At 35.9% G+C, this 144,179-nt stretch overlaps 1 protein-coding gene across 1 annotated transcript; it reads left to right on the top strand.

Annotated features, from left to right (window-relative positions):
- The first annotated feature begins 25,966 nt into the window (after positions 1 to 25,966).
- On the top strand, positions 25,967 to 85,121 carry GNAT3 (G protein subunit alpha transducin 3). Its single transcript, XM_042927571.1, has 8 exons — positions 25,967 to 26,084; positions 49,655 to 49,697; positions 55,726 to 55,867; positions 64,023 to 64,180; positions 69,306 to 69,434; positions 81,387 to 81,516; positions 81,730 to 81,883; positions 84,931 to 85,121. The coding sequence occupies exons 1-8, from the start codon at positions 25,967 to 25,969 to the stop codon at positions 85,119 to 85,121; spliced, it is 1,065 nt and encodes a 354-aa protein (XP_042783505.1).
- The last annotated feature ends 59,058 nt before the right edge of the window (positions 85,122 to 144,179 follow it).

Raw genomic sequence — 144,179 nt, 5'->3', positions numbered from 1 at the left:
TCTTTGGGCGTACTGTTTCTGAAATACAAAGGAAAGCAAAGAAAACAAGAGAAAGAAAATAATGTTAGTATCAAATATTTATAAGGGCATACTAGTCTTCAATGTTTACTCTTAAAATTGAGGCGTTCAAAATAACTAGTAGTAGGTTATAAACCATAATGATATTAAGAATTATTATATTTCAAAATATAATGAATAATAAGCTAATTACATTGACTTGTCTTAAAAGAACTTGAAAGAATAAGGGGAGAGGGAAAATAGGAGATTATCTATAATAAAAACTATGATTACTCATTTATTTACTCTCTTATTTATGTGGACACCTAGCAGTAAAGCAGTCAGAAAAATCAATAAGTACATTTTAAAGGTTTTCTATACCTCAGGGACTCTAAGGGAGACAAAATAAAAAAAGATACATAATCATGCTTCCTGCTTAGAAGGATCTTCCAGTTCCCAACTTCCACAGTTGATTCTCCAGGAAATTGAGGATGAAGCAGTAAAGAAGCTACTGGGGTCTGATGGGAAAGGTAGGTGGAGGTGAGGGAGAAGGTGTTTCAAATAAAGATTAGAGCCTCAGGATGACATACAAGTTTTCAAAAGTTTCAAACCCCAAACCCCAAATTTTCTACTCCATAAGTTTTGATAGATGGGACTTTTAACTAAAAGAAATGAAGAATAGCTTTGTGATCAGGAGTGAAGAAAAAGCTGAATGCGCCTTTTCACTGTGTGTGCCTTTAAATTCCTTTTGGCTGGTTGTCAAGAGGAGTCAATAGGAAGAAAGCCTTAAGGAAATCAGGTTATAGGCAAATAGCAGATGTAGTCAAGGAAAACAAAAATAGAGATTCTTATTGGTCCAGTGGTGTCCCAGTATCCTCCTCTGTACTTACAATGCCTCTAAGAGAGTAAAACCCAAGAAAGTTTATTTCAAGGTATACATTAAAGGATATAAATGAACTATGTAGGATTTCTTTGCCAAACTTTTAAAACTACTTATATTATTATAGAATAGCACAGCATACAAATGATAGCAAAACCAAAAACGTTTTAATTCTCATCTGTCTATGACAATTTGGAGAGTAATGAGAGCATGAGTGATTAAAAATAAATTAGCATAAGGTATTACATTCCTTTGATTTCCTAAATTCTAATTTCATATTCTCTTTCATGTGATTCCTTTGCATTTCTCTCAGATGGGTCTGATAGTAATCCACACAGTAAGAATTTTTTAGTCTTCTTTTGAATTTGCACAGAAATGGTTATTCTTTTGAAGAAAGTATATCCAACAATTTATTTATTCATTCATTCCTCTAAACAAGATTTATTGAAGGCCTTGATGTTCCAGGTACTATGGAAATTAAAAGAAAAAAAATGGAAGTATTCTACCCAGGAAGTTCTCAGTCCACTTCAGGAGACATAATCCCACCTATGCAAGATTAGGTGGAAATAATTATAGTGGAACTGAGTCCCTTCCACTGTCATTTACCTTTTGGATTAGAGAAATACTGTATTGGAAGATATTGAAATAAGTGAATAAATATATATAAGATCAAGAAATGCATGCATACACGTACACACACACACACACACATACACACACACACATATATTCTCCTCTCCTTCATAGATGAAAAGATGTATTCCAAAGGCATGCAACAAGGATAGCTTTCCTTGACCCTTTCTAATCTTCCCTTGATCAGTATTTTTATAGAACAAGAAAGAGAGTGGTTGACTTGATCTGTGCTTTTTGGCCTATAACTAAAGCTTCTCTCTTCCTTTCCTTTTTATGTATAGTTCTAACATAACTCAACAATTTACCATTGCTCTTTAATATTCTGGGAAATAAAATGTGACAACAGAGCAACAACACAGAGAAAACAGATAAAAACATTTGTGTGAGTTCACATTATATATGTGCCAAAATAACTGTTCTTTAAAAGCCTGGCCTGTGGGAACATGAGACATTGGAACTGGTTGGTGGAGAAATTCAGAACTACTCAAATGATATGGTATGTTTATCTATTTACTTATTCTACTCATGAGCAGAGCGGATCCTTTCTTGTGAATATTGGCGACAGAAAGAAGCAATAAGCTACTAGAAATTGAGCAAGAATAGGAGGGAACGCATACTTTCATTTAACAGAAGTGTTATAATCTGCCTTCTCAGTAGTAATAGACATAAAAAATAAAATTCCTGAAGTATGACATTCTCTCCACTTCTGGGAAACAAGTCAGAGAATGTTAGCACACCAATTAGAAAACCAACAATCATGGGGCGCCTGGATGGCTCAGTTGGTTAGGTGTCCGACTTTGGCCTAGGTCATGATCTTGTTCCCAAATTCAAGCCCTGTGTCAGGCTCTATGCTAACAGCTCAGAGCCTAGAGCCTGTTTCAGATTCTGTGTCTCTCTCTCTTTCTGCCCCTCCCCCACTCATGGTCTCTCTCTCTCTCTCTCTCTCTCTCTTTTCTCTCAAAAATAAAATATTTTAAAATTTAAAAAAACCAACAATCCTTTCAATAACTGGAATAATTGCTACAACCAAATACTTTAAACAAAAAACTATAAAAATAATAAGATCTTAGAATTTGATTAGTACTAATCTAAAACATAAAACCTGGAAAAATATGCATATAATTCACAAACTATCACTAAAGTCTTCTGTGAGAAAGTTTCATTCTTGCTAATTCATGTGAAAAGAAAACACCCTTCAGGTATGTTCATTCTGGAATATTATTAGGAAAAAAACTAGATAATCACTCTTTTAGAGTGATTTAGAGAAAATAGTCATATAACTCAAAATACAAATGTCTCACTCTAGAAAAATGTAATTAATGACTGGCTATTAAATATCTATTCTTAAACATTCCATTATAAGCTTTATTTATATGTATGAGTTTATTCATAAACCCATATAGGTGAATATAAATGTATTTCTGTGCAGTAGAAAATAATAGAAATAGTTATCTTCATGTAATTATACTAGAATAGAGAAAAAGTTTCATCTTTATTTTACTTGCTAAACATTCCCCAGTACCCTGTACTTAGAATTCTAGTCTTTTCATTCCATGAATGTTGTCTCCATGTAATGACTATGAAATTATTGTTGTTTCAAGTACGTGAAACTTTGTAATTTTTTGTTAATGCATTATTTCTTGTTCTATTTTGATTGATGCAGAGTCCTAAAATTATATCAATAACTTTAAGAGAAAAAAAACTTTCTAAATGATTTGATTATATCAAGTTAGCAACCCCCCACCAAAGTACTCATTTCAACATAGAAATCACTTATTTTTTCCAAGTTTTTATTTAAATTCCTGTTAGTTAACATACAGTGTAATATTAGTTTCAGGTGTAGAATTTAGTGATTCATCACATGCAATACCCAGTGCGCATGATAACAAGTACCCTCCTTAATACCCATCACTCATTTAACCCATCCCCCTGCCCACCGCCCCTCCAGCAACCCTCAGTTTGTTCTCTATAGTTAAGAGTCTCTTTTCTGGTTTGCCTCTCTTTATTTTCCTCCTCTGTTCATCTGTTTTGTTTCTTAAATAACATAGATGAGTGAAATCATATGGTATTTCTCTTTCTGTGACTCACTCATTTCACTTAGTATAATACTGTCTAGCTCCATCCATGTCATTTTAAATGGAAAAATCACTTTAAATTTTTTTAATGTTTATTTATTTTTGAGAGAGAGAAAGAGAGAGAGAGAGACTGAGTATGAGCGGGGGAGGGGCAGAGAGAGAGGGAGACACAATCTGAAGTGGGCTCCAGGCTATGCCAAGCTGTCAGCACAGAGCTGAATGTGGGGCTCGAACCCATGAATGGTGAGATCATGACCTGAGCTGACACTTAACTGACTGAGCTACCCAGGTGCCCTGAGAAATCCCTTATTAAAAAAAAAAAAAAATGAATGTATATCATGTCAGGCATTACGTCAAGATTAGAGACTAAAATAGTAAATAATACTTAGAATCTTCCCTAGTTATTTTGGAACCTAATTGAATGAATTAAAAACTATGCAATTTCATGTATTGGTGAATAATATTAGCAAGATAAGGCAAGACACAGGGGGCAGTTTGTGCAAAACATCTGGAGTTCAGAGAAAGAATATCATGCCTTTAAGGCTAAGCTGCTAAGTATGACTATAGTGGGGGTGCCGTGTAATAAGAAATGTGACTGGGGAATTAACGAAGAGCTGGATCATGAAGATCTGCTTTTTACTGAACTGCTGCTTATTGAACTGAGTAATAATCAGGCAAGCTCTCTAAAAGGGAGGGAGAATTTCTGAGCTTGAGGACATCTTGGTAGAAGTCTCCAAAAACTGAAAAATAATAAGAAAAAAGAATGATAAAAACCAGAACATAATTCAAGAACTGTGCGACAAGTACAAAAGGTATAATATATGTGTGATGGGGAATGCCTGAAGGAGAAGAAAGAAAGGATCAAAATAAATATTTGAAATAATAATGACTGAAAATTTCCCCCAAATTAATATTTGACACCAAACCACAAATCCAGAAAGCTCAGAGAACACCAGGAAGGATAAATGACAAAACAAACAAAGAAGCAAACAAAAACTACACCTGGACCTGTTCTAGTCAAACTACAGAAAATCAAAGGTAAGGGATAAATCCTGATAAAAGTCAGTGGAGGGGGCAGAAAACACCTGACCTATAAAGGAGCAAAAATAAGAATTATGTACAACTTCTCAGAAACCATGTAAACAAGAAGGGAGTGGGGTGAAATATTTAAAGTGTAATTTCTGTACTCTGAGATATCATTATTAAAAATTGAAGGAGAAATAATAATAAAGAGGGTCATTACATAGTGGTAAAGGGGTCAATTCTCTAAGAAGACAAAATAATCCTTAAGGTATGTGCCTAGCAATAAAACAAGGCAAAAATAGAACTGCAAGGACAAACAGATGAATCCACTATCATAGTTAGAGACTTCAACACCCTTCATCAGAAATGGACAGATCCGGCAGAGAGAAAGTTAATAAGAGCATAGTTGAAAACAATACCATCAATCAATTGGGTATAATAGGCATTTATAGACCAAGTCTTCCAACAACAGCAGAATACATAATCTCCTCAAGCTTATGTGGAACATTCATCAAGATAGACCACAGTCTGCACCATAAAACACATTTCACCAAATTTAAAAGAGTAGAAATCATACAATGACTGCTGTAAGACCACAATGAAGTTAAACGAGAAATCAATAACAAAAAGGTATAAATTATACCAAATTGGGAATCAAACAGCATACTTTTAAATAGTACATGGGTCAAAGAAGAAATTTTAAGAGAAATTTAAAAATATTTTAACTAAATGAAAATGAATACACACTGTATCAAAATTTGGAGAACAGTGAAGTCATAGTTAGAGGACAATTTATAACATTAAATGCATATATTACCAAATAATAAGGATCTAAAATTAGTCATCTAGCCTTCCATTTTAGGAAACTAGAAAAAAAGAGCAAAATAAGTACAAAGTAAGCAATATAAGATAAATAATAAAAATTGCCACAGAAATTGATGAAATTGGAAACAGGAAATTAATAGAGAAAAATCACTAAACCAAAAACTGGAAAAAAGAAATGCTAGTTCTTTGAAAAGATCAATAAAATGAATAAGCCTGTATACAGACTAACAGAAGAAGAGAGTGGACACAAATGACTACTGTTAGAAATGAAAGAAAGTACATCATTACAGATCCAATTAACATTAGAAGGAACAGTTGTATGCCTACAAATTTGACAACTTCAGTGAATTTGAAAGGGTAGGCCAATTCCTTAAAAGACACAAAGAAGATATATACATGGCAACAGGCATATAAATAGATGTTCTACATTGTGTGTCATCAAGGAAATGCGAATTAAAAAATGAGACAGTGCTTGTGGAGCGATAGGAACTCTCATCCACTGCGTGTAGGAATGTAAAATGGTAAAGCCATTTTGGAGACATTTTGGTGGTTTTCTACAAAAGTAAACATACTCTTACTATAAAACCTAGCAATTTTACTCTCTCCTTGGTATTTTTCCAAAGGACTTCAAAACTTATGTCCATACAAAAATCTGCACATGGATGTATAACAATTTTATTTATAATTGCCAAAATTTGGAGGCAGTCAAAATGTTGCTCAGTGGGTGATGAAAAATTAAACTGTGGTGTATCCAGACAATGGAATATTATTCATTGCTAAAAAGAAACGGACTTTCAAGTCATGAAAAGACATGAAGAAAACTTAAATATGTATTGCTAAGTGAAAGAAGCCAATCGGAAAAGGCTGCGTACTATATGATTCCAACTATATGACATTCTGGAATAGGCAAAACTATGGAGACAGTAAAAAAAAAAAAATCAGTAGTTGTCAAGGGTTAGAGGGAAGGAGGGATGTATAGGTAGAACATAAAGGATTTGTAGCTCAGTGATACTACTCTCTACTCTGTATACTATAATGATAGATAATGCCATTGTATATTTGTCCAAACCCAAAGAATGTAGCATACCAAGAGTCAACCCTAATTTAAGCTATAGACTTAGGGCGATAATGTTGTATCAATGTAGGCTCATTAATGGTAACAAATGTACCATTTTGATGGGGATGTTAATAATGGGAGAGGCTATGCACATAGGGACAGAGGTACATGAGAAATCTCTGTATTTTCTGCTCCGTTTTGCTATAAGCCTAAAATTGTTTTAACAAATAAAGTCTATTAAAAATTGAGTAGATTCTTTGTTTCCTTGGCTGTGGGAATACAGTGAGAATAAGTGGCAAAAATACCTTGGTTTATTGAGCTTCAGTGTGCTGTTGAGCACACGAAATGCCATGTGAACTACAGGTTTACTACAAGTTGTGCTGTTGTTATTGGTGGTCGTCCATTTTGGTGTGGAGCATGTTATTTGGTGTGGTTCCCTGGGAAGCCAACTCTGGAACAGATAATTGTACAGGAATCTTATTAAGAAGGGCTCCCAGGATCAACATTTTTTGGGGGAAGTAAAAGTATCAGAATCAGGTAGGAGGAGATGTTGGGGTGCTGGGCAGTAATAATGTTTCAGCAAAGTTGGCAGGGAGCTCTTAAGCTGAGATGGTTCTTCAGATTTGTCTTGACTGGAGACCCCAATCATTGGATGCACATCCCCTTTGGGATGTGTGACCTTGGGTGAGGTAGATATTTTTGGCTGAGGGAAATTTCTGGAGAAAAGTGACAAGCTCCCAGCTATCATTAGGCGGAAACATTCTAGCAAGTAGGAGAGTAAACTTCAATCCTCAATAAGGGTGTGGGTGACTAGGCACAGGGTCCACCCAAGGATATCTATGCAAAATCCTAGTAAACATGTCCATTAGGGCACCCCCGCAGGATAAAGAATTGTTCTGGAGATATTATCATCCCTGGTTACTTAGGTAAGTCCTATCAGAACATTTCTTTTTGGAGCAGGACCAGGAAGAATATCATTAAAAAAAAATACTGCCAGAGGCAAGACACTGTTTTAATATCCTCTCATGTGTTAGTTCACTTGTGACTATAGATTTTATTATTGTTATTTTTAGGGAAGATGACTTAAGCTCAGTGAGATCTGCTTGACTTTCCATTCCCCTGTATTGCTTACTAAGACAGATTCAATAGCTTGATCTTTAGATGGTAGAATAGGTCTGAATTACAAGGTTCAGTTTAGTGGGAGGGTTTGAAGGAAGTGTGTCATTTAGAAAATGGGAAGTTTTGTGGGTCTCTGAGCTTGAAGGAAGAATGCACCAAGAGATAGGAAAGGAAAGAAACTCTCAAAGGGGAGGTAGGTTGGGGTAAATAATAATGTCACTCATTTCATATCAGGGTAACTCTCTTTAAAGGGATTGGTCTCAGGTCAAACAGAATTTAGGGCAATGATTATTTAGCAATGTTGGCTCCCCATTCTAGGTAGACACTATGACGGATAATAAAGACTTTTCTGCATTCTGCCAATGACCCATTATGGCCCTTGATGGGAAATGTTTCAGTTTGTATTATTTTTTAAAGCTGAGAGAGGAAAGTCTGACTAACTTTTTTGCATCTGACACAAATTGTTTGAGTCAACGCAACCACAATATAAATCCACTGCCCTGACTGCTAGATCTGCACTTCCCTAAAACAAATTTTCAAATTTACGTACTCCATATTTTCAACTTTTAAATGAATGTTGCATAACCCTGATATCCTGGACACATTTGGGATTCATAATGACATCCCACATAGAAATTACATCTGGGTAGGGAAGGAGCTGGGTTGCTTAGTCGGTTAAGCATCCAACTCTTAATTTCCGCTCAGGTCACGATCTCATACAGTTTGTGAGATCGGACACCCATTGGGCTCTGTACTGACAGTATGGAGCCTGCTTGGGGTTCTCTCTCTCCCTCTCTCTCTCTCTGCCTCTCTTCCTCACGCTCTCTCTCTCTCAGCATTAATAAATAAACTTTAAAAAAGAAGTAACTCCAGGAAACAGAAAGCTAAAGCAAAGAAGGGTTGGTTTTGAGGAAGACTGCAAAGTCCTGGGAAATTTTGCCATGAACAGCAAATAACTTATGGAAATGTGATAATGTCTGAGACTAAATGGGAATATTGGAGCTGTTTAGCAGAGAGGCGAGAATGCCACATCTCAAAATCAATGGAGATTTTCAAATGAGGCTTAGACAACCATATTTAGCCATATTGTAGAGACTCAGTGGGAAAGGTAAGAGCAACAGGCTAGGAAATCTATTCCCATGCTCTAAATCAGATTTCATCATGAACTACACTCAGGGATACAGAGTTGTAGGTTCGGAAACCTTACAATTCTGACACCTCAGGCCTAGATTTCTACCCCATATTTCTAAAACATCCTCTGTTTTCAAAATTAAATAATGGTCCCTCTCTTGAGTACTAGTCATGAATTTTCAAATGCCTATTATATGTTACCTCAAGGAGGTCCTTCAATTCATATCAAATAAATGTTAGTCTTATTATTTCCTGTTTCATATATTTTGTTCTTTTTTCCAAATCCTGCTCATTTATACCATCATCATTCCAATTCAGAACAAAAAATACATTACTATTACACCATATTATAATTGCACAGCAAATTCACTGCTATCATTAGTTTTATTTTACAAAGGAGGTAACGGAGGCTCAGGGAAATTGAGTATATGATTAAGTTCTTGCAAAAAGTGAAGGCAGGATTTTGAGCTCAAGACTAACTCCAAAAAATTCTTTTTGCTACACCAAATTTTCATTCCATGTTCCTCTTTTGATCAAGCATCTATTACCTTTATATAGGTATTATTTTTCCAATTTGTATGTCACTTTTATTTTCCCACTTTTGATACCTTAATTCTAATCCTTATTTTCTGATGTTTCAATTACCATGCCAGACTCCTGACTTGATGCTCTATATCTACTCCATTTTCCAAGTATGTACATAAGTTTCTATTCTTAAAACACCGCATCTACTTGGCTACCATGTTACTGAAGAACATTTATTGGCTCCTTCCAATCTATATGATAAACTCCTTACCTTGGAACAAAATGCCTTTCACAATCTTGTTTCAGTATATTTTTCTATATATGTCTCATATTGCTCCCAAATATACAAAGTCCTTGAGCCAAACTGATCTGTTCATGGTATCTCACCACACTGTCTCTTAAACTCTCTTGTGTCTGTGGGAATTCTCACCTCTGGTTCTCAGAACATGCAGTTTCCTTCATCTGGAAAAATCATAAATGCTACTCTGTATTAAAAAGCTGTGATCCTCTAAGCACCATGCTAGGGGTTTTAAGGACATTGTTTCTAATCTTCAAATTAAAAAAATGGATGTAGTAAGTCTCTCATTTTACAAGGGAAGAAAATCAGTTTTTAAATATTAAGAAATTAGCACAGGATGACACAACTACAAACACAGTAGTGCTCTGGCATGCTTTTTATTTTATCCATGTGCAATTTTACTTATAATTCAAAATATAGCTAGAATCCTAACTTTTTTATATAAGATTCCTTATATATGAAAGCATATAAAAGCAATAGGTCTCTTCTCTGAACTCCTTGAGTCTTTGTGTGCCTGTGTGTATCTATACAATTCTTCTGACATTAACCATAAACCTCTTACACCACAGTTCTTTTTTCATGTGCACTTGGATTATTGTCCTGACCATTTATTTTAATATTCTTTAAGAATATCATTCTGTGGTACGACTGTACCTCAAAATTTCAGGAGAGATATAAAGTGTGTTGAATAGGCAGATAAACAATTTGAGGATTTTCTAGGGAAAAGATAATTCAAGGGACACATGAAATTATTCTTTTGCTAGTACGACAAAAGATGAGAAAAATGCACAGTCATTGAAACACATTAACTTTTCTTCCTGCTACCATCAAGCATCCAGTAATGTCTCTGGCTCATATGTGCGTAACAAATAGAAACCGCAACAAATAAGAATGAAAATACTGGATCATGGGTTCATTTTCAGAGAGTAATGGCTTTGTGACTGTTTTTAGGCTTTCATGTGTTTTGGGAAGTGTGGGGATAAAGAGGGAAACAGGTTAGGATTATGCAGCATGAGTCATAGAGAGAAGGCCCAAGTTGGTATGCACAGTGCAGTTTGGCAATGGCTAGATGAGATGTGATTTTTTTTAACTTCCTTTATGTTTATTTTAGAGAGAGAAAGAGAGAGAGAGACAGAGTACAAGTGGGGAAGAGACAGAGAAAGACAGGGAGACACAATATGAAGCAGGCTCCAGGCTCTGAGCTGTCAGCACAGAGCCAGACGCAGGGCTTGAACTCATGAACTGCAAGATATGGACGTGAGCCGAAGTCAGACGCTCAGCTGACTGAGCCACCCAGGTGCCCCAGATATGCATCTTATAGCAGCATTCACAGCAAGGGTTTACATGTGGTGAGATGAAGGGATTTTGCAGATGACATTTACACAAGAAATCTCAGTGTATACACCTGCAGGCTGAACATGTAGTAACTAAAGCCAGTAGCTACTTGTACCTATCTAAGTTTAAACCCAAAATAATTAAAATTTTTAAAAATTTAAAATGTAGTTTTTATTTGCACTAGACACACTTCAAGTGCTCAGTGGACACATGCAGCGAATGCATAGTTTTAGACTGTGCAGATACAGAATATTCCCATCATTGCAGAAGACTGTCGCATAGTTCTGACTAAAGTACAAATAACATGCGGTATTTTTTTGCAGATTTCTCTGTCTCTGGAGCCTATGGTTTTTCAGTTAGTACGAGTAATTGTTGGGTGTGGGTCATCAAGAAGACCTAATTGCTGTGAGCTGGACCCAGCAATTGGAGGTTCCTTACCCACTCCCCATGTCCTTGGATTATGGGGTCCACTTGCCTTCCCTGATCCCAGAGGCTGCTCCAAGGACATAGCCTTGAGATAGTGATAAATGGTTGAGACCATCTGGCCGGAATATGTGACTGAACCTAGTTAAAACCTCTATGCACACTTTTAAGATTTCATGGGCAGGTGCAGAAAGCTACTCGTCTTGCAGCCACCCAGGACAAGCCTTGAATGTAAGTTTCTTTGCTTCTTAAAACTTCCATCTACCAATCTGGAGTGACTTCTTTCTTCAGTCTCTCCCCGCCTTCCACGTTGTGGGGCCAGTTTCAGATTATACTTGGAAAGCCCCTGAGGTGCTTGCAAACCAACAATAAACCAGATATATAAATTATTTAAATGAATTGCAATATGTTCAGTTACTTACTGTAAAAGTGGTCCTGGTAGGGGCACCCCAGTGGCTCAGTTGGTTAAGCCTCTGACACTTTATTTCAGCTCAGGTCATGATCTCATGGTTCGTGGGATCAAGCCTCTCACCGGGCACTGCACTGAGAGTGCTGAGGTTGCTTGTGATTCTCTCTCCTTCTCTCTCTGCTCCTCTTCCACTCGCTCTTTCTCTCTCTCTCTCAAAATAAACATTTTTTTTTAAAAAATGGGTCACAGTAAAATTTTATAATTTCAGAGAATATGTAAAGAGCTTTCAAGTGTTGTTAGAGTTGAGTGTAGTGGATGCGGTGACACTGAATTGGGCATTAAAACTTTTTGAGATGAGAAAGGGCATTGAGGCAACAAGAACAGCACAAGGTTAATGATGAAAGACATGATGAGCTAGCGAAAAAAGGTATGAAAAGCAAAAAATTCAGCTAGGATTTAGAATATAGGAGACAAATGTAAAATTCAGGAGAAAGGTGGATTAACTAGTATAGACTTAAAAGTTTTACAAGACATTTTATTTTCTGAGACATTCCTTCAAGCTGGAAACACAAAGTAAATATTTACAGAGAAATATTTGGAAGTGGAGGGTCTTGTACAGTGGATTATTTCTGTAGGCTTATAGCTCCCTGGTCTTGGTAAGTGTTTGGTGTAGGGCGAACTTCAGTTTTATTTGAACTTGTAACTCAACAATTATTCTGGGAAAGTGTGGTCAGAAGTGGGGGGTGGAAATTGTGTAACTTCCAGAAAGAGCATTTGTTCAGTATTTCACGTTTTTAGGATAATAGTTTTTCAAATCCTACTGTTTAGATTACTAAAAAAATAAATAAAAATAAAAAACCTATTTTATGTCCTTTGGGTCTTCTAAACGTTTTTACTTTAAACAATGGACATGTTATAAAGGACAGAGTCATTTGTCCCTTGGGAAGATAACTCTTACATCCGTGTGATATCAGATTGAGCAAGAGTTTGGTAGAAAGAAAAGAGGAAGTAAATTCTTTAGGAGTCTGCCCCAATAATCAGGGAGAGAGGGTGAAGTATGTACCTGGATAAGAAACAGTAATCCTTAAGTCCTGAAGAGGAAATGAGGCTGTCTGAAGAAGGAGCATCGGATTTAAAGACAGAAATGTGAAAGAATCTTGCTTTAGAAAAAGAAACAGTGAAAGAATTCAGTGAAGACAGAAGACCAGGTGTGAAGGCATAAAAGGTTATTAGCCAGAACATGAAAGTCCATGTGAGAGAGGTTTCAGAGAAATGAGCTGTTAGCAATCTCCAAATTCCTGAGGAATTTAAAGACAACCCCTAAAGGAAAAGATTTGGGGATTTGTACAACACAATGACTGCTGAGGCATCTTTGGTTTTATGGCTGATATAAAGGGTTATTTAGGTTGAACTGGTAACAAACTAGATGACTATTTCACTCTCTTTTAGTATCTCCAATACATGCTCCCTCTCTTGCTTCCTATTTAAATAAAAAAGAAGCCATCTGAAGAGACATTTATTTTTATTATCTTTTTATTCAAGAATAACATTTAGTGTTATATTAATTTCAGGTGTAAAACATAATGATTCAACAATTCATTTTTTTATTTTTTTAATGTTTATTTATTTTTGAGAGAGAGACATAGCATGGGGATGGGGGTGGAGAGGGCGGCGGGCAGAGAGAGAGGGAGACACAGAATTGGAAGCAGGCTCCAGGCTCTGAGCTGTCAGCACAGAGCCTGATGTGGGGCTTGAGCTCACAGACCATAAGATCATGACCTGAGTTGAAGTCAGGTGCTTACCAATGATTCATCAATTCTATACAACTTCTCAGTGATCATCAAGGTAAGCATACTTTTAACACCCTTTATTTATTTCACCCATAATCTCCCACCCCATCTCCTCACCTAGCAACCACCATTTTGTTCCCCGTGTTTAAGAGTCAGGTTGTTTTGTCTTTTTTCCCTTTGTTTCTTAAATTACACATATGAGTAGAATCATATGGTATTTGTCTTTTTCTGACTGACTTATTTCCTTTAGCATAAGACTCTCTAGGTCCATCCATGTTATTGTAAATGGCAAGGTATCATTCTTTTTTATGGCTGAGTAATATTCCATTCTGTATAAATACCACATTTTCTTTATCCATTCATCTATGGATGGACACTTGGGTTGCTTCCATATCTTGGCTACTGTAAATAATGCTGCAATAAACACAGAAGTGCACATATCTTTTAGAATTGGTGTTTTTGTTTCTTTGGCTAGTTAGTGCAGTTATTGGATCAGATGGTAATTCTAGTTTTATTTTTTTTGAGGAAACTCCATACTGCTTCCCACAGTGGCTCCATTAATTTGCATTCCCACCAAAAGTGCACAAGAGTTCCCTCTTCTCTACTTCCTCTCCAACACTTGTTATTTCTTGTGATTTTTATTTTAGCCTATCTGGCAGATATAAAGTGATATCTCATTGTGAGTTTAATTTGCATTTCCCTGACGAGTAGTGATGTTGAGTATCTTTTTAGGGGTTTGTTGACCATCTGTATATCTTTTGGAAAAATATATATCAAATTTCTCTGTACATTTTTAATCATATTATTTGCTTTGTGTGTGTGTGTGTGTGTGTGTGTTGAGCTGTAGAAGTTCTTTATATATTTTGTATATTAACTCCTAGTCAGATATATCATTTGAAAATATCTTCTCCCATTCGTTAGGTTGCCTTTTTGTTTTTGTTCATTGTTTCTTTCCCTGTGCAAAAATGTTTTTTGTGTTTTGTTTTGTTTTGTTTGTGTGTGTGTTTTGGTGTATTCCTAGTAGTTCAATTTTGCTCTTGTTTCCCTTGCCTGAGGAAAGATATCAAGAAAAATGTTTCTATGGCCAATGTTAAAGGAATTACTGCTTGTGATTTCTTCTAGGAGTTTTACGGTTTCACATCTCTCTGTTAGGTCTTTAATCCATTTTGAGTTTATTTTTGTGTTTAGTACAAGAAAATGGCCCAATTTCACTCTTTCACATGTCAGTTTTCCCAGCACCATATGTTGAAGAGGTTGTCTTTTACCTATTGCATATTCTTGCCTCCTTTGTCATGGATTAATTGAGCATATAATCACAGGTTTATGTATGGGTACCCTATCCTGTTCCTTTGATCTATGTGTCTATTTTTATGCTGGTATCACACTGTTTTAGTTACTAAGGCTTTGGTAGTATACCTTGAAGTTTGGGGTTGTGATGCCTTCAGCTTTGTTCTTTTTGAAGATTGCTTTGGCTATTTGGGGTCTTTTATGGCTTCATACAAATTTTAGGATTATTTGTTCCAGTTCTATGAAAAATGTTGTTGGTATTTTGATAGATGTTGCATTATATCTGTAGATTTATTTGGGTCATATGGACATTTTTAACAATAGTGGTTCTTCTGATCCATGAGAATGGAATATCTTTCCATTTTTTTGTGTCATCTTCTGTTTCTTTCATCAGTGTTTTATAGTCTTCAGAGTACAGGTCTTTTACCTCCTTGGTTAAGTTTATTCCTAGATAGATCATTATTTTGGACTCAATTGTAAATGGGAATTCTTCCAGCATTATACCAAACATCTGTCTGCTTTAATATTTATTTTCTTTTCCTTCTTCCTTGTTACTGTAGATGAACTGTCTAGTCTTCTAATAGAAAACTACTATCCATTTGTGCACTACGTGTCATTCTTTCTCACCTACCCAAGAAGATCATTTCAACAACACAGTCTCTTTTCTATTATGCATTATCAAATCTTACCATTTTCCCTTTGCACTGTTTCTTTCTCATAGGTTATATACGAAAGCATCCTCTTTGACCAACGTGCCTACCAGTTGCCATGACAGTCCTTCCCTTCCCTTTACAGAAGAAAACCTTGAAAGCAATGTCCACTGCAGTCTCTGATTTCTCTACCCCATTTTTTTCACTTATAACACTGTTTTGAAACCATGGTTATCCAGGTCAACACTTCTAAATTATGTACTACCTCTATATTCAGTCAAGAGGGGCCACTTCCATGAGCCCCACAACTTAGAAATCCCTGTTCTGGCCCTTCATGTCTGAGCTCACCTCCCACAGAGGAAGGAGTTCATGAGGCCAAGGGGAAATGCCCACCTGGAGCCTATGCTCCTCCTCTAGACCACATTCCGAGAAACCAAAATCCCATAATTTCCTGCTAAAATCACTCAAACCCACTTCAGGATCTGCATGGGCCTCTTTCTTGAGTCTGACCCCTCAAGAGTTGAACACACCACTAGTATACATATCCCTAGTCCAGAGGGATTACCAAGAAGTAGCTGTTTGTATGTTGTTAAGAGAGCTTGGCCAGAGCTTGCCTGTGCAAGAGTTCTGTCATGGCAGAGCTCAGAGTTAATGGTGGAAAGAGAAGAGAGGCAAGATCTTCATTCTTTCATATTTTGGTATTAAAAATCACTCAGTGGGCTAAATTTGACCATGTCTTTTCACAGCACTATGAAGTTACTGTTTTTTTAAGAGGAAGAATACTTTTTTTAAAAGTTGTTAGCTTGGGGCGCCTGGGTGGCTCATTTGGTTAACGCTGGACTTCAGCTCAGGTCATGATTTCCTGGTTTGTGAGTTCGAGCCCCGCGTCAAGCTCTGTGCTGACAGCTCAGAGCCTGGAGCCTGCTTTGGATTCTGTCTCACTCTCTCTCTCTGCCCCTCCACCACTTGCTCTCTGTCTGTCTCTCTCTCAAAAGTGAATAAACACTAAAGAAAAAGTTGTTAGCTTGATTTATAATTAATATTTAGATGTGTAGTGTGTGTGCTGTGAATAATATTCTGGCTTGAAAATGTAAGAGGTAGGCCTGACTGGAATCAAGGATTAATTTTCAGTACTTTCTTTCTTGACTTGATGAGTAGCATTTGACAGAGTGAATCACTCCCATCTCATAAGACCCTATGCCTTTCCTTGGCTTCTAGGAGGACAATAGTGGTTCTTCCGATCCACGAGCGTGGACTATCTCTCCTGATCAGGAGATATGTTCTCCTGATACTTCTTCCACGTTAGCAACAACTTCCCAGACTTCTTTAAATTACCTTGGATACAACCTCTGAACCTCTTTTCTATCTTTACATATGCCCTTCATTATATCATCTACTTTTGAATGTTTTGAATGCCATCATCTGCTGATGAGTCTCAAATTATATTCTGGCCAGAATTATATTCTAGCCAGTCCTACACTCATAGACTCATGTATGATGGCCTGCTTGAACACTTAATATGGCTAATAGCTATCTCAATATATGATATTCAAAAATTGAGTTCCTGGTCTTTCTAAATTTGTTTGTTTCACAGTCTTTCCCATCTCAGCACATTACAATTATTCAGGCTCCTCTATTTCTCACAAACCCTTCATCTCTCAAAACTTGTCAGTTCTACCTGTAACCTGTATCCAGAATCTGACCATTTGCTACCGTGGTGATAATCTAGCCTTAAATCATGTTGCCTTTCACCTGATTTATTGTGAAATTTTCTTAATTAATTTTCAACATGCTATCCAGAATTCTGTTAGCCCTGTAATGTTTTTCCAGTATCTGAGAGTAACTCCTGAGCTAAACTAGGAGCCTCTCAATAATCTGGACCACCCACCCCATTCCTATTAATTCTGCTTTATTCTTCTACCCACCCATAAATAGCATGTACTTACTCTATTCAGCCATTCGGGTTCTCTTACAGTTCTTCAGTTACATTAGACAAGTGTCTGCCTCGTGGCTTTCACACTTACCATTCTCTTTGCTCAGATTTGTCTTTCTCCAGATGTCTTTGCTTTTTATTCCTCATCTCTTTGATGTCCTTGCCTAAATGTTACTGAAGTGAACGCTTCTGCTGCACCACTTAGAATTCCTTTCATGACTGTGACACTTGTTCTTTCAGCTACCGGGAGTGTTGGCAGCCAAGTCCCTCCTCAGGAATTGTCCTTGACCAAAAGGAGCTGTATTTCCCAAGGCTTTATTTAAATTGTACCTGAGTACAATTCAGGGGTTTCCACATCCAGTGATTGGAAAACTTGGGAATGTAAGGGTTCAGCTCCCTTCTCAGTTATGAGTTGAAGAGTCATTCTAGCTAAAGACTTCTTACAGGATCAGCTAAATCCCCTCTCGTAAATGCACTGTAGTTCAACCATTCCTCTTGCTAAGTTTTTACTCTTACTCCATATCGGCATATCTGCCCAGGGTATTGCTTGCTGCACTTTGTCATGTAAATCTGTCTGATTCCATTTCCAGGAAACTTAATCTGAGAGAGTTGGTACCAGGGGTGTTCCTAAGAAGCACACTCTAAAATGGCATACTGGAGAAAGATTACCTACCCCACACCCTCAACCTCTAGCCAGCTGAACAATTGGACCTCCCTTTGTTGGTGGTAAGCATATCACTGATAGCCCTTGGCTTTAGTAGCAGTTTGCTTTATAAAGCTTTTCACCTGGGATGGCATACCAGTGATAGACAATGTATAGGTGAGCAAAATCTTAGTGTTTGAGCTAAGAAAAATAGATATTGTAAGGACTATAGCTGTGGACTATCTATTCACTGGAGAAAGACAATGAAAGGCCAAGAGCAATTAATCACCAATGTAATGCAAAGTGCAAAAGCCAACAGATGCTTTGTGCTGGATAAAAAGAGTCTCTCATATCATGCAGTAGAGAAAAGCGTGGAAAAAGTGATGATCAGGTGTAGGACTTAATTATAAGAATAGGAGAGTTCCAAAGAAGATTGAATTTTCAACCTTGGCAAGACTACTCCACCAAAATCAAAGTTGTCATTGGAAAGAAGTGAAACTCAGAGACTTAGAATAGCAATGCCTGGTCTGATGCATTAGAAAATCTTGAATCCTTAGATCTGGACCCTCTGGGCTAGCAAAAGTGGTATACTCTTCCTTTTAAAAGGCTAGTACTCCCTCTTGCATGGCAATAATGCAGAGGCCTTTGTCTTATAACATAACGTTCAACCTATTGAAGATCTATACCCACTTCTCCTAAAGACCGATAACTATAAATCTGCTTATGACATAACCTGGCCAGGGAAGCTCTGGACCTGCATCAGAAGAAAGAGCCCACATACTGAAAGAGCTATAGAAATTAACCAACATATATACACACTAACCAACATGTATATGGAATACCTATACATATGACTGGTTTCTAATGATACTAGATCAAAGGAAGGGAGGACATAAAGTTTGATAAAGGAAAGGTATCATACAAAAGCTTGTTCCTATGATACAGGGTGCCAGCACCCTGGGAGATGGTATTAACATGTTTTCTAGGATGGCTCTTAGCAGACCAGATATAGTGTTGTCCCATGATAATGGTAGAGAAGGGCAATAGGAGGCTTAGAGAAGTTGGTGTCCTACACTGGATAACCAGTCAGACTTTAAGAAGTGACCAAAAAAACTTTCTATGTATTAAAATAATGAGAAAAGCTCTAGTGAAGATTTCAGCATTATTGAGATAGTTCTTTATAGGCAGGGGTTGATGATTAAAAAATCAATTACAGACCTAGGCTTCCTCAAATCAATGGGAGTAATAAGATCCCAAAAAAAGAGAGACCAGGTTTTAGCACTTAATTATGAGAACCAAAATAAATGTAATACTGTAATGAAAGTCAAAGTCAGAGTGGCAGCCAGGAGACCTTTACAGGCAGAGGCCTATGAAAATAGTTAATAAAACAGAATGTTCTTAAAGCCCAAATAAATGAGCAGGAAATATGAGTATTGCTCAGGTTAAACAACCAGAAAAATCGAGGGTATTCATTAGGAGGATAAGAGTGACTGCTCTCAGAAAATGTTGTGAACCCTTATTCTATTTCTATGCTTGAGCTACTTCTCAGAGCCGGTACCCAAATATTGAAAGATCCCTGTGAGTGAGAAAACTTCAACACCATGCTATATTATAGAATGAATATAATATGGGGTCTGAGTGGATCTTGATACTCGGGGACCAGCAGTAGCATAATGGCCATCATGCTAGAATGGAGACGTATGGAAACCAGGTAATAGATGGTATCCTGGACCATATCAAGGTGGATCCACTGGATTCACAGACTCAGCCAGTAGTCATTTCTCAAGCCCCTAAATGTATAATTAGAATGAATATACATGGCAGTTGGCAAAATCCTCATATCATGTTTTTGGTTTATACAGTAAGGGTTAACACAGTGAATATCAAACGGAAGCCTGTGGTACTGCCCCACTCAGTCCCTAGCTGCTATGGTCCTTAAAGAAGGCATACTAGTCCAGTCTTTGTGCTTCATTTCAATATAAACCTGAAGGACCATGTCAGCCTTTGAGCTCTCCGAGCTGAGTTCTCTGCTGCAATTGCATTGCAATATAATTTCTCCTTCTGACAATATTGCTTCCTTTACTCACTTACATGGATTGTTCCAAAAAACACTTTCTAGTAAGCTTTTGCATGTGTTTTTCATATTAAAGTCAAATTTTAAGAAACAAACAGTTGGACATATGGGGAGGGGAAAGAAGAGAGAGGGAAACAAACCATAAGAGACTCGTAAAGATTGAGAACAAACTGAGGGTTGGTGGGGGGGGGGGGGTGAGCTGGGGATGGGCCAGATGGGTGATGGGTACTAAGGAGGTCACTTGTTATAATGAGCACTGGTGTTGTATGTAAGTGACGAATCACTGAATTCTGCTCCTGAAAGCAATATTGCATTGTATGTTAACTAACTAGAATTTAAAGTAAAATTTGAAAAGAAAAAAAAAGTCAGATGTTAGCAAACGATATCAAATTATTACCTTTTCGTTAGATCTTCCCTGGAAAAGTTATATAAAATTCTAATCTCTCATCCTCACCACGACTCCTATACCCCTTGTGTTCATTCTGTTTTATTTAACACTTGTAACCATCTGTAAATCTATGTACTTTAAATATTTATCATGTTCATTGTCTGTGTGAGCCCCCATAGATACTCACACAGTAGAATTTAAGCCCTGTGAGGTGTTATCTAACTTGTTTATTGCTGAATCTCCCATGCCTGGTACATAACAATTGTTGAATATATCAATTGTTAAGTAAGTTCCTGCAATTCCAGAGGTAGTATTTCATACATGCCATCATGTGAAAAGGAAAATCATGCATTTCCAATATGGAGCAAAGAGCTGTCAAACACTATGCATATATCCGTCAATTACTCACTATTCACCAATTATTTCAATAAGGAAGATTTTTTTCAATGTACTCTTAGTTAGGATCTTGCAAACAGAAAAGATGCAGAGGGCAAGGTCACGGAGAGTATCTTTCCTAGTTTGAGGAAGAACAAACTGACCAGTAGCAGCTTCCTCTTAGGAATTTGGAGAGTAAAGGATCACCTCGTGGGTGATAGTAGTTGTGAAGTATAATGGAGAATATACATACACATAGTAGGTTATTTTTTAATGTTCATTTTATTGAGAAAGAAAGAAAACAGGCACATGAGCAGGGTAGGAGCAGAGAGAGAAGGGGACAGAGGATCTGCTGCTGACAGCCCAATGTAGGACTTGAACTCAAAAACCGTGAGATCATGACCTGAGCTAAAGTCAGATGCTTAACCAACTGAGCCTCCCAGGAGCCCCTATATATTAGTTTCTAAAAGAAGAAGTACTATGGAAAAGTCATCTGTGGAAGAGCAAGATATTCCTAGTGAGGAAATAAAGCATGTGTGAAAGCTAAGTTGGGACATCTAATTAGGAAAAATGTAAAATCCCAGCTATAATAGAGAACGTGTTATGAGAAGTAATGGGAGATATATTTGGGTAGTTGGCTAGTGCTAAGTAGATTACTGAGTATATGGTGGCAGGATAGAATAACAATTAAGGAGTTCTTGGATTTTGTATCAAGAGGAGTATGATAATGAAATTTGGGCTTGAGGAAATGTAACCTGGCACAATCAGACAAGTTACAGTGGAATAAGGCAGAGACTAGAATCAGGAAACCTAAGTAAAAAGTGGTTGTAATAATCAGAACTGAAGTGACTGAGAAATAAGATGAAGGAAGGAAGTAGTAGAAATGTTACATTAAAGAGACAGTAAAGGGGCGCCTGGGTGGCGCAGTCGGTTAAGCGTCCGACTTCAGCCAGGTCACGATCTCGCGGTCCGTGAGTTCGAGCCCCGCGTCAGGCTCTGGGCTGATGGCTCGGAGCCTGGAGCCTGTTTCCGATTCTGTGTCTCCCTCTCTCTCTGCCCCTCCCCCGTTCATGCTCTGTCTCTCTCTGTCCCAAAAATAAATAAAAAACGTTGAAAAAAAAAAAAATTTAAAGAGACAGTAAAAAACATCTTAAACAAGATCAGAATTTAGGACAGGAAGTGGCCCCTTAGGAAATAATTATGAATCTCATCTTTGTCAGTTAAGCTTATATCTTTTTTTATTTCCAATAATCATTATATATAATCATGTTCTAATATAAAAAGAAGAACATGTAGAATAATTAAAGGTAGAAGTCATTTCCAATGAATAAAAATACCTACTTGTATTACCTCTGAAGACATAAGAGCTGCTTAATGCTGGTATTGTAAACTTATTGTACTGCATGAATGCACTAACTTGAAACAGTAAGTTTTGTCCTATTCCCTCAAGATCACAAGACTCCTCTCAGGAAGTCCCCAAAGATGTGAACTCTCTGTTGGAGATACCATGCATAGAGCTCCCAGAAGTGCACATTTGAGTACCATTAGCAAAGAGAGATGGTTTGCCTCAAATTTCATGGGAGTATACTAGGATAAAGGTCATTGCTAAGGCAGCCAGGACTCAAACCACCCAGGGACTCAAAGCCTAAAGTCAACACCTCCAATAACATGTGGAAACAAAATAAGGAATAATACAGATTTGTATTTACAATTGTATTCACAACTTCCAGAAGGAGCTGAGCCACTGAAGTCAGCCACATATCACATTCTCAAAGGAACTCCAGCTAGAAGCCCAGGTAATACTGGCAAAAGAGACATCTACAGAAACATTGTTTGAAATCTCATCATGAAAAGCAGGTGGGGGATAATTGCATGTCATCCCAAGCTAGATGTTGAATTATAAATGTAAAATAGTGATTACTCAGCCTTTTTAAAGACTCATATCCTCTTCTGAAGATTACACAGAGATCATGACCAAAAATACCAAAAAAAATTATTCACCCCCTACAAGCTTGTGATATTTCAGGGAGCTTTTAGAGCTGAGGACTCTCTCTGTACTTTACCTCAAGTCAATTTTCTTTTTCACAACCTGGTTCCAAAAGAAGATATTCCCAGTCAGGTTGATGCTGTGATACAAAAAAATCAAAAAGCAACAAGGTTCTTAGAAGTCATTCTCAATGATTATTCTAAAAGACCATGATATTTCAATACAATGTCTCTCGCTTCCGGGGTGTGTGGGTATATGTACACAGAGCAATCTCTCTCTTTCAGCTGACTAATACATAGAACTCTAACATTATACTGTTTTGGATAGCTTTAGGTTTGTTTTCAAGAACAAAATTTTTAGCTGCATTTTTTCCCTGAATAAAAAGCATCTCATTTAGTTACCTTTTCCCATTGTCAACTTTTATCAATTTTCTCTCACTATGAGATGAAGTTTAACCACCGAAAGGGAGTATACTAATGTTATTTTTAAGGCTTACAAAAAAAAGGTAAATGTGCTAACAGTTGTAATTGTATATACTGACACTATTTCAGACCAAAAGTGAGCTTTTTCATTCATTTTTTTGAGGCACTCTAAAATTTCTAAGGTGTTGAGATAGACCCACATTGAACCTCGAAAAGGAGCCCTAATCGTACAGTCACCTTAGCAGAGTGAAAGAAATAGAAAGGACTCCAGGCCTCAATTCGTTAGCAAGAAATAATTTTTGATCATTTCCTATGGCTAACACTCTGCCAAATACTGTGGAATACATCAAAGCTCGTAAGCTCTTGGCCCCACTCTAGTGGAATTCGCTATTTTATTTTCAACATTTTCTTAGGTCCAGAAAGCGATAATCTGAAGTGCAACAACAGGGCTAATAGCTGTATTAACAACCCCAGCTCATTAGTGAAGCTGTTTCCCAGGTCCCCAGGGGAGAAGACAGAGAACGTTTCTCTTCTCCCGGACTCTTCCCAGCCTGCCTCCCCTAAATATAGACACGCCTTGAATTTTATATCAAGCTTGTTTTAGTCACTGATGAAAAATTTACATAATAATCTCAACGTTAACGACTAAACATTCTGGGTTACAGAAAAGTAGATGTTTATCATTTCATACAGTGCAGAAAGTTGTATACAGTCCTGAAAGAGCTGCTCAGTTTAAGTTAATAACCTAGATAGTCTTAGTAAAATGTACACTTTTTCAAACCCAGGTGTGTCCCCACCAAAAAGTTGTGGGGTATATATACTTGAATGCAAATTATATGATCTTAGTTCATAATTGTTATAAAACATACAAGAATCTTGTGTATTCAAGGTACTAAATGTATTTGATTTTGATATAAAAACAATAGGCAAAAACAAATTTATTTTAATATTTGTTATTTTGTATTGCTGTCAGAGTGAATTCTGTGTTCATTGGTGAGTATAAATAAACTAAGGGGTGCAAATCTTGTTCCTTTGGGGTAGGCTCTTTGCATTGTAAAAGCAATACCACGTGATTTGCACAAACCCTTGCATACCTACCTTTCGGCATCTTTATACTATCATAACACGGCTTTGGAGAGATGAAAGCCATGAGTTTTGACTATGCTTATGTACCTTCAGCCTGATATTTTATGTGAAAAACTAAACAAATGAGGAGTATGTATGTAATTTGGAAGCCTAAAATTTCCTTGTGTTATGAATATGCAAAACCCCACCTGTTCAAACTTTGCACAAGAACTCGAAAGAAGACTAGCGCTGTCATGTTGATGGATTGACTGTCTTCTACCATTTCCTGGTTAGGGCACATTCACAAATCCCCAAGTATTCATGGAAAGATTTGCCTGCTGTCACAGGGGGCCAACTCTATTTATAATGTAGATAGATAGATAGATAGATAGATAGATAGATAGATACATAGATACATAGATAGATACATAGATAGATAGATATAGACATTGCTGTTAAAACCAATTAGCCAGTCTCTCTCTGTCTCTCTCTCTCTCTCTCTATACACACACACACACACACACACACACACACACACACTACCTAACAAGTGCTTTATGCTTCATATAAATAAAAAGTTGTACAACATAATCTAATCTTTGTCCCCAACCTTGCAGATCTCAAGTGCATGACATCTAGTGGGGTAGTTAAAAGGCATGGAACATATTTAAATGTATTTACTGTTCTTACTTTTCAGGAAGAACCAAATTACCTACTGTTTCAAAGAACATTGTTTTTTATTTCCTTGGTACCAAATCAATAAAAGTCTTTCCAGCACAACAGCTGTTGCTTAATGGCCCCAAAGACTTAATGTGCTGCCTAAATTGAACACAGTTCAGTGTCTACACCAAGTGGGCCCTCAAGTAATGTTGATGGATTGGTCTTCTCACAAGCAGTAAAAGCTCCTTTTATAGAGATGGATTCAATGAGGTTAAAGTCAATAATTTAAGAGCAACGTGTGTTGAATTCTATGTGGCAATACAACAGTCTGTATAAATATAAGAACTACATTTAAAAAATTTAATTTAAATTAAAAAAAGGATGTCTTCTAGTTAATACTAGAAAATTCCCAACAATTTTGGGTGATAATCTAAGCATACAAGAGTATAAATTTGGATGATTCAGTATAAATATTTGGAGAGTGATATTGGAATGATTATCTAGAATTTGAAGACTCAAATATATGAAGATACATGCTTGTTGGTTAGTAATAATAACTTTAAATCACAGTAATAAATATTGCCTGTCAGTGAGAAACATCCACTTGAACTGTTCACACTGCACACTAACTTTAGTGTATAGATTTCGACCATGTTCTACATTATTATACACTATTCTTTAAGGAAGATGACCAAGTTTTTGAAGATGTGCCATAAGTGGTCATTTAATTTGAAAGCATAATGAATTTCCTCCTCTGGTTCCAGCCGTACAACCATAGCGATGTATGGGTTTACCCTTAGATCAGGTGATAGTTCATAAAGTATCTCCTTAGTCAAAGCAGAATCTCAGAGAGTGAGGGGATGGGCTGTTAGGAGCCTCAGCAGAGCACTCCTTCTGCAGCCTCTGTCCAAGCCAGAGCTGTGCTGTCCGTTTGAAAAAGTTTGGGCAAATAAACTACCCAAATGGGAAGCGGAATTAGTTCAGAGAGCAAGGAGTCAGCCAAAAGATCAAAAGAACTGGAGAAAAAGCTTCAAGAAGATGCGGAGCGAGATGCAAGAACTGTAAAGTTGCTGTTATTAGGTAATTTTTTTTCTTCTTTCTTTCAAAACCCTGATGTTTTCAATTATGCTATATTTACTTTCCTCAACTTTTAATTTTAGGTATATTACCACATGGGGGCTTTATTATGAATACATGTTTGGAAACTTAAATAGGCTTTAAATGTACTCTATAAATGTTTACTTTTTTCTTTAGGATTTACTTTTTTTTTGGTTAAGCAGAGACAAATATTTCTGAGATAATTAAATTCTTCTTTGTCAATAATACAATTTACTATTAGCAAAATAAAACTCATATGAATTTATTATTTTATCATACCCTAATCATTTTCTGAATATCAGTTATTTAATATTGAAAACAATCTTTTAATTATAAGTTATAAAGAGTTAGGTTATTTTGTTTGAACAGAAATATGTTGTTTGATATCAAATTTAACATGTTATTTAATTACTTTTGCTGTTAAAACCAATTAGTCTCAATTTATTTATACAGTTAATGGTAAGGTACTTTAAGTTATATTAATAGCATTGTTCAGGTTTCTGAATATTGGCTGTGATATTGTCTGTATATTTGTAAAATACTCCATTTAAAGCCTTTTAGGATATTTATATATTGATTCAGCTCAGGAATTATGTTCCTTCTATCTTTTTATCTTCTTAAAACTCAGAACAATGTTTTACCAGAACTATAAAGTAAATGTTGGATGAACTGAATGAAAATCTGTATGCTGCATATTTTTTTAGACAAAAAAATCTAACATGTAGTGGTCGCCACAAGATAAATATGTTTTTGAAATAAAAATAAATAAGACCTATATAAAGAAATCAAAACAAGAAATGTAATCAGTGTATTCCTCCTGCTTAAGCACAAAAAGACTTCATTTTATTCAGAATTGTATATCTTTCACACAAAATATCTTTATCTTAAGTGCCCCGTTACTGTGTCTCATTTGCTCCCAGTGGCAAGAGTGTCTCAGAAACCAAACGTGGGATTCCCAGCAATTGCTCCTCAAAGAAAAGAGAATGTTCTCTCCCCTTATGCACAAGTTCTGTGGCCACAACACTTGCAAGGAACCACTGAGGGGTTGGTAACAAGGATGTTGGGGCCAGTTCTTATGAAAGCAGCAAATATACTTTCCCTCACACTGCAGAGCATTCTCTGAGGCTTTGATCAAGACTAAAAGTAATGTGGACATAGAAAAAGCAAATAAAGGTTGAGGGGGAAAGCCAAGCATTCCTACAAATGTATTCAGTGTCCCTCTTGTACTAAGAACAGTGGTATAAGACTAATGATAAAATATATTTAAAATCCCTATGTTTGAATAAAATTTCAAAAGAATAGACATATTCTCAATATGCCAATTAATTTTTTTGTCTATAAGAATATTTATTTATTTTTAATATGATTTATTGTCAAATTGGCTAACGTACAGTGTGTAAAGTGTGCTCTTGGTTTTTGGGGTAGATTCCCGTGGTTCATCGCTTACATACAACACCCAGTGCTCATCCCAGGAAGTGCCCTCCTCAATGCCCATCACCCATTTTCCCTCCTCCCCCAACCCTCCATCAACCCTCAGTTTGTTCTGTGTATTTAAGAGTCTCATGGTTTGCCTCCCTCCCTCTCTGTTTGTAACTATTTTTTTTCCCTCCCCTTCCCCCTATACTAATTAATTTTAGATTGAATTGGTTGGGTTAGATCAAGAAGAGAGGTTGACTCTCTTGAGGCATAAACACCATTTCATCTTCTACTTTCCCAAGACAATCATAACTTCATAAATTCAGTTCCAAAGTTACCATATACTATGTATGGATTTATTGGGTTCAAATGATATGTGCACTGAACTTCTTATTTACACAAGATGAATCAAATTTTCAAGGCTTCCTCTTCCACTTTACTCCAAACATTTAAGTTTTTTGTTTTTTGTTTTTTCTGGACTCTGAGTTCTGCGTATGATCATTCAATTGTCAAGTTCAAAATAACAAAGTTTTGTAACAACTCTGCTTCAATTCTTATTTTTGACTTGAACTCAAATTCTCTAAACTATAATTTTTTTATACAAAATGTGCCTCATTAAGACATAAAAGTATTCAGTGGAACTAACCTAAACCTTCCTACCCTCCTACCCTCAAATCCCCTCATGAATGAAATCTGTTTAATTTCTCCCATCTTTGAAACAAGATTCCCATTCATCGAAGCAGTCCAAACAACAGCTTTTAAGTTTACCAATGAGTGTATATCATGTGGGACTAAACAGTTAAGCTTTGGTAATGATCAGATCCTGATCTAACCCAATTTTTGTAAAAAATACAAGTTGAAAAATATTTTTGACAGAATCTATGTGTTATACTGATCCTCTTATTATCCAATAAATTCTAGGTGCTTAAGGACATAACACAACTTACCAAATTTAAGTAGATGTGCTGTTAAGTAGATGTACCATTTGGAATTACTGGACACAAGATTTCACTGAATTTAGAGCTATCTAATAGCTATTTTACAAATAAAGGATCACCTTGCAGACAGATTCCCTCTTTATTATGCCTTTCAGACATTTAGTAAAATTACAGAAGAGATGCCACATCTTTTTCCTTAGCAAAAACTAGGCTTCTAGAAAACAGTGGGGATGACTCAAACACTCATGGATGGCACACTTGAGAATTACTATCAGAATAATAATGTCATGTGCTTTAAAAAAAAAAAAAATCAGCCTTTAAACAAGCCCCAGAAAGAGTACATTTTAATAAGAAGAACAAATTCTAACAAAGAATATGTTCTCTTTTGGAGAATTCCTTAATTTTTAGAGACAATTTACAAATGTTTGATTAAACTTCATTTCTATTCGAAAGAGGTACCTGCCATTTAATTGTAGAATCATTGTGGATTGTTCCCATTTTTTCTATGTCCCTCTCTTTATATTTTACATTAATTTCTTTTGTACTTTTTTAGATTCAGAGCTCAGTGGGAAGTATAAGGAAAATTGGCTTTGCTTTTTTTTTTTCATATTTGAAACACTGTCACATTCATTCTACAATTTTCAGTTTTGATATTAAAATTAGCTTTTAACCAGTGATTTTGCACTATCATGGACTATTCATTAGTTTTCTTTTAGATCTAACCTGCTTATTCTTTATTCTTCTATGTGCTGTGTTACAAACATCACATTAATTTTTTAATGGTGGTGTTGGGTTTTATTGTTTAAAATATTAATACAATCATCTGACTCTTAAAAACATAAACTTTAAAAGGGTCCAAAGATAAAAGAATATCTATTTTAAATGTGCTTATGTTTACTTAGCTAATCAACATTTTCAAATTTTCCAAAAGGTCCCACTTATTCAACAAATGGATATTTCAGAAGGCGTGTCATTTTTCTAGTTTGACAAGTGGAAGAATTATAATGCTGACACTGTCTAAAAGCTTGTTACAAAATAATTGGTAAAATAAAATCTGCATAGCAGAATTGGCTAAATCATCTGGCAGAATGGAGAGAATATAATTCCAAATGAATAGAATGTGTTTTGCAGCCATTTGCGATAAAAAATTGATTTAATATTTTCATCATATGTTATGCTTTTTCCACATCTCTGAGTGACCTCAGGCTAGTCACATAACTTCAGAGAAATGGAGGGTGTCAAAATATTTTATAAATTGTAAAAATCCAGACAAATGTGATTTTTGTTATGTAACAGATTTCCAAAGCTGAAATAAATTGAATGTCAATAAATGTATACAATTTCTCTTTCTTTTGGTTTCCTTTTATGTATGTTAAATCAAAGTTCTTATTTTTATTCTTTTTTTCAAGCAGGTCTTTATTTTTATTTAAGTATCTCTAAATGTGAGAGGGAGAGTATGCAGGAAACTGGAGGTATTCCCAAGTCACTGGCTAGATTACAAATTCATCAAGTGTAAGAAATTCTATTCTGAATTTCCATTATACCAATAGAGTCAATGCCTATCCATGGATGTGATCAGACAAACAGATCCCCTGGGATCATTACTTTAAGATCAACCAATAAATTTCTTTCTGATCACTAGTGATAAGTGAACAAGAGGTAGGACACATTCCTAAATCATGTTTTCAATTTTTGCTTATTCAAATTACAGCCATCCTTTCCTTGCTTTAATAATGTATTTTTGTCTCAAAATATTATAAAATAATTTATTTTATGTCTAAGTATATTCAATCTTGTGGACGCGCAAATATTTTCAAGACAAATGTTTAAAATTATTTTTCAGTAGAGAGAAAATAGGCAGAAAAAGTCTATTTGGGGAATTTCAAATTTTCTCCAAAATGCAGTGGACTGTTTGCACCATAACAATTTCAAAGGCAAGGCCTTTGTTGTATTTGTTTACAAAAATGGCAAATGGCAGTATCAAACAGCTTTGTGTAATGTCTATTCATCCAGCAGGCAAAGAGAACTTCCACAAATGTTTTGCATATATTTGTTTTAGGTTCATTTATCTCACATAATCAGCAAATCTTATACATAGACTCAAGTTTCCCACATAAGAGATGCAAACCATTTATTAAGGCACTCTATATTAGTCAAATGATGGTTATTTGTTAATGAGATTAAATAATCTGAAAAGGACTCCTGTTAACTCTAATTTTGCAGAACCTCTCTAATAATATTGCAGAACAGTTTTATATTCACTTTTTTCATTCAAACTGAATTATTGATTCAAGAGCAAGCAATACTGTATCTTTAAAATCATTTATATAAGCACTATGAACAGCTAACAAAAAGTTATTAACCCCTGCATAATCTTTGAGAGAAAGGAAGGTCATGAACATCTGATGGGACAATGACCCCATGATACATTTCACATGCAATATACCTCCCGTTAAGATTTCAGACTCAAGCTCAGAATCCATCTGCTTATCTGTTTTCTCCAAGTACTAATGTCTAAATACATCAGTGTAGATCTGAACCTACAGAAATAGGATTCAAGGTGAAACTGAGGAAGCGACCCATCAAGACGTAAAAACACCCATTTTGTTTATTAGATCCCAATGCTTTAAAGCAGATTCCACAGCTTTCATTCCTGCCTCAGTATTTTACACTCAAATAGAATAAATTTGCTACTTAGAATTGTTTTTTTTTTAAGATATCTGAAGATTTCCATCTCTGACCAGCATTCTATGTTCTATTGTATCTCATTCATTTAGACACTTGCTGAGTTAGTTCTTCGATTTCGTATACTTCCCTGCCCCCTTCAGTTAGAATCAGCCATTTTAGCTGTGTTCCTCTGACAATTCTGAAATACCCTGTCCCTTTAATCCTCTGCCTTAATTGACATTCACAACTTCAACTTCAGAAAATCCCTCAAAATTCCCCATTTACCATTGTCTAATACGCTGGAGTCAACCCTTAGGGCTTATCTAATCCTGACCCCCATGCATACTCCCAATTTTCGTCATTTCCACATGTAGAATAAAATGGTATCTCCTTTTCTGTTTCCTGGCTGACAAATTTCTATTTTGGACTTTAGCTGGGCCAACAATTATTCTACTTATTCTTAGTTTTTTCCTATAATCCTCCAAGGACATCTGTTTCTGAATTCCCATTATCACTTTGACCTAGAACTGTTCCCGGCTCCCCCACCTCACCTGAGATGAACACCCACATGCCAGTGATAGAACGTTGTCTCCAAATCTCACTGAACTTTTGCTTTTCATTTTAAAGCTGGGGCGCCTGGGTGGCCCAGTTGGTTGAGCGACCTACTCTTGATTTCAGCTAAGGTCATGATCTGATTGTTCATGAGTTGAACCCTGGCGTCTGGCGCTGCACTGACAGTGTGGAGCCTGCCTGAGGAAGGTCATGAACATCTGATGGGATAATGACCCCATGATACATTTCACATGCAATACACCTCCGTTAAGATTTCAGACTCAAGCTCAGAATCCATCTGCTTATCTGCTCTATCACTCTGCCCCTCCCTTGCTTCTTCTCTCTCTCTCTCCCTCTCTCCCTCTCAAAGCAAATAAATAAATAATTTAAAGCTAATTTTGGCCTCTGTGTGGTAAATTTTATCCTTTCCCATATCCTAAGAATTTTGCTTTATGATTTATTGTTTCTGTTCCATTTTCAAAATTCTTCTCTTACTGCCTTCTTCCTCTTGACATATGTATTTCTATTAGCCTGAAAAACATTGAGTCCATAATCTCCCTGAATTTACCGTACATAAGTATATTAAAAAAAAATATTTTTATATTGGAGCAACTGGGTGGCTCAGTGGCATCTGCCTTCAGCTCAGATCATGATCTCACAGTTCCTGGGTTTGAGTCCTGCATTGGGCTCTCTGCTGTCAGCACAGAGCCTGCTCAGGGGCCTCAGTCTCCCTCTCTCTCTGCCCCTCCCCCACACAAGTGCTCATGCACTCTCTCTCAAAAATAAACATTTAAAAAATTAAAAAATGTTTTTGTATTGAAGCGCTTCTCAAAGTAGTGTATGCTCTGGCTTCTATTTTCTTACACTCCATATTCTCTTCAGTTAATTATAATCTCACCTGTGTATCTTCCTCTCTACTAAAACATTATTTCCCAAAGAGCCCTGATAACCTCCAATTCTCAAAAGTCAGACCTCAGTCACTCTGCATCTCTCTTCTTTCTTCATCCTGTAACTTTGCAATACCCTCAAGTGTTTTATATCCCTTCCTTCCTCGCTTATTGAGGCTTGCTTCTTCTCCCCATTCTTTTATTTATTTATTTATTTATTTAATTTTTGAGACAGAGAGAGACAGAGCATGAATGGGGGAGGGTCAGAGAGAAAGGAAGACATAGAATCTGAAACAGGCTCCAGGCTCTGAGCTGTCAGCACAGAGCCCAACGCGGGGCTTGAACTCAGGGACCGCGAGATCATGACCTGAGCTGAAGTCGGACGCTCAACCGACTGAACCACCCAGGCGCCCCTTTCTCTCCCCATTCTTAAGTGCCTTCACTTATCAAGGTTGGTCTTGGGCCTTTGTGTTTTGCAATGTCTACTGTCTCTTAAGGACCTTGCTTCAGAAATTAATTATCTCCTCTGGAAGAATGACATTAATATATTTCCTTTTGCCCATGTCTTGATCAATATTTGAAAATTTCTTTTATTTATCAGCAAACTGATTGCATCTTGGGAGACCTTAAAATTATTTTTCATGTTTATCTTGCTGCCTATTTATCCCTAGGCTTTGAATTTTATGAGGTTCCCCATTATATTCTTTCCCATTTTATCAACTCTGTATTTCAATCTTCTTTAACTCCTTTGTGATCATTCTCTGCCCGTTGCCCTAAGGCAGTTTTGTCACAAAGTTGAGTTTTATCTCTATCTCATAGAATGTGTCTCATATTTCTCTTGTTCAACTGTTTATTGTTTTCAGTCTATAAAATCACCTCTATGAGATAGATATTTTCATTATATAGATAAGAAAATAAGAACTTAAGAAGGTAATTCAGTTTTTAAGATCACAAATTAGTTTACAAGAAAACAAAGCCTTTTATTCTTATCTGTGTCAGTTGTAAATTATCTGTGTTCTAAGATCTATGAAAACAAACAACATGTCAGGTTTTATTCTTCATTGAATTCCTTTGGCTTAGCATAGGAATGCATGCATGCATGATGTGAGTATGGAAGAATGACAGAATCAGGATCTAAAATATTTCTGTATATTGTTCATAGTGTCTAAAACATAGACATACATTCGATATGTGAAAAAAAGCCACATCATTCCATAAAGAGCTTGTTTCTTTAAGTCAATAGGAAGATACTGGTAGGTTTTCAGAATGTAAATGAGAATGATAAATACTTGGATTTCTTTTTTTTTTTTTTTTTTTTTTTTTTTGGTCAAAAACCATCCTGACTATACTATGAGACAAACATTTTATGAGAATGGTTGAGGTAGGTAGGCCAACATTAGTACTATGCAAATATTTGATGAGATTGTAAATTAAGGTGGAAATTACAAGTTTGGAAGTATGATTTGAGGGACATTAGGCAACAAGGTGAAGAGAACATGGTGGCTGACTGCATGTGGGTTTTAAGTGGGAGGAATGATTAAAGGTGGAATTGAATATAATGATCATTTTATTCATCACTATGGGAAATACAAGAAAAAAGATTAGATTGGAGAAGATATGAAAGGAGTAATAATTTAGGACATTCAAATGTATGATATTTGTAACACAATCAAGTGGAGATATTTATTAAATGAATATATGGGTCTGGAAATTAGGACAACTCAAGTGAGTACTAGAGATTTGATATATTCAGTCCTCTGTTTTCCTTTGCTCAATTATCAACTATGTATAAAATAACCATGTAATTAACTAAGGCCTTAAAAAAAACTCTGTTATACAAAAATGTGTGTGCATGCCTATTCCACAATTAATGAAAGTTTAGACAGTTTAGGCCTGTTTGGGGAAAACTACATAATTCTGCATTTTAGTTTCTTCCTTTTTTAGCCTAAAATGTATATTAATAAGAAAGATGAAATACTTTTTAAATACTTCTCAAAATCCAAGAAGGCTCATGTAATCTTTTAAATATTATGTTTTAAAACAAGTATAAAGTTGGAAATATTTAAATAAAATTTCATTAGAAAAGATAGTACATAGCCACAATATTTCTCACAAGTGAAAATGCTCAGTTTGCCTGCTAAGGTATTTAGGAATTTTATGGATTTGTGATGCTTATTAGTATTCTATCACAGAAATAGTTTTTCAGACACACTAATAGTCATAGAAATATATCTGACACCATATGCTTACTGACGTGATACACCAAAAAAACCCAGTATTGTTTATGCTAAAACATTAACATTGAATATAATCAGATAAATACAGAATATTGAACTATATAAGAAATTATCCTGGACTTTAGAAAAATGCCAGTATCATGAAAGCAAAATAGAAACAATATAAAAATGGAAATGTTCTAAATTAAAAGAATTTGAATGGCATAATAACCAAAGGCAACATGTAAACTTTGGATCTGGGAGCCAAGAAATATATGGTATGAAAACATTTTTTGGAACAATCAGATAAACTTGAATATAGAGTGTATATTAAATAACACTTTGGATTAATATAAATTTTGTCAAGCATGAAACTAGTATTGTGATTTTATAGAAAACAATAATCTTATTCTTATAACATGCATTCTGAAGTATTTATGGGTGAGGTGTCTGCTTTCAAAAGGTTCAGCAAAACAAAGGATATTATATGCATCTGAATGCATATAATATATATATTTTATATCTAAATATAATTTTATATATATAAAACATTATTTCCTATACATTCACACATATATATACATACACATACACATACACAAAAGAAAGGAAACATGACAAAACGTTAATAATTGCTAAAGGTGAAGGGTATAAAAGATAGGTTTTCAGGGGAATATATGGAAGATGGTAGAGTAGGAGGGTGTTCAGTCCCCCTTGCCCCTTGGACACACTGAGATAATAGCTATATGTATACAACAAATTCTGACAATGAGCTGAAGACTGGCAGAACAGACCTTCCACAGTTATTTGTAGAAGGGAGTCCACATCGAAAAGGGCAGGAGGGATAGAGACACAGTTATGAACAAAACCCCCAGCAAGACTAACCACAAAAAGGAGGGATGCCAAAAGCACAGTGAAGCAAGAGGGTTAATTCTATACCAGGCACCCCAGACACTGGGGACCTGCACTGGAAGGACAAGTTTCTGGAAGGTCTGACTTTGAAAAACAGTGGGGCTTCAATTTGAGAGGTTTTACAATCAGCAGGGTTTAACTCCAGTTACTTTACAGTGGCCTTAACTCCAGGAGAGGCATGAAGGCAATAGGAAACTAAGCCCCCCACCACATCTTGCAATCTGCCACAGCAGAGATCAGCCCCACTCCAAACTGATTCCTGTCTTGGGGAGAAGGGGTAATTTCATGCACCAGAGCACCCACAGTTTCTGCATCTAAGCTTCTTAACTTGCTGCATAGGGAGCAGACCCTGGCATTGAGTGTGTCTGCACCCAATGCATTATAGCTGGGCTGGGCAGAAAACAAGTGCAACTCAGTGACAACAGTAGGACACATGAAGTCACACAAGAGACAACCCTAGAGCACCTGGTTCTGACCAGGGGACCATTGCAATACAGGGTACCACAGGACCTCTTGTATACAAGGCCACTATTTTGAAGAGATGTAGCTGACCTTCTTAATGCATAGAAACAAAGAGTTAGACAAAAGTAGGAGACAGAGGAATATGTCTCAAATGAAATATTAAGACAAAAATGACAGAAAAAAGCTAAATGAAACAAAGATAAACAATATGTCTGATAGAGAATTCAAAGTAATTGTAATAAAGATACTAGACTTGAAAAGAGCGAATGAACTCAGTGAGAACTTTCACAAAGATAAAGGATAAAAAAGAACCAGTCAGAGATGATGTATACAATAGCTGAAATAAAATATATATATATATATATATATATATATATATATATATATATATATATATATATATATATATATCAGAGGGAATAAATAGCATATTGGAGGATATAGAAGAACAAATCAGCAATCTGGAAAAGGGAAATGGAAAGCAACCAAGCTGAAGAGCAAAAAGAAAAAAGAGTAAAAAATGAACATTGGTTAAGGGAACTCAGTGACATCATCAAAAGTAATAACATCTGGGGAAAAAACAGACATCCAGGTCCAGGAAGCACAGAAAATCCCTAACAAGATGAACCCAAGGAGGTCCACACCAAGACACATAATAATTAAAATAGCAAAAAGTAATGATAAAAAGAGAATTTTAAAAGCAGCTAAAGAAAACTGTTATATACAAGGGAAACCCCATGAAGGTGATTAGCTGATTTTTCAGTAGAAACATAGGAGACCAGAAGGGAGTCCATGATATAGTTAAAGTACTAAAAGGTAAAAACCTTCAACCAAGGATACTATACCCAGCAAAGTTATCATTTAGAAGAGAAGGAGAGATAAAGAGTTTTCCAGACAAAAAAAAAAAAAAAAAAAAGTTAGAGTTGTTCATCACCACTAAATCAGCCTTACAAATAATGTTAAAGGAAATTATTTGAGTGAAAAGAAAAGGCCATTATAAGAAGAAAATTATGAAAGGAAAATATTTTACAGGTAAAAGTAAACATATACTAAAGGCAGTGGATTAATCACTAATAAAGCTAGTGTGAAGGTTAAAACACAAAAGCAGTAAAATCTATTATGTCTACAAAACTTACTCAAGGGATATAGAAAATAAAAGATAAAATATGACAATATATACATATATATGCATATATATATATATATATATATATATATATATATATATGACATCAAAGGGGGAGTAAATATTTTGTGTTTTTGGAATATGTTTGAACTTAATGACCATTAACTTAATATAGACTACTCTACATGTAAGATATTATATATGAACCTACAGGTAATCACAAATCAAGAACATAGATACACAAAAAATAAAGAAAAAAGAATTCAAACATAACATTAAAGAAAGCCATAAAATAACTTGAGAAGAGGGTAAGAGAAGAAGAAAGGAACAGAGAAAAACTACGAAAACAACCATAAAGCCATTGACAAAATGGCCATAAATACATACCTTACCAATAATAACTTTAAATGTAAATGGACTAAATGCTACAATCAAAAGAAAAGCATGACTGAATGGATTAACAAACAAAAACAAAAACAAGACCTATCTATATACTTCCCATAAGAGACTCATTTCAGACCTACAGACACAGAGACTGAAAATAAAGTGATACATAATGCAAATGGAAGTGAAAATAAAAAGCCAGGGTCGCAATATTTATATCATAAAAAAATAGACTTTAAAACAAAGACTATAGCAAAAGACAAAGACAGAAACTACATAATGATAAAGGAATAAACCCAACAAAAGATACAATATATTAAATATCTATACACCCAACACAGAGGCACCTAACTGCAAAGCAAGTATTAACAGATATAAAAGGAGAAGTTGATGGTAATACAATAGTAGAGGACATTAACAGCACTTTACATAAATGGATAGAACATTTAGACAGAAAATAAAAAAGGAAAAAGTGGCTTTGAATGACACATTAAACCAGATAAATGTAACAGATATATACAGATCATTATATCAAAAAAACTCCAGCAGAATATACATTATTTTCAAATGCATGTAGAACATTTTCCATGATAGATCAATCACATATTAGGTACAAAACAACTATCAATAAATTTGAGAAGACTAAAACCATATCAAGCATCTGTTTTTTGGGTTTTTTTCCCCCACAGTGGCATGAAACTAGAAATAAATTACAAGATAAAAGATCTGGTAAAAACAAATGGAAATTTAAAAAAATACATGAAAATGAATGAAAATGGAAACACAATGACCTCAAATCTTTGGGGTACAGTAAAAACTGTTCTGAGAGGGAAGTGTATAGTGATACAGGCCTACCTCAAGAAACAAGTAAAATATCAAATAAAACCATCGAAACTTACGTCTAAAGGAGCTAGGAAAAGAACAAACAAAACCCAAAGGTAATACAAGAAAGAAGATAATAAAGATTAGAGAAGAAATAAGTGAAATAGACATACATACACACACACAAAGAAAAAACAATGGAAAAGATTAATGAAACCAAGAACTGGTTCTTTGAGAAGATAAACAAAATTAATAAAACTTTAGCCAGATTCTTCAGGAAAAAAAGCGGTAACTCAAACAAAATCAGAAAAGAAGGAAGAGAAATAACCAACACCAAAGAAATGTAAGAAATTATGAAAAAATATCATTTAAAATATTAAAACAAATAGAAGGACCACTAAAACTAGATAACTTCATAGAGCTTATAATCTTCCAAAACTGAATCAGGAAGAAATAAAAATTTGAAGAGACCAATTACTATTAATGAAATTGAATCAGTAAACCAAACTCCCAGCAAACAAAATTCTGGGACCAGACACCTTCAAAAGTAAATTATACCAAATATTTAAAGAGTTAATAACTATTCTCAAACTAATAGAAGAGGAAGGAAATAGAAGAGGAAGGAAAACTTCCAAATACATTCTGTGAGGACAGCGTAACCTGCTACCAAAACCAGACACCATACACACATACACACAAAACCACCCCCAACACACACACACACACACACACACACACACACACACACACACACAAAACCACTACAGGCCAGTATCTCCGATGAACATAAATGCAAAAATCCTCAAAAAATATGAACCTGAATTTGACAATATATTAAAAAAATCATTCATCACAATCAAGTAGAATTTATTCCAGTGATGCAAGGGTGGTTCAATATTCACAAATCAATCAATGTGATACATCACATTAATAAAGGAAAGGATAAAAAGTTAATGACAATCTGAAAAAGCTTTTGGCAAAATACCACATCCATCCATGATAAGAGTTTTCAACAAAGTGGAATTAAAGGGAACATACCTCAACATAATAAAGGCCATACATGAAAAACTAATAGCTAACATTATACTCAAGAGTGAATAACTAAAAACTTTTCCTTTAAAACCAAGAACAAGACAAAGATGTCCACTTTCACTACTTTTATTCAACACAGCACTGGAAGTTTTGGCTATAGCAATCAGAAAAAAAGAAAGAAAAGACATCCAAATTGTTAATGATGAAGTAAAACTCACTATTTGCAGATGACATGTTATTGTATGTAGAAAACCCCAAAGGCTCCACCAAAAAATTACAACTGATAAATGAATTTAGTAAATAGCAGGATACAAAATTAATATACAAAAATCAGTTGCATTTTTATACACTAATAACGAAGTAGCAGAAAAAGAACGTAAGAAAACAATCCCATTTATAATTTCATCAAAAAGAATAAAATACCTACAAATAAATTCCACCAAGGAGGGGAAAGATCTATATTCCCCTCCTTGGGGAGGGGAAACTATACAATTTTGATGAAAGAAATTGAAGACAACACAACCAATGGAAAGGTGTACCATGCTCATGCATTGGAATAATTAATGCCATTTAAATGCCCGTACTACCCAAAGCAATCTACAGATTCAATGCAATTCCTATCAAAATACAATAGTATTTTTCACAGAACAAGAACATATTATCCCCAAGTTTGTATGAAATCACAAAGACTCAGAATAGGGAAAGCAATCTTGAGAAAGAACAAAGCTGGAGGTATGATCCCAGATTTTATGATATACTATTGAGCTTTAGTAGTCAAAACAGTATGGTACTGGCACAAAAATAGACACATAGATCAATGGAACAGGATAGAAAGCCAAGAAATAAACCCACATCTATATGATCAATTAATCTAGGACCAAAGAGGCAAGAATATACAATGGGGAAATTATTCTTTTTTTAAAGAAATTTTCTTTTTTTAGAATATTTATTTGAGAGAGAGAGAGAGAGAGAGAGAGCGAGAGAGCACGCACATGCACACACAGGTGAGGGGCAGAGAAAGAGTGAGACAGAGGATCTCCATGTTATCAATGCAGAGCCTGATGCGGGGCTTGAACCCACGAACTGTGAGATCATGACCTGAGCTGAAGTTGGATGTTTAACAGACTGAGCCACTCAGGTGTCCCAAGACAGCTTTTTCAATAAATGGTGCTGGGAAAACCAGACCGCTACATACAAAAGAATGAAATCAGACCACTTTCTTACACCATACACAAAAATAAACTCAAAATGGATGAAAGACCTAACCTAATTGTAAGACCTGAAATCATAAAACTCCTAAAAAAACATAGGCAGTAATCTCTTGGCCTTTACTTTTAGCAATTTATTTATGGAGATGTCTCTTCAGGCAAGGGAAACAAAAGCAAAAATGAACTATCGGGACTATACCAAAATAAAATAAAAATTGCACAGCAAAGGAAATAATCAACAAAACCAAAAGGCAATGTATTGAATGAGAGTAAATATTTGCAGATGTTATCTCTAATAAGAGGTTAATATCCAACATGTATAAAGACCTTATATAACTCAACACCAAATCTTCATCATCATCATCATCATCATCCAATTAAAAAATGGACAGAGAACCTGAGTAGACATTTTTCCAAAGAAGTGTACAGATGGCCGACACATAAAAAGATGCTCAACATCACTAATCATCAGGGAGATACAAATCAAAACCATGGTGACATATCACCTCACACAAGTCAGAACGGTTAGTATGAAAAAGACAAGAAATAAGTGTTGGTGAGGATGTAGAGAAGGGAACACACATGCACTGTTGGTGAGAATGTAAACTGGTGCAGCCACTGTGGAAGACAGCAAGGAGCTTCTTCAAAAAATTAAAAATACACCATGAACCAACAGCTCAAGGACCTGGATGAGAACAGGGATGCCAAGATGAACTTCAGCAAATTTATTGTGTTTGTGACCACCTGCACAGCAGCATGCCGCAAGTACTCCAGTGATGCTCTGCAGACCCAGATCTCTGGAGGGGGCTCAGGTGGGCTCAAGGAGTCAGCTGCTGACTTCCCGAACCCTGTGTGTGATCGCTTCCCTGGGCTGGGTCTGCTGATGACCCTCTGATTAGTAAAATGCTTATGAAATACAAAAACAAACAAAACAAAAACAAAACAACAACAACAAAAACTGTATGATCCAGTCATTTCACCACAGGATATTTACCCAAAGAAAATGAAAACACTAATTTAAAAAGACATATGCACCCCTGTATTTATTGCAGCGTTATTTACGATAGGAAATATATGGAATAACCCCAAGTGTCTATCAGTAGATAAATGGATAAAGAAGGTATGGTGTATATATTGGAATATTACTCAGCCACAAAAAAGAATGAAATCTTGCCATGTGCAACATGAGTGGACCCAGAGGTATCGTGCTAAGTAAAACAAGTCAGATAGAGAAAGATGTATACCATATGATTTCACTTATATGTGAAATTGAAAAAACAAAAAAATGAACAAACAAAAACTAAACAGATTCTTAAATACAGAGAATTGGGGTTGTCAGAGGAGCAGCAGTTTGGGAGGAGATGAAGAGGATAACAAACTTCCAATTATAAAATAAATAAGTCACAGAGATGAAAAGTACAGCATAGGGAATATAGTCAATACTATTGTAATAACATTGTATGGTGACAGATGGTGACTATATCTATTTTGGTGAGCATTTATTATATATTCAATATATACAATTGACGAATGTATAGAATTGTTGAATCAATATATCGTATACCTGGAACTAATATAACATTGTATGTTAATTATGCTTTAATTTAAAAACTAAAATATGGACTCCTAATGTACTATTTTCTCAAACTTCCGCAGGTTTCAAGATTATTAGAATAAAATATTCAGGAAAAGCAAGTGTACATTGAGATATTATTTATTATCTGTACAAATTTATCTGCAAATTCAATATGACTTTACAAGTAGATCGTACCAATTATCTCATGAACAAATCATTTTAAAATTATATAAACCTTCTTTAGGAAATACCTCTTAATGCATTATTTGATAACCTTGACAACAAAACTTAACAAAGACTGTGACAGGCCAATCCTCCTCCTCACAAACATAAATATGAGATCCGAAGCCAATATTAGCAAGCTGATTCTAATAATGTGTAAAATATTTTTTAAGTGTATGTGAGTGTGTGTATGTGGGGGGAACTTATCCCAGGAATTCATGGTTAAAATAGTGTTAGGACATTAATTCCTATTATCTACTACATTATCACATTAACAGAAAAAATCATGTTAATTCTGTTCGGAGCTGAATCAAAAATAAATAATAAACTTCTTTCATCCATTCCTGATAAAACCTCTTATCAAACAAAGTATAAAGGCAATTCCCTTAACCAGATAAACAGCATGTACAACAACCTTCAGAGGTTGTGATACCTAACTACTGTTGACCACAAATAGTGAACAAGGACTTAAGATGCTTCATGGACTTGACAGTTTCCTGCCCCTGCCCCTTTCTTATTCAATGCTCTCACCAGGGATTTGGGTGAAGGTGGATAAGCAGCATTCAGGGTTTGGCAGGAAATAGTGACAAACAATGTCAAAATGGCAACTGACTTCCACTAGCAAAAACAATTGGTCCAAATGAGCAAAATGGAATTTAAAAGATATCTTCGACTAATGTTAAAAACAAAAAACAAAACAAAACAAAAACAAAACAAAACAAAACAAAACAAAACAAAAAAAACACCAGCAAAGTATGTGAAGGAATCTGTTTGCTAAGAGGTGACATGGAAAAAAAAAAAAAAAGAACACATAGAAAAACATTAACTACTACAAACTCAATATAGGTAAATAATATGATAAAAGTACAAAGAAAAAAAGAAGAAAGCAAATGATTCATGGTCCATATTAAGTGTTCTATTTAAAAACAAGTACCAAGAACAAGGCCAGCCTAGGTTGCATTCCCATCCTACCACATCAGAATATCAGTGTTGTTGATAAATCTCCTGATATCTATGGCCCCATTTTAAGTACCAGTGTGTCAGGACTCTGGCTTTCAAGAGGGGTATAGCTACCCGTGTAAGGGGTCTAAATATCATGCTCCACAAGAAAGGACTGAAGGAATATAATAAACTTCAAAATTCTCTTAGAAAAGAGATAGAGCATGCTTCAATTAAGAGAAAATGTTGAGAACTCACTGTATGTTAGAGTACACCCTAGGTATTTCATATCTGTAATTTAACCTACCCAAACCCTAAGAGGGAAGTATTAATAGCCCCATTCTATGAAAGAAAAAACTGACGCTGATTAAATTTGATCAAGATACCCAAAATCTGAAACAACCGCAAGCCCACATTTGTTTAATTATAAAATGTGACTATGCTTATTACATTTTCCCACCCTCAGTCTAGATTATTTGAAGGGTTTTCCTGTGAAAGAGAGAGATGATTTTGTTGGTGCTCTATAATGGAAGAGGAAAAGTGAGGGCAGTGAAATTAAGTTGGTTCAAAAGGGCTAACCTAAATGTCTTCCATGCCTACAGTCTATAAATGAATGATGAGCAGACACTGCATTCCAGTATCTATGAAAAGTACACTGCTTTCATGTTAATTTAAAATGAGGGAGTTTAAAATAATTTATGTGAAATAATTTTGATATTGACATTACCAGTACATATTTAAAAAGAAAGCAACACTAAGGCATTAATATGAGTCAGAGGACACAGTTTCTCTGTTTTAAGTTAGATGTGGAACTTTAGATGAGTATCATAATTTCTACTCATTCATAAAAGAGATCTGCATAGTTGGTTGATTTGTAAGGTTTGATTCCACTGTACAATTATGTGATTTTTAAAACTACCCATAAAAAATCTTATGCATGACCATAAGTTGAAGTGTTTATTCTCGTTTTGCCTCTTTTAACAAGTTGTACAAATGAACAAGCAAGCCTGGAATGTGTTCAGCTGAAGTTCAGTTACAAGTATAGATACTGTGTAGCTTTAATTTTTTTTAATATTTACAAATAAAAATGTGGAATAAAATCTCTAATTCTTAATAATTTGAGTGTCAAAATATGAAGCATAAACCTAATATTTAATTATTTGAGACATTATCTACTCCCAAGAAGTAAAATTCCCTCTGTACCCCTTGACCCAGAAAATAATTTTAGTGATGAACAGTTTGGAAGGAAGAGATTATTTCAGGACGCTCTATGTGAACATGCCGTTTTGATGCTATATTTGACTCTGTAACATGATCTAATCGTACAAGAATGGAATGGCTATTGTGAACTAACGCCCAGAATCATTGTGAGAATGGGATTTGATAACTTCTTTCTGAAATGACTTTATAATAGAGTTTCAAAAAATAAGATTTTAGAGAGATTGACTTCTCTTCAGGAATTTTCCTGTTAATGCTGTAGCTAACTATCCTGAACCTTCTCATAGAAGACCGAAGTCACTACGTAGAGCAAGGAATGATCCAGATACCTTTTGTAAAGTCTTCCAAAGAAAATACTATTTCATTTGAAGTTTCATAAAAAACTACGTACTATGTTTTTTAATGTGATTATTCTGCTTACCTAAGAAAGGTCATGAATGACCAGCTAAACTATAAAGAATATATAATAAGGTACACTATAGCCTCAGAAATAATTTTGGAAACTGGCAGGTCATAGTGTTATCAGTATGATTACCAATTAAATTAATAGAGGTGAGTTTTCTTTCTCAAGAGTCTCAGATTTTCTCTGAAGTTTCCCCCCCCCAGTATCTCCATTCTGATTGAACAAAATACAACACTAAATACACCTGCATGAACAAGCAATGGAGTTTCTGCTGGGCCCATTGGCTTTGCTCCCATGTCCCTGTAAGTCTATATTTTTCCATATAACAACAACAAAATGTGTATATATATATATATATATATATATATATATATATATATACACACATATATATACACACACACACATATATATATACATATATACATATATATATACACACACACAAACACACACACACATATATATATACATATATATGTATATATATGTTTATATATGTTTTCCATATATATATGTGTGTATTATATATAATATTTGGAAAAGTGAGATATTCTCCAAATCTGTGACCTGTGTACGAAGATGCTATAATTTCTACTGTCCACAACTACTATTAGAGAGTTTAAAACAAAAACTACCAAGAATAGATTTTTTTTGGGGGGGGTTTCCATCAAGGCATTTTATTTGCATGAATGTATTACATCCCTAGAAAAAGAAACCTTGGATTTTCCCTCCTGTGTGTTTTTTTTGTCTTGTTTCTTCATGGTCTGTAATGCCAGCTGTGGTTGTCAGAACAATTAAAGCAAACTAGTGGGATGGGGGCAGATTATTCTGCCATTTTTCTACATCTTTGCATTGTACATCCAATATCTGGCTGCCAATAACACTTTTATAATCTTGCTTGATAATTTTTTTTTCAAAATGATTCACAGCCTGGAATGAAATAGCAAATTTTCCGAAGCCAGCGAACCAAGATAGTGTACAAAGCTCATTGATTTGTTCTTACAGCTCTTGCAAACAACGCTCAGCCATGCAAAATAATATAGCCAGTTGTCTTCTGAAAATTGGTGAGGTGATATTTCAATGTGATTTTTATTTTATCTTCAAAGGTTTTACTCTTGGACATAGCAATCTCTATTCAATGAGATGGCTATGCCCCATCTGTCAGTTCATGTTTGATTATATTTTTAAGTCTATGAAGAACGATTAGCCAATTGCTGTGGTAGATTTTGCATTTGTCAAATTTTACACTGTGTGGTGTAGACCACACTTGCATAAAACCACACAAAGAAGTATGCTGGAGGCTTACCCAAGAGGAGGAATCCATACATCACCACCAGGCAATGAAATTTTATTTCCTGTAGCTTTTCCTCTAGATATCCTTGGTATATAAGGTGGGCAGGTATTTCAGAGAACTACGGAAACTAGATACATGGAGATAGGCCTGAGATAAAACAAATTTGCTGTAAAGTAGAATTAAACCTGGGTGTAGTGATATCTGTTTATCACAGCTTAAGAAAACAGTGCCAGTCAGGCAGAAATGTTTCAATGTGAAAAATATACAAAAGAGAGGGCAAAATTTTGAAATATGAGTTTAAAGAATCCATTTGTTGCATGGAGAGTCTACTATTAGGCACTGTTCTAGGTGTTTCAGATACATCAGTGAACAAAACAAAGACCTCTGCCCTTGTGCAGTTTGCCTCTCAGTGTTGGAAGACAGAAAAGAAAAATTTAAAACAGCATGTGAATAATTTGTAAATCTGTAGAATAAGGTAAGTGCTAGGAAAATGTGAAGTAGGGAAAGAAGAATAAAGTGGGTGACATTAAAGTTGAAATTTTAAACAGAGTAGTCAGGGTCTTCTGGTTCAATATGTATTTTGATATAAATTTAAATATAATTCTGAGATTCAGGGTTACCAAAAGCCATATTCCCTTTGCTTATATAAAAACAAAGGTAAGACAAGGCAGTTGGCTACCATGCTGGCAAGATACATAGGTCTATGAGTTTTCCTGATTTTGGATTTTTCCTGGGACATTTTAAAGCTGCCTTAGCTGTGCTACTTTGAAATCTGTCCAAAATTAACAGGCACACTGAGACTTCGAACATGTTTTGTGACCCAATTTCTGGAGCTGCAGGGATATACCAAGCCCTTTGCCTCTCTTAGATATACAGAAATTAGGAAGATAAAGCTAAAAATCTACTCTTGGTATTTTAATTGAGGTCTTTGATCAATACCATATTTCAATGTCATATATCTTTGGATAAGGGTTAGTCGTAACCTGAGGATATATTCTAAAAGATATGATTTCATATCAATTATAAAATACTTAATTTCCCATACTTTCAAGATTTGTTGGTGATTGTATCTAAAAATTTTATGAACAACTCTGCATTATCAGGCTTTACCAACTCTTGCTTACTCTGCTTTTCTCCTGTCTATGAAGTCAGAACATACAAAGTTCAAGTAGTTGCCTGATTTGCTCCTTCCCCACCTCGTCCTTCACATGTCCAGGACTCATAGATAAATACACTAAAAAGTGTGTTTTTATACTCCATTTTATACTCTATACAATATGTTCTACATATGGTAGTAATTTTTTTTTTTTTTTGAGAGAGAGAGAATGCATGCACGTGAGCGAGGGAAAGGCAGAAAGAGGGAGAGAGAGAATCCCAAGCAAGCTCTGTGCTGTCAGTGCAGAGCCTGACATGGGGCTTGATCCCATGAACCATGAGATAATGACCAGAGCTAAAATCAAGAGTCAGATGCTTAACCGACTGAGCCACCCAGGCACCGCTATATTGTAGTAATTTTAACCAAATTTTCTCATCATTTTCACTCTCAAGAGTCATATCCGTTTTAGAATCTAAACATGGTAGTCATCCTTTCATTATCCATCATTATAATACACACTCTTATTTGAATACTCCTGAGTCCCATTGCATTTATCCTGTTTAAAATATAACAATATATATCATATAATAACCATATATATGTAATATCCTACTTGATAAAACACCCATATATTAATGATATCATGGTGCTATTAGATCTTAAAAATTTTTGATCAAGTCCAATTTATCAATTTTTGACTTCTTGTTGTTTGGGATTTTTTTTTAAACTTATGTAAGAACATTTTGGCTACTTCAAGTTTGCAAAGATTTCTCATCTACGTATTGCCCCAGAACTTTTATAGTTTTAGTATATACACAAACACATATATGTTTATGAATCAATTCAAATTAATTTTTGCTTCGTTGTCATATAAGAATCAGTGTTCTTTTCCAACATGAACATCCAGTTGCTTCAGCATCACTTATTTAATACATGTAGGGTATCTTCACACTGTTCTCTTTACAAAACACTGCAAAATTTCTTACATCCTTGGATTCTTAAGTACAAGCTTTATGCTTTATTTTGCATTGTAGTTTGCAAATAATTTCATGCTTAATTATACTCTTCTGATAATCTTGGGAGGTCAGTATTCTCAGTTTGTAAATAAGGAAATTAAGGAGCTAAAGAAATTACCAAAGATATCTCACCCATACTCAAACACACAAGTGCACACATGTGCATGCACACACAGAGAGACGGAGCCAATCCCACAAACCTAGGTCACTTCATGTCAGTACTTCTTGAGTTTCATTTCCCAAGTAAATACCCATTAATGGCAAGGCAGACTCAAGAAATATACTCAAAAGGCCTTGAGACATAGCTGGAAACAATCACAGATTTTTTTCATCAAAGGTTCATGTTTTATATTTTAAAAATTATGTGAATTTTATATCCCTCTATATTATCTTTGCTGAACATACCAAAATAAACTTGCATATTGTATATCATTAACTAAAACAAATGTTCCAGATAAATCCAACTGGCTCTCTATATTATTGCCACTCCCTGCTCCTTTCCCTGGAACATGAAACCCATTTTTGGATATTCCCACATCATTGTTATCTGTAGTCTCTTTTGGTTTGCTTAGTGTTGTTAGTGTTATTAACTTACTTTATTTAAAGAGAAAACACCTGTGCACCAAGGTAAACATAATGATAAAGGTAAGAGCCCATTCTTCAATTAGAATAGCTTCAAACAGTTCTGGAAATAAAAGACTATTGTCTCATGTTCTTTTTTTACTGCCACTTAATCAAATAGGATATATGAGGCAATATGGAGTGTATATCTAGAGATACATAGTTGATCTAGAGCCTATCAAGATGGGACCACTTTCCTTGGGGTGCAAACCCAGGAGATATGGACTTTCCAAACTATGTTCAAACTCAATAATATTTTTTTTTTTTCTGAAAGTATACATTTCTTGTTTCAGAAGATACCCTTCATCTTGGAGCCAGACCTATATCTGGATTAACAACTATATAGAAGGATTTTATTTTCATCAGCTATCCTAGAAAGTAGACAGCTAATGCCTTTCAAGACCTGACAGAGATGATTGTCCTTCTTTATATAGGAGAGTTGTCTGTTAAAGATTTACTCATCAGAAAATGATAATCACAGGTTTTATTATCTATATAGATTTGGGGTAGCAATTGATAACACTCCCACCTTTCTGTTTCAGGAGCAGGAGAATCTGGAAAAAGTACAATTGTTAAACAAATGAAGTAAGTACACACTATTTTAAATGTTTGATATTTGATGTCTGTCTGTGTAGTTGACCAGTCTTAAAAGAAATATTTTCCATTGATTGAAAAATATTGAAATCAGATTGAAATCTGATTGATGGTCCATATATCCAGGTAGCAGCAGAGCAGTCATGATTCCTGTGAAAATTTCCCTCCAACCCTTTACCAGAGAGCATAACTGATGAGTAATATTGTCATTTCCATTTTTTTTTAATTTTGCCTCTCAACAAGATGCCTACTAGAAGCAGTTATGTTTTAAATATATTAATCTGGGTATAATCTAGGGTTTCAATATGGTGGGCATAAGCCATAAACATTTCAAAATATGTCAAAGATTCATTTGAATTTAGGAGGGAATTATAATTTCAACCCAATTGGCATTTAACCTACCTGGGAATAAAATGTTTATGTAAAGTTATTACTATCATGGATTTCATTTTTTTTTTTTTGCATTTTTCTTTCCTCTTTATAATGAAATAAGTAGGCATGAATTTCTTGATGAGACAACAAATATAAAGGTTCTAAAATCCAAGAATATAATGTCTGAACAAATAAAATTTCAATTGATAAGTGGAGATGATTATGTAATATCTCATGACTGTCACTGCTGGAGAATTCTAAAGGACAACTATTGCTATAGGAGAAAATGATCATTTTTTTTTAGCTTATTTTTAATTACCTTTTGGAGGATCTTGCTCTTTGGAATAGGTCACATGAGGAAATCATCCCAGTTAATGATACAATTATCTATGTAGAATGTAAAACACTGTTTTTTTTTCCTTTCTTTTTAGGTACTAATGTCATGTAAGTTCCATATCAGCAATTATATAAGTCCCACTTTTCAAATTCCCTGATATCTGTACTTGCAACCAATTTTTTTATACCTTTTCTCCCATCTTTGAAGAACAGGACACGCCTCTATCCTGACCAGTGCTCGTACTGCTTTTGTGTTCTCAGTTCCATCCTTGCATCCCAAATCATCTTGCACACCCTGTAACACTACCACTGAATTCACCTGTTATTTTATTTCTGGTTAAAATCATGCTTGAGTTCCCCCTATCCTTTTTACCTGTCCATTCTCTGTGAAGTTAAATGCAGTAAAACAAGAAATAATCAATTATTTGGCTATCTAAAAATTAAAACTTTTAAATATGTTAAACCATAAATAAAATTAAACAAAAATAGAAAACTAGCAAAAAATCTATAATAAATATAATAGATAACTGACTATAATAATATGTACATACAGATATATAGATATATAGAGAGATATATGATATACAGATTGGTAAGAAAATATAGATTGGTAAGAAAAAAAATAAGCTGCCCAATAAATACAAATGGTAAGACACTATGAACAGACAATTCACAAAGACAAAATTAATGTCTGTTTACATCTATAATGAGCTATTCTTCATCTTAGTAAATTAGCAAACAATTTTAAATAATATTACTCAATAAGGGTGAGGTTTGACAAGTTAATATTTTTCATTACTAATCGTAAAATTATTTGTTAAAGCAGATTTATAGAAATAACTCTTGCAATCTACACCGCAACCTGGGAAAATAATAACTATCTTTCTGAGAATTTTAATAAAATAATTTAAATTTTTAAAAGTACAAAAATAAAATAATATAAACATGAAAATATGAACAGTTATGCACCGAGAGATTTGGACTAGTCTTATTTAAAATAATGATATATGAGGTAAAACAAAATACTCTAAATTAAAATAAAACATAGGGAAATGGATTGTGAAAGTATGGGACTATCCACTTTTCAACTGTAATATTTTACACCCATTTACAAGTTGTATGCAAATGAGAAAGTTTTAATAGCAGAAAATACTTATATTCACTGCACCACAAAGATACAAGATTCCATAAACATCTTTACCTCAACTATAACAAAATAGATAATTTTTTTAAATGGAAGAAAATATTCCAATGTTCAAAGATATTTGCTTCTCAATACTGGGATTTAAAGTTAAACTGAACCTTCATTTTGAACACTGCTGGGTTTTTCACGTTTTCTACAATGAGCAAATATTGCTTCTATTATTAACAGAGTCTCCTGATGCTACTTCTTCCTCCTTTCCTCAGCAGACTCTATAAGGAATAGTCAACATTAGCTCTCTTTACTCTTCCACCTTCCATTTACTCTTAAACCATTTCCATCATGCCTGCCTCCAGCATGCCAAAAAAATTGCCCCTATAAATGTCAATTATTATTTCCCAATTGCCATGTTGTATGGAATGCTCATGAGTCCTTATTTTAATTGTTTGACTGCACTGGGCTTTTCTCTTCTCAAACTTTACTCTGGCTTCTAAAATAACTCTTTCCCAGTTTACCTCCTAACCACCTGCTTTACTCCCAGATTCTTTGACTACATCTTAACTGCTGGCGCCTCTAATGTACTAGGTCCCCTTCTCTGCTTACTCTATACCTTCAGATGAAAACTGCTAAGGTCCAGTGATTTTTGCTATCATCTGTCCCAGACTGTCCTAGAATATTTCTTTCAAATTCACTTTGTCTAAACTAGGGAAGCAGGTATATCTATGTCCATATTCTGTGGATAGGTCCAGTTCAAAAAACAACACTAACTTATCTCTCCATCTGGCCTGTTTCCCTACATTTAATTATAGCAGCAACAGCAGCAGCGGCGGCAGCCTCTAAAGCAATAAATCTGGGTGTAGATATGAAGACGCTCACCTTCTCACCAAGTTTTGTCACATCTACACAAGTTACATCTTCAAGGGTGTTATTTATCCCTATTGTCACTGCCTTAGTTTAAAAACCTCACATTTCTGAAGTGGATTAATGCAATATCCTGCTAAGAACTTTCTATCTCCCTCTTCTTTCCTCCACTGCAGTATCCACAGTAACACCAACTGATCGCCTTTTAAAATTTTTTTTTTTTTCAACATTTATTTTTGGGACAGAGAGAGACAGAGCATGAACGGGGGAGGGGCAGAGAGAGAGGGAGACACAGAATTGGAAACAGGCTCCAGGCTCTGAGCCATCAGCCCAGAGCCCGACGCGGGGTTCGAACTCACAGACCGCGAGATCGTGACCTGGCTGAAGTCGGACGCCCAACCGACTGCGCCACCCAGGCGCCCCACTGATCGCTTTTTAAAAAGAGTGTATGTCTTTCCTGAATCGTACTGTTCACAAACTATCAAGATCAAACTGCTTGGCATGATACATAAGACACTTGAGAATCCAGCTCTTATCTACCTCTTCATTCTGATGTCCTATGTCCTATGACTTCCCTCCCCCTTCATGCTTTCTACATGAGATGCTGAACTTGCATAATGCTTTGGACTAATGTATGACAGAAGGCATACAGCTTAGCAGCTAAGATCAGGGGCTCCAAAATCAGACTGCTTTTATTGCTCAACTGTACCATGTACTAAGTTAGGGGTGGTGGTTCATTTATCTATGCCTACATTTCTTTCCTGTAAAATGTATGTAATAATTTTACCTACCTTAAACTACTTATTGCAAGAAATGAGAAGACATATAAAGCACTTAAAACAGTGCTTGGCACACACTGAAAGTTTGGTAATTGTAACCATCTGTTCGGTCGTACTGATTGTTCTTCCTAGAATGTTCTTCCTTTTTGCTATCTGGAAATAACTACTCCTCCTTGAAAAATGAACCGATCATCAATCACTGCCCCAGGCAGTCTCCCCCCAGTCTCTTAGACTTCTTCCCAATAAAGTCTATGGCTTCTTCTTTTCTAGTTTATTGTACCACATTCAGACATTGTTGTAATACACTCTCACACTGTACAAAAGTGAAATTTTATGCCCTACCTTCCTATATAATCCAGTACTCTGCAATAGAACTTTCTGTGATGACAGGAAGATTCTATCTGCATTTTCCAATATGGAAGCTCCTAGTCACATGTGGTTATTAAGCATTTGAAATTTGGCTAATGTAAAGGAGGAATTAATTGACTCTTATTTTTTTAATGTTTTTACTTAATGTTTTTATTTTTTTATTTATTATTTTTTTAACATTTATTTATTTTTGAGACAGAGAGAGACAGAGCATGAACGGGGGAGGGTCAGAGAGAGGGAGGGAGACACAGAATCAGAAGTAGGCTCCAGGCTCTGAGCTCTCAGCACAGAGCCCAATGCAGGGCTTGAACTCACAAACTGCGAGATCATGACCTGAGCCGAAGTCGGACGCTTAACTGACTGAGCCACCCAGGGGCCCCTGTTTTTATTTATTTTTGAGAGAGACAGAGACAGAATGCTAATGGGTTAGGGGAAGAGAGAGAAGGAGACACAGAATCAGAAGTAGGCTCCAGGCTCTGAGCTGTCAGCACAGAGAAAGACACGGGGTTCGAACCCACGAGCTGTGAGATCATGACCTAAGCCGAAGTCAGACGCTCAACCAACTGAGCCACCCAGGTGCCCCAGAATTAATTTACTTTTAAATAATGTCTAGTAGCTACTATATTAGACAGTGGAGCTCTAGTCTATATGTTTTGGGGGAGGAGAGAAAGGGTCATTCATTAATTCTTTTCAGTACACAATGCAGTATGTTACAGAAAATTTCCAGTAGAAGCTCACTAACTTGAACAGGTTTAGGAATCAACTGGCAGATAGAAAGCTCTATGTCACAGAAATGTATTTGTGCATTCCCTGGAAAAACAGTGTTACTTAAAGTCCCACTACAGCTGGATTTTTTAAAGTATACATTCACCATTTTGCTTTGTGATGTTTCCTTATCCTGTGATGAAAGGATAGGAATAAGAACTTATTCCAGAAAGAAAAACCTAACTGCCATTTTAATTTAATAATTAAATAATTTTCCAATTTCATTTTTTTTTACAAAGAACTGAGATTTCTTTAATGAACTTATTATTGAGCTATCTATAAAGACATTTTATTGCATGTTTTCCACAACCTTTAGTGGTCTACTTTTTTACTTATTAAAGTTGTTTGTTTAATATATCAAGATAAACATGGCCATGTTGAAAATAGAAACACAGCAATTATTGGCAATCAAACATTAAAAACAACAAATAATGGATATAGGTTCTGCCTCTACTCTTTTCACTTCAGAAATTGTTATATTTGAAGGTTTTAATATCTTTAAGGGCCTTAGTGTTCTTTTCCTCCTCATGCTAACGTCTCTCTGTGTATAGATAAAACACAAATCCTTCATAATATGACATCCAAAATGATGGCTAATGAATATAAGACACTTCAAAAACAAACAAAACCAAACAAACCTAGAAAGGAACAAGAACATATTATACAATAGACAATAAAGTAATAAGCATATGCAGAGATTTTAGCTTTTAGAAGGTAAATCTATTTTAATCTATTATTCCGAAAGGATAAGTAAAACTGAGTTCTGATTGAATGAGTGGAAGGAAAAGAAGAGTTCAGCCAAATAAATGTCTGAGCATTTCCACTATGAGAGCTAATGGCACGTACACAGATGGAAAAATAAGGAATTTAGCAGCAGGTAATTACCTACATTAAAAAAAAAAAAAAAAGATGCCTTTGTTAATGCTATGAATAGAAAACAGGCACTCCTATTTTCCAGTGTGTCTTAAGTGATAGGAAAAGAAATGAATGTTCTACTAAAGTACTTCACTTCCTCTAGACATCATGTTATAAAGACTAATTTGAGAACTCTGTATCTTTGTCCTGGGAATCTGGAAATTTTTCTTTTGAAAATAAACAAGTGTTCTAAGTAACATGCTCATGATTTACCAATTTTAAATAGTGGTTTATCTAGAGCAAATTTTAATTCCTCTTTATATTTGGCATGGGGAGCTCAAAAAAATAGTGCATTAGACCCCAATGATAATAAAAATCCATAGTCATAAAACTGTTCAGATTTAACATACATATATGGACAATATTTTTGTAACAAATATATACTGTAATTTTATTCAAGCAAATTATTATTGATGTGTTTTAATATTATAAAAAATATCAATTGCTCAACTCACAAAAGCTCTTCATGTTTAAATTGTAGGATCATCCATAAGAACGGTTACAGTGAACAAGAATGCATGGAGTTCAAAGCAGTAATTTACAGTAACATATTGCAATCCATCCTAGCTATTGTGAAAGCCATGACTACCCTTGGGATTGATTATGTGAATCCCAGAAGTGCAGTAAGTATGCAAATAATGACCGTTGCAGTCCTACAATGGAGTTTGAGCCATAAAATGGTAGAACTAAATTTCTAGTATTAATCTACACCAAAAATTTAAGAATATGAATTATGAATTTTGGAAACTTTAATTCTGTTTAGTGTGAGATTTCCTTTTTTTCTTTACATGAAACTTTTCTTTTTGAGTGTGTGCTATAATCTTATTCAATATTAACTGGTTTCCTAGGAATCAAATCTAATATCAAATAATATACTGTATTAGAGAAAAATATTGGTTATGTTTCCTAAATACAAAAGAATTTATTCCATAAAATCAAACTACAATATCTCTACATTTATTTCCCAAGTTGAATTATGAGTCATTTCATGCAGACTTTTAGTAATAACATTACTAAAAATTACAATTTTCATTATTGTTCAATAATTACAAAGGCAATGTGGGGCAGGGAAATTTTTATTTTATAATGTCAATTTTTTAAAAAAGAATTCAAAGCGTGTGATTAAGTAAGCTGTATAATAAATATACTCAGATAGGCAGAGTTATGTTTATAAGGTAGCATCTAAATAGTTTCATTTCATTCTATTTTATATTTTGTAATATAATTCTATAACTATATAGTATTCTCCAAAGAACAATAATTACCCACACCCAAAAGAGGAGTAATAGTGTACAATCAACAGGAAAAACTCACTTATTTTTACATGTCCCGTCCAAGAGCAGCTGGTTGCCTCCAGAAGATATCAATTGAACTGTTGCCAGTGCAACTCTTAGATACCTTGTTATACTACAATAAAAAAGAGAAGAACAGCATTTTAAGTACAGAGAAGAATGTGACATTTGTACTTTCCTCTCCCTATACTCCTCTTGGAGTTTAGGGTTCGACCATGTAAATTACCATTGGAAGCCAGGATGAAAAGAAAAATACTTTCATGCTGTTAATTTTAAAGGAAATGGTAAATCCTCTTCTTGTTCTGCTATTTTCCAACAAAGAGCACAGAAATGCTAAGTATGTTCTTAGGGCAGATCATTTGTAAGGCAGAGTCAGGAGTTCCGCTAGGCTCTCCTTCCATTTTTAGCTTTCCTCAAACTTGGCTCCAGTAAGTCACCTACTTCTTTAAGTTACAGTTTCCCTCTCACATGTAAAAGGGGAACTTGCAGGAGGAACTCAACTCCAATATCTTTGCATTCTTTACCATTCCATGAGTTGATGATCCTTTTTTTTTTTTTTTTTTTTTTTATGTAAGGGTAGTTTGGTTACAGCTCTGACGCTGGCTGTTCCTAAGAATCTGAGACTTTAAATTAGCCCTTCAGAAGCAACCTGATATAAGTCTCATATTTAAAGATGTGAAAAATCAGGGTCAAAAGGATGAGCAATGTGGCCAGCATTGTATAGCTAATGTTTGGGGGCAAAACCCACTTCTTCTGGCTTCCATTAGAGTGCTTTTGCCTATGCAAGGATTTTTGCAAAAATACTGTTAATGGTCAGAAGTGATTGCTAATTTGCAACTGGTTAGAGTCTTAATGACCTTGCATGCAGGTGGAGTAAAAATAATAGACTCTGTAGATTGCTGCCAGTAGGCTGAGAATTAAAAAGAATGTAATTTATTCAAAGCGTACATTAAATGGTAAACACAGAGTGATTTATGCAGCACTGAACAACCGACATGACTTCTCAGGAGGACCTTTGTCCTCAAATGTCAAACATCACAGCTGGCAGATACTACATAACTCAAATTTCGATTTCAATTGTTGAAAACTACAGTAGTTTTGGTGACAATTCTACAGTATTTGATTTTAAGATCAATATACTCTATACCTGCCTTAAACTTTTTAACAGATTAATTGCTAAGCATCTCACCTATGTGTGTGGCTTTCAGAGTTCTGTTGTCCTATGGCTTTCAATTTAACTGTCTATTTATATAATTTCTATATTTTTATATTACCATTCATACATCATGCAGATTACCATTCGGAGAGAGAAGGAACCCTAAAAAAAGTTTCCATGAGCTTTATTGATTATAGCTCTGTAAATTTGGACAAGTTAATCTTTGTACATTTTGGTTTCTTCATCCATGAAATGTTAGTGTTTTTTTCACTGAGTTTCAAAGACTATTACAGAAGGAAACAGAAATATAGGAAATCCACTTAAAAACAAAATCTTGTGGGGCAACTGTGTGGCTCAGTCAGTTAAGTGTCTGGCTCTTGATTTCAGCTCAGGTCATGATCTCACAGTTCGTGAGGTCAAGCCCCACATCAAGCTCTGTGGGGAGCCTGCTGGGGTTGTCCCTCCCCTGCTTGTTGCCCCCTCCTCCCCTTGTTTCTCATTCTCTCTCAAAATAAATAAACAACCCCCCCAAATATTGTAAGATCCTAGTAAATATTGAGTATTTACTCTCTGATAATCACTTTGAATATAAGCTCATTAAAATTTATGTATTGAAGTCTACACATCCAACATCATTTGAAAAAAATTATATTTCATTAAACTTTATACAGCAGACATTGGACTGGACACTGGGAATATACTGAGGAATCAGCAGTAAATGAAATGGAAATAGTATTTGCCCTAAAGAGAGGGAAGACTGATGCTGAACAAGTAATTGCAAAGCATCAGCTATTGCAAAAGGGTAGTACAGCTCAATGGGGAGCTAAATCCTCATTTGTGGAAAGAATTACCAAGAAAGGAAGTACTATCACCAGTGGGGATGGGGAATAATAAATTAATAATAATAATAAAGTTTCTTTTAAGAAATGTTGAGTTTATAAGTTCTGTAACACGTCCCCATGTGTAAGTGGTTGAACTGTGCATTTAAAGTTCAAAGGAGATAATTTGATGAGAGATCTAAATCTCAGTATCATTGGCATTATACTACAGCGTAAAATTTATATTAAGGAAATGGGTGGGATGGAAAAGTTCAAATGCTTCGACTGAGAAGATAAGCATGTAAAGAAGAGTAGTGACTTAGATACACGTGCTGAAAAACTAACATTTTCTGGTCATTTGAGAGGAATAAGAAAGTTGGAGGAGATGGCTGGATAGTAAGAGGAAAACCAAGTTATATGGAGTCACAGAATTCAATATTCCAAAGGGTACTTATCTAAGCTGAAAGGTCTTGAGGTCAAAAAGAAGTATATTTAAAACCTACAGGGGCACCTGGGTGGCTCAGTTGGTTAAGTGTCAGACTTCGGCTTAGGTCATGAGCTAATGGTTTGTGAGTTCAAGCAAGCCCTGCAAAAGGCTCTGTGCTTACAGTTCAGAGCCTGGAGCCTGCTTTGGATTCAGTGTCTCCTTCTCTCTCTGCCCTTTCCCCACTCATGCACTGTCCCTCTCAGAATTAAACAAACATTTAAAAAATAATAAAAAATAAAACCTACAGGATTTAATAATACAAAGATCACTGGGGGTATCATGAGACAGGTTTTAGAAAAGTTGTGGATGCAGAATCCAATGAAGTATGTTGAGATATGAGAAGATATGGGAACAGTTTAAAGACATTTTAGCAACTATAGCTGAGGAATATAAAGAGAAATAGTATCTGAAGATGAAGGGGAATGCATCTAAGAGAGGGCTCGTTTTTACTTATATTAATATTTGACAGACTAATTTCATAAATATAGAACTTGTAAAGGGTAAAGTTGAAGAAACAAGAAGGGGACATAATACAGGCATTTAGTAAATTTCTACTTGTTCTCTCTGAATATTATCATATTCCATTTTAGAGCATCTAGAACATCCTCTAGACCAACATTAAATGAATGTTGAATGTTTTAGTACTTTATCTCATGATTTGGGTATTGTGACCATCTATGAGATAGTATCCTACAAAGTGAACCCTATAATATGAACCAAAGAACAGTGATTTCTCAGAATTTTCCAGGATAAAGTTCTGTGATCAACTAAGTTTAAAATACATATATGCATATATATATATATATATATATATATATATATATATATATTTTCCCAAGATGATAAGGTTGTGATATCTCTTCTTTCCTTGATATATTTTTTTCTGCAATCTTTGGAAATATGACTCAAGGGTTTAGAATGAGTTCCACAAGACTCTAGGAACACCTGAGGTCCCTAACATTTATGAAGAAATTATGGGTAACTTGTAGAGACAGTATATATTTTTCTTTCTTTGCAACATAGTTCCAGAGCTATGCAAACTTGAGAGAATGAGCCATTCCAGAACCATCATAGTTCCCAAGCTTTTCCAAATATATCACAAGGAAATAAAATTTCTTCAGGATGCCACTCAAACCTCTTCAGAGCTATTTGAAAAATGTGAGATATTATTGGAGAACCTTTAAAGCTTCCTTAGAACAAGAGGTCTGAGCTAATTAACACATTTCATTTTATTGATTCATTTGTTCTACAATATTTCTGGGACAAATACTATGCATTAGGTTCTGGTGTAAGTCTTAAGGATGTAGAAATTAACAGAAAAAAAATATCACCACCTTCATGTGGTGATAGTCTAACATAAAAGATACAAAATAAAGAAATATGCAGCATGTAAGTAGTAACAAGTGCTATGAAGGAAAACGGAGGAGGGCAGGGGGCTAGAGAATAAGGAAAGAACGGAAGAAAGGGTGGCTCTGGAAGGCATTTTTGAGGGGCTGGTATTTGGGAAGAAACCTAAATGAAACAGGGAAGACATGGAGGAACAGCCATTCAAATGCTCTCAAATGGGGGGGCTGTTGAGTTTGAGAAACAGTAATAAGTCTGGTGCATCTTGAGGAAAGAGAGACAAATTGTGGGGGAAGGAAGAGATTGAGAGACAGAGCGGGGGTGGTGGGGGGGAGAGGGAGGGAGGGAAGGAGAAATAAAATTGAAAAAAAATACATGGGTCAAAACTTGTGAAACACTACGAGCCATGACATGGGATTTGGGTTTTGAGTGTGCTGGGAAATACTGGAGGTTTTAAAATATGGGAGTAAGATAATAAGTTGGAGTTCAATTTTCCATCACTTTGGCAGTTATGTAGAAGACAACTGTTCAAAAAAAAGACAACTTTTCATAATACTTGTTAATTTTGATATTATGTATATTTAAAAAATTCAAACGTTATTGGTGGGTCCAATTCCTTAGCCATATGAATTTTGATTCTTTGAATTACTATGTCAGCCCTTCAATAACTGCAGAAGAACTTCCAGAATTAAAATACAGTATGTCCTATAACATATTATTTAAGGGTAAAGAAAACTATGTATTGCCAGGGATTCTCAAATCAGGCTGCTCATTTGAGTCACCCAGAAGATTTTTGAAAATACCGTTGTAGAACCTGACACCCAGAGTTCCTGCCTCATTTCTTTGGGTTGAATTCCTTGTAGCAGTATTTTTAAAGAGTGCCTCACATGCTTATAATGCACAGCCCTGTTTGAAAATCACCATCATTGCCTTTTCTATGCAAGCAATAAACTAAAAAAATAAAAGGTCTTGAAAGACAAAACCAAACTGGTAGGATGGCCTGCCCTTGAGGGAAGTACTAGGATTGAAATGGTGGCCGAGGGCGCCTGGGTGGCGCAGTCGGTTGAGCGTCCGACTTCAGCCAGGTCACGATCTCGCGGTCCGTGAGTTCGGGCCCCGCGTCGGGCTCTGGACTAATGGCTCGGAGCCTGGAGCCTGTTTCTGATTCTGTGTCTCCTTCTCTCTCTGCCCCTCCCCCGTTCATGCTCTGTCTCTCTCTGTCCCAAAAATAAATAAAAAACGTTGGAAAAAAAAAAAAAAAAAAAGAAATGGTGGCCGAAGAACACTTTATGACATTTACATGTTCAAGGTGAGACGATTTTCATGATGGTTATCTATTCAAATAAAGTGTATTTAGGTTGAAATTGGAAAAAAATTTTAAATGAAAGAGTATATTAGAAATTAGCTTGGTTCGTAAAGATATGTTAATAAGGCATGTCATTTTTTTCCCTTTAAGGACAAACTGGTTCGAACAGCTGTTTCATTGCATCATTGGTCCTGAATGACACCTTAATAGTGAAGGAGGCACATGGGATGATGCCAGCTAAACTGGCTGGGTCATATTTCGCTGGATTTGCAGTGCTCTCTCACATCTAACTAATTGGGAAGAAGGATTTAAAACTTTACACTATGCCAATATAGGAAAATGGGTTCAATCTTTAGATTTTGGCCATTTTACAATTTTTGGTTAATGCTCATCTATGTAATCTGTTTGGATTAGCAGTAAAATCTGAATATGAAGAAAGATGTAGTAAGATTTTTAGTCTTAACAGAACCTCTCTTTAAGAAGGAGAGACATAACTTTAGTTTTTAATGCAAAGAACAGATTTTTTTTTTTTAAATTTAATGTTTATTTATATTTGAGAGAGAGACAGAGCATGAGCAGAGGAAGGGCAAAGAGAAGGAGACAGAGAATCCAAAGCAGGCTCCAGGCTCTGAGCTGTCAGCACAGAGCCGGATGCAGGGCTTGAACTCACAAACTGCGAGATCATGACCTGAGCCGAAGTCAGATGCTTAACCGACTGAGCCACCCAGGCGCCCCACAAAGAACAGATTTTTAATAAAATGGTGAAATAAGCCATTTTTACTATTTTAAAATAATAAATTGACTTGTATCAGAAAAGCAGCAAGTTCCCATTGATAATTCTTCACTGGTAGCCACCTGACATTGTACAAAGTAGTTTGGGTTTGACTCTTCTGAAGCTTATTGTCCTTATTGGTTTGGCAAATCAACCTTCTAGTTTTAGATTCATTTGTAAAATGGAGAAAAATGCTGTCTATGCGACTAGTGCTGTGAGGATTTTGTGAGATATTATAGGCGCTGTCTTATAACTTGTTATAATACTATGTGCTAGAAAGAGTATGAGCTTTGGAGTCTGACAACAAGGATTTGAACCCAGACTTCATTTGCCTGGTCCAGTATCATGGTCAATAACTTAATTCCTTTGGAACTTAAATTCTTAACCTTAATTTTTTTTTTGTCATAAAATGGCTTTATTAGTTTAGATAAACTGTTGACTATTTTATTTAGTTGATAAAGTTTGATTTTCTTCTGTCCTTCTCACCTTCAAATATCCCATCAGGACTAACACAATATCTGCTTTTTTTCCCCCCTTTATTTCATTTTTTTCTTCTTTTCTTCTTTTCCTTCTCTTCTATTTTCTTTTTCTTTTTTTTTTTTCCTTCTCTTCTATTTTCTTAATGAAATCTTCACCTCTATCCTATTGATTCGCCTCAAAGTCATGCAAACAACACCTGTACAGATGTCCAAAAACCATGTGTATAGCAAAATACTTATCGCGGTTTTATTTATATGATTGCAAACAATACTTGTTGGTAAATTATACTGAGTTTTATTTTCCATGTTATCTCTAATTCCTTCATGGTATTTTTATTTCCTGGAAAATACATGGCAATGATCAAAATGAGAAGTGCCAGATTATATCAGAATTGTTACCCTTTTATCCTTGCATTTTGACTCTGAAAACTCAATCGGTTTACATTATCCCCTCTGACATTACATTCAGAAGTTAATGACATATCCTAAAATATCCTAAATTTACCAAATCAGGTTACATAGATTTTATAATAGAGGACTCTTCACCCAGCCATTATAAGGAAACTCAGGGGAGCCTGGATGGCTCAGTCTGTTAAGCATCTGACTCTGGAATTTGGCTCAGATCATGACCTCACAGTTTGTGAGATTGGGCCCCACATCTGGCTCTGAGTTGACAGTGCAGACCCTGCTTGGGATTCTCTCTCTCCCTCTCTCTCTGCCCCGCCCCCATTTATGTGTACTCTCTCTCTCAAAATAAATAAACACTTTTAAAAATAAGGAAATTTAAGATTGCATTAACAGAATTATTACCTCAAGGAATAAGATGAAAATAATAAAATTTAGGGTGCCTGGGTGGCTCCGTTGATTAAGCATCCAACTTCAGCTCAGGTTGTGATCTCACGGTTGGTGAGTTCAAGCCCCACATCGGGCTTGCTGCTGTCACCACTGAGCCTGCTTTGGATCCTCTATCCCCCCTCTCTCTCTGCTCCTCACCTGCTTGTGCTCTCCCTCAAAAATAAACATGCAAAGAACCAATAAGAATAAAATTGAAATGCCCTATTAAAAGGATATGTGATTCCACATAACAACACATTTTTATCATTCTTTTAAAAACATTGCTATAGGAAGACCAACGACAACTTTGTGTGATGGCGAACACTCTGCAAGATGGTGGCATGACACCTGAACTGGCTGAGGTGATAAAAAGACTCTGGAGAGACCCAGGAGTTCAGACCTGCTTTGAAAGGGCATCTGAATATCACCTCAATGACTCAGCAGCTTAGTAAGTGAATGCATTTAACAGGAATTATAGTTGAAACATTTAAGTTAAGAATTACAATTCTTCAGGGGCGCCTGGGTGGCTCAGTCAGTTAAGTGGATGACTTCGGCTCAGGTCATGATCTCACAGTCGTGAGTTCGAACCCCATGTTGGGCTCTGTGCTGACAGCTCAGATCCCGGAGCCCACTTTGGATTGTGTGTGTCTCTCTCTCTCTGCCCCTTCCCTGCTCACACTGTCTCTCTCAAAAATAAATAAATGTTAAACATTTTTTAAAAAATATTTAAATAAATAAATAAATAAACTATAATTCTTCAGACTCTACATTTGTCATCACAAATGAGGAAAGTAAATAGCTTTACGTCTTGTTACACTAAAATAAAAAGAAGTTGAAGAGAAATATAGATCAAGGTGACATCATGAAATGTAAAACTATAAGCAAAGGAGCTTTTAAAATAATTTTGAAAGTATTTGCCTGAAAATACCCACATTTTGCAACTATTTTCTCCCAAATGAAAAGGATTCATCTGTGTGCACTGTTCTCAATGTAAACGCAGATTGGTGGCATACACACTGATGTTTTGGGCTATTCATTCGTCTCTCATCATATTACTTAAATATTCTTCTAAAATAATTTTATTGATGACACATTCTTTGACTCAATTGGTTTGATGAACATGATACAGAATTCTAGAAGAAAGTAATGATTTTCAAAACATTTGTATTTTGTGGGATACTGTTTGAGTCTCAAGAAAGATTATATAATTTTCACAGCTAATATCATCCAGTAGGCAATTATCAGCCACAATAAAATTAGGTTATGATACCATTTATAATTTCATTATCAAAATTATTTTAAATTTCTATTTTAGTAAGCAGTTCTTAACCTATACTCTGGTTATAAGCCTGCACGCATGTGTGTACATGTATGCAAATTAATATAATTACTTATTCTATGTATCTGTCCATGCATACTCATATATAAAAAGGTATAAATACAGTTCTTTTGATGAACTCACAACAGAACATGTTAGTACTACTTAAAAGGTGATGTAAAAGTGAAGCAAATGAAAGATTATTTGAGGATAGAACAATGAAACTTGCATGATACTTCAGCTTTCTAATCGTGATGGTCAGAAGGATTATGGAGAGAAAACAAACTATATAAATTTTAGGAAAAGCTAACAACAACAGTCTTCTGTGATTAGTCACTCATGTTCATTTTAAATTCCAAAGCCCTTGGAGGAAAGTCTTGCTCTCATCTCTTTGATGAAGTAGAGAAGGAATATCATCATGTGATTATTAAACTCATTTAATTGTTTTATGTGTCCCAGTGCCTAGCCATATTTTAATACTAAGACAACTCTGTGCAGTATAGAAAACTCTATTTTTCTTTATGAATCGTTGATAAGGGCAGTCACAATAAGAAATTTAATTGTGGAATATTCTCATAAAATTTTGCTTAACAAAACGCTAGAGAAGGAAGGAGAGATAGTGTTGGGGGGCAAGAATTCCTATCCCCTCAAAGGTCCCTCTAGCTGAACTCAGAATCAAATTGACACAAGACAGATTAACAGGAAAAAATGAAATGTAATTGGTATACATACAGGGAACCACATAGACACGGAAATTCCAAAGACAGGCAAAATGAGGTCTATATGTCATCCTGAACTAAGGAGAAGAGGGTGGGGCCTGGGACTTCAGAGGGAAGGAATCAACTTCAAAGGGGGATAACAGCAGATGTTTGGTAATTAGAGGTTTGCCCTGCCATATAGATGGGTCACTCATAAAATTTATCTCTCCTAATAACACTTATTCTGGGAAAGACCCCCAGTTTTGATTCTTCTATACAGTTAAGGGAGGGGCAAGATTTCTCTTCAGCCTGCAGGATCTCAAGTGCCTTCAGCTCAAAATAATCCACATACCAAAGTGACACATTCTGGGGAACTGGGGTGTTGTCCTGAACCCCTTCAATAGCTGTAATTAATATATTTGGTTTTGGATATACATTATCAATTAAGCATGACTTCTCCATTCAAATATTGTAAGAAGTGTATTTGCAATTATATTAATCATTATGTTTACCAAATACTTTACTCTTTAATAACAGAAAAAATTATATATTTTGTTGTCAAAGTGGGAAGATGAAATGACCCTGTATTGTATTTTCTAGACCTTCTAGCCTTTAGTTTCAGATTTTTTGTTTTGACACACAAAATAAATATTTTACAGAACTATCATGTTATAGATTCATATTAAAAGTATTTATCTGTTCACGTTAAACATCATTACACAGTATCTACTTGCACCTATTTTGTGAATATTGCCCATATAATAATGGTTTTAAATACCCTGATTGATTTAGAGAGTAGTAAAACACCTCTCCACCTTCACTCCCAACCTCTGTTTCAGAAAATTTTCATTTGAAAACCACCCAAAATTTAAATTGTTAATACTCCCTGCCCTCAAAGGTCCTTAAAAGGAAGATTAAAGAAAACACTTATTAAGAAAAATAGTTGAATGGCCATTGCTTTCTTCCAAAAATTAACAGAGTTTTTTCAAATACTGAATTGCATTCACATTTTGAAACTAAATATCATATTAGATCAGTCCCACACTCATGTCTATTTCATACTTATTTTATAGAGCAATGGCCTCTTTCCTTCTCTCCCTTCCCTTTTCCTTTCTCTTCCTCTTCTCCCTTTCTCCCTCTCGCTCTTTTCCCCATTGTTCCTTTTTTGTTTTGTTTTGTTTTGGTCAAAATAGGATACTTATATTTTCTCAAACCTAGAGCCCCTTCAAGTTTAGGCTAACAAAGTAGTGAATCTTAATCAGAGTAGGGAAGGGCATGTTGTTGGCAACATAACACCTCCCTGCTCGCACCTGTACTACTAGGAAGCTGAAGGAAAAAGGGCATGACAGTGACAAAGAGGGGAAAGAGTTTTATTAATACTTCATGGCTTTATTAATACTTCATAGGCCATCTAGTGTGCTGTTTAAATTCCAGAAGCTTTAATATTTAACAAAGACTTTACCAGAAAAAAAATTATTTTTACATGATTAGAAAAAGTATCAGGTATTTTTTTTAAACTGATTTGAGCTATATATATTTAGGGCCTCTGGTTTCAGTTCTAGACCACAGGCCTGAGCATTCAAATCTCATATTCATTAAAAGCAGGCCTCTTAAATGCAAATTTGACACTCTGCTAATGCTTCTGCTTTGCTTGAAATCATTTACACATGCAAATGAAAGTACATTAAAAGTGTCTTTACCAAAGTATTCATTTAGCTATCATTAAAATGAATTGAATCTCTATGTTGACAGGTATGTTTTTGTTGTTCTTGCATGAATCAACTGACCAGCCGTATGTGCAGACTTAGTCAACAGAGAATTCACAAAGGGTCTTGCTTCACAAAACAGAAAATAGATAAACTGGAAAAAGCTTCCAATATTTTCTGCTGATATATCTGTTTCTTGATTTGTCCCTTGCTTTTAAGAAAAATTAAGCTTTATTAGAATAAAGCAAGTAATAAATTTTCCTATCATACATAAATGTGTTTCTGAACTATGATCACCTATTTGTCATTTAGCCAAAATCCCTTTGAGGCGTTCACTCAATTTGTTTCAGCTCAAAAGCAGAAAGATCCTCCGAGAATAAATTACCCATATTGCTGTTGAATTTATTTTTTAAAAAAGGATAAAATAGTTTTGCTTTTCAAGGCATGATGTGAGGTGCTAACACATAACAACTCTTCAACTTAGACCCTGAAAAATTCAACTTTTGAATGATAACTAATATTTAGCTGGATTCTACCTCTCAAATTCTTTCTGGATAGATGTATGCCCATCATAATCTTCCTATTTAGCTATACATGTAAGCTTAGTTTTAATATAATGACCAATTTTGTCATAAAAACCTTATCAGGCTTTTATTGTCACTATTAAACATTTTCACAGAAATAGCCATATTGCTAAACTACTAAAGCCTTATATTCAAAGTCTAGAATTGTGGTTTTCAACTGTTTTTAAAGCAATGGGATACTTTGTTTTAGTTTAAAGACATGATCTGATTTCAAGAAGGAGGCAAAGAGCAGCTTCTTTCCTCTAATCTAACAGACTCTTGTGGAGCACACGGCTTACTCAGATCTATTTCTGCTTCTCAGCACCTCTAGATCCTGTGGGCAAAACCAGGGCAGTACTCAGCTTGCTAACAGTAGGGTTTTTAAATATGTGGTCCAGGAAAGAGGTAAGGATACTGACACATTGGTGGAAGAGAAGAGAGATAGGAGTGGGTGCAATGTCTATGTTCAGCCTTCTGTCCCCTGAATGGCTCAGCAATGACATGAGTTAGTTCCATCGTGAACCAGCAAGAAAATCAAAATATTTTCTTTTATTGTGCTAACTGTATATAATCATGGCACTTCATACAAATGGTCCAGAGTCCTAAGCTAGACAATCCATGGAGAACAACAGGACAAACTTCAAGTTATGAAAACCAATAACTCCCTTAAAATTCAAAATGCCTAAATTCAAATTACAGCATTTTGAAGATAATCTAGTGACTACCATTACAAGATAGGACGTTTTGGGGGATGATCAAAACCTGGAAACAGAACTTTTCTCTGAAATATATCTGTATAACATCAATTCTGTTACATACACCTCATAAAATGCAGGCTAAGGTACTATTGATCTAGTTTTTGTTTTTGTTTTTTTTTAGAGAGAGAGGGTACACAAGCAGGGGAGAGGGGCAGAGGGAAAGAGAAAAAGGATCTTAAGAAGGCTCCATGACTTAGCAAGGAGCCTGACACGGGTCTCCAGGTCAGGCTCAATCCCATGACCCCGGGATCATGACCAGAGCTGAAATCAAAACTCAGATGCTTAACCAACTGAGCCACCCAGGCACCCAGACCTAGATGTCTTTACAAGAGGCCTCCATTGGTCATGTGTGTGCCACACTTAGTATTCTGCAGCATCTGTCCACCAAGCTCTGATGAGCAGGGTTAGAGAGAACCAGTCTGGAGTTTAATAATTTTAATGGACCCTGAAGTAAAAATTCATTTGTACTGAATCCTGGTATCTTCAAATGCAAATTTTAAAAATATATGCTATTTTTGTTGTTGTATTAGCTACCTTAATGATGTAGATAGAATCACAGCTCCTGGATATGTCCCAAATGAGCAAGATGTTTTACATTCTCGAGTGAAAACAACTGGAATCATTGAAACTCAATTCTCCTTCAAAGATTTGCATTTCAGGTATGAACAATGTCTTTTCTAATCATCAACTGAAATATTCAATATGTATATATATTTTTTTTAATTTTTCATATATATATATGAATATATATGTATATGTATATATATATATATATATATATATATATATATATATATATATATATTTTTTTTTTTTTTTTTTAACAGAGAAAGGTCTAACCCATATTCAAGCCCAGTGAACCTTAGGCATACTTTCTAGGCCTTCCTAGCTCACTGTCGGTGCTACTTTCCCTTATTGCCTTCCTATAGCCCTGCACCCTACCCCCCACCCTAAGTCCCAATACTTCCTCCAAAAAAAATGCCTGTGTATTGACCAGGTGGTAGCTAGATTTTATTTTCCTCTTACTTGAAACTGATATCCTACTTAAAAAAAGAAAAGAAAATGTATTTAAATTAAATTTAAGTAACAGGTGCCACGGATACTATTTCCTTTGCCTTCCTACTCTCTCATTTGCCTGAAATACTCTTATTAATTCATTTCCTTAATTTAAAATGATGCAAATAATTGAGAGGAGAACTATTTGAATGTGATGCCATTTACTGAAATAACAAGGCCTGTTTTATAAGCATGGTTTGGGTATGAAAATGAGTCCAGTATTTTTATTGCTGTCACATTATCAAGACCTTTCTAGAAATGCTAGTGCAAAATCACTCATTTTCTAAAAAAATGTTTTTAACGTTTGTTTATTTTTGAGAGAGAGACAGAGCACAACCAGGAGAGGGGCAGCAAGAGAGGAAGACACAGAATCCAAAGCAGGCTCCAGTCTCTGAGCTATCAGCACAGAGCCTGACGCAGGCTCGAACCCACAAATCATGAGATCATGACTTGAGCCGAAGTCAGATACTTATTTAACCAACTGAGCCACCCAGGCACCCCAAAACCACTCATTTTTTGAACCAAGAATTGGAAATCCAAACCATAGTGCTATAAAACATCATCATATTTAACTGCCTCTCCCTATGGATTGTTGATGAGATGGACTATTAAACATTAAAACCAGGTTCCAGATGTACCACTAAATAATGAAAAATTAATAAAAATACAATTAGTAAACCCATTCATGTACACAAAATGGGAATACTTTTAAAAAGTAGAAAAACAACGAAAGTGACATGAATTATCTGTATCCACTTGTGAGGCAAAATTCACTTCAGTGGGATAAAAGCTTTAAATTTTTTTTAGTATTAGAAGTGGTGAGACGTAATATCTAATTAGAATAGATATTACAGAGATGGCCAGGATATTTTCAAGTTAATATCAAATAAAGCCCTTCAAAATTTACACCCAAATCTCAGGTCCACCAATAGTTAATTTTCTGAAAGATGACCCAAAGATCAAACCAGGATAAGGTGGCCACAAAGATTTGGATCCACATCCACTCTTGGCAAACATAAGCAGTTTGTTTTCGGTCCTGTCATCGCTGTTCCTCTTTGGCAACTACGTTCTCCAGGCTTCTGGTTTTTGATCCAGTTTCTAAGGTTTTCCCATGGGAGTCCAAGTCCAATTTCTTGGTCCCTCTGCCCCTCCTAACCCTGTCAAAGCATTACACAAGCTAATGGAATTTTCTGGATTTTAGATCGCTTGGACCATAAACCAGTTATGAAAATTAGTATCACATAATGAATACCTAGAAGCTTATAATTCAGTCATTCTCTGCAACACCAACTTAGTATCTTCTCAGAAATAGTCACTTTCACAAATTATCTGCCATATATATAGATATAGATATATGGCATATATCTATATCTATATCTATAGCTATATCTATATCTATATATCTATATATATCTGTTCCTTGAACATTCCAAACCTTAGGACCTTGTTCTTCTCTTTGCTTAAAATGCTCTGACGCTGGATGAGAAGGACTGGCTCTTTCTTATCATTAGGTTCCCAAATCAGAAACTATCGCCTCATGGAGACTTATTCATTCTGTTACCCATCGCCTCACATCCCTGTCACTACTACACCCAGTAGCGTACTGGTAAACATATCAATAGGATCTCTGGGACACAGGGAGAGGGAAAGCCTGATGTATGGCTCTTGAGGATTCCCTTGCTATAAATACCCTAACAATGGTTAATTGCAACCTAGCAAAGTGAGGTCACTGAATGCGCACTGGGAAGAAATGTAAACAGCTCTCACTAGCCATACCAGTGGGAGCCAATGCCTTTATAACACTGAAATATCAGACTATTTTGTTACTTAAAAAAACACCAAAAACAAAAACTTACTAATGTGTGAAGTTTCCTTGTTTCTTTATTTGTTTCCTCCTTTGTTTCTGTTTCTGTCTCCTATGCTCTGAGCTCCTGGAGGCCAGGGTCATGTCTGTTTACAGTGCCGTCTCCTGTGATTATCACAGTGGCCAGCACAGAGTAGGCGTACTGTCAGTTCTTGCTGGATGAATAAACGTGTGATGCCAAGCACTATATATACCCTATTTTTACATGCTCATTATAACATGTTGACCTGAGTATTGCTGTCCTTATTTTGGATAAAGAAAAAAATTAAAGCTAAAATGAGGTGAAAGATTTCCTCAATATCATACATAGAAGTGTTAGAAATGTGATTAGAACATACATCTTTCTAACTTCAAAAACCACACTTCTTGCACTGCATGTCATTGTGGGCTGTTAGGTAAATTGGGACAGAAACCATTCTTTTTTAGGGGCACCTGGATGGCTCAGTCGGTTAAGCATCTGACTTTGGCTCAGGTCATGATTTCACGAGTTCGAGCCCCGCGTTAGGCTCTGTGCTGACAGCTTGGAGGCTGGAGCCTGCTTCGGATTCTGTGTCTCCCTCTCTCTCTGCCCCAACCCCACTCATTCACTCTCTCTCTCCCTCAAAAATAAATAAACGTTAAAAAACAAATTAGAAAAAAAAAAGAAACCATTCTTTTTTTCTGTAGAGTAAGTGCTTCTTCAAATGTTTTTGGTCATTCATAACTCCCTACAGAGAGAGAAGAGGACCTGTTTGTGAGATATCTCTGAGTTGGCAAGCCTCAGTACCTTTGCACATCTGTGCTTCTGAAACCAGGGACATGACAATTGCCAATGAACACATAAACCTCAGAAAGTCATGTCCATTATTTGGAACATCTATTTCACTCAGTATCAAATAATACTCACAGAATTTTAAAAAATTATATCCTGAATAGAATACAGCATTTGCATTAATATTTAAAAAAATGATTTTAGGGGTACCTGGCTGGCTCAGTCAGTTGAGCACACTACTCTTGATCAGGTCATGATCCCATGGTCGTGGGATCAAGCGCTGTGTCAGGCTCTGTGCTGAGCATGGAGCCTGCTTAAGGTTCTCTCTCTCCCCCTGCCGCTCTCCCCTGCTCATGCTCCCTATTTCTCTAAAAATTAAAAAAGGCAATTAATAAATAAAACATTATTTTAAAGATATATTACCTCATAGTAGACCTCTTCAGAGTATACCTTTAAACCCCTATTGGTGTACCATTTTCCCATTCTTTTGTAGTTCTGTGTTTTGTGAGGCATTGTCTTAAGTCATATAGACAGGTGATTGCCTATGCTGCTTTCATATATTGCCGGTGCTTATGAAGGAATAAGAAAAGGACTTGCTAATTCTCTGACAGCATCAGTGCTGAAATGGAAGGTGTTTGTGAATTGGATTGTGAAACCAAGTTAGGATTTCTTTTGACGTAACAGTTTCTATACCACACAAATACAACCTCTTTGCATTCATTCAAACAGGTTTGCAGCTCTTTTGTTTTAATGTTTTATTTTTCTTCTTCCTGAAGAGGGTGTATTATTAAAGGCATTTTCTGTTAGGAAATGGAGAAGGATAATAACTCAAATGCAGGGAATTTCTTTAAAAACAAGTATTTAAACAATGAAGTTTTGAAAGTATTTAAATTTTACTACAAAATTTAAAAAAGGCAACTATACTTTTTTCTTAAGGAACTATTTAAAATCATTTAATTACGTTTTTAAGCTTAGTCACCGCAACTGAAATATATTAATCCCTTAATAATTTCCACAGTTAAATCACTTGGTTTTTTTTTGAAGTGCTGAATAGGATTATCTAAAAGTACACAGACTTTTATAGTATAAAATTTGGTAGTGTTTCAAAATAGAAAGTCTAAAAATAAGATACCTTCCAACTTCATTTCAGTAAGTGCCCAGGTATTAAAATATATTGCATTAGCATTGATTTGAATTCACATAGCATAAATCATCCTATGACTATTTAAAACTAAAGATTTAATTTGCATACTAAACTAGAGAACTCTAGAATTTTAAACAGGAACATCAAAATGAAAAATTCTGTCTGTTAAGATACTGTATCATCTTCCTGTATCACCTAATTTAATGGAAATTACCTTAGAGTTCTTATCAAACCAGAACTCCAACAGTCAAATGTAAAATAAATTATCTTTACAAATGTTAAAGTACTATGTAAATGGAAAACACAAGTGTGAGCTCTTTTATTGTTATAAAATAATCCCTCAGGACGAAGAACTTACAGATTTATAATGATTTATCCAACAATGATAGAGAAGCCACTTTCTCCCTAATTTGTTCCACAATTAAACAATAGAATTAAGAGGACATAAAACTATATGGAAGTCGAGGAAGAGAGGTCAGCAATTATTACAACATAGAGTTTTAGGTTTTATAAATTCAACGTAACTATTCTCAACAATATTTGAGTGGATCTATGAGATACATTATAATTTTCTTAAATTTCAAATTGGTTATATGCACTCTGTTTATTTCTGTGGGGGCATAAGTCAGTTTAGGAGTGAGTCTGATTGTCTACTCAGCTGCTAGATCTCAAATTAGCTTTGTCCTTCTCTATTAGATCTCACAGAGCAATCACTCATGTATAGCTATATATTTGTTTCAAGTATGTTCATGGTTAGTATTATCAAGACAATAAGCTATGTAACATGTCTAATTTATTCTAGTGATATATTTTAATGACTTTGTGAATTATACTATTCAATAATTAGAGAATTATCTAGTGGGTATATCAAGTTCCAAACAAACACACACACATTTTGTAGCAAGTATATAATGTTATTAACAATTATGAGCATTTAGAGACCCTGACTGTTTTATGGTTATAACTCCTTTTGATTCTGTTTTTTATATACAAGCAGTGAAGGGATTTAGAATGATCTCTGTGCATATCTTTTTTGTCTGCAAATATCTGTCCTAATCTATTTTGAGAACTTGGCACCAGAGAAAGACTTGGTTAGGCTATTTTGTGATGGCTGTGTGGTGGTGACACAGATCTATCCTGGCCCTTTAATATGTTGCCATCTTAAGATGGTTTAATATTATATGGTCAAATATCTTAAAAAAGCTCCACCAACAGAATAATTTAAAATAAATTCCAAATCAGGTTAGATTTTCGTTTTTTTTTTAGCGTAGATTATGCAATAATTTTTAATTGCTATGAAGTACAGATTATTTCATTATAATCTATCTAATATGAACTGTGAATAATCTTGTGTGGTTAAATATTTAGCCAACTGTTTGACACAAACCCATAAAATTCAATAGCTTTCCGAACTGTTTAAAATAGATTATAAAACACAACTGTTTAATGTAAAGCCAACTATTTAATATAAAACTCTGGCAGTTCGCCCTATATTAATACCATGGGTAGTTTAACAAATAATCAATGTTCAGCTATCACCTAAAAGCCTTGCCTGTGGATTTTTAGTTGTATCATACAACTCAGGCATTTAAAAACTTTTTTTTAATTTAAGAATTCTGACTTAAATATCAGAATTAATAAGAAAATATGTATTACCAAAATATACATTAAAAAACTTCATGCAAAATGCAAAATGAGAACTGCATATTCTATTCAATATCATTAAGGCTCTGGTTACCTCAACTGCTCAAGGAATTGAGGATACTCAATCTGTATCACATGTACATTTACCTCATTAATTGTTATGTAGATTTGACGAATCCAAGTGTTCAGTCAGCAGAAATGAATGTTTTTCTCTGATTTCTACTTTTGTTTTTCACAGAATGGTCATGATGGAATATATATGTATCCATACTCCCATATACTTATATATTTATATATACTCATATACATTCTTAAATATGTTTTTATATAGAAGAATACTTATTCAATGAAATATATAAGTAAATGCTTCTACTTTGGGAATCTTGAAAATGTTTCAATAGATTTTAATGCTTTACACCTCTAAAATAAGCCCCAAATTAAAACTTAGAGAAGGAGTTAAAAGTGAAGAGAGATGTATGACAAGAAAGGACTACAATAGCAGGAAAACAAAATGTAACTTCTTAGAGCTAACATTATATCCAGTACACTCAATATGAAAACAAAACTCCAGATGTTGGTCTGATCTGCTAATGAACATTTCAATTCTGTAATGGCAGATGACATTAGAGCAATGGCCAATGCTTCCTGGACCTTTGTCTCTAATGTCAACCTGCTCCCATGCATATATACACACACACCACTGTTTATCAAGTGAGTCATAACATGAGTAGGTTATTGGCATGCAATCTAAGACTTTCAAAAGTCATTTTTATCAACATAACGAAACACTCAGAGGGCAGATCTTTGTCCTCCCTTCCTTGGGAGAAAGCTAAGCCTATTAAAATGTGTTTAGTGGAGGCTGCATGATAGGTTAAAAGAACTGTCGGCTAAGGGTCATACTACATTTTATACCCCTCGCTGATTTTATACATTTACCTGAAGAGAAGAGCTACCCTTACACAAAGATGTTAATATCAACAGTAGGCTTTGAAGACGCTGAATGATCAGAGAAAGTCGGCAGAGAGCCAGTGAGATTGCTGGGCTTGCTTTGACTCTCATCTCAAAGGTTTTGCAAACATTCTATTTTTGGGGAAAGCCATTTGGTATCATTACATTGTAGAAAAGAAATACATGGGAAGTATATGAAATTTCTGTTTTTCCCTTTTCCTGGGGAGTTTATATTCCCCTAGGAGTCCATAAATTGGTAATACTCATACCTTGATCATTCTTATTACCGTTTTCATTGCAAGGGGTTCCCTGCAATTTTTTTTCTTATTCAAAACTATTAATATGAGATTACCCTCTTTGAGGTAAAATATATGACCACCATGCTAGGAATCTGAGCAGTTATACTAAGTCACCCTGTCAGATTTGTAACTTTTGAATATAATCTAATTGAAAATATAAAAGTGATTTTAAAAAAGAAATTATCAGGTGTGGGTGGCTCAGTTCGTTAAGGGTCCAACTCTTGATTTCGGCTCAGGTAATGATTTCACGGTTCATGAGTTTGAGCCCTGCATTAGGCTCTGCACTAATGGAGTGGAGTCTGCTTGGGATTCCCTCTCTCCCCTCTCTCTGTTCCCACCCTGCTTCTTCCCTCTCTTTCTCTTTAAATAAATAAACTTGAAAAAAATAAAAAATAAAAAAGAAATTATCAGACAGATAGCTTACTTAGTTGGCCATAAAAACAGAGATAAAGAAGCTCAAAAACAAATGCTAATTAACTCATCCAAGTCCTATTTAGTGGGGAAAACTTAATCAAGGTGTCCTGGAATTTGGTTCCTGCAGCAGTATCATTTCTACTGTGGAAACTGAAGATTGGGCTGTCTTAGCACAAACATTCTATTCATCTAGCAACTTTTGCCCTCACTCCATGATTGGTTAGTTCTCCATTATAGGATGTCCAGTATGGAAGCAAACCCTGGAGAGAGGACTAGAACACAAGAGAAAACAAGAATTATGGAGATATTTACATGTTAAAATCTAGTGGGTGGAGATACAAGGAGTTGTTTTAGTTTGAAAAGCCGACAAGGAATTTAAAACTCTGATGTATATTCAGTCCTCTGTGCACCAAAACCCACAACTTGATGCATCTTTGTTCAGTCACAGTATCACAGTTCTTTACCAGATATGATCCATCATATACTCATGTGATCAAGTGGAGAATATACACAATAGCTAGATCCCCGGAGGTCTATACCATCGCCATTAAAATAATGGAACAAAACACCTGGTAAGGGGAGAGTTTTACATTTTTGCCCAGTTTGACAATACATAGAGCTATTGTTTGGCTTAGGGGAAGGATAGACTGTACAGTGAAGGTAATTCTGGCCCACTGGTGAGAGCTTAAGAGTTTTAAAGCTAACTGTGGACAGTATGTACTAGTTGGGGACCTCTGGTCTAAGCAAATAGACTGACACATGATGAGGTTCACTATCATACCCACAGAACCTATCATGGTGCCTGGTACATAATAGCCTCTACAGATATTAGTTGAATTACTAAGCCTTGGGCAAGTTGCTTTAATGTCTCATCTGAAAAAGAGAAACAATAGTTGTACATAAACTATATGTATATTTACATGTATATGTATAAACTATAAGTTTATATTTTAAAATTTGAGTAAATTGTTATAGATTGCTTATATGCCTGGCAAATAAACTCTTATTAGGTATGTCACATTAAAATTAAGATATTACTGGGGTGCCTGGGTGGCTCAGTCAGTTGAGCATCTGACTTCGGCTCAGGTCATGATCTCACGGTCTGTGAATTCGAGCCCTGCGTGGGGCTCTGTGACGACAGCTCGGAGCCTGGAGCCTGTTTCGGATTCTGTGTCTCCCTCTCTCTCTGACCCTCCCCCATTCATGTTCTGTCTCTCTCTGTCTCAAAAAAACAAATAAACATTAAAAAATTTTAAGAAATAAATAAAAAAAATAAAATTAAGATATTACAATTGGTGATATGAGCATTTATGGAGGAAATCAAAGTCACGATCCCAACTATTTCCATTTGTACTACATGTTATAATTTCAATAGATAAAACTACTTTTCAAAGTCTGAAAAAAAGACTAAGATTACTTTATAGATCAAAAAAAACTACAGATTTAAATGTCTGAATGCGTATTTATTATCCTTGCTTCCATAAGAGTGTTGACTGGTTTTTAACAATTAAGTTTGTTGATTGATTTACTCATAATATAACCTTGAAGTCAAAATGCTGTGCTCTTCCTCCATTTATACTGCAAGTCTGAAACTGCAGAGGGCTTGGTATTACCAGCACCTGTAACAGTCTTTATTGACACTGGATTTAAATTTCCAAATCACATAACCACTGAACTCCTAAGCACTATCATGAATATTGTGAGCATCTTCTCTTTCAATCTACTACTGAACTCTTTTTGTACTGGTGTGTGTGTGTGTGTGTGTGTGTGTGTGTGTGTGTGTGTATTTGAGGACTTTCAGTTCCATATGTTTGTTCCCTACCTGGTTCATATATGAAGTGTGCAGTAGTAAAGAAGGGCAATGTATTATACTTTTATCTTCAGTAATGTCAGCTGATTGACATTTATTATCCCAAGTATAGTTATTGCCTTTGTAATCTTTGTGCAGCTTGGATGTTTCTTAGTAATTAATGTCTTGCGGTTAAGCTATTACAAAAGCCCCATAACTCCTTTCTCTGCCTCTAGTCTCTTTCTTATCAAATCTATCTTCTGGACTCAGATCAAAGTGACCGAATATAACAACAAACAAACAAACAATTTTAATTCCCTGCCCCCAAATCTCACATCATTCCCCACTGATTCTAATATAAATATCTTCTCATGTGATATAAAAGGCCTCATTCATCTATTTCTGGCCTGACTCATCAGCCTTACTCCTGCCTGCTCAAATCCTTTGCTCTTGCTGTTTTCTCTGCTGCCTTTACATGGAATGTTTTCCCCAGACATCCACTTGCCTCCACCCCCCATCCTAAAATTTTAATGACTGCAGTTTCTGATTACTTCAGTTCCAATTACCCCTACACTCTCTATCTGTATATCCTATGTCTGTTCACAAACACACAACATGCACTACTGCCTTCTCTGCCACCAGCAAATTAGAAGCTTCTTGAGGTTGAATCTCTAATGCCTGGCATGATCAATAAATATTTATTGAATAAATGAATAATGAGCAGGCCATATATCTCAATGGCTTTATCTAAGTTTTCATGTTCCCCAAAATATAAATTACGTGCTTACCCTAAACATGCCATGTCCTCTCATTCCTTAATGACTTTTGCACCTGCACTTGATATCGAACTCCACCCTCCATCCCATTAACATGCAATATACTCATTTGTTCGGCAAATATTTATTGCATGTCTACTGTAGGTCAAACATAGTGCCTGATACTGGGAATATAGTTGTCACTAATATAGTTAAGTCCCTGCCCTGAGGTTGGTATTCTATTAAGAAGATGGTAGATATTAAACCCATAAAAAATAAACAAACTAATTAATTACTGATTATGACAATCACTACGAAGCAAAGAAAGTGATGCAATAGAAATTAAATGGGGATAGGAAGAGAGACCATTTACATAGATGACCAAGGAGGCTTCCTTGTGAAGGAGACACTGACTGTAAGACCTTCAAGTTGCGAAAAAGGCAGAGTTATGTGAGGAAAAAAGTGACTGTGCAGTAGTCCTGAAGCAGCGAAAAGTAGGTTTATACTAAAGTCACTTAAAGAATAGCCTTGTGATTGGACTGGATTAAAGAGGAAAGTGGTATGAACTAAGCTGGAAAAAGTAAGCAGGAACCAAAATAGCCAGAGCCTTAAGGGTCATCAAACCAGTCTGTGTTTGGTTCCATGGCTAAGAAGCCTGTGGCAAATCACAGAGTTTTGCAGTGGCTATGGTGAGCATGGCGAGCTTGCGGAATTTGGGGAACTTGGGCAAGTTGGGGAGGTTGGGGAGCTTGGTGGCTTGGAGCACCTGGGTGGCTCAGACAATTAAGCATCTGACTCTTGATTTTGGCTCATGTCATAATCTCATGGTGGTAGGATTGAGCCCCGCATCAAGCTCTGCACTGAAAGCATGGAGCCTGCTTGGGATTCTTTCTGTGGCCCTCCCCTGTGTACTTGCTCTCTCTCTGTCTCTCTCTCAAAATAAATAAATAAACTTAAAAGAAAAAAAAAAAAAGAAATGTTGGTGGCTTGCACAAGACAAGGGGACTTGGAAAGAAGAGGATGAGTTGGGAACTGCATTTTGTATGTGTATTATATGGAGGGTAAGGGAAAGGGAGGTCTTAAGAATAGAAACTCCTAGTTTCTTTACCAAGTTGCTATGTCCACAATGATGTCTTTTGCTGAAATACTAACACAGGGGGAGGGCCAAATTCTAAAACACTTCCTGTGAGTAGGTTCCATGATGACTCTGGCTGACTTAAGTTTTCCTCTGGGCTCACATTTTACCTTGCATATTAGAGTATTTATTATATAATACTATAATAGCATATTGGTTTTCTCTCTGCATGACAGAGAGCTCTTTGAAGCTAGTGACTGTATCTATTCATCTCTGTGTTTGTAGTTCTCGCACAGTGTGTAGCACATAAAATGCAAACAGTCATTGTTTGAATGAACAAATGAATGTAGCAAGAGGTAAGAGAAGAAACAGGGATTGTAGTATCAGAACTATGGTGGCTTCCAATCTTTTTGCAGGTTCTGTTCATTTAAGATTATGCAGAGACTTTTTTTTTTTTAAATTATTGTTCTGGTACAGTTAACATGCAGCATTCTGTTAGTTTCGGGTGTACAATATAGTGCTTCAACACTTCCACACTATGCATAGCCTTTGATCGAAGTTTCTCGACTCTAATAGATTTCTTACTAAAACCATAAGCTGCTTAAAATTCCTCAGTCCCCCAAAGCCAGTATGTGAGTTATTGTATCTTTTATCTAGTTTTCATGAATACAAAAAAATGAAAGAAAAAAAGATAAACTTTCTCTTTTTCCATAGTCCTTGAGCTGCAAATTGACCAATTAAAATATCTTATAATCAATAAAAATAAAATCTTTTAAAGATAGGAGAGCATTCATTTATAACTAGAAATGTTAATATTAATGTAACTTTTGATAGGTATCTCTAAGCTTTGCTATTCTTTTTTTTTTTTAAAGAATGTTCGACGTAGGAGGACAGAGATCTGAGAGAAAGAAATGGATTCACTGCTTTGAAGGCGTTACATGCATTATATTTTGTGCCGCGCTCAGTGCCTATGACATGGTCCTAGTGGAAGATGAGGAAGTGGTAAGTCTAAAAGGAAAGCAAGGCCAGGGTAAAACAAACAAACAAACAAACAAACACCTAAGCATTTGTGCTTTCCGACATTACTACCACACTCCCCAACTCAGTGAATTCCTTCCAAACATAGATGTTATTTCTAGAGCTTTGCTTATAATACCCGATGTTAATATTTTGCAAATAATAATCCTACACATTCTCATCTTTTATACCTAACAGAACAGAATGCATGAAAGCCTTCACCTATTCAACAGTATCTGTAATCACAAGTACTTTGCAACCACCTCCATTGTCCTGTTTCTCAATAAAAAGGATCTCTTTCAAGAAAAAGTAACCAAAGTGCATCTTAGTATCTGCTTTCCAGAATACACTGGTAAGATCTTCTTTCTTTAATGCCATACTAAATTCTTTTTAAAATGTTTTTTAATATTTATTCATTTTTTGACAGTGAGAAAGAGAGTGCAAGCGGGGGAAGGGCAGAGAGAAAGGGAGACACGGAATCTGAAGCAGGCTCCTGGCTCTGAGCTGTCAGCACAGAACCTGACTTGGGGCTAGCACTCACAAACCGTGAGATCATGACCTGAGTCGAAGTCAGTTGCTTAACCGACTGAGCCACCCAGGTGCCCCACTAAATTCTTACATAGACCTATATTTTCCTATCTGCATCTTGACAGGTAGCATCTATGAAGTTGAGGCTTATGATAATTGCTTGAGTCACGTGTATGATCCAAACTGGAAGAATCCAAACTGTTTGCAGATAAACAGAAAACCTTCTACATTAAAGCAAAGCTCTAGTCAATAAACAGGAGGTTAGGTAGATCAGGGTTGCTACTCTATGTATTAAACAACATTGAAAATTATATTATCTTAAACATTATAAACAATATATTCCAAATTGACATTTTTTTACGTATTCCCCAATGAAACCTTATAATGCAGTGGTTTCTCAAAGTCAGAATTAAGTTTTCCGAAGGACAGTTTGAATGATTTTGAGAATAGTGACATTTTCTCTTTCCAGTTTTCCTAGATCCTAGAATTTTAGTGCTGATTCTGTTAATCAGTGACTATAAATGTCAGGTCTATAGGTGGGTTGTTTTTCCCTCAGAGACAACTTTTTTTTTTTTCGTATATAGTTAAATGTTCTGTTGTTAATGATATTATGTAAGATGGAAATTTGCATGATTTAAACACAAATAGAAGCCCAATTCCACCACTGAGATACTTGGGTAACCCAAATGTTACTAGGCATGGTATTCGGTCGCAGTAACTATGCTAATCTAAAACAGTTGCTTATATCTTTCCTCTAGCTTTGTGAATATTATCATTTCTGTGTTAACACATTTATCATGTGATTAAATATAGTCACGATTCCATGTTGAATACTACAAACTAAATATAGACTAAGTAAAGCTCTTTATGTTTTCTTCTAACTAATCGACCATTTCTTAGAGCAGTCTTTAGTTTACAGGAAAAATGAACAGAAAATACAGAGTTTCCATATACTCCCTCTGTGGTCACATTCTGGTTTCCCTTATTATTAACATTTTGCCTTGATGTGGTGTATTTGTTACAACTGACTGATAGATATTGATACACTATAACTAAAGTCTATAGTTTTCAGTGGGGGCTCTCTGTGTTACTCAGTTCTGTATGCTCTCCCAAATCCATGTCATGTATCCACCATGACAGTAACACACAGAATCGTTTCACTGCCATAAAAATCATCTGTGTTCCACTATAAATTTATGTTTTTCCCCTCCCTTCTCTCTCGTGGCAACCTCTGATCTTTTTATCTATAGCTGTGCCCTTTCCAGAACGCATATAGCTGCAATCATACAATATATGGCATTTTCTGACAGACTATTTTCGCTTTCATTTTTAAACGCAATAAATTCCCTCCACCACTTTTCATGGGTTGATAGTCCATTTCCTTTTATTGTTGAATAGTATTCCATTCCATAAAGAAACTAGTTTCTTTAACCTTTCGCCTATAGAAGGACACCTGAATTACTTCCAATTTCTGGCAATTCTGAATAAAGCTGCTATAAACATCTATCTTCATGATTCTGTGCACACATAAGTTTTTGTGTAAATACCTAGAAGCATATTTGCTGGACTGTATGCTAATACCATGTTTAGCTTTATAAGAAACTGCCCAACTGCCTTCCCAAGTGGCTGTACCATTTCTCATCCCTACCAGCAACGAATTAGAGTTCCTATGGCTCAACATCTTTGCCAGCATTTGGTGTTGTTAGTGTTTTGGATTTTAGCCATGTTACATGGTTATAACAATTGTCCCTCATGGCATTTTTCTCCTAGATACAATAAAGTGGGGAACAAAATCTCATCTCCTTGGAAAATCTTTATGCTACTGCCCTATCGTGTGTTAGGTTCCCACCAAGTATATTCTGTTATAAAGCCCACCAACAGATCACTTTTGGCTACCTTGTGTTTATTACCATTTGTATTTTTATTGATCCGTTGTGTCTTCTGCTTCCAGCCTAAACATTCCCAAGCCCACCTTTCATCGACTCTCCATTTAGTTCTACTAAAGCATCAGTCAAGAATAGCTGTCTTGGGGTGCCTGGGTGGCTCAGTCAGTGAAGCAAGGATCCAGCTTTGGCTCAAATCATGATCTCACGGTTTGTGTGTTAGAGACCTGCGTCAGGCTCTGTGCTGACAGCTCAAAGGCCGGAGCCTGCTTCGGATTTTATTTCCCTCACTCTCTGCCCCTGCCGCTTGTATATTCTCTCTCTCAAATAAATAAGCTTCAAAAAAAGAACAGCTGTCTCTACTTGTACATATGTAATTTCAAGCCCTTTGTTTAATTAGCAACATAGTCTCTAATCTGACCCATGCCATCCTTTCTACTTGATTTGCTACAATTCCAACTAGATTCTGCAAAGTGCACACTTGCTGCTCAACCCTACTTTCGAGTCTAGTGACACAGGCCATTCTCCTGCTTTTGGCCTTCACTCATGCTATTTCCTTCTCTCTTCTAGCTACCCCTCAAGATCCAGCTCAAATACCACCCTCATTTTGTAGACTACTCATCTCCAATTTCTATTCTTTTAGTTCATATTAAAGCACATACACACACCCACATACACAGAGACATGCACAGCCTTTGTCATGTATATAAGCTTCATTACTAGCTTATTTATGTATGTATGTTTGTATTCTTACTGTATTGTGAGCATTTCAGCCAAATGAAGTCCCTGCCCAGCTGGGTAAGCATAGTTCCCAGCAACGTAACATTGCATAAATCCCTGATAAGTGACCATTGCCATCTTGATTTTTCAATAGTGAGTATATCAAATAGTAGCACACAAAGTAAAATGCTAAAACCTACTGATATTATTTCTAACTTCATTCATTTTTAAATGTAATTAACGTTTCTTTATTTCTTTTTGTAACAAGGACCAAATACATTTGAAGATGCAGGGAACTACATCAAAAACCAGTTTCTAGACCTGAATTTAAAAAAAGAAGATAAGGAAATTTATTCCCACATGACCTGTGCTACAGATACCCAAAATGTCAAGTTCGTGTTTGATGCAGTTACAGACATAATTATCAAAGAGAATCTAAAAGACTGTGGGCTTTTCTAATCAGCCCTTTTTTCTTCCACTCTTGTTCTTGTACACTTTTCAAGATATAAAAGGAAAGGTGCTGTGTGATGTGTTTAGTTTTAATAATATTAACTTATCTAGAAATATAACTAGTGTTATAAAACAAAAAGTTTTCATATAAAAATTTTAACATATTATCAGCTCTCTCTGGATGTTTCAGTTTCTTTGGCACAGTGAGGATGGGGGTGTCTTTGATGTCTGATGTCCTTAGGTCTGAAAATATACATTTTGGTAAAGCTCTATCAGTACATATCACTGACACTGAATTTTCTTGGTAGTAAATTTCTGTATTGTGGTCCATTTTTAATCATAGAATAATGAAAAAATGCAAAGTATCCCATATTATTTTCATTGGCTAGAATTTGAGAGGCATTTGTTTTCACTGATATGTAATTGTGCCTGTACTATAAAGACTATTTATTATTGGCCCATTACTCCTATTCAGTAAGCTGCTAATGAAATGTTCACTCTACATGTACTTGTTGATAGGAAATTTTATATGCAAAAGAAATGCACGTAATTTTATCTGTCATGTTTTCCTTTGAAAAAAGTGATCAATGCTGAATTTTACCTTAGAATTGAAGATTTTAACACAATATCATTTTGTATCAGCCTAGTTAAAAATGGGACCGTGTATGGTCAAATATATAGCATAAGGCTGTTCAGGCTGAACAACAGTCCTTAATGGAGTACTTATTCTCACATTTTGCTCCAGAGTGGCATGGAGCATTATTACAATTGATTACAATTTTAAGCCACAGAGAGGAAAATAATTCAGTTTCTTAACACTAGTATGTTTTGCTTTTATGAATAAGAAGTAGGAAGTAAGAGTGAGTAATTAGGAGATTTTGTGGAAGAGAAACATTGAGCTTTTCAGTACTGTAAGGTTCATTCTAAATGCTATACAGTATGCTAATGGTCAAGCCTGTTTTTTTAAAACCTAATCTGGTGCCTTACAAACCAAATCATATGATTTGCAAAAAAAGATGACTTCTTCCTTTCTTGAAGTGTGTAACATTTATAACATATACTTTTCAAGCAGGTCTTAATACTGTTTGCCTTCTACCATGGGAAAAAGATGATACACAGGTCAGAATAGTAGGTCAATGCATGAGATTTCTAACTACCCTGAAAAGAGAGCTAATTAGGTTTTTACAAGCTAGATGAGGAAAAGGTAAATTAACCCATTTGCCAATCTGATGAATTCAGGTAGTTTTGTCTCAATGTCACTTCTTCACTTCACGGTTCTGTAACATTTCCATTCTAAACACTTAAGAATTATCACTATTCCATAAGTAGCCTTGACTGGAGTGTCTGTGGCTTTATTTTCAAAACCATAAAGGAGTTTTCAACAAATACATTCCTACAAAAATTTCATAGTAAGAAAAATTAATTGGAAATTTCTTTGCAGAATATAAATTTTTAAGGAGCCTAAGATAGCAAGGACAAAAAAAAGAGCAAACATTTAGCGTGAGAATTTAATAAATTTTTCTGGTTGAACCAATATCTATATGACTAAAACCAATAATGTGCTAGGAGATATTCAATGTTAAGAGATTTTACATTAAGATTGCAAATGCTATCATTTCATCTATTGCTTTATCTTTTTATTTTCTCCCATTCTCCTTTAGCCTGCTTTTCTCTACCAGTGTGAAGAGAATTTCCAGTAAATGAGCAAGATGTTTTGTGAAATGTTACTATTATTATTTGGATTTTGACTCTGTCTTACCCTTTGGATTTCTCTTTTTGGTGTAAAGCATGGGGTCAGAAATGGTTCATTTTATCTTTTACAAATACATAACTCATTTCAATCTGTGCAAAAAAAAAAAAAAATGGCAAGTAGAAATGTTGTAAAATACCATTCTGTGAGAAATTTTAAAAATATGTTAAATGACCAAACTAAAATTAGAGGTCAGTTTGGATTATGGGAGGGGGGGAACCCTTAAATTCCTTCCTACCCTATGCTTGGAATTTTAAACATTTCTTCACAATCACAAATTGTTGTTATGCTAAACAATGCATTTTCATTAAAAAGAGAAATTTTTAGTAGAGAAAATAGATGTTTGCATCATTTCTTAAATGATCACCCTCCTTAAAATTGCATCTATTTGTGATTTTACTTTTTAAGTTTTTAATTAAAAAGGTTGGCGTAGAAGCACAGTATTTTGAACTAATTAGAGTAACAAATGGAAAATCTGGGAAATCTGGAAAAATCCTCTGGCTTTACCCAGAAGAAACTTGTACTGAGACCAGCAATGTTAAAGTTGGTTAGAATTCAATATTCCAACTGCACAGTTAGTGTTGTTGCTTTGCTAGTGTCTCAAAGAGGCAGTCTTAGCCTTTGTCAAAGTTCAAATGTTATTATACTGATATTTTCCTTTTCTGTTATTTGAGGTCTCTCTTCCTCACTCAGAATGTTCTCAAATCCTCATGCCTTAGATTTGTAACACTCCCAACTCTTTCACTTCTAAAATGTGCCCAACTGTGGACACACTACAGTACCTCAGAGATCTGGGGCAGGCTTCCATCTAATGGGGTCACCAACAATTAATCCTTGCAGAGTTTTTCCAGAAGCATGAACTGGTGAACAGATAAGTCTTTGCACCTTGGGACTAGTGACTACAGAGTTAATTCAAGAAGAGTATTAATTGGTAATACCCTTGAATCAAATATTAAAGTTGGTGACTCTAAAAAGAAGCTCTATAGAAAAGGGTTTTCAAATTCTAGGAAATCTACCACATACATTATAGATATCCCATATCCTATTGATTAACAGAATTTATAAACCAACACCAGTCTTCAAGTGTATCCTACAAATTGGTAAACTAATTCTTCAGGCCGTGGGCCTGTCCTAACACGGGTTTTTTTTGTTTTTGTTTTTTACTTGATCCATTATCTTATTTAATCACGAAATATATTTTCAAATATTTGCACAGAATCATTCAGGCTTGACTTAGTCAAACAATATGTGAGGAAAAATAAATTTTGTGTGTGGACATAGGTTTTTCCTCTCTGACATCACTTCAGAATCAGCAGTGGATGAGCTGGTTAACATGAGTCAACTACTAAAAATAAGATATTTGTAAGAACTATAGGAGCAACTGTGAATCCTCTCACTTAGAATAACTTTAAAAATAGGAGAGGCGACCCTCCATCTTGTTGCAGTAAGTATTCAATTAATTGATAATCTAACCAGCTGGGGCCTTCTTTCTTTTTAGGCCTTTCCTGACAATCTTACCTACTAGTCTCCAGCCACATGAGGGCATACTAACATCATGTGTTTTTCTACCCAAATGTTGCACAAATAATAAATTTAGATGGCCAACAGCTTTAATGAGACAGATAATAAAATCCTACTAAGAAATATAACTCTGTTGTCCTTCCCAGGTCAGTAGGATCTGATCATCTTCTGATAATCATAATGTGCACTATTTGAGCCAAATCTGTGAATAACAAATCTATCGAAATAGGTCCAAATTTGTTTCGTGATATACAGATACTTAGTCTTTTCTCATGCTCTGATTTCTTTTTTTTTTTTGACATTTTGAACCTGTTGTTTAAATCTAAGTTATCATTAGTTTTGTACAGTGTGCTTTTCCATATTGTTTCTAAAATATTGTGTCTAAAATCTTGATTAGCTTACAGAGAAATGTAGGAGAAAAATAATTTGATGTTTAACCACTAGGTTTCATGAATAGTAATTAAATGGCTGCTTATTAATGTGTTTCTTTTCAATAAATCAAAGTAAAATTCCACCCGGCTATCACATTAAGCATCCCATTATTGTGTTTATTACAACTTTTTCCCTAATCGCCGCTCCACCAAATCAACAAGAAAATAAGTGCCCTGTGACATTTTGTTGTTACGAGCCCTGTTGCTGCCAAACACGTGTTTCATTAGTAATAGCACAATTTTTATTTTAAGCCACGTTTGTCACACTAGTTAAGAAATAAATACAGTCACATGAAAGAAAAAGGAAATAAAAAAGGCCCTAATTTAATTCCCGGGACAGTCAGGGCCCTCTAACTTTGACACCCTTCAGGAAACAAAGAATAAATGAGACCTATAAGCAAAGTGATTATTTGAGAGACATTCATCTTTTCTAAATTCATCAGATTGGAACTAAACCTTGCACATATATGTGATTGAAAACATTCTTTTCAGTGGATATTGCTGTGTTTTCTTTTTTGAAAAAGAAAAATGGCCACATGTGACATGCCATTATAATATCAGAACCAGGGGTGACTGTTTCTACTTCAACATATTAAAAGGCTTACACTGGAGAACATACTAGGTGACTGGACTTGCATAAGAAAGTTAGGCATGAAAAGCACCGCATGCAGAATGCCAAAGATAAAGATGACCTATGCTGTGATTATGTACCCTATCCAATTAGAATCTGAATATTTTATTACATTAAAAATATTGATGTACATTTATATGCAGGCACATCTTGTCTCCCTGCACTTTACTTTACTGTGCTTTGTAGTGTCCTTTGTCTATAAATTGAAGGCCTGTCAAGGTTTGACCCCCCTCTCAAGCAAGTCTTTCGGGGCCATTTTTCCAACAGCGTCTGCCACTTCATGTCTCTGTCACATTTTGGTAATTCTGGCAATATTTCAAACATTTTCATTACTATATTTGTTGCGATGACCTGTGATCAGTGACCTTTGATGTTACTGTTGTAATCATTTGGGGTGCCACGAATTGTCACCGTATAACACAGCAAGCTTAATCAATAAATTCTGTTGTGACCACACAGAAACCAAAAGTCCAATGCTCAACTGACTGAGCCATCCGGGCACCCCTACTTTTCAGTTTTCAGTTGAGGGCATAGAATTGCTATTTGTTGCCGTGGTAGACGAATCAAGCATCTGACATTGGCCCTAAAAGGCTTCACAAGGGCAACATTTCACTGTTCAGCCTGATAAGAGTCCTTTGCCATACTGGGAGGAAAATTGTATTAATATATAAAAATTTGATTAAAGATAATGTGACAACTTGGCAAAATAGCAAATTTTTGAATTATGCACTTAAAATGGATAACTATATAAATTATCCCTCAAATTATAATGATAAAGATGATTTTTAAAAATATAACACTCACTCCTCCCCATAGTATCTCACACATATTACAGGTAATGGGATAATTAATAAATTAATAAATAAGTTCATATTTCCCATAACTACCTCTCAGTCTAAAATGGAAATGTACCAAACTCCAACATCCCTGTCCTATCTAGGACCACCTTCCCTGCATGGTTGATAGCTTAAAAGTAATAATTATTTTTTTTAAAAAAACTCCTGGAAGCTGAGATTGTTCTCACGCTAAAATAAAGCTTCAGGTTAACTTGTAGGGCTCTGGGTACATGGTCAAGTCCCTCACATAGTAGGTCCATAACATTTGCTGTTTCATTGTCAGAACTGACCCCTCCTGCTTCGTGCCTTACTAGCTTCTACATTATTCCTTAAATCTCAAATCAAGAGTTTACCTCTTCAGATAGGGGTTCCCAGACCTCAGAAGTACACCTACTTTGTATTTTTATAGCTCTTTATAATACAATTACTCTTTATGACATATTGAAATATACAATGAAATATTTGTGTGATTATTTCATTTACATTTGTTTTCCCATCTTTCTGTAAGTTCCCTAAAGGTAGAGCCCATATAGGGGTTTTCCATACCTGTGCTTGATGCAAAGTAAGAACTTCATGAGTATTTGTGCATAACTGAATGAATCAATGGTCGTTTACCAATTTTTCCTGGAAAGCTTCTATTCTTTGGCCTATGGAGTACAATATTTTCCTTATTTTCCTCCTATCTTGTTCCTTCTCCTCCAATTCTTCTGAACAGCTTGTCAATATTAGTATTACTAAAAATACGTATCTACATCCTCTTTTACTACTCTACATATACTCTATTAGGAATCTTAAGTACTTTTATGACTTCATTCTTTTCTAGGTAAGATCAGTCTTCTGGTCTCTAGATGTGTATTTTAACTGCCTCTTGGGACATATACAAATAAAACTCAACACTTTTAAAATTAAACTCATGATTAAATGAGTTTAATTAAATTTAAAATCACCGAATCTATTTCTCCTCAGAACACTTTAGGCTTTACCTTTCTGTTTTCTCTTGTCTAATTCCCTTCTCACATTACTCACAAGTTTTACTCATTCTGCATGCTAAGTATTTCTTTAATTGCCTGCTTTTTTCCATCATCACTATCCCTTGTGGAGTCCAAGTCTCTCTCTTGCAGAGATATCTGGGACCGCTACTTAAACTGTCTGTCATGAGCACACTATGAAGGCGCACACACGAGATGTGTCCTTCCACAGCGTCAGCTTTATTCACTCATAAAGCAAAGTTAATCACAATTATAAAGCAGGTTCAGGATTCCGAACTCAATGACACTTCACCATGTGATTAAACTTGGCTTCTTACCTGGCACACAGAGCAGGACAGAAGACCAACCGCCCAGCAAACAAGATGACAGAAGGATGCAGGAAGTTAACGAACCAAACACCAAGTCAGTCTGTGGGTGCACAGTTGAGATAAGGTCTCTGTCTGGGTCGGGTCAGCTCTCTGAGCTTACTGCTTATTTTGTTCAAGCAGTGAAGGCTCTCATTTGCGTTCAGAAATGAGTCAAGCAGAGATTTCAGCGCAGTTGTCTTTTTTAAGTGGTCAGACACAGAGGGGTCAGGTCTAAGGAGTCTGGCAGTTTGCTGCAAAAGTTCTCCCCCTTTGAAAGGGATTTCATCTGTCTTGGGTCCCTGCAGACCTCCTCTGGTTCTGCCTGTTACCAGTTCTGGGGTGTCAGCTGATGCTGGTCCTGGCGATATCTCCTAGTGCAGTACCTTTAACTGCTTGTGTCATTTTTGGACACAGGCCCCTGCCTGACCTGAGAGACTCCATTTTGCTCTCTATTCTCCATGGCCAGGTACGTTTTTACCTGCCAAGACCCATCTTACCATTCTTCAATCTAAATCCACTCACAAATGTGCTCCTTCCTAGAATATCCCTCCTTCTCTCCATTTGTAATCCACGTTGAGATAAACACAGTTGTATTATGTTCTGTTTACACCTTGTGCATGTATTTCTGTTTGTTTTGAAGTTCACAGTGTTGGGGTGCCTAGGTGGTTTAGTTCGTTAAGTCTGGCTCTTGGTTTCAGCTCAGGTCATGGTCTCATGTTTTATGGGTTCGAGCCCCACGTGGGGCTGTGCACTAATGATGTGGAGCCTGCTTGGGATTCTCTCTCTCCCTCCCTCTCTGCCCCTCCACCACTTGCTCTGTCTCTCTTGAAATGAATAAACTTAACAATTTTTTTTTAAGTTCACAGCTCTGTCTTAACATTCTTGGTGTGGTAGCAAGGAATATTAAAAAAAAGGCTAAACACAATGATGTATCGAAACTAAAAAAACATCATTTATTTTCTACCTAATTCAGACCTAAAAAATTCTTGAATGCATTTGGTAAAGTTTCCAGTCAGTAAATCTTTACCTATTTGTTTTATATTCCAAATGAGGCTGTTATGTGTAACAAATGAATATGTTAGCAATCTCTATTTTCTCAAAGCTATTTACCATGTCTTATTGGTATCAATAGGAATGATACAAACTTCTAGACTCATACCCATCACTATTCTAAGAAATAATAGTACCATCCTAAAGACATTTGAAAAGAAAGCAACATCACTCTTGCCTTTGTTGTCACACTGATGCCTTAGTAAAAAGAAACCTATGTATGGGGAGCCTGGTTGGCATAGTCCGTTAAGACTCTTGATTTTGGCTCAGGTCATGCTCTCATGGCTCATGAGTTCGAGCCCTGAATTGGGCTCCACACTGCCTGCTTGGGATTTTCTCTCTCCCTGTTTCTCTGTGTGTATGTATATATACATATATATGTATATGTGTATATATGTATTTATATATATGTATATAATATGTATATATGTATTTACGTGTACATATGTACATATATATGTATATATGTGTGTGTTTCTCCCTCTCTCCCTGTTTCTCTGTGTATGGATATATATATATATATATATATATATATATATATATATATATATGATTTATATTTATTCTTTTAGAATATATATAAAAGAAACCTGTCTAGATTATCTCAGAAGGCTTGAAACAAGACTGGTGATCCGGAGCAGACATGTAAGTCAAATATATTTTTTGAGGCTTTGGATAATGAATAGTAGCATTATCGCAAAGGCTTGTAACAACACATTCATTCCAAAACAAAGCTTAAAATGTGAGCATTTCTCTGGTGTACCAGCTTGTACAGATAGAATTATGTCCTATGAAGCGCTGTCCTTAGAACAGTAATAAAGGAACAACACAGTAATAAAAGAACCAATCTTCAGAATCTTTAGACATTTCATTTCAAAACTTTTTATGCTATCTTTATACTAATTAGAGGGTAACCTGCTTAGATTTACTACTATTGTCTTTATATTCTTAAAAAAAAACTATCTTTAAGCTTTGTAAAAACAACTCTGTCACCTTAAAAATGGGACAGACTCCAGGCACGTGGGTGATTTAGTTCGGTTAAGCATTCAACTCTTGATTTTGGCCCAGATCATGATCTCATAGTTCGTGAGTTCGAGTCCCAAGTTGGGCTCTGTGCTGACAGTGCAAAACTTGTTTGGGATTCTGTCTCTGCCCCTCCCCAACTCATGCTGTCTCTCTATTTCTAAGTAAATAAACTTAAAAAAAAAAAAAAGAAAATGGGATCATTAAAAAAAAGGGGGTGGCTCTGAAACTGCATATGTACATAATCACTTTACAAACATAAATCCTATTTCACCAAGTATCAATAACTTTTAAAGCTAATACCATCTTCACTAAAAATGACCCTATCTGTAACATTTTGAAAGAGTACAAATCATGTGCCCAAAGTCTATCATAGAGCTTTGGAAAATGTTTATATCTTAAAATTTACAATATAACTTGCAGAGTTCATGAATAAATTACCCTTTAATGGCTGTAAATCCAAGTAGATAATAGTGACACTCTTATTTGTATATTTTCTATAACTTGAACTTATTTTTTCTTTTAAATTTCTCACATTTTAACATATCTTTATGTAAAAAATATTTCCTTCACTGAGGTGTTTATAAGTATATTTAGTTGTTTGAGATAGATGTCAGTCAAAAATCCATAAAGGCTTATTCTCCATTAAGTTTAGCAATTGTGGTCCTTGATATAGATTTAGGAATTACATCATTTCCATTAATCGTGTGTGTGGGGTGTATAATCACAAAATTTTTAGGTTTCTTTTATTGTCCTTTCTTAAGTTTATAAACTCATCAAATCTAGCAAATTTCAATAATTTTATCTTCTTGATATAAAACATGGAGGCAAGTTGCTGACTGTAATTGCCTATATCATCTCATGCTTCATGAAAACCTAAAACACCTTTGCTAAACACAGTTTAAAAAGTGTTTTTTAAACTAATGAAACCTGCCAGTTACTTAGTCATTCTTTCAATTATGAGTCAAAGTCCAACCAGTTAGGGGTGTAAATTTTCTTATACAATTCACAGGGCTTTTTAAAAAATATTTTTTAACATTTATTTATTTTTGAGAGACAAAGAGACAGAGCACAAGCAGGGGAGGAGGAGAGAGAGGGAGACAAGAATCCAAAGCAGGCTCCAGGCTCTGAGCTGTCAGCACAGAGCCTGATGCGGGACTCAAACTCACAAATGATGAGATCATGACCTGAGCCGAAGTCATACGCTTGACTGAGCTATCCAGGCACTCTTCACAGGCCTTTTCTTGATTAAAAAATTCGATAAAAAACTTGTAAAAAAGATTCAGTGGACTTACTGTGCATGTACTCTCTGCTATCTCTCAATTGTGTTTCAATTCTAAAAATATAACTAGCCTAAGTTTCAATTTTTAGACATTTGAAGGGGCAGATCTTCTCTCGTGCATAATGGACAGACTATGTTACAACCAGCTTTGCAATCTATTAGACTCACACCGTGTGAATGGTGAATGTACACAATTTGACTTTCTGAAGATCATATAATAGTCTATAAAAGGTGTTATTTACCTTCTGAAGAAAATATTTTCACTTTGGAAGTCTTTTTTCGCTTTTAAGTTAAATGGAGTCTTACTTCAGGAGAGGCCTATCTTGAAACCCCTTCTCAGCAGAGGTTCAGCAGGTGTCTGTTTATATTACCTTTGTGAGGTATGACAACACAATGCCCAGCTGAGCCCAGAGCATTTCACAAGTTCTCCAAACCCAGGAGATTGGCATATCAAACATCCACGTACTGATTGTGACATTCATCTACAACCATCAGCTGAATAGGGGTGTTAGAACTATATTGAAAACATGTTGTAGTTTTAAACTGCTCCATCAAGTAACTCATACAGGGCCATATTTTATTATTATTCCAACAAGGAGAGCAGGAATAGTATAACTGAGTATGAATTTTGAACGGAAAAAGCTCTGTTTTGATACACAAGTTGTATAAGCAGAATATGATAAAACTGTGCCATCTGGAATGTAAAGGACATTATCATCTGTCTATACGGGAGATTTCTTACTAAATAGGGTGTTTTCAAATCACTAGAGTATTTGGTCCTTTCAAACCCAGGTATCTTAAACCATAATGAGTTATTTAACTGCACTATAGACTATTCTGTCTTTTGAGATAGAATATATTCAACATATTTTATTCTTTTCCTAATATCCCATCATTGTTATGATGAACAATAATTACTATATTGTAATGCAACAATAGCCTTAGTTTCATTCAGGCATGTGGTTTTTATTTCATTCATTGTCACAGGTCACAGGGACTGATACATGTGAGAGGCTAAGATAAGTAACCTGGCAAAAATACCTTTGGCTTTAAAGAGAAACACACAAGAGAAACCTCTCTAGTGGGAAGAGGATATAAATTGAAAAGAGCAGTACCAAGTAAGGGTCATTCAGTTAGGTGTCTGGGCTGATATCTCCACTCTCTCACTGATTAATTGTATACCCTGGAGCAAGGTCATTAACTCCTCAGTTTCTATACCCATAAAATGAGAATAACAGTAGCAACAGGCAAGAACCTAGGAATAAATGAGACAGTACATGTGGAGTGTATAGAAAAAAAGCTTGATCCATGTTAGAGATAATTGATTATTAATCAAAGGAGCAGAAAATTTAGCCTGCAATTGTAATGTTGTATACAGAAATATGAAGAGGGTTCATAGTGTAACAGAGAACCTAGTTGGGTAGGAGGAAGGGACTGAAGGCAAGTGGAGGTAAAAGAGGAAGAGATTTGGAAGAAAGGCCCTCTAAAAGGGTACTGCATTGATTAAAAGGATATTAGAGGATTTTTCTCTATATATGTATATTTTGCAAATATTGGTTCATCTTGCTGGTAGCATCTGACTTTTAGCAACCTTTATTTCATCTTTACTATATCTATGTTACATTCATTATGCTAGGGCCAAGAATTTTTATTAATTTATTTACTTGCTTATCCTTCCATCCATCTATATCCACCGACGCATTCATTTATTAAATTTTCAACAAAGAACTACTGTAAATTGGCACTTTGAAAGCTTCTTCGAAATCATTAAAGTTTAATATGGGGTCTCTGATACCAAGATACTTTCAAATTAATAGAACAGTTCCCTACATGGGAAAACATCAGTAAAAGCAAGGATTGAAGGGTGAACTTTGTCAGACAAATCTTTAACATACAAGGTTAAATCAAGTTAAACATTTCTTTAATGCCGTATATTTTTGAGGAAGCACAGTGTAAGGATTCCCTTTTGGAATCCTTATTTTTGCAGCTAGTGTTGGATACAACACTACAATACAACACTACAATACAGTCTGGGCAATATTAGATAATAAATTAACAGCAGTAACATTATTGGATGGATTTTGTGACAGGTTTTTGAGGCAAAGTTCTCTTCTACTTACTTCCCAGTTTTCACTTTTGTTTAGCATAAGGTGATGTGGTCAGAAACTAAATTTCAATGAAATAAGGGTACTATTTATGTTCTCTTAGACCACATACATGGGGAACTGACTTCAGTACAGTAAAAAGCAGGACTGATAATTGACCAAGTCCAAGTAGCAGGACAGGGAGCCATGTTGTGCACGTTGAGAAGTCATCTTGTAGATAATGCTTTTGGGCTGGGAGTCAACACTGCTTTTTTTTTTCTGAATGTAGCATAGATACTAGTTTGTGTAGCATTTTCTTTAAAAAACAAAAAGCCCTGAATAAGGAGAGGCTCCTGGAATTTTGCAGAGCCTTGACTGTCATTCTGACACTTTGAAGTATATTTAATAGCAATCTTTAAGTTATGAAACCCTAATTCTGAAACCCTGATCCGACCCTAGCAGAAATCTTGACTGTTCCAAAACTGAAACCATTAGAATGTCATTGATCTGATTTATTATCATTTTAAAATGCTGAGCCAAAGACAAGATCCTTTCTCTCTTTCCCTAGGAAACCACTTGTCCCTTTGTTTAAAATCAATATGAGGTCACTCATCTGAGTACAACTCTTCCTTGACACTCTAATTTTTCACTAAAGTGCTACTGTAATAATCTTAACATGGCCTTCTCAGCCTAGCTATTTTCCAGACAATTTAACCCACACAGTTGAACTTAGAAAAATGTTAGCACTTAGATTGAGATTTCCCAAAAGAATATACAGTAAAATGTATGAGACATAATTGCACCATTAAGGATTACAATAAATTACACATTAAGTACAACCATGCTATCAGCATCCAATCTTAAGTAGTGTATCCCCAACCTGAAGACCTAAGTAACAATTCCTTTATCATTTAGGAGGACAAATGTGTTCCTGCCTTTAGCAAAAAACTGATACATGAAATCTCAAGTATACTTATAATTCAGGAAAAATAAGGCACAATTTGCAAGTCTATTATAAATAAATATTGATTTTGGACTACAGCAATATGAATGTATAGATGGGGAAAAGAAAAGGTAGGAAAAATAGAAGAATGTGTTTTTTTTCTTAAGACGTGTGAATAAGGGGTGCCTGGGTGGCTCAGTTTGTTGAGCTTCCAACTCTTGATTTCAGCTCAGGTCATCATCTCATGGTTCATGGGTTTGAGCCTCATGTTGGGCTCTGCACTGACAGTGTGGAGCCTGCTTGGGATTCTCTCTCTCCCGCTCTCTGCCCTTCCCCTACTCATGCTGTCTCTCTCAAAATAAATAAACTTAAAAAAAAGACATGTGAATGATGTCATTGTTTTTTTTCTCATTACTACATCTATTATCAATATAAATATATTAACAATGTTAAATTGATATTTCTCAAACTTGCCTTCTAATATCAGAGATAACTACTTAAAAATGTATATTCAGAGGTTCCCATTTGGATTCTGTTCCTTTGAAGAACACCCATGAATTTCTGATTCTTATCAAGGAGTAGGAGGAATATTGCTTAAAACGTCAAAAAGAAAACATTGATTTGAATTTTGATTTCCACTTATATATTTTCTTTCAGTTTAAATGTTAACAAAACACTTAAACTGTGTTCCAGCTTAGATATTTAAGGGAAATATGAGTGGGTTAGATTAGTGTCTACTTTCAAAGCCAAGTCTTCTAGTAAGGGAGATAAGTGAGGTATCTCAAGGGGAATTCTATAACAAAGGTATGATCTCCAATCTTACATTTATCAAATCATTTACTTATTTATTTACTCAGTAAATATATATTCCTCATCTGTTACAGCACAGGCATTATGTCAAATTAGGGGCCTACAATAGTAAGCAAAAATAAGCACATGTTCTACATAGAGGGAGAAAGCCATCACACAAATTAATAAGATAATAAGTATAAATGCAATATATGTTATGAAAACAGTGAATATGATCTCATTAGCACATATCGCATAAACAGTGATATAGTCAGATGCGGCCATCTCTTTTCTGAATAAATAAACTTGAGCTGGGAATGAGGATGCAGTAAGAAGATGAAGGGAGGAAGGGAACTGTTCTGGGCCTAAGGATGTGCATGTGCAAATGTCCTAAGATAAGAAAAACCATGGTGCATGTAATACCATGTAAATATATGGTTGCTGGAACTCTAAGAGAAAGAGAGAACAGAGTGAGGTAAGTTGAAAAGATTGGACTATGCAGGGTCTTTTAATATACATTAAGGTATTTTGTCTTTATTTGAAAAATGATTGTTCAGAAATGGGATGTTATTTTTTTTTTATTTTTTTTTTTATTTTTTTTTTTATTTTTTATTTTTTAATATATGAAATTTACTGTCAAATTGGTTTCCATACAACACCCAGTGCTCATCCCAAAAGGTGCCCTCCTCAATACCCATCACCCACCCTGCCCTCCCTCCCACCCCCCATCAACCCTCAGTTTGTTCTCAGTTTTTAACAGTCTCTTATGCTTTGGCTCTCTCCCACTCTAACCTCTTTTTTTTTTTTTTTTCCTTCCCCTCCCCCATGGGTTTCTGTTATGTTTCTCAGGATCCACATAAGAGTGAAACCATATGGTATCTGTCTTTCTCTGTATGGCTTATTTCACTTAGCATCACACTCTCCAGTTCCATCCATGTTGCTACAAAAGGCCATATTTCATTTTTTCTCATTGCCACGTAGTATTCCATTGTGTATATAAACCACAATTTCTTTATCCATTCATCAGTTGATGGACATTTAGGCTCTTTCCATAATTTGGCTATTGTTGAGAGTGCCGCTATAAACATTGGGGTACAGGTGCCCCTATGCATCAGTACTCCTGTATCCAGAAATGGGATGTTATGATAAGAGTAACAATTTGAAAAATTCACCTTGGCTGTGATGTGGAAAAGTGACTAAAAAAAGGAAGACTGCATTTGCACACATGAGTGGGAAGCTATTCAAATTGCTCCCACAGGAGAGAATAACCCACCCTACGACAACAGAGGTGGAGAATAAAATGGCAGACAGACTTATAATGTATTCTGGAGGTCAAAGCAATAGACCTTGATCATTAATTCAGCACTATGAGATGTGGTAGGGCTAGTGGACAATTGCACAGAGAAAATATTAGGGACAGTGGTGAGTTCCCAATGTAGGGAATGGTCAAGAAGACCGTTTGTGAGGAAGGAAGAGGGAGTATGTGAAAAGGTGTTGAACATGATGAATTTGAGGAACAGTCTGGACCAGAGAGAGGTATCTTTGTGAAGTATCAAGAAATAGTAACAGAAACTGTGGGTACAAATGACGTTGTCCAAGGATACAGAATAGAAATAAAAAACAGCTGGGGTACCGTTAACCGTTATTTGGCAAAGAGGAGCAGATTATAGAACAGAGTGAAAAGGGAAGAAAAATAAAAGTAGGATTCAGACCAGGGAGAGTGCAGGGACAGGACAACCTGGGAGAATTTTTCTAAAATGGAGAAGAGCTATCAATAGTTTTACATATGAAAAAAGGTTAACAAAGATGAAGCCTAAAAAAATATCTATTGGACTTAGGGATACTGATGTCACTGACGACATGTCAGCAAAGTGCTGTGGCTGAAAGTCAGGTAACCCATGAGTAGTAAGAGGATAATGGTGACGATGAGCACGGACGATTTTTTTTTAAGTCTGACTATAAAGAGGAGAGATAAGGCAATGCTAATTCCAAATGCCAATCAATATCTCAATTAATTTCCCAAAACATCATCTTTACTTTCTTACTTACTCCTTCTTTTACGTTCCTCTTCTAGTAAATGTACAATGAGCCTTTGTCAAGGAAACTAGTAATCTTGCTCCAACTCATCTTCTCAACAAAGGCTTTGGTGGTTCCATCCCCCCCTCCCCCACCGAGATAGGCTGAAATGATCTCTAATACCTTGAGCTCTCTTTCCTCTCTACCCAAATGAGCATAGGACTTAATTTCACTCGAAGTTCCAACCTAGTTCTATCATTTAGTTACTTAAATTATGTACTTAACTTTCAGTACATAATTTAACTTCTCTTAAACACTTTGCTCAACTATAAGGGAAGAGTTGTACTTAAGTCCAAATTTCCATGAAATTTGAACAAGATAATAAATCCTGGGGGTTCATTACATTTCCAGATCACTGGAGTTCTCAATCATTATCAGTTGAATTTGAATTTGACTCACCTGTGCCTGGTGTTTTTATCTAGTGTTAAAATGAAACAATGGGCCCAAAATGGAGTTCACTATGGTAAGCCTTCTGTCACCAAACTGAGACTTAGAAGATTTAGTTACAGTATTGGCTTCTTCAAGAAATGGAATCTTAAATCAGTCTATCAGGAGACACCCAATCAGCACTAATTAGGTAATCTTCCTGATAGACCCCTGCCATCCCTTAAAGTAACTTTACAATAACCAACTTGCCTTTTTGCCCAGTGCAACTTCCTTGTTCCTATTCCTTTTTCCCCATAAAAGTCATCTTGTACTGCTCCTCCAAGCTCTTTACATCTACTAAATTGGATGTTGTTTGATTCCTAAATCATTGAATACAGCCAGTAAGATCTTTAAAAAATTTACTCAGTTCATTTTTTTAACACCAGTTTCCACTAACTACATGTATAAATGAGTAACAATGACCTAAATGAAGGTGAGAAAATTAACCCTTAAGTAGCAATTCAGATTAAGTTGAATCACAAAAATATTCCTCTAAATTTTATAATAATCACATTACTTTAAAATAGATAATATGCTATTTTAATCTAAGTATTTTGGGAGCTGTTATAATAAACATTTTATTCATTTGGCATGTGGATCTCATGTCCTTATTTCAGGAAAATTTTAATGCTAACATTTGAGTATGAAGTTTTTCCTATCTTCTCAACTCCCACCCATCACATTAATTAGTAACAACTATAAATCTGTAGGATAGGAAGTGAAACAAGGTCAATTTCCTAGACTCAGCTAATTTGATCCAAGTATTCTTAAAACAACAACAAAAAACCGAGGTTAGATTCATTCAAGTCATATACATCATCCCTATCATTATTTACTGAAAGATTAAGAGGCTAACTTTAAAATAATTTGATAATTTATACTTTTTCACTTAAGGATAATTTTAAAAATAAATTTGGAAACAGTGATATAACAAAAGTTAAAGTTTATAGTTTGCTTTTATCACTTTTATTTTCAAGAGTAGGGATGGGCAAAAATATTCCATTCAGAGGAGTAGAGATGTAATTTCCACTCACTCCCTTGGGTTTGCAGATTAAAAAGGAAAAACAAGGCTGTATATGGAGAAGTAGAAGAATGGCAGAAGAGGAAAATTGAGGGCCATTTTACCAAAGGATGGTGGAAAATCATGAATTAATTTTTTAAAGGTTATTTATTTATTTAGAGAAAGATGGAGAGAGTGGGATAGAGAATCACATGCAGGCTCTGCACTGTCAGCACAGAGCCCAATGTGGGGCTTGAACTTACAAAACCATGAGATCATGACCTGAACAGAAATCAAGAGTCTGTGGCTTAACCAACTGAGCCACCCAGGTGCCCCATGAATTATATTTTTTAATGTATGAATTTTCCTTTGTGTGAATGATAGTTCTTTGAGATCTCCAACAGAAATGAACTAGTAACAGGTGATCTAACAAAGTGAAATAGAATAAAAAGAATGTCTCTTTATACACTCATTAATTTTTGATATAAATTTGGAAATTTTCCAAGATAGGGGCAATGATTCCAGAAGAAAAAAAATTGAAGTAGTAATAATTAAGGTAGGTGTTTTCAATACACTATTGAATAATATAACATGAAATAAATGAGAAAAGGAGAAAACATTTATGAGATTATAGCTTAGAGGGTAAATCATAACTTTTTGTAGGAGAGGCCTGTACACTCAGTGGGACCCTGGCAGGGATCATAGACTATTAGGTGAAAGAAATCCTGCTATTCACTTCCTCCTTGCTCTCCTAGATTGCTGTCTTTGAAGGAAATGACAGTGTGTAATCAGAGTCAACTAAGCCCACTGCCAAGAAATGTAAGATCTAGAATGCCAATGTAGGATGCAGTCTCCTTGAGTTCAAATCCCAGCTCTACCACTTGCTAACTGTGTGACCTCACTTCTGAACTTCAGTGTCTTCGTCCTTAATGTGTATGCTTTAGTCTGTTGGAGCTGCTATCCAGAATACCATAAATTGGGTGGTTTATAAACAACAGAAATTTGCTTCTCACATTTCTGGAGGCTGTAGGTCTGAGATCAGGATGCCAACAGATTCAGCATCTGTTGAGAGCTTGCTTCCTGGTTCACTCCTCACTATGTCCTCACATATCAGAAGTGGGGAGGAGCACAATTTCACTCATGAGTGCTCTACCCTCACACCCTAATATTTTTCTTTTCTCATTTCCCTCCAGCTTTTATAATGTTGCTATTATGTCTATAGCTTAAATTGTATTTTTTTAAATGATTACCTGGACCAACAGGTCTATAATCAATATGGTTTTCCATGACTTGAAAATGGATGGCTCTTTGGCAACTTTTAACATCAAGATATTTCAATCCATGTGAAAAATAAGGCAATTGTCCTTAAACACCATGTAACTGAAGTTAAAATGTTTACGTATTTCTTGTATGATTATGTTTGTCTTCCATTTCATCTTAATCTACTGAGCTGTTCAATATATAATTTTCTATCTGTTCAATACAGGATTTTAGTTCTATGTTTAGTTCAATGTAGTAGGCAGGAATCTAAGATGGCCCCAAGATTTCCACCCTCTGGTATACACATCTGGTAGAATATCCTCCTCTTTGGTGTGGGCAGGACTGTGAATAAGAGGAGATACCATTTCTGTGATAAGCTGGTAGTCAGTTGATGTGGAGGTAATCAAAAGGGCTTCTCTGGTGCCCATTCTCACTTCTACCCTCCATCCCTGCTCGCCAGGATCACTTCCCAAATAAGTGACCTGTAAGGAATTTTTTTCTCTTAACGCTTGCTCTCTGGAAAACTCAGGTTAGGACTAAATGTATGTAAGACATATTTATATTTCTTAATTTTTAGTACATTTAATTTGATTTAAGGTATTTAAAAACCTAATAATTCTATTTTTGAACTCTAAATTACAACCTTGTGATATCATGTTTAAACAGAAGTTAATAGTCTCAATCAGATTAAAATGTTTATTGTATTAAAAAGAATGAAAATGTAATGCTCCTCCCATTAGTTGTAAAGTGTGTGGAGCTCTTTATTTTCTCTATACTTTTTGTTTAAGTAGTCTTCATGCCCAGGGTGGAATCTAATTCAGGGTTTGAACTAATGACCCTGAGATCAAGACCTGAGCTGAGATCAAGAGTTGGACACCCAACCACCTAACCGCCTAACCAACTGAGCCACCCAGGTGTCTCCCCCCTCTACATTTACTGCTTTACGATAACTAACATGCTTTCCATCTTGTGTTAAGTGCATGCTGATCAAGCCTTTCCAAATCATCTGCCATCTCTAAGCTTGGATGAAGATTCTGGTCCTGTCATCATCCAGGAGGTTTTGCCTATCATAAGTTGGCTGAACTGATACAAGCAGAAGATTGCTTTTAATTGATATCATGGGGTGGTCTTTTGTAGGAGAGAGAATGAGGGCAATTATAAAACATCTGGACAAAACAAAAATGGAGAAACACACAGGGTGCCTGCAGATGTGGAGGATTGCTTTCAGGGGAAGTGACCCTGTCCTGGGTCATGTATACAGATGTGGGATTCACTGAATACGTGCCATTTTATCTGCTTGAAAAATATGCATTTGGTTTATTGGAACAAAGTAAGATGAAATTGAGTAAAAAAAGTTAAAGTTTTTTAATTGGTCTAGTTGAAAACCTTAGAGAAGACTGGGAATTGCTCTTTATGAGAAAAATAAAGGTCATAATACTTATGAACTACTTGGAAACCTCTAGACAAACCATATCAAAATGCATAATCAGGGATTTTTTGTAATAGGAAGAACAATCACTTGGTTTAGTATGAATAACACAAACAGAGATATGGCTGAATATACAGCAAGCGGATATCAAATTCGAAGAGCTTTATGAAAAGGATGACCAATTCTAAAAGAAATGAGGCTGTGGGAGAGAGTCTCCATTAAAGGAATAGAGTGGTTTTACTTCTCAAATAGTTCCTATTTTGCTTTAATTCAAGATGTGCTTCTTAAAAGTATAATGAATTTGAAATAATATTACACAAATAAAATGTACCCGGGCTCTCAGGATTTTGCTGGGTCTTTACTTGGACCTTGGGAACTCAAGTAGGTAGAGTACCTACCGCTTAAGTAGGTAGCTTATAGGCAGATCTATAAGCTTCAGAGTTTCCTTAGGTGTCTGTCATTCCTTGGAGACCTATGCTTTTTTGGCAAAGACTTTAAAATGATAATTTCATGTCGTTACTATCTAGAATTAGCTCTGCCCGAGAAGATCTGAGACTATGTAGTTTGACTCAAGACATGCCAGGAAAGTTCAATACTACTTTCATGACTGAAATTGACCTGGAGGAAGGGAGACAGAAAAGACAGAAAAAAGGGCACCTAACATGTCAAATTTTCTCTGCGTATCACTCCCCATATCTGATATACACCAGGGAAGCCATCTTGTGTATATACTGGGAGAAAAAAATCTTCAAATGGTTACAATAAAGCCATATCTCCCTTCTCCCTTTATTACCTCTTCCCATCACTGAAAACCCCTTAAAGGCAGACAGTAGCTTTAAAAACATAAAGCCCTTGTATAGATTTTTCACCTCTTTGGTTAGATTTATTTCTAGGTATTTTATGGTTTTTGGTGCAATTGTAAATGGGATTGATTCCTTGATTTCTCTTTCTGTTGCTTCATTGTTCGTGTATAAGAATGCAACTGATTTCTATGCATTGATTTTATATCTTGAAATTTTGAAAACAATAGTAAGCTTATGAAAGAAATTGAAGAAGATACAAAAAATGGAAAAATATTCCATGTTCCTGGATAGGAAGAACAAATATTATTAAAATGTCAATATTACCCAAAGCAATCTACATATTCAATGCAATCCCTAACAAAATAATACCAGCATTCTTCACAGAGCGAGAACAAACAATCCTAAAATTTGTATGGAACCAGAAAAGACCCCGAATAGCCAAGGCAATCTTGAAAAAGAAAACCAAAGCAGGAGGCATCACAATCCCAGAATTCAAGCTGTATTACAAAGCTGTAATCACCAAGACAGTATGGTACTGGCACAAGAACAGACACTCAGACCAATGGAACAGAATAGAGAACCCAGAATTGACCCACAAACGTATGGCCAACTAATCTTTGACAAAGCAGGGAAGAATATTCAGTGGAAAAAAGATGGTCTCTTCAGCAAGTGGTGCTGGGAAAACTGGACAGCAACATGCAGAAAAATGAACCTGAAACACTTTCTTACACCATACACAAAAATAAACTCAAAATGGATGAAAGACCTAAATGTAAAACAGGGAGCCATCAAAATCCTCAAGAAGAAAGCAGGCAAAAACCTCTTTGATCTTGGCCGCAGCAACTTCTTACTCAACACATCTCCAGAGACAAGGGAAACAAAAACAAAAATGAACTATTGAAACCTCATCAAAATAAAAAGCTTCTGCACAGTGAAGGAAACAATCAGCAAAACTAAAAGGCAACTGACAGAATGGGAGAGATATTTGCAAACGACATATCAGATAAAGGGTTAGTATCCAAAATCTATAAAGAACTTATCAAACTCAACACCCAAAAACAAATAATCCAGTGAAGAAATGGGCAAAAGACATGAATAGACACTTCTCCAAAGAAGACATCCAGATGGCCAACTTACACATGAAAAAATGCTCAACATCACTCATCATCAGGGAAATACAAATCAAAACCACAATGAGATACCACTTCACCCCTGTCAGAATGCTTAACATCAACAACTCAGGCAACAACAGATGTTGGGGAGGATGTAGAGAAAGAGGATCTCTTCTCCACTGCTGGTGGGAATGCAAACTAGTGCACCCACTCTGGAAAACAGTATGGAGGTTCTTCAAAAAATTGAAAATAAAACTACCCTATGACCCAGCAATTGTACTACTAGGTATTTATCCAAGGGATACAGGTATGCTGTTTCAAAGGGGCACATGCACCCCAATGTTTATAGCAGTGCTATCGACAATAGCCAAAGTATGGAAAGAGCCCAAATGTCCATCGATGGATGAATGGATAAAGAAGATGTGGTGTATATATACAATGGAGTATTACTTGGGAATCAAAAAGAATGAAAGCTTGCCATTTGCAACTATATGGATGGAACTAGAGGGCATTATGCTAAGCAAAATTAGTCAGAGAAAGACAAATATCATATGACTTCACCCATATGAGGACTTTAAGACACAGAACAGATGAACATAAGGGAAGGGAAGCAAAAATAATATAAAAACAGGGAGGGGGACAAAACATATGGAGAACAATGAGAGGGCTACTAGAGGGGTTGTGGGAGGGGGGATGGGCTAAATGGGTAAGGGGCATTAAGGAATCTACCCCTAAAATCATTGTTGCACTATAAGGTAACTAACTTAGATGTAAATTAAATAAATAAAAATATTAAAAAAAATAATAAAATAAAATAAAATAAAAACATAAAACCCTTAAGATTCAGCCATGTTGTTGAATGTATCAATAGTTTATCCTTTTTTCTTGCTTTTAATTTTACATTGTATCAATATACCATAATTATCTTTTTACATATGGATGAACATTTGTTTTTCAAGTTTGAGGCTATTACAAATACAGCCATTATGAATATCCACATACAAGTCTTGGTGTGGACATAGGCTTTCACTTCTCTTGGATGAATTCCTTAAAGTAGAATGGGTGGATCATATGGTAGGTGACATTTAACTTTTTAACAAATTGTCCAACTACTTTTTCAAAGTGGTTGTACCATTTTCCATCCATATATATATATATATATATATATATATATATATATATATATATGAGAGCCCTAGTTCCTTTACATCATTGTCAACACTTGAAGAAGTCCAACTTTGTAATTTTAGCTAATCAAATCAGTATGTATCAGTATCTCACTATAGTTGTAATTTACTTTTTGCTGATGACTAAAACTATTGAGCATCTTTTCGTTGTGTTTGTTGACCATTCACACACTATCTACATATTGCCTGATTCTATTTATATAAATTCAAGATCTTGTAAACAAATCTATGATGACCAAAAACAGAGCAATGGCTGGCTGTGGACAGGAATGGAGTTAACAGATGGGTTGCAAAGGTACAAGGGAAAATTTCTGTGTTCTGTCGACTTACTACTTCATTACTACTCTCAATATTTTATTTGACACCAGATATATTGAGTTCAGGTTTTCCTTGTTTTTGTTCTTTTGCCATACCAAGCAATTCTGATTCTCCAGACACCAGCTCAGTGTCCTTTAACTCAATTCTGACAATATCTCTCTAGAGACAGCATCAAATCTCACAGGTTAAGGGCTCAGTCCCATAGGACTTCCTCCCACATCAGACGACGATAAAAAAGTCTAGGTTGTTATCTGTGCTTCTGACCAACCCATTATAAATGAGAAACTCTTCATCCCCTCTTCCAGCTCCATCATTTGTTAGAATGGCTCACAGAACTCAGGAACACAGTTTACTTATTGGAATATCGACTTATTCTAAAAGGATACAACTCAGGAACAGCCTTATGGAAGAGAGGCATCAGCGAAGTAGGTGGGAAAGAGTGAGTGGCATTCATATCCTCTCCAAGCATGACACTCTGGTAGCACTTCCTCGTGCTCACCACCCCAAAGTTCTTGGAACCTATCCTTTTGGGTTTTGACAAAGGCTTTATTGTGTAGGCACAACTGATTGAATCATTGACCCTAGATGATTAATTCAACCTTCCGCTCTCTGTACCAGAAAGTGTGGGATAGGACTAAAAGTTTCAAGCATCTAATTACATCATTGGTTCCTTTGGTAACCAAACCCCATTCTGTGGTCATCTAGGGGCTTTCCAAAAGTCACCTCATGGACATGAGCTCAGGTGGCTGAAAGGGCTTGTTGTGAATAACAAAAGACACCTTTATTGCTTTTATAGCTTAGAAAATTCCCAGGGTTTTAGAAGATCTGTGCCAGAGGTGGGGACAAAAGCCAAATATTTATTATAAATCAGAACATCACAAAAGGGCATAAGGAAACTTTTTGGAGTTATGGCCATAGGTGTTACCCTCATTAAGGTGACGGTGTTAGAGATATATGCAAATGTGAAATAACCCAACTGCATACCTTAAATATGTATAGTTGACTGTATTTCGATTATGCCTTGATTAGTTTGTAAAATATGCAAAAACTTTATTACAAAGTGCAGCCATTATTGAAGGTACTTCACAGATCGGTTACTAGTCCTCATGGTAAAGCCTTGACATTTTTTGGTACAGAGTTTGTCTGAAAGGTTGGAATAAAAGGTTGTCTAAAAGATTGTCTGAAAAGTCAGAGAAGGAAGCCCAGCCCAGCACATCAAAGGGAATGATCCAGGAGAAGATGGAAGGAAACCGGCTTTCTGAATAGGAGAATGTTCCAGGGAAGAGAGGCACAGGGGCCCTAGAAGGAGGTTGTTCTTTCAGGGCCTGGCTCTTCCATTGTTTTTGTAGATGACAGATCCTGTCTGTATCTAGAGTTCTTCCTCTTACTTAGGGAATGGCTTCTGATGTATACTAACAGAAAAGTGGAAAAGGAAACTTTGGGAAGATAACTTTGTTACTGGTTCTGGTTCTTCTGAGCCTTCTTGGCTTCAGTCCTTAGGATTCTTAACTCATGAGAAATCATTCTATATGGTAGATCCAACTACTTACAGTAGGATCATGAGAATGATGTGGTGTGGTTTTTAGAAAGATCATGAGATCTGGAGTTAGGCGTATGTTTGAATCCTGTCTTTGCCAGCTATATGACACTAGGTAAAGTACAATACCCACTTAAGCCTTTATTTTTTAGCTATAAAGTATTGTCTATTAACTAATATACATATAATGAGATCACTCAGCACATCTTAGCTTGTTTTCTACTGGTAACTGAACACTCTGGAGCTAGAATTAATGTATTTTTAAATTGTGTTTATTAAGGAAAGTGTCTAAGGTTGCCTTGAAACATGATGTTTCTCTTTAAGCAAAAAGCTATCACTAGCTGGGTTATAGCTTTCTTTTATTTCTAAAATTCCTAGTCTGTGTCCTCCACAATCTACCATAATTTTATTTTTTGGTCTGTGAATTAATTGAACCAAGCTTAAAGAATTTTTCAAAACAATGTATCTGATGAAATAATGGTGATTTGAACACCAATAAAATAGCAAACAGGGGGTGTATCATATTCTTAACAAAAGCCTAAAATAGGCGAGTGGCCTTCTAAATACAAAAACAAATTCCATCTTGTAGTATTATTATATTGTCTTTCATATAGCCAATAACTAATACGTTGTTATTCATACCCCACAGTTTTAAATGCTGGCAGATCTTAAATGCATCAATTCCCAAGCACTGATTCTGTGAAATTCGTCTCACTATTCTGAGTTTTAAGAATTACGTTTTTGATATTAAATTTATTTGATAGAGATTAATTTATAATCAGTTCAATTTCTAAGTATCTCCATTATGACTCTCATACAGAATTGACAACATAGCTCTTAAACTAACGAATAGATAATACAGATCAAAACTGTAATCTCTATAGTTCACAAAATGCTTTCTCAAGGCGGGACCCTATTAGTATAGGATCAGGTTTTTCAGTACCTTTTTACAGTGGGCTTTTTTTTTTTTAAACATACATATATTTTCATTAAATACATTTTATTTTTATTTTTTTTTATTTTTTTCAATATATGAAATTTATTGTCAGATTGGTTTCCATACAACACCCAGTGCTCATCCCAAAAGGTACCCTCTTCAATACCCATCACCCACCCTCCGCTCCCTCCCACCCCCCATCAACCCTCAGTTTGTTCTCAGTTTTTAAGAGTCTCTTATGCTTTGGCTCTCTCCCACTCTAATCTCTTTTTTTTTTCCTTCCCCTCCCCCATGGGTTTCTGTTAAGTTTCTCAGGATCCACATAAGAGTGAACACATATGGTATCTGTCTTTCTTCCTATGGTTTATTTCACTTAGCATCACACTCTCCAGTTCCATACAGTGGACTCTTCAAAGATCTCTCTGTATTCTTTGCACGGTCTGCAGACACAGTGAATGGCTGCATGTTGGTGTGTGCTGCCCCCTACTGGAGAGGGCACAGAGCTATGTTTTCATGAGTAGGACGTGGCCTCAAGACATTCACATCACTGGCTTCACCTCTTGTGTTAAAGACAGACATTTAGAAATCAGAAACAGCCTCAGCTTTCATATTCATATCTACTCTAGATTTATATTCCTACACATTAAAACAGTCACAGATCTAGTCAAACATAGATCCTACCCTCCAAATGTCAGAAATTGAAATCTTCTAATTCACAGAAAACATTGAGGCCAACATAATAAAAAGACTAATATACTGGTTAAAAGCTAAGTTATACAGGCCTGAGTTTAAACCATACTTTCATTTTTCTGTGATCTTTTAAGTTGCCTAAACATTAAACCTCAGTTTTATCATCTGTAAATTGTGATTAACAATGGTACGCCATAAAATTGCTGTGAGAATCAGATTTCATGCCTAAAGCACTTAACAGTTTCTGGAACAAAATACAGGCTTAAGGAATGTCGAATAATCATCCGAGGAACTACTTAACATTTTCTAGAACTAAAATAAAAATCCCTCAGAAAACAGCTTTCCCTCCCTTCATCAATGTAGACTTATTAGAATGGTATTTCCTGATTTCAAAGGCTGCACTTGTGTTCTTCGTCTGACACTCTCCCACCTCACTTGGTATTTTTCTCAGTGAACAGTTCCCTCTCAGAGCTCCTTTCTTTGTAATGACTTCTCTTCTCCGATTACAAAGATGCTTACCTACTTTGAACGGCAGCCCTATCACAGTCTTTCCTTTCAAAATCAAAATTGCTAACTATTTCCCCACATTGACCAGGTCCCTGCCCCTGACTCCAGAAACCTTTGTTATGCAGTACGCCTTTCTTCATTCTACAAACACTGTTCCCTCCAAGGTCACCAATGCTTGATCTCCTTTATGCCACATTTAGCATCCATGTCTCTATTCTTGATCTTCATGAACTATTTGTAGCACTGACATGGCTTTCTTCTTCAGTTTCTGAACAGCTCTGTTTTACTTCCTTCTTCAATTTCACCTTTCCATCGACTGCTTAAATATGGACATACCCTTGAACCAGCATTTGCCTCTCTTGCTCTGTAGTGTTACTGGTCTTTATTTTCATATTATCTTACTCTTATCATTCTTCTCCGAATGAGTCTCAAATCCACCATCCCCAGCAATATTTCATCACCTATGCCATAGAACCCAGCAATTCCACCCCTACTTATATACCCATGAGAAAAAAAATGCATCAACACAAAAACAGATATAAATGTTCCGAGAAGCATTATTCATGATAACCAAAAAGTGGAAACAACCCGAACATCCAAATGATGTATGGATAAATAAAATCTGATGTATCTATAGAACGGAATATTATTTCACAGTAAAAATAAAGTATTGGCACATATGACAACAATGGTAATCCTTGAAAACATTATGCCAAGAGAAAGAAGCCAATCACAGAATGCCACATATTATACGATTCCTTATAAATGAAATATTTAGGTAAATCTCTGGAGACAGAATTTAGATTAACCATTCATCAGAGTTAGAGGATGGAAGAAGGTGAGAATGGTAACTGATTGCTCATGAGTGCATAGTTTCTTTTAGGAGAGAAGAAAATGTGCTAAAATTAGATTGTGGCAATGGTTGCACAATCATGTGAATACACTAAAATATTGAGTTGTACACTTTAAATGGGTGAATTGTATGATGTGTGAATTATGTCTCAAGGCCACTGCAATTAAAGTCAGTACATACACAAATAAAACACTAGTAACCATCAAGTAGCCTTTTACAAAATCACTTTCCCTCAAAGAATTTTCATTTCGTAAGTATTTCTGGATTAACCCCATTTTTATTTCTAAAGCTCAACTTATGACTTTCACATCTTCCTGTGTTTTATATAAATATCTGTTTCAATCTAGTTAGGCAATCTTTGAACCTAGAGAACGTAGAGAAGTCTACCTTTCTTTACTTTCTTCTAAAAAAAGCACATACTTAGGAAGCAGATTCATTTCATATTTAATGTGAAAACACTGCATACTACATTTTTAATCTGCAGTGACAATGCAAAGCCTGTGACCTTTAGTTTTCTTTATTGCAAATTTTCTATCCTTCTAATTTTCAATGGAAAATATGAAGTTTGGGATGTCCATGACTAAATACGTATGACAAGGTACCCATATATCTTCTGACAAGGTGATGTATCTATTGAGGACAAGAAGATACCAAGGACAGACGTATTTTTAGCCTTGGGTGCCAGTTATTCCATAGAAAACTTGTCCTTTTTCTTTTTTTAATGTTTATTTTTTTGAGAGACTGAGAGAGAGAGACAGAGCATGAGTTGGGGAAGGGCAGAGAGAGAGAGGGAAACACAGAATCTGAAGCAGGCTCCAGGCTCTGAGCTGTCAGCACAGAGCCCAATGCAGGGCTTGAACTCATGAACCACGAGATCATGACCCCAGCCAAAATCAAATGCTCAGCCAACTGAGCCACTCAGGCACTCCAAAAACTTGTCCTTTAAGGAAGCAATGTCATGGTATTTACTTTGTTTTGGTTTTTAATTAATTCCATATGTGACCTTTATTTCATCAAGCTTTTTACTCCTACAGTAAAATGAAGGTAAGTCACAGGAAAATGGTACTATATTTTTCAGAGTGAATGATCTGTCAAATACACAGCAAAGCTGTTCAACATCAGCCTTAGCTTGCTTTTTTAATACCTTACTGTACACAGTGCTAAAGTTAATTAAGCATCAATTAAGATACAAAAGACAGGTTTGGGGTTTTCTTTAATGGCATGTATCACTTTTCTTAAGAAAATCCAGAATATTGTTTTCTGTCAAAAGGTCCTATTGAACTATTCAAAGTGATAAGGAGCCACAGATCTTGATTAATCTAGTCTGATCAGAACTAAGAATATGAACTATTTTCTGAAGTACACCAAGATTGAAATGCAGAGATATTGGAAAGAAGAATGGCAAATGAGATTAGCAGACAGAGAAGACCTGTATAATGCTTTGAAAAAGATAAGAATATACCACTGGAAATAAGTGACATCAAAGAATAATAGAAAAGTGCTCTTTGTTCCCAGACAGGGTTGGTGAAGTTAACAATTTCAATCTTCATTCCCTTTTATACGGTTGAATAACTTTTTTAAAGCATCTTTGTGTGCTGAGTCTTAAAGTTCTCATGCCTAAATATTGTTCCCTCCTTCTTTCTTATTCAGAAATAGGTTTTCTTAATATATGTAGTGACAAAGTTATTTATGATATACTGTACATAGGAAAAATACTTTTATGGTTTCTAAAAATTTTCTCGTGTTTTATCTCAGTTTTCCCCCTACTAAATCCCAGGATCTTGGGGAGGGCTAACACTGTTCTACAAAATTTACGAATGAAGGGACTGAGGCTTAGAAAGCTCTAGCAAGTTGCCTAAGGTATGTACGCTGTTAACATGATCAAGAATAGTTTCACTCTTTTTTACTTTAAACTCGAGAATTCTCTCTAAAATTTCAATTGAGATTTACTTTTTTAAGTAAATGTACCTTTTTTCTCTTTTCTAATCAGAAGGATAATGCACACACATTAGAAAATGTTTATATCTTGTAAAAATGTATAGAGAAAAAAGTGAGAAACACTGAATGTTAAATCTCACTGCTAACCACCGTAAAGTGTTTGGTGTCTCTTCTTCTGCTTTATCACCTTAATTTACACATTTTAGGGTTTTTAACTAAATAAGTTTATGCAACTATCTTAGCTCGGGCTGCCATAACAAATATCACAGACTGTGTGGCTCAAGCAACAGTAATTTATCTCTGGGTATGTGTTATGATCTCTTTGAATGCCCATAGAGAAAAAGAAAGCAAGTTCTCTGGTATCTTGTCTTGTAAGGGCACTAATCCCATCATGAGGGCACTTCCCTTAAGACCCCATCTAACCCTAATCACCTCCCAAAAGTTCTCTTTCCAAATAACATCACATTGAGGGTTAGGGCTTCAATGTATGAATGTGGGAGGGATACGGACACTCAATCCTTAACATTAATATACATATTTCTTCGAACAGTTTTTATAAACTATATTTGTAAAATACTCCCTATTAGTACAAACATAGTACACCAACAATTGAATGGCCATATATTAATCTACCACATAGATCCAGTAAAACATTATCAAATTATTGCTAAAATGAATACTCTTTATGTATCATTGTATGCTTGACTTGGCATTCCCTATGGATAGAAATAACTATCGGTAAGGCTGAGCGCTTATCAGTTAAAATAATGTGCTGTTAACATTTGTTTCTTGAGAGAAATTCTATGAAGGAATGACAACCTTGTGCTTAAATAAGTTAATAGCATAAAGAAGTTCGCGCCAATAATTCTATTTGGTTCTTCCAAGGCCTATGTAAAATACAGTAAACACATCTAACCCTAATTTCATACATGAGGAAATCAGGGGATAGAGAGGTAAAAATTACTCCTCCAAATTCACATCTGAGTAATACCCGGAATTAGAATTCAGGCCCAGGTCTGTAGGAGTCCATGGTTAATATTTCTCATGTTTTCTGATGCACTCAGAAATAAGAAGAGGCCATGCGGCAAATGTGTACTGTTCACTTTAAAACTAGGAGTTCTCTGGGGCGCCTGGGTGGCTCAGTCGGTTGGGCGGCCGACTTCGGCTCAGGTTGTGATCTCGCGGTCAGTGAGTTCGGGCCCCGCGTCGGGCTCTGTGCTGACGGCTCAGAGCCTGGAGCCTGTTTCGGATTCTGTGTCTCCCTCTCTCTGACCCTCCCCCGTTCATGCTCTATCTCTCCCTGTCTCAAAGATGAATAAAACGTTAAAAAAAAAATTAAAACAAAAACAAAACTAGAAGTTCTCCTGCTTCTGAAGTTCTCTTCAGATTATTTATGTACCTGTTTTCTCAGTCTCATCTTTTTGCCATATTTTATTTCCCCCCCCCCCGCCAGGTTCACATCATATTCAGATATGACAATGTCCCAATTTTGTGTCCATTTCCTTGGAACTGACTCTCTGGACTGTGCCTTTATACCCAGCAAAAGAAGAGTAACTTGAAGAATAAGAAATACCAGCAGAAAACACACAAGGCTCCTATCCGTGTCCTGCTGCACAGATGTAGTTTTTTCATAATGGGAAATGTTTACTATGGAAGAGACTAGAGAGAATTATGTGTGTACAATAATATCTGTACATCATATCCTTCAATCAAAGATATACGAGCATGTTTAATTCTAACTATGCTTTTAGTTATGTTGATTTTTCTTTTTTTTTTCATCTACAGAGGTCATTTCACCTGTATTTACAGCTATCTTTTTAATAAAATAGAACTTGTTCTACCCAAAACAAAAATTCATTGGTCTAATGAGCACAAATTCAATTATTATGGCCTGGAAAGAAACTGGATCATGACAAAGATTACACTCCTAATTTGTGGTGCCAATAAAGACAAAAAGTTTCATCAAAGAAGTAACCAAAATGAATCTCGTACCTGTATTACATTAGATAATGTATGCAAAAATTGGACAAAAATCACAGGAAAGATGTGATCAGGCATTAATCAGCAAACATCAACATTTCAAGAACGTGATTTGGACATGAAGTATATAACCACTTAAATTATATACCTTACAAGTTATTAAAAATGCCCTTCCCTGATTTCTCCCACAATCCCTGATATTTTATTTCCTTTTGTCACTTTCTCATAGTGACTGAAATACCACCAATTGAATATTCATTGCAGTTAAAGTGTCTTATTTTAAAATGTCAGTTTTTCTCAAAGGGTTTGGAAGTGGGTGTGGGTTATCAGCTATTGATACTTCTGGTATCATTTAATATAATCTAATTGTTTCCCTTTTAGATCCAGCTGACTTCTAACTGAGTGTGGGACTGTGAGTCTGAGTGGAAATAAAAGGTTTAGCCCAAAGTGCTTCAAAGGGTGTAAAGAAGGTGGCTGTATGTGGATTCTTGGTGTATCAAGTGGTTTTGGACAATACAAAGACATTGGGTACAAGAACAGGGGACAGGAGAATGCTGTAAGCTGGCTGGGCTGGTGAAGGATAGGGACTAAGCTAAAGCCAAATTGGGATCTCACTGAGGTCTCTCTAGGGGACTGGTCCTTAAGGTGACAAGTAAAATATAAAGTAAACATCTTAATCAATGATCTTTAAACTTCTCTAGAACAATATTAAAGTTCCCCAATTACCAGCTCATAGATCTATGCATCCCATCTTTCAGACATTTTATTATGTGCCTGCCCTTCACTATAGCCCAGAGCTTCCTCCCTTGTGACTCAACCTACTGTTTCCCTTGCTGTCTCTCTGGTTTTGACTTTTTCTTTTCCTTTTTTTTGTATGGACAAACTAATATAGGCATTAATAGCTCACACAGACTCATCTACCATCTCAAGGCTGTTTGCCATATCATTCTCCACTACTGAACTCCCAACAAAGGGAAGGCTAAATATGGATTCAAAAATTATAGAACAGCAGGCACCTGGGTGGCTCCATCAGTTAAGCATTTGACTCTGGATTTCAGCTCAGGTCTTGATCTCATGGTTTAGGAGTTTGAGCCTCGTGTGGGGCTCTGTGGTGACAGTGCAGAACCTCTCTCCCTCTTTTTCTCTGCTACTCCCCCGCTGGCATATGCATGAGTGAACATTTGTGTGTACGTGCTCTCTCTCTCAAAACAATTAAACAAACTTAAAAAATATCACAGACCTATTTATTCTTTATCCAGAAAAGGATTTCACACCAGGATAAAACCCAGACTTTTATGGGCCATATCTTAATAAATTGGTCAGCTGTTCATTTTTCTGGTTCTTGAAGATTATTCTTGGGTGCCAAAGCAGATTCACAAAGAAATATGCCCAGGCCGAGATAGTTTATGTTGGTATGGATAATCATACATAAGCACTTCAGTTTATACTAAAATGGAAATGTTTTTCCTTTCCCCTTCTAGCAAAAAGTTTACAAAGTTTTTTCTATGTCATCTGAAATGCTAGTCTTTCAAGTACAAACAGATAAGTGTATTCAGATAGGTGTAGAATAGTTTTTTCTTCCATGGAATTACTAACATCTGCTATGTAGAAATTTTTGATTGCCATATTTAGTTCATGCCACTGTCCTTGTTGATACTAAGCATAACATCACTAAGGCCTCATACTTGATAGAATCAAGATTCATGTTATGTTTTTAGTTCTTCTATTGCCTTGATTTATTTCCATTGCTTTTTGTATAGCTGTTTAATAAAATTATCTAGTTGTCTAATCATTTTTAACTTTTTAAAGTTTTTCTTGGTCATGTTTATTGTCATAGTTTCATATTGCTATCTATACTCAACATTTTTAGTTAATTCTTTTTTTTTAATGTTTATTATTATTTATTTTTGAGACAGAGAGAGACAGAGCATGAACAGGGGAGGGGCAGAGAGAGAGGGAGACACAGAATCTGAAACAAGCTCCAGGCTCTGAGCTGTCAGCACAGAGCCCGACGCGGGGCTCGAACTCACGGACCCTGAGATCATGACCTGAGCTGAAGTCGGACGCTTAACCGACCAAGCCACCCAGGCGCCCCTTTTAGTTCTTAATTCTTACTCTCGTTCTACAATCCTACCTACTCATGTTTTAAACAACATTGAGATAGGTCTATTTTTACATATTAAATTTTCCTTTTAATATTTTCATTTGTATTGTAATTCTCTTTCTTGATTAAAATTTTATTTTTCTGATTCCAATTCTTTTTTGTAATCACTGATTGCTCTTTAAATCCTCTTATCTCTTTGTACCTATTTTTTCTCCCTTTATGTGTACCTTAACTGGCCGTGTTCTATTTATTAGTTTAATTTTCCATATTTTTTTCTTTCTTAATCCATTTAAGATGGTCACAGTAATATGGCCATGGACTAGGCATCTGGATAAAGTCTACAGCACAAGTAGGGGATTTGGGAAACCTGTTCTGACTCACCTGTCCATGCAGCTACCTCTGAAACTCAGTGGGTGTCCTATCCTCTCAAGGAATGCTTTCCACAAGCCCTTATCATAACCAGCTGCTAGAATAGTAAGTTGTATCTCATAGGAGAAATTATTACCTCTTTGTAGATATTATACCTAAAATATTGCTGTTGGATGACATACATTTGGCTGTTCATTTGATGAATTTGTGTTTGTATTTGCTAGTTTTATTCTTTTCTCTGACATATATAAACCCTAGACTTGGGGAAAATATGGTAATAGCCTGTTTTGGCTAAGAAGCCAATATCTGGATAATGATGGACTAGGTAGTACGATTCTCCCAGTAGACATTCATGGCAGAAAACACTGGAAAGTGCTACCATTTCAACATTTGCTTCCTGCTACTGTATTTATTAGCCATTTGGCTCTCCTCCCTTTTCCTAAGGTCCATGGGAGAATTTTCTGAGTGCATGATTCTCACTCTCCTCTTTCCATTTTGATGGTCTAGGAGAAGCTGTATAGACAGGAGGTTATCCTGACCCATGCTGTGGGCCATTGGTATGCATATTGGCGGCTCCCACAAATTTCCAGAAGCTCTACATGGCCTGAACTCACTGAGAAACATATAATCTAACAAAAAGGGAGACATACTTGATTCGTTCTGAATGTTTCATAGCATAACAGAGACAGATGGCTCTCTCTTTGTTTTTGTTTTTTTTAACTCTTCATAGGTAGAGAAAAGAGTAATCATTTTCAAAACTGAAATTGTCACTCTCAGAATAAATTATATGTTTAAACTTTCTAAGGAGTAAGGTTAGCCCTATGCAAGAGATGACATAAATATTCAATCAAACTAGTTCTGAGTACAAACTCAAGGATGAAAGACTATAAAGTGATTCTAAGTGAGGCAGCTCTTATCCTGGTAGATTCTTTTTCTCGTTTGAAGTAAAAAGAAAAAAAAAAACATATTTATGACAGGAAAATGGTCTCAACGTCATCTACAAAAAGAGAACAAAGAGCAAAGTAGCATGATATCCAAAGCATAGCATTGGATACCATGGTCTTAAATGCATCAAGAATATCAGCCATTCTCACTTGCATGCCTATTGTCAATTTCATCATTTGTGAAATGGGAAAAATAGTATCTACCTTATAATAGGAGATTTAAATAATGCAATTTAATTGTCTCCCAGAAGATAAGTGTTCAATAAATATAAGGTATCTTAATTATTATATAGTTATCAAATTTAAGGATTTTAAACTGCTGTTGCAGATATTGTAGACACATACTTAACTAGCATAGTATTTTAAAGCCTTTGTTAAATATAGCAGTGACATTATAAAAGATACTTTTCATCCTGTAATTGTAAGAAAGTGTTGATTTTTGTCTGTAGCTATTGTCCAATTAAGCACAATTCATAATCAATCAGTTTGTTTTAAAATCTATGGTTTGTTCATTCCAACAGATCTATCAAAACACACTAATTATAAACTGCTGTATTAGTCAGCTCAGGCTGCCATAATAAAACACCATAGACTGAGTGGCTTAAACAGCAGAAATTTATTTTCTCACATTTCTAGAGGCTAGAAAGTCCAAGTTCAAAGTTTGGCAGGATTCAGTTTCTAGTAAAAGCTCCCTTCCTGGCTTGCAGATAGCTACCCACACCTTCCTGCTGAGTCCTTACATAACCTGGGGGTGGCGACAGGGAGAGGGTGTGCAGAGAGAGAAGAGATGGGGAGACAGGACAGGGAAAGATCTCTTCCTCTTCATTCATTCATTCATTCATTCATTCATTGAGAGTGAGAGTGTCAGAGAGAAAACGGAGGAAGGGCAGAGAGAGAGGGAGACACAGGATCTGAAGCAGGCTCTGTGCTGATAGTAGAGAGCCCAATGTGGGACTCAAACTCATAAACTATGAGACCATGACCTGAGCTGAAGTCAGATGCTTAAATAACTGAAACACCAAGGCACCCCTCTTCCTTTTATTATTAGGACATGGTCCTATTAAATCAGGGTCCCACATTTATGACTTCACATAAACTTAATTTATGTTATTTTATGCTAAAGATAGTCTCCAGATACAGTCACATTAGAGGTTAGGACTTCAATAAGAATTTTGCAGGAATACAGTTTAGTCCATAGCATCTTCACAATCCAATTAGAGAGAATTGTCATATTTTAATGGGCAGCCTGCTTTCAGAGTGTTTAAGAAGTCTAGAAATAATACATACAGTGTGTTATTTTCTTTAATGAGAATAGTTAGATCTTTGTATTAGCGTGAGAAAACATTAACTTATATAGACCAAGATACTGGTCTTCAAACCAGAAGAACAGATGTCGGGGTGGGGGGTGGGGGCGGGTGGGGGAGGGCGATCTATTATGATGGAATGTCTACCATTAGGGATCTGTTTAAAACATTTATAGGAAAAGTTTCTTCACTCTTTAAAAATAATTGAAATAGGGCACCTGGGTGGTTCAGAGTTAAACATTCAACTCTCATTTCTGCTCAGGTCATGATCTTAGGGTTAGTGAGTTGGAGCCCCATGTTGGGCTCTGCACTGACAGGGAAGAGCCTGCTTGGGATTCTCTACCTCCCTCTGTCTCTGCCCCTTCCATGCTAGCATGCTCTCTCTCTCTAAAAAAATTAGCATTAAAACCTAAAAAATAAAATAAAAATAATTGAAATAAGCCCAATGTGTTTACAGACAGTATCTAAAAAGAGGCCACCAGAATGAAGAGTTAAAAATATTTTATCATAGAAAGATGATACTAATCTTGTCTAACATAATTCTATATCCATTTTAGTTGGGGTCATTATGCTTAAAATGAGATATGCTTATTAAAGTTAGGTTTTCACTTGGTCACTGCACCTGCAACAGACCTGCTAAATTTTATAGTTTCTATACTGTTCGGTATTAGTCAACACCAGTAAGTGCTAGTGTGGGAATGCCCATTTATCAGTAAAGAAGCCAGTATAAATAGCTGACTCACCTATAATCTAGTCATTTCACATGCATGGGACAACCTATCAACTCATAAAATCCAGTATCACTTATATCAGATACTATGTAAGAATAAGTATGTAACATATATAAAGCATGCATGACCTTCCTAGTAGTAGTGTTACTATAAGAACATTTTGTGTTAACACATGATAGAAAGAACTTAATGATAATACAGAATTTAGATAAAACTAGAGAATGATTAAGTTCATGTTGTCTGTAAATTTTGAAGTTTTTGAGATGAAGGGTTAATGTTCAACTAATGAGAGTCAGCATTTCATAGCAGAGAGAACTGTTGCCACAAGTAAGGAATGACGTCTTCATGTTGGCTAAAATACATTACTAAAGTGGAGTAGTAGTCACCTAGGAAACACCTCTGTTGGGAATGGGAAACTGCTGTTTTTGTTTGTTTGTTTGTTTTTTACCTTTTATCTGATCTTCTCAAGAGTGTTATGAAGATGCATTCAGAGGCTAACTGAATTCACTTTTATAGACGCTTAAAATTTTAGGTTCACTTTTACAGATGCTTAAAATTACAACTTACAAAAGAGCCATCCTATTTTTTTTTCTGAGACTGCTGTTCATATTGTTTTTACATGGTATATGGTTTTCTTTTTTGTATTATTTCAGTCATACTGTACTGTGTTTTACCCTTCCTCTTTCAAGCTTTTGGAAAACAGTTTTTATGGATTTTTTTTTTGTTTCATTTCCATCCAAGTTAACTAACATATAGTGTAATAATGTTTTCAGGAGTAGAATTTAGTGATTCATCACTTACATATAATACCAAGCGCTTATCCCAGCAAATACCATCCTGGAAAACAATTTTTAATTTTTTTTAACATTTATTTATTTTTAAGAGACACAGAGAGACAGAGAATGAGCAGGGGAGGAACAGGGAGAGAGGGAGACACAGAATCTGAAGCAGGCTCCAGGCTCCAAGCTGTCAGCACAGAGCCTGACATAGGGCTCGAACCCATGAACCACGAGACCATGACCTGAGCCAAAGTCAGTTGCTTAACTGACTGAGCCACCCAGGCTCCCCCTGGAAAACAATTTTTAAAATAATAATTTCTCTTAAACAACTTATTTAAATAATGACCTAGGTCATTATCATTTGTGGAATTTTATAGATTAGTCTGTATCTTATCATTCCATGCATCAAAGGATAGCTGGCCACCAGAATAACACAACAACCCAATTTTGCACTGGGTGCTCATTTTGATTACATAGAAATAGTTACTTTGAAAAAAATCTTTAAAACTCCATTTTTTTTAGAACACAGTAGTCATTTGTGTCCTAAGTCGAAACTGAGCAAAACTGACATACCACATAGATCTCTTGATTTAGAAGAGTTTTGGTGATTTGAAAATTAATTTGCTAAGCTACAGATGTCTAGTACAATTAGATGTTTATTTAAAAGAAATAAAGCTATATATCCCACCAGTTTTCCTGGAATTAAGTAGAACATCCCAGAGTCAGTCATGGCACAGCTTAAAGTAATAATGGACACTTAGGATTATCTGACTAAGCAGCTCATTTGGGACTCAGACAAATAGTTCCTAATTCTAGTCTCCTGGGCCATCATTCAAATATATTATTATTCAAATAGCTAATGAGACAGGAAGAGTTAGAACCATAATTGACTTGCATTCTCTTGGGAAGTCAGCCCTGAGAGTAGATCTAAATAAATTCCCCCAGTGTATTGTCAACAGAAAGTATTGTAATTAATTTACTAGTCAGCCCCAAAGCATTGTGAGTAAAAGAATTGCCTAGCTCCTCATTTACCAACTCCTAGATTTCAACCTCTCTAGGAAAGAAACAAAGACCTATGTTCACAGATTTTGACATACAGATGGGATTTAAAATGTGAAATGTGTGACATTATGTAATACATATGTATATGTAATGTGTATAATATGCATATGTATATATATATACACATATATATATAATATTTATGTATGTATAATTATGTGTGTATTTATGTATCTTTCTAGTTCCTAAACATGGTACAAAGAAAAAAACACTCATCAATGATAGTGCAGTAATAGAGATTACAGAAGTTCAGTTATGTTGAATATTATGTTATTTATATTCATAGAAATAATCATTATTACTGCTATACACCCTAAAATTTAGCTACTATAAGTCATTTAATCATCCTCACAGTTTCATGGTTTTAAATTTGGACAGGTAAATACTAGTAGTTCAATTTCTGGATTATAGAGTAGTTCTATTTTTAACTTTTTAGGAACTTCCATTTTGTTATCCAGAGTGGCTATACCAGTTTGTATTACCCATAACAGTGCAAGAGGGTTCTGCTTCCTGCACATCCTTACCAATACTGGTTTCGTATGTCATTGATTTTTAGCCATTTTGAAAGGTGTGAGGTGGTATCTCATTATAGTTTTGACTTGTATTTCCCTGATCATCAGTGAGGTTGAGCATCTTCATGTGTTTGTTGGCCATCTGGATATCTTCTTTGGAAAAATTTCTATTCATATCTTATGCCCATTTTTAATCAGATCATTAAATTTTGGGGTGTTGAGTTACAGAAGGTTTTTATATATTTTGGATAAGAACCCTTTATCAGATAGGTCATTTGCAAACATGTTGTCTTTTAGTTTTGTTGATTGTTTCCTTTACAGTGAAGAAGGTTATTATTTTGATGAAGTCCAAATAGTTTATTTTTCTTTTGTTTCCTTTGCCTCAAGAGACATATCCAGAAAGAAGTTTCTATTTGAAGGGATACATGCATCCCAATGTTTATAGCAGCATTATCTACAACAATAGCCAAATTATGGAAACAGCCCAAATGTCCATCGACTGATAAATGGATAAAGAAAATGTGATATACATACAATGGAAATTACTCAGCCATAAAAAAAATGAACTCTTGCCATTTACAATGACATGTATGGAACTAGAGAGTATTATCTTCAGTGAAATTAGTCAGAGCAAGACCAATATCATGATTTCATTCATATGTGCAATTTAAAAAACCAAACAAATGAGGGGTGCCTGGGTGGCTCAGTCAGTTGAGTATCTGACTCAATTTCAGCACAGGTCATGATCCCAGAGTTGTGGGATCAAGCCCCACATCAGACTCTGTGCTGAGCATGGAGCCTGCTTAAGATTCTTTCTCTCCCACTCTGCCCTTCTCCCCTATTCACGCTCTCTTTCTCTTTCTAAAATTAAAACAAAAACAAAAACAAACAAAACTGCCTTAAAACAAATGAGCAAAGGGGAAAAAAGAGAGAGAAAGAGAAAGAGGCAAACTAAGAAACAGACTTTTAACTGTAGAGAACCAACTGATGGTTACCATAGGGGAGGCTGTGGGGAGAGGAGGTATAAATAGGTGATGGGGATTAAAGAGGACCCTTGTAGTGAGCACTGGCTGTTGTATAGAAGTGTTGCATCACTATATTGTATACCCAAACTAATTTTACACTGTATGTTAGCTAAGTAGGACTTCAATAAAAAACAATAAATAAATAAAATGTGGACAGGGAACAGTGAGAATAACTTATTTCTCCTGCACAGTATCTGGGCCCTCAGCTGGGAGCAGTCAATAGCTAGGGGCGACTGAATCACAGGGAATCAACTTCACTCATATGTCTGGAAACTGATGCTGTCTTGCAGCCATGACCTCACCTGAATTCATATGAACTACATCTGGTCTATGTGGCCTCCTTCCACATAGAAGTTACAAGGTAGTCAAGTTTTTTACATTGTGTCTCAAACCACCAGTGTGAGGGCTTCAGAAGGCAATGTGGAAGTTGCATCACCTTTACAACCTACTCTTGGAAGGTCACACAACATCATTTCAGATGTATCCATCAGTTATAAACAAGTCACTAAATCAAGACCAGGTTCAATTAGATAAGACATAGATCCCATCTCTGTGTTAGAAGAGTGTCAAAGCTTTTCAGATATGTTTTAAAACTTCCACCACTTGAAAGTCAGAATAAAGGCCTAGCATAGGAGTACAAAACTTCCTACACTAAAGTAGTGAGAGTAAAATTCAAATCATTTAAAGTTAATGTATCTTTCTAGAAGTTTCCAAAAAGATAAAATAACCAAACATAAAGGATAGAACGTAAAATTTATGTCAGATTTCTGAAGTTATACACCAGAATCTAGGGTACTATATTAATGCTTCCAAATTACATTTTTTGACAAAGAAGTAGACTAAGTGGGGGAAAATACTATTTCCAACAAATGGTGCTAGGACATCAAGACAGCCACAAACAAAAGAATAATCTTGTACCCCTACCTCACACCATATGTGAAAATTAACTAAAAATGGATCAAATACTTATATTTAAGAGCACTTCTACTATAAAACATTCATGAAAGAAATTGAAGATGATACAAACAAATGGAAAAATAGCCCATGGTCATGAATTAGAAGAATTAATATTGGTAAATTATCCTTACTACCCAAAGCAATCTACAGATTTAATGCAATCTCTATGAAAATGCAAACAGCGTTATTCACAAACCTAGAACAAATGATGCTAAAATTTATATGCAACTGCAAAAGACTTCAAATATCCAAAGCAATATTGAGAAAGGAAAACAGGCTAGTGGCATCAGCCTCCTAAATTTCAAGATATACTACAAAGCTGTAGTAATCAAAACACTATGGGACTGGCTCAGAGACACGTAACGCAAACGACCAGGATAGGGTACCCGTACACAAACCCATGCTTATGTGGGTCAATTAATCTATGCCAAAGGAGGCAAGAATATACAATGGAGGAAAGAATCTCTTCAATAAATGGCACTGGGAAAACTGGACAGCTACATGTAAAGAATGAAACTGGACCACTTTCTTATGCCATACACAAAAATAAATTCAAAATGGATTAAAGACTTAAGTGTGAGGTCTGAAACCATAAGACTCCTAAAAGAAAACATAGGCAGTAAACTCTTGGTTATTAGTCATGGCTATATTTTCCTAAACCTGTCTCTCCAGGCAAGAGAAACCAAAGCAAAAATAAACAATTAGGATATCAAGGTGAAAGTCTTTTGCACAGTGAAGGAAACCACGGATAAAACAAAAATGGCAACCTAATGAATGGGAGAAAGTATCTGCAAATGCTTTATCAGTTCAAGGGTTAATATTCAACAGGTATAAAGAACTCCTGAAACTCAACACCAAAAAAAGGCCAAACAATCTGACTGAAAAATGGGTGAGCTGTTTCTCCAAAGAAGATATAAAGGTGGCCAACAGACACATGAAAAGGTGTTCAATATCACTAATCATCAGGGAAATGCATATAAAAACCACAAAGAGATATTACCTCATACCTATCAGAATGACTATAATTCAAGACATGAAATAACAACTATTGGCAAGGATGTAAATAAAAAGGAATACTTGTGGTCTATTTATAGAAATATAAACTGTAACAGCCACTGTGGAAAACTGTATGGAATTTCCTCAAAAAATTAAAAAACAAACAAACCGCAAATCCAGTATATCTGAGTTTTTACTTGAAAAGAACAAAAACAGTAATTGAAAAGGTATGTGTGCTACTATGTTTATTGCAGCATTACTTACACAGCCAAGATACTGAAGCAACCTTAGGGTCCATCAAAAGAAAAAAAGATAGAAGTGGTATATGTACACAATGGAATGTTATTCAGCCATAAACAAGAATGCAATCTTGCCAGACCTAGCATGTATTATGCTACGTGAAATTAGTCAGCCAGAGCAAGACAGATGCCATATGATTTCACATATATCTGAGATCTGAAAAACAAAACAAAAGTAGACATAAATACAAAGTACAAACTGATGGTTGTCAGAGGAGAGGTAGGTACGGGCATGGGTGAAATAGGTTAGGGGATTAAGAAGTGCAAACTTTCAATTATAAAATAAATAAATCACATGGATGCAAAAATACAGCATAGGAAATATTGTCAATACTATTGTATTAATTTTGTGTGACAGCAGATGGTAACTACACATGTCGTGGTGAGTATTTTCAATGTATGTAATTGTCAAATCACTATGCTGTATTATTGTATGGCATCTATACTTTGATTTAAAAAAAAGTTAAACATAGATTTCCATATGACCCAGTAATTCTACTTTTAGGTATATACCCAAGGGGAAAAAAAAAGTAACTAAAAAAACATGGTAACAATCCAAATTCTCCCAACTTCTTCATAAGTAAATAAAAAAGGGTAAATCCATACAATAGAATATTTTTCAGCAATAATATTGATAAAGCATGGATGAACTCTGAAAACATTATGCTGTGTGCAAGCCAGAATAGAGTGGCTGCCAGTGGCTGTTTGGAGTGAGAGATGACTGCTTAATGGTCTGGGATTTTTTTGGGGTGGTGGGGTGGGTTGGCAGGGGTGATGAAAACATTCTGGCATTAGATAATGGTGATGGTTTCATCTTGTGATAGACTTGTAAATAGGTAAAAACCCCAAATTGTGTACTTTAAATTGGTTAATTTTGTGGTATGTGACACAAATATTTTATTAAAAATATGTACATGTGTTTTTTAAGACAAAAAGAGAAAAAAAAGGAGCAACATGGTGGAGAAGTAGGGGGAATCCATACATTCCACGTCCCTCAAACAAGTAAGTGTAGAAGCCAAAGGACTTTGAACACCAGAGCCTGGGAGAAAAAGGCGACTGAATCTACTAGGAAGAAAATGGGAAAGCTGGAAAAAAGATAGGTGGGTAACTGCAAACTGGGGGAGATAAAAAAAAAAAGCTGCGTGGGCACACAGGGAGGGACCCCCTTCTGCGGAGAGACAAAGGGAAGAGAAAGAGCAGCTAGGGAAGTGCAGGACCATATCTGGACAGGAGAAAGACCTTGGACTGAGACTGAGAAGGATCCGATCTCTAACGGCGGGGGTTTATTTGGACTCTAGCCGGCTCCCTGTTCCCCGCACCTGGGGAGGAGGGGAGCTAGGCCTGGGTGCGGTGGTAGGTCAGAGGCTCAGTCTGCAGCTGGAGAAAGTGGTTCCCTCCCTGGAGGGCTGCACGACAATACAGAACCTGCAACCCCTGGGTGCAGTGGCTGGGCGGAGGGCACGGTCTGCAGGAGGAAAAAGCCCCCGTTTCCCCGGAGTGCTGTGGGAAAAGACAAAGGCTGCCTGTGTCCGCCACCCTGGGGGGGCTTGCAGTGAGGGCAGCGGCTCTCATCCCACAGTAGAAGGAGGTCCTCCCGGAAGTGTGGTGGCACAGACAAAGCCAGCCGGGACCACATATCTCTGCACTGAGAGGCACTTTCCCAGTGTTAGAGTGTACTGAGTGAGACTTTGAATCCTAGCCAAGCACAGGGTCAGGGGAGTTGGCAGAGCGAGAAGGCCCACCCTGTCTGCGTGTGCACACATGGCACACTGAGGACGACTCAAGTCCTCCACTGGTCTTTCTCCGTGAAGAGACTGGGAGATCACCATTCCCCTGTCCTGCCCACCACCACCACAGCCACCACCAAGGTGGTGCCTCAGGGATCACCCCTGAGTGGAAGTGGGTCCAGAAAACGCCAAACCACGCCTCTTTGCACTGGGTAACTGGTCTCCACCAGAGCAGCACAGACCCTGCAGACAGCTACTACCTACAAAGGATGAAGCATTCCCTGGATTAACTCTAGGTCAATTCTGGATATATAGATATCTGCCCCCCCACCCCATTCCTCCTCCTTATCTTTTCCCTCCCCTAGGCTGCTTACTCTGATTATTGGTCTGTCTAAACAGACATATTGAATCCACTGTCTTGATACATGTTCTACACCTCCTTCTTTACATTCCTTTCTCTCTCTCTGGAATAATCAAGCCATATAGTTTCTCTGTCTGGGTAATTTTATCTTCATTTCGATTTCCCCACCTCCTTCTTTATTTGCCTTTCTCTTTGTCTGGAAAAATCCCTTTAGTCTCTCTGCCTAATCAATGCTTATTTCTCCCCCTCCCCCCCCCCCCCCCCCGCCCCTGTGATTTCTCTCTTTGTATATGCTCTCACATCAGCACCGCCTCCACCCTCTTTACTTGTAGTCCGTGTTTTGGGGTTTTTTGTTTTTAGTCTTTAGTGTTTTGGTTTTGTTTATTTGTTTGTGTGTTTGTGTGATTTGACTCCTGTTTGTCTGTTTTCCTTTACAGGGCTACTCCAAGGGACAAATCAAAGCACACCTGATAGAGGGTCCAAAATATTACTTTGAGTAGGGTAATAAAATAACCAAAGTCACAACAACAGAGAGCAAGTAACAATCCCCAAAAAAAACACCTCCTGAAGGTCCAGGCCCTGGACAGTGTGTGATCCTCCTTTAAAATAGAGCAGTGCCCACAGGTGCAGATCACACAAGCTTTTAAAATGCATAAGGGACAGAAAACTAGTGAAAATGACGAAATGGAAGAATTCTCTTCAAAAGAAATTCCAGGAAGTAGCGACAGCTAACAAATTGATCAAAACCAATTTAAGCAACATAATGGAACAAGAATTTAGAGTAATAGTCATAAAATTAATTGCTGGGCTTGAAAAAAGCATAGAGGATAGCAGAGAATCTATTGCTACAGAGATCAAGGTACTAAAAATAGTCATGATGAATTCAAAAATGCTATAAATGAGGTGCAAAATAAAATGGAGGTGAGCACAGCACAGATTGAAGAGGCAGAGGAGAGAATATGTAAATTAGAAGATAAAATTGTAGAAAGAGAGGAAGCTGAGAAAAAGAGATAAAAAAATGAAGGAGTACGAGAGGAGAATTAGAGAACTAAGTGATGCAATCAAACAGAACAATATCCATATCATAGGAATTCCAGAAGAAGAATAGAAAGGGGCTCGAGGTGCACTTGAACAAATTATAGCTGAGAACTTCCCTGATGTGGGGAAGGAAACAGGAATTGAAATCAAAGAGGCACAGAGAATTCCCTTCAGACGTAACTTGAATCATTCTTCTGCCTGACATATCATAGTGAAACTGGCAAAATACAAGGATAAAGAGAGAATTTTGAAAGCAGCTAGGGATAAACAGGCCCTAACATACAAAGGTAGACACATAAGGGTAGTAGCAGACCTATCTACTGAAACTTGGCAGGCCAGAAAGGAATGGCAGGAAATCTTCAATGTGATGAACAGAAAAAATATGCAGTCAAGAATCCTTTATCCAGCAAGTCTGTCATTCATAATAGAGGGAAAGATAAAGATTTCCCCAAACAAACAAAAACTGAAGAAATTCATTACCATTAAACCAACCCTATAAGAGATCCTAAGGGGGATTCTGTGAGTGAAATGTTGCAAGGACCACAAAGTACCAGAGACATCACTACAAGCATTAAACCTACAGACATCACAATGACTCTAAACCCTTATCTTTCAATAATAACACTGGATGTAAATGGACTAAATGCTCCAACAGAAATGGATCAGAATGGATATTAGAATGGATTAAAAAAAAAAAAAAAAACAAGACCCATCTATTTGCTGTCTACAAGAGACTCATTTTAGACCTGAGGACACCTTCAGATTGAAAGTGAAAGGATGGAGAACCATCTATCATGCTACTGGAAGTAAAAAGAAAGCTGGAGTAGCCATACTTATATCAGACAAACTACACTTTAAATCAAAGGCTGTAACAAGAGATGAAGAAGGGCATTATATAATAATTACAGGGTCTATCCATCAGGAAGAGCTAACAATTATAAATGTCTATGTGCTGAATACGGGAGCCCCCAAATAAATAAAACAATTAATCACAAACATAAGCAACCTTATTTATAAGAATATGTAATTGCAGGGTTGCAATTTGGTTGCAATTGCCATTGCAACCATTGGTTGCTCTTTAATACTCCAATTACAACATTGGATAGATCATCTACACACAGGATCAATAAAGAAACAAGGACCCTGAATGATACATTGAATCAGATGGACTTGACAGATAAATTTAGAACTCTGCATCCCAAAGCAACAGAATACACTTTCTTCTCGAGTGCACATGGAACATTCTTCAAGATAGATCACATACTGGGTCACAAAACAGCTCTTCATAAGTATACAAGAATTGAGATCATACCATGCATACTTTCAGACCACAATGCGATGAAGCTTGAAATCAACCACAGGAAAAAGTCTGGAAAACCTCCAAAAGCATGGAGGTTAAAGAACACCCTACTAAAGAATGAATGGGCAAACCAGGCAAGTAGAGAAGAAATTAAAAAATACATGGAAACAAATGAAAATGGAAATAAAACAATCCAAACCCTTTGGGATGCAGTGAAGGCAGTCCTGAGAGGAAAATACATTTCAATCCAGGCCTATCTCAAGAAACAAGAAAAATCCCAAATACAAAATATAACAGCACACCTAAAGGAAATAGAAGAAGAACAGCAAAGACACCCCAGACCCAGCAGAAGAAGAGACATAATAAACATCAGAGCAGAAACAAACAATATAGAATCTAAAAAACTGTAGAGCAGATCAATGAAACCAAGAGTTGGTTTTTTGAAAAAACAAACAAAATTGATAAACGTCCAGCCAGGCTTCTCAAAAAGAAAAGGGAGATGACCCAAATAGATAAAATCATGAATGAAAATGGAATTATTACAACCAATCTCTCAGAAATACAAGCAATTATCAGGGAATACTATGAAAAATTATATGCCAACAAACTGGACAACCTGGAACAAAGGGACAAATTCCTAAGCACCCACACACTTCCAAAACTCAAACAGGAAGAAATAGAAAACTTGAACAGACCCATAACCAGCAAAGAAATTGAATCAGTTATCAAAAATCTCCCAACAAATAAGAGTCCAGGACCAGATGGCTTCCCTGGGGAATTCTACCAGACATTTAAAGCAGAGATAATACCTATCCTTCTCAAGCTGTTCCAAAAAATATAAAGGGAAGGAAAACTTCCAGACTCATTCTATGAGGCCAGCATTACTTTGATTCCTAAACCAGACAGAGACGCAGCAAGAAAAGAAAACTACAGGCCAATATCCCTGATGAACATGGATGCAAAAATTCTCAATAAGATACTAGCAAATTGAATCCAACAGCATGTAAAAAGAATTATTCACCATGATCAAGTGGGATTCATTCTTGGGCTGCAGGGCTGGTTCAACATCTGCAAATCAATCAGTGTGATACATCACATTAATAAGAGAAAAGATAAGAACCATACGATCCTGTCAATCGATGCAGAAAAAGCATTTAACAAAATTCAGCATCCTCTCTTAATTAAAACCCTCATGAAAATCAGGATAGAAAGAATACACTTAAACATAAAAGCCATTTATGACAAGCCCACAGCTAATATCATCCTCAGTGGGGAAAATTTAGAGTTTTCCCCCTGAGATCAGGAACACGACAGGGATGTCCACTCTCACTGCTGTTGTTTAACATAGTGTTGGAGGTTCTAGCATCAGCAATCAGACAACAAAAGGAAATCAAAGGCATCAAAATTGGCAAAGATGTTGTCAAGCTTTCACTTTTTGCAGATTACATGATATTATACATGTAAAACCCAATAGACTACACCAAAAGTCTGCTAGAACTGATACATGAATTCAGCAAAGCCACAGGATACAAAATCAATGTATAGAAATCAGTTTCATTCTTATGCAGTAATAATGAAGCAACAGAAAGACAAATAAAGAAACTGATCCCATTCACAATTGCACCAAGAAGCATAAAATACCTAGGAATAAACCTAACCAAAGATGTAAAAGATCTGTATGCTGAAAACTATAGAAAGCTTATGCAGGTAATTGAAGAAGATATAAAGAAATGGAAAAACATTCTGTGCTCATGGATTGGAAGAATAACTATTGTTAAAATGTCAATACTACCCAAAGCTATCTACACCTTCAATGCAATCCCAATCAAAATTGCACCAGCATTCTTCTAGAAGCTAGAATAAGCAATCCTAAAATTTGTATGGAACCACAAAAGACCCCGAATAGCCAAAGTAATATTGAAGAAGAAAACCAAAGCGGGAGGCACCACAATCCCAGACTTTAGCCTCTACTACAAAGCTGTCATCATCAAGACAGCATGGTATTGGCACAAAAGCAGACACATAGACCAATGGAATACAATAGAGACTCCAGAAATGGACCCACAAATGTATGGCCAACTAATCTTTGACAAAGCAGGAAAGAATATCCAATGGAAAAAAGTCTTTTTAACAAATGGTGCTGGGAGAACTGGACAGCAACATGCAGAAGATTGAAACTAGACCACTTTCTTACACCAGTCACAAAAATAAACTCAAAATGGATGAAGGACCTGGCAGGAAACCATCAAAACCCTAGAGGAGAAAGCAGGAAAACACCTCTCTGACTTCAGCCACAGCAATTTCTTACTTGACACATCTCCAAAGGCAGGGGAATTAAAAGCAAAAAATTAACTATCGGGACCTCATCCAGGTAAGAAACTTCTGTACTGAAAAGGGAACAATCAACAAAAAGGCAACCGACAGAATGGGAAAAGATATTTGCAAATGACACATCAGACCAAGGGCTAGAATCCAAAATCTATAAAGAACTCACCAAATGCTTGTTTTCACCAAAAACAAAGAATCCAGTGAAGAAAATTGACACTTCTCTAAAGAAGACATCTAGATGGCCAACAGGCACATGAAAAGATCCTCAACATCACTCCTCATCAGGGAAATACAAATCAAAACCACACTCAGATATCACCTCACACCAGTCAGAGGGGCTAAAATGAACAAATCAGGAGACTATAGATGCTGGAGAGGATGTGGAGAAACGGGAACCCTCTTGCATTGTTGGTGGGAATGCAAACTGGTGCAGCCACTCTGGAAAATAGTGTGGAGGTTCCCCCCAAAATTAGAAATAGATCTACCCTATGACCCATCAATAGCACTGCTAGGAATGTACCCAAAGGACCCAGGAGTGCTGATGTGTAGGGGCACTTGTACCCCAATGTTTATAGCATCGCTTTCAACAATAGCCAAATTATGGAAAGAGCCTAAATATCTATCAACTGATGAATGGGTAAAGAAGTTGTGGTTTATATATACAATGGAATACTACTTGGCAATGAGAAAGAATGAAATCTGGCCTTTTGTAGCCATGTGGATGGAACTGGAGAGTGTTATGCTAAGTGAAATAAGTTAGGCAGAGAAAGACAGATACCATATGTTTTCACTCATATGTGGATCCTGAAAAACTTAACAGAAGACCAGCAGGGAGGAAAGGGGGGAAAAAAAGTTCCAGAGAGGGAAGGAGGCAGACCATAAGAGACTCTTAAATGCTGAGAATAAACTGAGGGTTGATGGGGGTGGGGGGGAGGGGAAAGTGGGTGATGTGTACTGAGAAGGGCACCTGTTGGGATGAGCACTGGCTGTTGTATGGAAACCAATCTGACAATAAATTTCACATTAAAAAAATAAGACAAAAAGAAAAGTTTAATATACATTTCTATTGTCTCATTCATTGCCTGAAGAGAATGATACTGGATGGTGGGGACCAAAGCAGTTATTGGTTTAATCACTTAAGTATTATGAATTTTAGCTATATTATGGGGAATTTTACTATATTATGAATTTGTTGTTTTTACACCTGATCAATGTGTTCATTATTATGATTTTAATACTATAGTTTTATTTCTTTACATAAACCTTTCATTTACAGTCTAAATGTTGCTCCTTTTACAAAATACATCATTTTACTTTATATGAATCTTTAGAATATAGTCTTCAGTGTGTGTTAAAGCATTTCTATTGGGTCTGAAATACTATAAACTGTTTTCTAAACCATATGTTTTATGATGTTGTAGTTCTAATCATATATCCAAGTATATACTGATTTATCATACACAGAACCAAATCATTAGATCTTGGCACCTGGATTGCCTGAATGTACCATCTACTGTCCATCAGAACAATAATAATGTTTTTGAGGCCATTAGAGCATGACCCTAATCTAAGGATTTTTCATAAACACTAAGAAATAGATCCTCCAAAATGTGGAATAACCCTAGTTCTGACTATTTTGTTTTGGTGTGTCTGATTTGGGATTATCAAGGAAACACTTGCAGCATTTAAGTGTATCCAAGGAATTGTCGGTACAGCCAGGAAGGAAGTAAATGGAATAATCACAGAAACTGAATCTAAAGTAATTGTTTGTAAGATTCTCATTACTTTCATATTTCTATAGTGGAGATTGTTTAGCCTATTTGTTGCCTTGTTTCACTCATATTTAGTTGTTAAATAGTCAAATTACATTGTTAACTAAAAATCAATAGTTTTATATTTGTTTCCATCCCATTTACTGCCTCTTTGGAGTAGGTGTTACTTGTTTGTTTCTTAGGACAGGTGATATTTGGTTTAAGGCTAAGGTAACATGGATCTGGCTTCCTTCTCATTTCAGCTCTCTCCTCACTAAATTCCCTCACAAAGAATCTCATAGAATTCATCTGTTTAGCTATAGAGGTTAGACCTTGACCTTAGTGCCTAGCTTGGAATCCAGTGTGTTCGTTTACATCCAGACGACAATTATAGAAAAGGAATAAGAATGATGTGTCCACAGCAAGACAACAACAGGAAAGGAAGTTTCAGGAGAGTTTAAACAAAAAGGCAAAATACAGATGGCAGAAAGAAGGGTGTTAGCTGATGAAGCAGACAGGAGGAAACCACCGAAGATATTTTAAGTGGGAGCTGCAATCGGAGAGTCTCCACAAAGTAAAGTGACGTTCAGGACAAACTCAGAACTCAGAGAGCATAAATTGAAAAGGGCCTGAGTGAGGAGTGGGGCATTAAAAAGTTGAACAGGAAGTCTACAAAGAAGAAAATCCTTTCCCCCAATAATATGTTAATTAATTACCTATACTCCTATGTTTATATCTAAATAAAAACAATCAGAAGTCTAAAAACAAAAAAAGACTGGAACGAAATCAGAGAAACTTATATGGAAGTTAGCCCTACAGAGTTGAAACTCCCTTCTTCTGGCATTTGGTGAGCCACCATCTGTACCATTCACTCAAAAATGAAGTTGTCTGCTAGTAACCCCAAGATACTCTCCAGAACCTCCAGTCACACTTTTCATTGTTAAATGTGGACAGTCAAGAGTCATATAACATTTGAAAAAAGGTTTGATATGAATGAGTAGAGAAACAAGAAACTTGGGAAAAAATCATCTTGGATGAAATCTAAGTTCTAAGAAAGGAAAAAAATTAAATATTCTGATTAATATTCTCATATATGTGTGAAGATATCACATTCACAAAATACAAATAAAAAGCTATGACCAATATAATAATAATGACTTTTTGTTATTATAACATATATTTGTAGATTAAAAAAATATTTTAATAGTAGTCAAGGAGATCTTCCAGAGCATAGGAAAACAAAATAGAGAAAATACAAGAGGAAACAGAGGATGTACCCAACAAATCTAATATCTATTTGATGGAAAAATTTATTTTAATGGGATTGGAAAATATAGAGGGAAAGAGGATATCAAAGAAATGACAAAAGAAAAATTTCTAAGCTTATTTATTTTGAAAGAAAAAGAGTGTGCATAAGCAGGAGAGTGGTGGGGGAGGGGAACGGAGGAGAAAGAGAGAATCCCAAAGGAGGCTCTGCACCATAGCATGGAGCCTGATGCTGGGCTTGAACTCATAAACCATGAGATCATGACGTGAGCCAAAACCAACAGTTGGACACTTAACTGACTGATCCACCCAGGTGCCCCCGCAAGACAATTTTCTAGGAGAGAGCCATGAATTTTCAGCAAGGGTCCACAAGTCCTCCAAGAATGAATACCCATATGTAGGTATAGAATATAGAACTTTTATAACAAAGAACCAAATCTTTATCCCACATCTCTTTCTTGTTTTTTTTATGGCACCTTTTTCAACTTTGTACATTTTCTTAAAAACTGCTTTCTGTACCATAACTCAGTTTCTTTTATGAGTTTCTATACCAGACTCTGACCTCTTTTGTGTCAAGATTTTATTCTAGGATCTGACATCCAAGCATGTCAGGTAGTCACTAGAGCCTACATTCTGCCTAAATGAACATCAGTATCTGCAGATTACCTATTATTTGTCTATCCTCCTTACTCTACTTATGGATTACCAATATCTTCCTATGACCTCTTTCCAAGAAATCCCTAGTTCATCTATTGTGAGGGAATAAAAGATTTTTGTGTTTCTGGAGAGTTGGAGCATTTTAAATGATTTTTGCTGAAACGGGATATCATCAGCTAACAACAAAACTTGGGAAGTTAGTTGGCTTCTGCATAGATGGTCTAGAGAACTACAGAGATAGTGACCTAACTCTAGAGGTATTAATTTACATTTCAAGGGGAAATGAGGCCTATGACCTTGGCAACATCTTTAGTCATAAAATCTAGAGACATTGAATCTTATCTGGCCTTTGGAGAGAGATATTTACATTCCAAAAGATTACAGGGAGGACACAGGATAATTCTCATTCATCTCCAAGGAGCAAAAAATACTTTTCTCCTTTTGGGAGGGCAGAGGAAGCAGTTGCCTCTTTCTCTTGTATAAAAGCAGAGAAAATCTATTTTACTGTTTCTCTCCTATGACACAGATTTTGAAATTTTCTGTTATAGGGCATTATACCTACCTTTCGTTTCATTGCCCAGAAGTTAAAATCCGAGTGTGGGGAATTACACAATCACTATTTGACTTTTAGGTGAATCACGATTATCTTTAATCCATAAGGCTTCATGGACACGTTTAGGATTAAATTAATAAAGATAAATATTTAAAAACCCAATGCCTGTCTTCCCTAACTCAAGACTGAATGTCAGTCTTCACAAGAACTCCAGAGATCAAAAACCAAAAGTCTCAAATGTTAGATTTTGAAGGAGAGAAATAGATATTCCTTTCCTTTTTGTAATCTAACATAGCATCATACGTTTCATAATAATATGAGATAATCCAGAAGTTAATAAATGAATTATTTTTTTCACTCAACAAAAGATGCATTATCTTAATCTATCTGAGGTAATCTAAGTAACATTGAGTGAAGCAAGGAGAAATGGCTGAAGATGGAAAATAACATTTCCAGCTAGATGTAGGACACATTTAAAGCTAAAATAAGCTGAATATTTTAAAGATTATTTTATCTCACCGCTTCTTCTATGATTCTCTAAGTAAAAAATTTACTGTTAGAAGAACAAAATATGTCAAATATTATTTTGTATCTTGAACCAAGACTACTTTTAACTTTTGTATTGATGGGGGGGGGGGGTGAGGGTGACTAGGGTTTAGACTCTGTACTTTCTAATAAAGTTTCAATGTGATTCCATAAAGCTTTACATCTCTATTGTGAATATGTATATAATTGAATTCTCCCTGCATCATCATTTTATATCAACTACATACACAGAATAGGGGCAGTTTTGAACTATTGATTTTCAGCTTGATGTTTTTTTCCACTCCCTTTGGCCTATGTTTATAGAAAACAAATAGAGTTTAAATCTTTGAGATCAGATCATTCAAGGGAGTACTGACGGAAATTTTGCAGTTAATCCTACACCAGAAATAAGCTGGGAGCAACTCCTTAAACCCCAAAGGTTTCCTGAGTCAATCTTTAGTTCAACACTTTAATACTTACAGTTTTGTTCAAATTGTCTCAAGAGCCTCCTTTAGCCAGTTCACTAATAATGCTGTGGTCTCTTTGTCTTTTCACTACAACTATCCTAATACCATCTCTGGAGAAATCTATCTCCTCTGTACCCCCTAATTTTAGGCTGCCAAGCATTGTCAGGCAGTCAGATAGCCTTGCACCCAGACATTACAAATACATGCTGCTCTTTTGAATCAGTCTGTAATCAGTTAAGAATTCTATTTATTGACTAATCCGCATTAACTCCCCTTTCCTTAAAGCATTTATTCGCAAACTAGAGTATTCTCCACAAACTTTTATTTTATTCTTACTCTAGTTACCTTCATCTAATAGTTGATTTTACACGATCATCTTTCAAAAGAACATTCTGTTTTCATAATTTCCTTTATTTTCAGTCCTTTTCTACCTTCAAATTTTAACAAGAGAAGTGTGCCACTCTATTTTAGAGTTAGCTCTTGTACTTGTAATCTTGATTTTATCTTACTTTACCATCCCCAGGACTTGCTCCATTAAATATCTTTTTTTCTGATTGTAACTGCATAAAACTCTCTCCCACCCCATCCCCCGTTTTTTAAGTTTATTTACTTTTTAGAGACAGAAAGAGAGTGAGTGTGCCTGTGCCAGCAGGGGAAGGGCAGACAGAGAGGGAGAGGGGAAGAGAGGGAATCCCAAGCAGGCTCCATGCTGTCAATAAGGAGCCTACATGGGCTCCATCCCACCAACCATGAGATCGTGACCTGAGCCAAAATTGAGAGTTGGATGCTCAACTGACTGAGGCACCCAGGTGCCCAAACTCTCCCTCTTTAAGACTACAAAGATTTCCTGCTATCCTAGATTCCCAAACAAATTCTCTTGCAAACTTTCTTTGAAGAAAAATAGGAACTTTTCCCATATCTCAAATAGTGTTAAAAGCCCTGCAATCTGGCTTTGTCAAAGACAGAGTCAGTAGTGACATCCTAACTACTTAAATAATACTTAACCTTCACTTTAACCCTCTGTGGTTCCTTTTTGGCATTTTATATTTTAAGGTAATCCCCTTCTTGAAGCACTATTTACTCATGACTACCATGGCACTGTTATCTTGTGGTGCTCATTCTCCCCACATCACTTCAGGCTTCCTCTAAGTGCCCTCACCTATCACTGTCTGGTGTTCCCACATTTTCCTTGAATAATCTCATAAAACTCAGCTCATTGGCCCTCAGTTCTTTATCTCCATGTCTCTTCTGTATTTGGCTTACCTCTTCCTAGAGATAGGATAACTTACTCAGAAATTAACCCTTGTTGGAGATTTAATTTCCCTAAGTAGTCAATCATACTTTATGTAACTCTTTGCTGCAAAATAGGACTGCACCTAACTGGAAACTAGAAGAGTAATACTCTAAGTGGTAACCATGGGGGAAATAAAATATACCACCGTTTCATGTTTTTCAAAATTAAGTATTTATTCAGTTAAGCAAGACAGTATTTATGGAGGAGAAATAGATGGTTTTAAGACCTGGAACAAAACGATGCCATCATCATGGTATAGCATAGTTTTTTTTTTTTTCTCTTCCTTTCAATTTACAACTAAACAAACTTTCTAAACTAAAAAAGGCACCTCTGTGCAGCACACAAGGATACCTGAGACTCCACCCATCTGTAGACCCCAAAGTGGGTGGACTGGACCTCAAAGGAGGCTGTGGAGAGAGAAGAGTGGTGACAGTGGCAGGTCCCCACAGTACTCAGCACTTTTTTGGCAGAGGAGGTGGAAGGTGAAGGGGGTGAGTGGGGCTCTGCGTGGCTCTGCCCAGCAGCTGGGGACCCCCATTGCTCTCTTTGGGAAGAGACTTCAGTGACTAGGGGCTGACAAAGGAAAGGGAAGAAGGGAGACAACCAACTGAAGGAAAGTGTTTCTTGTTGTCTGTCCTGGGATTCTGGCAAGATGACTACCCACGACCCCTGCCCCACCCCTAAAGGACCCACACTACCAGGCCCTGGGCATTCATGATGCCCCACTGCTAAGCACACACCTCACCCCAGTCTGCTGCCATACTCCTTTTTTCCTTGCCAGTTTTTTTTTTTTTTTTTAATATGTACATTCCCAACCTCAGCATTGAGTCAGCTCTGCCAAGAGAAACCAAAAACTAGTGCTCTAGTGCCACTATCTGGAAAACAAAAGGAAGGTTCCTAATTACCAACATGTTGAATTGCTAGAATCAAAGTAAACAAAACCTTAACCTAAACAAGAAAGGTGTTAGTACTTGAAATGCAGTGGCAGAGTTATTTTTCATCAAACACTATGAAAAATCATGCTAGTATGGTTTTTCAGAAGGAAAATGATAATTTTCCAGCAACTGAACCCAAAGACATGGGATATTGCAATCTAACTGATGAAGAATCCAAAATAGCATTTTTCAATGAAAACTCAGAAAGGTAATACCATGTTCTCAGGAATAAAACGTAGTGAACAGATGGAGTACCAAAGAGATTAAAGTTCTACAGCTGAAAAATTCAATAAATGAGAGTACACTAGAAACCATTGGAAGAGACAAAAAGTAAGCTCAAGTATAGGAATATCAAAATATTTCAGCTGGAAGAGTAGAGAGAACTCATGTTTTAAAAAAGTAAAGAAACTCCATGTGAACTATCAGACTCCATTAGGAAAGTCAATATAAGGTTGCTGCCTCTGGGCCCCTGGCTGGCTCAGTCAGAGCATGTGATTCTTGATCTCAGGGTTCTAAGTTTGAGGCCCATGTTGGGTGCAGAGATCACTTAAAAATAAAATCTTAAAAAAAAATAATGGATATACCAGGAGAAGAAGAGAGGGAGTAAGGGCAGAAAGTGTATTTAAAGAAATAATAGCTGAGGGGCGCCTGGGTGGCTCCATTGTTAAGCATCTGATTCTTGGTTTCAGCTCAGTTCATGATCTCATGGTTCATGTGCTTGAGCCCTGCATCAAGCTTCATGCTAACAGTGCAGAGCCTGCTTGGGATTCTCTTTCTCCCTCTCCCTCTCTCCCCACCTCTCCCCCAGCTCATGTTTTGTGTATTCTCCCTCTCAACATAAGTAGACTTAAAAAAATTAAAAAACAAACAAACAATAGCTGAAAATTTCTCAAACCTGGGGAAAAAAATGGATATACAAATCCACAAAACTAATAGAACATCTCATTATCTCAGTGCAGAGGACCTTCTCCAAGACACATTGTATTAAAACCACCAAAAGGCAATGATAAAGAACTTTAAAGTCATCCAGGGAAAAAGAGTATACCAGCCTGCAGAGGAATCCACATAAAGCTACCAGCTGATTTTTCAGCAAAAATTCTATAAACCAGGAGACAATGGAGTGACATATTCAAAATGTTGAAAGATAAAAACTTCAAGCCAAGAATACCCTATTCAGCAAAGTTATCCTTCAGATTTGAAGACATAAATGTTTTTCACGACAAACAGAAGTGCAGGGAGTTTACCACCTTTAGATTGGCCTGAAAAAATGTTAAAAGGAGGTCTTCTAGCTGAAATAAAAAGGCAAAAGTACACAAAGCTCTGATTAAGGTGATAAATATATAGTCATTGGAAAACTAACTCTTTTTTAGAAAGACAAATATCATAGGAATTCACTCATATGAGGACTTTAAAGCACAGAACAGATGAACATAAGGGAAGGGAAGCAAAGTTAATATAAAAACAGGGAGAGGGACAAAACATAAGAGACTCAAATATAGAGAACAAACAGAGAGTTGCTGAAGGGGTTGTGGGAGGGGGGATGAGTTAAATGGGTAAGGGGTATTAAGGAATCTACTCCTGAAATCATTGTTGCACTATATGCTAACTTGGATGTAAATTAAAAAAATAAATTAAATAAAAATTTTAAAAAATGGGATCGCCTTAATCTCTTAATTATGGTATAAAGGTTAAAGAAAAAAAGCATTAAAAATAACAATAGCTATTACCACTTGGTAATTAAATTACAGCATAAAAATACAATTTGTGACATCAAAAAATAAAAGGGGAACAATAAAATGGCCTTCTTATAGGCAAATGAATATAAATTGCTATCATCAGAAAAAGGACCATTTCATCTAGGAGACGTTTTATGTAAACCCTGATAGCCACAAAGCAAAAATGCAGAGCAGAGATACTTTTCTTTGTGCTTAGTGCAATACTATACACCTTATATAACACCATGGGATGCATACTAAGTGCCACTAGTGATGCTGGACGAGCTCCCATAAAGCAAAAAAAAACCCCATGACATCACAAGAAACGTTGAATTAATT

The sequence above is a fragment of the Panthera leo genome, chromosome A2, assembly GCF_018350215.1.
Source record: "Panthera leo isolate Ple1 chromosome A2, P.leo_Ple1_pat1.1, whole genome shotgun sequence".
Classification (NCBI taxonomy): Eukaryota; Metazoa; Chordata; class Mammalia; order Carnivora; family Felidae; genus Panthera; species Panthera leo.
The sequence above is the reverse complement of the archived record's forward strand: the minus strand, read 5'-3'. Positions and strand labels throughout refer to the sequence as shown.

Bases quoted from the DNA above. Each gene is read 5' to 3' on its own strand.
- GNAT3 (XM_042927571.1), top strand. From the start codon at position 25,967: ATGGGAAGCGGAATTAGTTCAGAGAGCAAGGAGTCAGCCAAAAGATCA. The intron at 26,085-49,654 runs GTAATTTTTTTT...TTTCTGTTTCAG, and splicing joins TGTAAAGTTGCTGTTATTAG to GAGCAGGAGAATCTGGAAAA. The intron at 49,698-55,725 runs GTAAGTACACAC...TTTAAATTGTAG, and splicing joins ACAATTGTTAAACAAATGAA to GATCATCCATAAGAACGGTT.